This window comes from Symphalangus syndactylus, chromosome 10 (assembly GCF_028878055.3).
Source record: "Symphalangus syndactylus isolate Jambi chromosome 10, NHGRI_mSymSyn1-v2.1_pri, whole genome shotgun sequence".
Classification (NCBI taxonomy): Eukaryota; Metazoa; Chordata; class Mammalia; order Primates; family Hylobatidae; genus Symphalangus; species Symphalangus syndactylus.
In genome coordinates this window covers 92,558,435-92,696,220 of record NC_072432.2, presented here as the reverse complement: position 1 = coordinate 92,696,220, position 137,786 = coordinate 92,558,435, and the positions used below count along the sequence as shown (strand labels likewise).

At 36.6% G+C, this 137,786-nt stretch overlaps 1 protein-coding gene across 2 annotated transcripts; it reads right to left on the bottom strand.

Annotated features, from left to right (window-relative positions):
- Positions 1-21,422: 21,422 nt before the first annotated feature.
- Positions 21,423-91,208, bottom strand: PLSCR4 (phospholipid scramblase 4). 2 transcript variants are annotated; one of them, XM_063611291.1, is made up of 10 exons: positions 91,008-91,208; positions 59,293-59,337; positions 57,628-57,655; positions 56,386-56,496; positions 35,703-35,938; positions 30,065-30,107; positions 28,863-29,089; positions 25,814-25,975; positions 24,334-24,492; positions 21,423-23,665 (listed from the first exon to the last, which is right to left on the bottom strand). In XM_063611291.1, exons 3-10 carry the CDS (start codon positions 57,632-57,634, stop codon positions 23,621-23,623), a joined length of 990 nt encoding a protein of 329 aa, XP_063467361.1. In that variant the 5' UTR covers positions 57,635-57,655; positions 59,293-59,337; positions 91,008-91,208; the 3' UTR covers positions 21,423-23,620. The 2 variants fall into 2 exon arrangements, with proteins under 2 accessions (XP_063467361.1, XP_055151112.2); XM_055295137.2 differs by lacking the exon at positions 59,293-59,337 and having other exon boundaries at positions 91,008-91,048.
- Positions 91,209-137,786: the final 46,578 nt, after the last annotated feature.

The window sequence follows — 137,786 nt, the reverse complement described above, 5'->3', positions numbered from 1 at the left end:
AGAGACGGGGTTTGTCAACTGGCATACATTTTGTAAGGTGATGAGAGTAGAGAACATCTAAACATTTTGTTTGAGGAAGGCTCCCAATGTCAGTATCTGTCTTTTCTTTTGATGCTACTTTTTTTTTTTTTTTTGTCAGAGTCTCTCTCTGTCACTCAGGCTGGAGTGCAGTGGCGTGATCTCACTCACCGCAACCTCTGCTTCCTGGGTTCAAGCAATCCTGCTGTCTCAACCTCCTTAGTAGCTGGGACTACAAGCATGCGCCACCACACCCAGCTAATTTTTGCATTTTTAGTAGAAGGGGGTTACACCATGTTGGCCAGGCTGGTCTTGAACTCCTGACCTCAGGTGATCTGCCCACCTTGGCCTCCCAAAGTGCTGGGATTACAGGCATGAGCCACTGCGCCAGGCCTTGATGCAACTTCTCTATAGAAGAAAACTTCGATCTCCTGAATGTAGGGGAGGTATGGCCTTTAAGTTTGGCTGTTATATTCTAGTTCTTGAATAATGTGGGCTAAAATAATCATGTGGGTCTTACTACTCAGAATGTAGAGATGCATTTAGCTGCCATATTTTTAGTGTGTTACTTTATGTTATATTCATCTTAGGTGAGTTCCTTAGTCAATTCTCTCTATTCTACATACTGCAGAAAATAATTTCCTATTTCACTGAAGAGTTGGAGTCAAAGGAGGAATAGTTTTCTGTCTATGCCAGGAGAGACAGAAGATCTGAGGCTCAGAGACTTCCTATAAAGACTTTATATTTGACATGTGGCCCTATCACATAACTTCACATTCCAACATACATACTAGCTCCAAATTACGAGTCTTTTTCTAGCAAGAACTGCTTTGTTTCTTACTGAAATTTTCACCTGCAGGCATACAAATTTCAGCTTCTTGAAACTTGTATATAAAGTCTGAACGATCAACATATTAAACATATATTCTTTAAAAACGGTATCATCAAAATGAACTTAGTCACTAAAGAGTGAGCTTGATGGTGTCAACATTCCATAACATATATTTATTTTACTTTATCTATATAATTACACCTCAATAAAATTTGAACTTGACCTGTGGGAATGAGGTGATCTGGAGGAAAATGTTTTAAGGGTTCTTCGTAGAAAGTCTGTGTTTGTTTTCAGGAAGGGGAACATCACACACCGGGGACTGTTGTGGGGTGGGGGAAGGGGGGAGGGATAGCATTGGGTGATATACCTAATGCTAAATGACGAGTTAATGGGTGCAGCATACCAACGTGGCATGTGTATACATATGTAACAAACCTGCACGTTGTGCACATGTACCCTAAAACTTAAAGTATAATAATAATAATAATAAAAGATTAAAAAAAAAGAAAATGTGGCACATATACACCATGGAATACTATGCAGCCATAAAAAAGGATGAGTTCATGTCCTTTGTAGGGACATGGATGAAGCTGGAAACCATGATTCTGAGCAAACTATCGCAAGGACAGAAAACCAAACACCACATGTTCTCACTCATAGGTAGGAATTGAACAATGAGAACACTTGGACACAGGGTGGGGAACATCACACACTGGGGCCTGTCGTGGGGTGGGGGTAGGGGGAAGGGATAGCGTTAGGAGATATACCTAATACAAATGATGAGTTAGTGGGTGCAGCACACCAACTTGGCACATGTATACATACGTAACAATCCTGCACATTGTGCACATGTACCCTAGAAGTTAAAGTATAATAAAAAAATTTTTTAAAAATGAAAAAAAAAAAATCTGTGTTTGTTTTATCTGCTGATAAGGACATACTTGTGATTCCAACTAAACTACTCTGCTTTATTCATGCTTCTGTTTGAAGAAATAAAATGTGCTAAGGGTGCTTTAAATCAATAGATGCAGCTCTCAGGGACTGGATGAAAATGTCTTTTATGAAACTATTTTGATGCTTTATTAAATAAAAAATGTATTGACTCATCTGTAGAACTTTGGGCACTGTGTACATCATGTGTACTGGGAATAGAGTGTGTTGGGAACAGAAGCATTTCCAGTCCTTTGGGAACCTGCAATCTATCATAGTGGATGATGATAAAAAAATAATTAAAAGTGCTGTAAATGTGATGAAAGGAAGAAGTACAAAGTGTGTGGATGTGGGCTGGTATGGAGGGTTAACATAGTCAGGGAAGGGTTTCATAAGAAAATGTTTAAATGAAGACTGAAATTGTAAGACTCACTCACTAGATGAAGGAGGAGTTAGGGAGAGAGTATTCCAGGGATTTGAAAATCATAAAGCATGAAGACAAACACAAACTGCTCACCAGTAGTGAGCAAGGCGTGTGAGAGGAGGTGGAACTAAAGAGGCGGGGTGGAGTTGGAAGGAGATTTGGTGGAAGAGAGTTGGCTTTTATGGAAATGTCAATTGGAAGTCGTTGAAGAGTTTGAAATGCAAGGGAAATATAATCAGATTTGCTGTGGAAAAATATCTTTCCAACTGCCATGTAAACAATGGATTGGAGGCGTCTCTACCTTTTGGATATGGTCCAAAGACAGCTCAATTTCATCCTTTTTTTTTTCCATAAAGTGAATAGAATTAAAATAACACCTGAGGTCAGGAGTTCGAGACCAGCCTGGCCAACGTGGCAAAACCCTGTCTCTACTAAAAATACAACAATTAGCTGGGCGTGATTGCAGGCACCTGTAATCCCAGCTACTCGGGAGGCTGAGACAGCAGAATCACTTGAATCCAGAAGGCGGAGGTTGCAGTGAGCCGAGATCGCGCCACTTCACTCCAGCCTGGGAGACAAAGCCATAGTCTGTCTCAAAAAAACAAAACAAAAAAGAAATAATTAAGTATTATACACGTAAAAACTAGAAAGATTTTAAATTGAACTATAGCCCTGTTAAGATTGCTTTTAATAAGATTTTGCATAAAGTAAAATTTAAAAGCTTGATTATAAAATAATTTAAATCCTTTCAAAAACTTCCATAAACAAACTGGAACCTCCAATTGTTCCTGTAAAACATGAACAATATGTAAACATGTAAAACAATATGCCTAGCAAGCTTTCTAGACAGCACATGATTTGTAACTGCATTTGTATATTCTGAAACCTTTGTAGTATATTTAAATTATTTTAAATATAAATTCAGTTTAGCATTAAGTCAAAAAAAATTTAAATGAAAGGTAAAACTATCAAAGTAGTTCAAATTCAATATCAGTTTTAATAAAAACTCTCAAAACATATAATCTTACAACCAAGACAAATTAGTTTTTCATTTTTCTAAACTCATTCCAGTGTTTTTCCTGTGATGATTTTAAGCACTAATGCAAGAGAGAAGGTCCACAAAACATCTGCTATTTTATTTTGCATTAATTTGTTCTTTGCAGTAATTTGAGAAAACATATTCAAAAATTGAACAAAGTTCACTTTTCAATGTAACTAAGAAACCAATTGTATTCAAATTATAAAATAAATCTGTGGTTGATCTGCAGTACTAGAGTAACATAACTCTGAGAATCAAGTACTCATAGATACTAAGGTCACCATCAAGACAATCTAAATCGATATTTTTCCCTTCATATCAAATGTTGCTGAGGCTTTCATATGCCCACCTACAAAAGGAATTTTATTGACTTTTTTTAGTGCATCATTTGAAGAAAGTTTGGTCTTGGTCTCATGACAGTGTGAAGGGTAGCTATAGAACGTGAGGCATAGGTTTTACATTTCCCTGAGTTGCCACAAGGATCTGCTAATACAATTTGGCATCATTCACGGTGCCAATAATCACTGTGTGCATTTCAGAGATAAAACATTCAGCCTCTCTTAAAGGAATGTAGTAATTGTAAAAAGGAAGATGTTGTGTAAGGTCACTATGCATGGAGATCTTCTGCTTCTCCAATGAGTTCTCATCAGAAAGTGCCTTCTCTTACCTCCTGGGCCCCTGACAGATAGCAGGCCCAGAGGTACACCAAGGCTTTCTACCTACCTCACAGTGTGAACTCCCAGGAAAACATTTCTTATCAATCTGAATTATGAATTAAGTTGATATAGCATTGTTTGATATTTTCATCGAATTGCTTGAGAGGGTTATGTCTTCTTTGGTTGAATCAGAAACAGGGTAAAGCCCAATATTTATTTTTAAAGTTACATCAATGCGATTCTGTTTTAGGGAACTTTGGAAGTTAGTTTGACAAATGATTTTTGATCAAGTGTTAGTTTCCAACCGCACAAATGAAATAACTCTTGCTCTGTACTTGCAATCCATACACTACATTAGAAATAGTCACATTGTTTTTACTCTGTAGTGGGCATAAAGAAGACTATAACAACCTTTCCTGAAATAAATTTTTAAAAACTGTTTTATTTGCTGTTCAATTTAATGAGATTTACCTAAGATGCCTAACTCCAAGTTGTTATTATTATCTTTTGTATAAGATAACCTTTTTCTCATTTTTTTGCTGTTTGCAAGAGCTAAGTACCATCTGAATAAACAATATTAAATAACAACAAAAAAACATTAACTTTTTCCATGAGACATTTCAGGAATGCAAGAATTCATTTTCGATCATTTGCCAACGTAGGGCTATCTGATCCTTGGAAGCTTTCTCTGTTAATTGAATGGCTTGTACAACTATCTACCTCTTTCCTCAACATCCAACCCACAGTGTCATTCTTAAAATAATTCTTACTCTTTACTTTACAGAAAAAGCAGAAGCCATCAGTATAAAGGTTTTGAACTTCCCCTCCTACTTCTGTTGCTCCAACCATAGACGGACTTGCATTTATTGTCATCACTGACTCTCCCAGGAAAGTCTCTCCAATTTTCCTGTGGATCCACTCACTTGCAACTTCCTCACACACTGCACCTTATCAATGGCCCTCTCTCCTACACACTCACCTCTCTCTCTTTACACTTAGAAGCACTTAAATACAATACAGACTCTATGATAATAAAAGCAAAAGGCTCATTTCTTTGGCCCTACATATTCATCTACCAAATTTCTAGGCCAGAGATTCTCCAACATTTTGGTCTCAGAAATACTTTCCATCCCTAAAAATTATTAAAGGCCCCAAACACCTTTTATTTGTAAGGGTTATATTCATTGATATTTACTGTATTCAAAGTTACTGTATTCCAAGTGCTGTATTCAAAGTTAAAACAGATATTTAAATAATATTTATTCATTTTAAAATAACAATGTTAACTAGATAACATCAATAACATCAAAAATAACTATTTTATAACGAAACATTTAGTTAAAAGAATGGCAAATTTCTTTAATATTTCGGTTAAGAGGACACAGCTATACTCATATCTTCTGCATTTAATTCCTCATGGGGTTTTCGAAGTACATGAAGAAATCTAGCCTCATACAAATATGTAGTTAAAAAAAAAAGAAAGACAAGATTATCTTAACAGTCTTTTCAGATAAGTGTGGATAGTCTTCTTTGATGACTTACCAAAATTTGAAAAATGGCAATTTCTGAAAGGTTGGTTGTGATGTGAAATCTTTGTTTGGTATTCTGTTATATTAAAAATTAAAATCAATTCATGTATCTTGCCATTTGAATGGATCCTTTACCCATGTATGATTTTGTAACTTTGTGCATCAAATGTTTCCAATATATTGGCTCACTTAGTTATACAGAGCTTCCAAATATACATTGGAAAATTCCCCCACATACTCATGAGATAATGAAAGTGAAAAAAGGCAAATAACATTTTAATATTAGTATAAAAATAATATTGATTATTTCTAGACTGTAGGGCCTAGTGATTAAGAGAGCAGGATCTGGTGTCAGACTAATATATACAACTATAAGCTCTGCCCACCTTAGGAAAGATACATGCCTTCATTTATCATGGGTATAATAAAATATCTACATCATTAGAACTGTTGTTATGTTGAGATGACATAATACATGTAACATAATGGCACACAGTAAATGACCAAGAATGACAGTTTTGCTTTGTTTTTTAAAATGTCCTTTTAGTTCTGATTTTCTCCTGTGCTTTCAATTTATATTCATGTTCTCTCTACCTTTACTTTGTCTTCTCTTCTGGGATCTGACATTCAGGGTAAATGTGGCCTTAGGTCCTGACTGAAGAAAATGTTCAGGTTAGAATTTTCAGCTAAATCCAAATTGGACCAGGAGACTTCATTCATGCTTTTTAGGAAGTGAGACAATTCTAGAACGTCGAAAGGACTCATTAAATTGAGTCCTTTAATCCCAGGACCCAGAAGTTTCACAGGTGAAGGATATGACTTACTAAGGGAAGGATATGACTTATTAAGAGAAATCTCAAACTATGTATGGGGGGTCCTTGAACATATCCGTGATAGGAAGCAGAGTTTCTCTTTCAGGCTGCTTGAGTTAATGGAACATTTGGGAAGAGAATGATATTAGCCTGGGAGAATAGTTGCATTTAGCTCCTGGGCCATAGAAAGAAAATAGCTGACTTCAGTCCTTTGTAAGAAGTCTGGCTCAAGTTGGATTCAAATTTCCTGTTCTGGTTACAATTGCTGTGTAACAAATCACCCCAAAATCTGGCAGTGCCACTTACAACCACCATTTTATTAAGCTCACAGATTCTGGCCTCAGAAATTCAGAAAATGCACAGGAAAAACAGCTTCACCCTGCTTCTCCTTGTCTGTGGTGTCAGCCAGGAAGATTCAAAGGCTGAGAGAAAACTGAAAGAGCTGGAATCATCTGAAGGCTCATTCACTCACTGTCGGGCTCAGTGCCTATGCATAGTCTCTCCAGGGAGCCTGAGCTAATTCACAGCAGACAGCGTCAAGGTAGTCAGACTTTATATGGTAGCTTAGACCTCCAAGAGTGAGTGTTCCAGAAACAAGCTCGAAACTGCACTTCCCCTCATGTCCCAGCTTCATAAGCCACACAATGTCATTCCCACCACACTCACCTGGTTGAAACATTCACAGTCACAAGACTACCCATATTCAACGGTAGGGGACAAAGACCCCATCTCTCGCTAGGAGTAGTGTCAAATAATTTTTGGCCATGTTTTAAAACTACCTGAGTGCTAGACAAGGAAACTATTAATTGGAGTTTAATGTGAAGAACAATTTAATCCTGTGAGCGTGGACCCAGGGACGGAGAACAAACAGAAGCAAGAAAACATTTCTGAGCCCAGGAAGTCAGAGGTTAACTTGGATACTTCAGGACTTGGCTGGCTTGGGCTGGAGAAGCATCAGAGTTTCTTTGGTAGTAGAGCTGGATATGAAGAGACTGAATGCGGAAGCTTGGCAAGGAAAATGGGAGAACAGAGAATAAAGAAAACAAAATCACTCGGAATCCAACTCCCCAGAAGTAACCGGTCTTTACATTCTGATGTGTTTCTTTTAGTGTTGTGTCTGCAATATATGTATATTTATGATCTGTGTTGTGTGTATGTGTATGTAAGCAAGAAAGAACATGCATGTGAAGCAACATTGCAATTATACCATATAAACAAGTTTATATCCCATCTTTCAACTCAAGAATTGGCTTACTTCTCATTGGCATCCCACCCTGAACAGATTTACATTTCATTTCTGTTCACTTCTGCTAAATCAGCTAAGTTAGTCTTGATAGAGTTCCTGTGTGCCTAAGTTTCTCTGTCCATTGCCAACAACTTGCCACTGAGTTTTTCTTGTTATTGGTGTTTTAAGTATTTACCAATTTGAAAAAGACTTTCCAACCAAGAAAGGAACAAAGTCATTAATTACTCCCGTCCATAAACCTAAGGGCCAAAGCCTCTAATATATTAAATAACAAAGTTTCTGCCCCTATAAAGCAGACTCCGCCATCTTGCACCAATGCACCATTTCTGCTGCAGAAGCAACAGCAACAGCAAAGATTACAAACAAATAAACAAACACAAACCAAACTGCTACTGCAACCATTGCTCATCGCTTCCAGAAATATTGAGAAGGCCCCAGGTTACATATTTGGCCACCTAAGGTCTTAGCTGGTTTTCTCCTTGTAACAAATGCCTAAAACAATATAATTGACTCCCATCCCCTCAACTGGTACCATTTACCAGCAACCAGTTGTTATGAGATAGAAACGAGGCCAATTAACAGCTCCGAAGCTTCCTGTGTTGACTTCTGAGACACTTGCTCCATTCCTAACCTCTTAACCCCTTCTGAAAGCAGGAACTGCAGAGCAATCTAGTGAGGAGAAAAATTATTCCTAGATTTTTATCAGAGGACAAAACTTTATAGCCAGGTGTTAAATGTCTCTTGCTAAAAGGCTTAGAAGAGCATAAGAAGAGAGAGTCAAGCTGAATATGGAACGTGTTGCATTTTTAAACAAAAATGCCTTTTTTTTTTCTTTTGGCCAATGGATATTTCCAAATAACTAGTGTCTGCTTTAAAGTAACTATCATGACTGGGAACACAATAATTCTAATGATGCTATTCTTATCCACACCCTTTTAAACGTGTCATTTGAAGTTATCTTTGTAGAGACCATCATATTATTTTGCTTATACTCAATGGCATTTATTCAACATTTATTTAGTCCCTACTTCTTGTTAGTTACCGTTATAGGCAGTGAGGATATAGGGTAAACATAACACACAATATCTCTGCCTTTTCAGAACTTAAAAACAAGCAAACAAATTATATTTCTTTTTTTCCATAAGTTATTGGGGTACAGGTGGCATTTGGTTACATGAGTAAATTATTTATTTAGGTTGCAAAAATTTTCTCCCATTTTGTAGGTTGCCTGTTCACTCTGATGGTAGTTTCTTTTGCTCTGCAGAAGCTCTTACCTAGGAATCCAACTTACAAGGGATGTGAAGGACCTCTTCAAGGAGAACTACACTGTGATTTGTGAGATTTTGGTGCACCCATCACCCAAGCAGTGTACGGTGTACCATATTTGTAGTCTTTTATCCCTCATCCCCCTCCCACTCTTCCCCCCAAGTCCCTAAAGTCCATCGTATCATTCTTATGCCTTTGTGTCCTTATAGCTCAGCTCCCACGTATCAGTGAGAATATATGATATTTGGCTTCCCATTCCTGAGTTACATCACTTAGAATAATAGTCTCCAGTCTCACCCAGGTCACCACGAATGCTGTTAATTCATTCCTTTTTATGGCTGTGTAGTATCCCATGGTATATACATACCATGGTTTCTTTATCCACTCATTGACTGATGGGTATTTGGGTTGGTTCCACAATTTTGCAATTGTGAATTGTGCTGCTATAAACATGCATGTGCAAGTATCTTTTTTGAATAATGACTTATTTTCCTCTGGGTAGATACCCAGTAGTCGGATTGCTGGATCAAACAAATCAGTAAGAAACAAACAAACAATCCCATCAAAAAGTTGGCTAAGGACCTAAATAGACAATTCTGAAAATAAGATATACAAATGGCCAACAAACATATGAAAAAATGCCCAACATCACTAATGATCAGGGAAATGCAAATCAAACCACAGTGTGATGCTACCTTACTCTTGCAAGAATGGCCATAACCAAAAAATAAAAAACAGTAGATATTGGCGTGGAGACGGCGAACAGGGAACACGTTACTGCTGGTGGGAATGTAAACTAGTACAGCCACTGTGGAAAACAGTTTGGCAATTCCTTAAAGAACTAAAAGTAGAACAAGTAATATTTCTGATGGTGTTACGTGCTAAGAAGAGAGAATGACGTGAGGGACTGGATGGGTCTGGGCATGTTTTCCTGAGGTGGTGACATGAAGAAAAGGGGTAAGCTACCTTAAGACATAAGAATGATCTAGGACCCTTCTGGGAAACAAAGCTTTGTGAGTAAATGGAAAGCCACTGATGGTTTTCAGAAGGGAGTAATTTAATTTGGTAAAGATAGGTTTAACATAAGTGAGTGAATATGGTGAGTGTTTCAACTGAAGCATAGAGTTTATGACACAAATTCAGGTTTGTAGTTTGCAGAATAGGGGGTCATTTCTAAAAGATTATTTCCAAAACTGTGTTAATAAAAGAGACCTTAGGAAATTATGCTCACCAGGCTCTCACCACAACTAAAGTCCTGACAAAGAATATTTTGTTACACACACACACAAGAGCAGTTAGGTTTGCGAACAATGTAGTGTGTTTAAAAACCAAACAAATGAGTTATCTGTAGCTAGATAACTTGGCTACTCACATTGCTTTTCTTTTCTTTCTTGGAAGGTTAAATATGATGTTTGATCTTTTAAAAAATTCCTCATGAAAACTTTAATGGCATATAGAGTCTAGAGTTTGTCCAAATGATCACATTCAAATGGAGGGGCCCAAGGTAAGGCAGTCACCTGAACTCTAAAAACAGAAATGGGTCATGATTCACTAGGGGAAGACTCGCTAACATGGACTTACGGAAACATGGAATCCATACACATTTTTTTTTACCATTTCGTTCACTTTACCACTCAGACTTTGGGTATCTTCCCGTAGGTTTGTCTGTGACTCAGTTTTAGTTTCGGATGACTTAATGCTTCCATCTAATCAAGGGAAGGGAACATGATTATTTAACATATCCATGATCCCCAGTTAGGATGCCAGGAGCCTCTAAGAGGGCTAATCTTGTGGCCTGGCATTTTTCATCTTTTCTTTTTACTTAAAAAAAAATCATTGCTCACATGTGGCCTGCTAACCAAACGTTTCTTTCATCCCTTGAGGATAGTTCTGGGTCCATTTGCCTTGATAGCTCGTAAAAGCCCATCCAAGAGCCTAAGTGACCTTGTATAGAGCAAAACTAGACCAGTTCCTACACTTCCTTCTTTGCTTTTACTTAGTAAAAATGCTAACGTTTCCAAGGGCCAGCCTTATCCACATATATCATCTCATTTTAGTTCTCACAATCGCACTGTTATCAAAACAATTCAGGCATGATGACTTTAATTTACAGATGCAAAAGTGGAAGAGCACAGAGCTTCGTGTTCTGCCTAAGGTTATTAGTAAGGCTGGCTGCTATACTCAAGCCAATGTCTGGGCCCCACAAAATTTAGTACACTTTAATACATCACAAGGTTTCTGTAGAACACATCCCAAACTTAACATATATATTATTTCCTACCCCCAGATGAGTATTAGACACTTCTAATTTAAGTGTTTGATGTGCTCTTATTGTATATTTGTTATCTATCATCACAGTTTGTGTGGTTGATAGAGAATTCCAGAAAATGAAGTGTAACAGTTGGCAGAGATAATAGTCCTTCCTTCTCTCTCTAGACCATTATGGAAAGAGACTCTGTGGTTTATATTTGAAAATGGCACTGAAAACAGCAGTCAGGAGATAAATTTTTTTTATTTTATTATTATTATACTTTAAGGGTACATGTGCACAATGTGCAGGTTTGTTACATATGTATACATGTGCCATGTTGGTGTGCTGCACCCATTAACTCGTCATTTAGCATTAGGTATATCTCCTAATGCTGTCCCTCCCCCCTCCCCCCACCCCACAACAGTCCCCGGAGTGTGATATTCCGCTTCCTGTGCCCATGTGATCTCATTGTTCAATTCCCGCCTATGAGTGAGAACATGCGGTGTTTGGTTTTTTTGTCCTTGCGATAGTTTGCTGAGAATGATGGTTTCCAGTTTCATCCATGTCCCTACAAAGGACATGAACTCATCATTTCTTATGGCTGCATAGTATTCCATGGTGTATATGTGCCACATTTTCTTAATCCAGTCTATCGTTGTGGGACACTTGGGTTGGTTCCAAGTCTTTGCTATTGCGAATAGTGCCGCAATAAACATACGTGTGCATGTGTCTTTATAGCAGCATGATTTATAGTCCTTTGGGTATATACCCAGTAATGGGATGGCTGGGTCAAATGGTATTTGTAGTTCTAGATCCCTGAGGAATCGCCACACTGACTTCCACAATGGTTGAACTAGTTTACAGTCCCACCAACAGTGTAAAAGTGTTCCTGTTTCTCCACATCCTCTCCAGCAGCTGTTGTTTCCTGACTTTTTAATGATCGCCATTCTAACTGGTGTGAGATGGTATCTCATCGTGGTTTTGATTTGCATTTCTCTGATGGCCAGTGATGATGAGCATTTTTTCATGTGTTTCTTGGCTACATAAATGTCTTCTTTTGAGAAGTGTCTGTTCATATCCTTTGCCCACTTTTTGATGGGATTGTTTGTTTTTTTCTTGTAAATTTGTTTGAGTTCATTGTAGATTCTGGATATCAGCCCTTTGTCAGATGAGTAGGTTGCAAAAATTTTCTCCCATTTTGTATGTTGCCTGTTCACTCTGATGGTAGTTTCTTTTGCTGTGCAGAAGCTCTTACCTAGGAATCCAACTTACAAGGGATGTGAAGGACCTCTTCAAGGAGAACTACAAACCACTGCTCAGTGAAATAAAAGAGGATACAAACAAACGGAAGAACATTCCATACTCATTCATGGGTAGGAAGAATCAATATCGTGAAAATGGCCATACTGCCCAAGGTAATTTATAGATTCAATGCCATCCCCATCAAGCTACCAATGACTTTCTTCACAGAATTGGAAAAAACTACTTTAAAGTTCATATGGAACCAAAAAAGAGCCTGCATCACCAAGACAATCCTGAGCCAAAAGAACAAAGCTGGAGGCATCACGCTACCTGATTTCAAACTATACTACAAGGCTACAGTAACCGAAACAGCATGGTAATGGTACCAAAACAGAGATATAGATCAATGGAACAGAACAGAGCCCTCAGAAATAATGCCGCATATCTACAACCATCTGATCTTTGACAAACCTGACAAAAACAAGAAATGGGTAAACGATTCCCTATTTAATAAATAGTGCTGGGCACGTATGTTTATTGCAGCACTATTCACAATAGCAAAGAGTTGGAACCAACCCAAATCTCCAACAACGATAGACTGGATTAAGAAAATGTGGCACATATACACCATGGAATACTATGCAGCCATAAAAAATGATGAGTTCATGTCCTTTGTAGGGACATGGATGAAACTGGAAAACATCATTCTCAGTAAACTATCGCAAGGACAAAAAACCAAACACCGCATGTTCTCACTCATAGGTGGGAATTGAACAATGAGAACTCATGGACACAGGAAGGGGAACATCACAGTCCGGGGACTGTTGTGGGGTTGGGGGAAGGGGGAGGGACAGCATTAGGAGATATACCTAATGCTAAATGACGAGTTAATGGGTGCAGGAAATCAACATGGCACATGGATACATATATAACAAACCTGCACATTGTGCACATGTACCCTAAAACCTAAAGTATAATAAAAAAAAAAATAAAAATAGAAACCGAAAAAATTAAAAAATAAAATAAAATAAATGGTGCCGGGAAAACTGGCTAGCCATATGTAGAAAGCTGAAACTGGATCCTTTCCGTACTCCTTATACAAAAATTAATTCAAGATGGATTAAAGACTTACATGTTAGACCTAAAACCATAAAAACCCTAGAAGAAAACCTAGGCAATACCATTCAGGACATAGGCATGGGCAAGGACTTCATGTCTAAAACCCCAAAAGCAATGGCAACAAAAGCCATAATTGACAAATGGGATCTAATTAAACTAAAGAGCTTCTGCACAGGAGATAAATTTACTTGAATTTCACTATCCTCTAAAGCTTACATTTCCGCATCAATAAAAGTGGTATGATACGTGGAAAAGGGGTCACAATAGTTCTGCAAACCTATACCAGCTAGCCTATATGTGCATTTTCTTTATTTGCAACCTTTTTGTGTGGTTCAGGAAAAAAATATTAATAAAAACTGTTATAGGTTGAATTTATCAAAAGGAGGAAGGTGTGAGGGTAGGGATGGATGTAGTAAAAGTGGAGTTTGGGAGTTGCCTACTCATTGAGTTGAGTGAGGGCATACAGCAAAGAAACTAAGCCAGTTGTTATAAAGCTTAAGACTATTCAGGAAGGGAGATGAAAGAAGAGTTCTAGGAGGTATTACTGGGCATTAGCAAGGTGATTCCTCTTTGCTTTCTCCTCAATGTTCAGTCTCCTTAACACTCCTTTACATACAGAAAAAAATCTACATTGATCTTTAGTGATTTTTAGCGTACTGCTGTGTTTTGTTTGTAGGGTTGCCAGATTTGACACATAAAAATATTGGGAAATACAGGAAGTACCCACTCCAGTTAAATTTGATCGCATTCAAGGACATTCAGATAAACAATGAATAATTTTTCTGTGTGTCTTAAAAATATGACATTCTTTTATTAAAAATTGATGTCTGAAATGCACATTTAATGGGACCTGTATTTCATCTAGAAACTTGGCTAAAAACACAGATAAAAGCAAGACAGTTTATTTTATTGGCTTACATGCAAACTGAGGGAAAGTTTCCTGGAGGCTTTCAGGCAGTTAACAGCTGTTCCGAAACTTGTCTCGACATTAGAATCACCTGAAGAACTCCAGATGCCAGCGCAGTGGCTCTGGAATTCTGCCAGGGTGTGGGACTTTTCAAAGTATTCCAGGTGACTCATGTACAACAGTGAGGAGCTGGTGACTGATGTCCAGTGCTTCTTAACTTTCCCTACATGTAACAAAAATCTGGGGAACTTTTAAGTATACCCGTGCCCAGATCCCACCGAGAACAATTAAATCAATGTCTACAGGCAAGACCCTTGTATTGCTATTACTATAAAGTTTTCAGTAAATTTTAATGTTTCTTGATTAGAGAGCCCTAAATTGTAGCCTAAAAATGGCATCCCATGGCCTCTCCACGTATAGAAATGTCATTTCTAGTTATAATGTATCTCAAAAAGTTTAATTTTTTAAATTATGAAATTAATATTTTTCTTATAAATTCAAGCAATGCAGAAAAATCTAAAATAAATATGAACTCCCAAAATCTACTTTCTAGAGGTATCTGCTATTAAAACCTTGATCTATTATTAACTTTTAAATCATTTTTAATCATTTACCAAAATTTTTAATCATTTACCAAAATATGGAGAATTATATGCTTATACTCTGAAAAGAATGTGTCCTAGATAGAAAAATTGTATCAATCAATTAGGTTGAATTTATCAACCCTTAGATATATTTTTTAAAATGAACATCTGACTTAGGGCTTACATATTTTAAAAGCTTGTATGTTGGGAGATAAGTATTTTATTATTGGGTTCAGATGCAGATAAGAGGCCCCTCCAAAAAATTTTATTTAAACATTGTATTTCTTAAGTGAATACAGTCTAGGAATCATATGGCAGCTCTGTGGTGGCATTACTTTATCTAGGAAATCCTCAGCAACCCAAGTTTCTTCTATCTTTTTGTTCTACTGTTCATGGTTTACATTCCCAAGATCAGCTCATGGTCCAAGAAAGGTGTTCTGCTGCCAGCCTACACACTGACACTGGAGTCCACAAGAAGCAGGAAAGAATAAATAGTAGCAAAAGATACATGTCACTTATCTTTTAAAGAAGTTGCCACACTTCACTTTTAATGGGCCAGAACTTTGCCATGTTTCCACACCTAGCTGAAAGGAAATACTGTGTTTATTCCATGGTTCAATGTGAATCAATGAAATCAAAGCTATAACGTTAGGGAAGACTTCAACAGACAAGCTCACTTCTCCCACAGTCATTCCCCACTCTGACATTCCCATGTGAGATAGTGGCATTACAGAACACTCCTGACCATTCTCTGCCCTCTGAAAGAAAAAACTGAGCATGAGTAGTTCAATTCCTTCTTTTTGTCTCTCTTTGGGGAGGCAGCCTGTCTGAAGCGCACACACAGTCCTACCTCCTCCATGGGGTAATATTAGAGAGATAAGCCTCTACCAGGAAACCCTCGTTTTTCCACCTCTGCCTGAGACAGGGAGGGTAACTGATTCTATATCATTCTGCAAACCTATTGTAGCCAGAATATATGGCATATCCTCAAAACAGCCTTATCAGGATAAAAATGATTTCTGTTTTCCTCCGATATCTATTTCTCAATGGATTTCACTGACCAAGTAATCTCTCAAAATACCAGCAATATAAACATATTTTCCTTTTGAAAGTTACAGAGCTATCATTGAAGTAAACGATACAATCTCTCCCTGATTTCTATGTCCACGCAGGCCCTCTGATTGTAACTCAAACAGTTGGTATAAATACTTTGTAAACAGAAATGCATAAAGCCATATAGAATTAAGAGAGATACACAAACACAACAAACAGAAAAAAATAGATATATTTATATAGTTATAAATATTAGAAAAAATAATAATATCTAAGTAATTCAAAGGAATAAAATCGACCCTGAGCATGGCCAGGAAAAATCTTCATAGCTGTCATCTGATTTGCCAGACTTTTGAAAAAATATCCCCACATCTCCAGCCATATTGTCCATTCGATGTCATCTGTCAGGCCAGTAGGCAGGCTGGTTCGTATCTGGGCAGATTGTATTCCATGCCTATTAGCCATATTTTCCTTTTCCTATTCAAATAATGGCTTGATTCTGTCTGTGCCCATCTGACATTCTCATTTTAACTAACAATTACATCTCTTCAAAGCAGGAAAATCTATCAATTGATAGTTTTTAATAAAAAATGTAAAAATACATATTTTAATAAAGAAATTGAACTCAGATGTACACGGTGACTACAGAAGAAGACAAAGGTGTATCGGCGTAAGAGTGGAGGAATACGCAAAAAATACTCCATGTTACCTAGGACACACACATGTTAAATGTTTTCTTCTTGTTTTTATAACATAGTAATTTCGTTTCTCCTTTATAGTTAGAAAACCTCTGAAATTAATCTGATTTATTGAGGTAGACACCATGAGTATGTGCTTTAAAAAGATTTTGAGCATTAGAATAATTTGAAAGTTTTTAATTTTTTGGTGCTTAAAATCTCAATGTTATGAAAGATGTTGCTTTAAAATGTTTTAAATCTCTGCTAAATTTTTGCTGTGGCAGCACGGAAACTGGAATAAAAATGGCGATCTGTATTTTTAGTTCTAATTTGATTACGAGTTAATTCTCAATGTAATTTTATTAGACACATAACCTGGGCCTCTCCCACTTCCTTCACTTGTGTATTCGAATGTAGAGCAGATGGTCTTTAATACTTCTTCTGATTTTAAAATCCACTGATTCTATTCATTAAAACTTATAGATTGGTACTGATACATTCTTGGATTAAAAAATGAGCATAGTTTAACAAAAAAAATCCATGAGCTGGTGCTGCCCCCTATTGTAGCTTGTTTTATTCAGCTTTCTGACATGGAGCGGGGAAAGGCAGCAAAGCCAGATAAATATTTTGTCACTCTACTTGCTTCTCCCTGGTACTCTCTACTTATTTCTGTAAAATCAAGAGATTTTAAAATGGTTTCTAACTATGTTATCTTTTATCTGTTATAATGAAAAAAGTTAAAACTCATGTAAATTATGCTTAGTGATAGCTAAGACAATTTGAGCAACATGTTTTCAAAACTGTTTAAGGAAAAGATTGCTCCTATAATTTCCTAAAATAAATTTGCCTAAACCTGGGTCATAGAAGAGCTGACACAATTTTAAATAAATGTCTTTTACTTAACAATAGTACTAGAAATATTAAACATATTAAGAGAATCTGGAACTTAATAATACGATGATAGATAATTCATCTCAAAGAGAAAAATAAAGATTTAGTTGTAAGTTAGGTATAACAAATAGTAATTAGTTGCAACTTTCAATATTATATGATTATATTTGTGTTAAATAATTTTCCTCTGAATATTTCACCGTAAAAATCATGTGCAGTTTAAAAATTAGGTCACACACATTGCTAGCAATGTTTCAAACTAGATAATCTTAAAACCCCTCTTTCCATAGAATATATAAAGTCTGGCTAAAATATAACCAAAGAGCATTTAGATGCAAAGTGTAGATTTTGGGAGAGTACAAGATTTTAGCAGAAGTCAAAAATAAAGAATAATTGGAAACTTCTGACTATTAAGCTTAATCTGACATTTTCTTTGGCTTCTCAAATGGAAGGAGTCACCAATGTTTATTAGCAAGGCGCTTTGATTTTACACACCACCATGAGGCTGGAAGTGAGGTCTTGGGCTTAGGCAAGGGTTGGTGTTAGAAGAGAGACCCCCAGTAAAGGGGAAAGTCTCAAAGGGACACACTCCAGTGTAAAAAGTGAAATAGAAAAATTGGCACATAGAAATTAAGAGAAAGCTTGATTGTTTTGACCTCTGCTACAGGTAGGGAAAATTTGTTCCCCAAGAATTCATAAACCACGATTTGTCCACATCATTTAGGGGTTCATATTTGAAATACATACATGACTTGGGAAACACCAAACTGAAGAAATAATATTAAAAATGGTCATCAGCTGGCAACATCACTGAGGCACCAATGGGAGCAAAGGTAAGCCTGTCTGGAGACAGCTACCCTCAGACAAGACTTCTGAGTCTCTTATGTTTCCTGGCCATAGTCCTAAATTTTAAAACACATGAAGTAGCATGCCATCTTTCTCCTCTATTTCTGTTTCCCTGTATTTCTGGGTTAACAGACAAAGAAATCAAATATTACACAGAGATGAAAGAAAAACAGGGCATAAAAATTTGGAGTGTAGCCTCTGGATGTTTATACCAGTACTATGCTGTTTTGGTTACTACAGCTTTGTAATATAATTTGAAGTCAGGTTAGGTAACGCCTCCAGCTTTATTCTTTTTGCTTCTCCGTGCTTTGGGCAGTCAAATACTAGATTTGTGGATATACAGCTAGCTGAGTGGCCTTGTGCAAGATACCTAAATCTTCATTTTCTATTTTGTAAAATGGGAATCGTTATAGTAATCTATCTCATAGGGTTATGAGAATTAAATAGGTTAATATATGGAAAGTCTTTAGAACTGCAACAGTGTCTGGCTTAAAGGAAGCATTAAATAGAGCTGGCTGGTTTTATAGTCTTCATCATTTTCACTATTGTTATTATAGGTAGTTGCATCATCCCACCTATCTCATGATTAGGTTGTTTTTTCTCCATATGTGCCCCAGATGAATGTCCAACATCTGGCCTAGAATTAAATCTTTGGGTAAAGATAGCAATTATATATCCCCAAATTACATGATTTCACAACTGGCTTCTTTACTGAGGGGCAGTGCAAGTAAGAATGGCAAGAAATGTAATGGGCAACTATTAAGCTAGCTAATGGCAGTACATGTTTTCAGAATTTGCAATTCACTTTTTTGTTTAGATATTATGTGCAAAGGCATTACCATCTCCCCAGCTCTAGCACCTTCCCCACCCTCATTACACACACTAGTGAACACTCACCACGAACCTACTCTGGGCAGCTGGGACACAGGATTAGGACAATTGGCCTCATCAGATTTCTGGTTGAAACCTTGAGACTGGGCAGCTCTACAAATTGTTGCATTAACTAAGTTCCACCTCTAGGTGGAAGTAGCTCCTCTAGCTCTAGGAGCTTTCATGTATCTCACCTTTTATCCAACCCTTTGGTTTTCCTTCATTACAATTATAGCAGGGACTCCTTATAGCACTTCATCTTCTTGGTACTATCACCTCTTGATGAGGTTTGCTCTTCCTCTGAAAAATGAGATTGATGTTTACCTCATGATACAGTTGTGAGAATCCAGTAATACACATTTGAAAAAAAAAACACTGTATTTATTTTATGTAATAATTACTTAGCTTTGTGCTACAATTATTTATCTACTTGCTTTATCCTTGCTGAGCAATAGACTACATGTTCCTTTCTATCTTCTTGAACACCTAGCACCGTGTCATACACATATTCGAATCTTTTTTCATTCATTCACCAATATTTATTGAGCATCTTCGATATACCAGACACTGCCCTGCACTCATGGTTTACCATAATAAGCAATCGATCCCTGCTTTGCTTGATGAAATTAGAAAAACTGACATTTTCAGTTACACCCACCATGCATTCAGCTTGCAGACATAGCCATAAAGTGCATCTTACTTACCTCCAGCAGGAACAGGAAGCTCCACGGGGCATATGGCACAAACAGCCTGCATTAACTGTCCCACTAAATGGGAGAAAAATACATTATGCAGCACTTGAGATGGTGCTAATGACATGGCCTTTATTGAGTGTGCCAACATTCCACTGAGTATGTGTTCATTGTTGTCCTAAAAAATGTGTGTTTTGTTTATTTAAAAGTCTATCTTGGCTGGGCGCGGTGGCTCACGCCTGTAATCCCAGCACTTTGGGAGGCCGAAGCAGGCAGATCACCTGAGGTCAGGAGTTCGAGAAGAGCCTGGCCAACATGGTGAAACCCTGTCTGTACTAAAAATACAAAAATTAGCCGGGCGTGGTGGCAGGCCCCTGTAATCCCAGCTACTCAGGAGGCTGAGGCAGGAGAATCGCTTGAACCCAGGAGGCGGAGGTTGCAGTGAGCTGAGATTGCACCACTGCACTCCAGCCTGGGGGACAAGAGCGAGACTTCATCTTAAAAAAAAAAAAAAAAAAAAGTTAAAAGTCTATCTTGCCCACTAGCCTGTGAGCCCCTGAGAGTAAAAATTATATATTTTAACCTTTGTATTTCTCTCTGCCTTAAGAAATAGCTCAGTGTCTGAATTTAGTAAATGTTCAGTATTGATGGAATGAAATAGTGGTAAGGATGACAAGAAGTTTTACTGACAACTATAGCAAATATTTCAAATATATATCCACTTACTATGTTTTAATTCATTTAGCAGATACTGAGTAAACACCTACCATGTGCTATGATTAACCATGCCAAGTGTTATCACATAGTCTATTATTCTGCCTCACTTGGACTACTTTGGAGTGTATTACTCTGCTTTTCTCTTTTTTGAGATTTACAATTTAAGAGGCCTAGAGGAAAATGGGAAATGCATTCTGTGAAGTTATGGAAAAAGATCCATTTTTAATATTAGCTATCACTAGCCAAACAGATGATTTTGATATTAGTTTATTAAATCCAGACTTCTTATGGGTTTTCCAAGCTTGCTTCTTTCAATATAAATTAAATCCAACCTTGAACATTGGGGAAAAAAAAGACTGAAAAGTAGCCAGCTGCTCCAACAGATCAATATACCATACTCTAGAATCACTCTGATTATTCTATACCTGAATTTGATTTAATATCAGTTGGTCAGAAAAAATAAGTCTTGTAACCTGATTTTTGTATAATTTCTGGAAAAAATGGTCATTTAGAAAAAATGTTTACAATGCATCCTTCACTGACGGTTACAAATTCTAGCAATTTTTCTTCATGATATACTGACATTGAAATTATACTTGAAATTTAAATGTATCTTAGGAGGATTAGAAATAAGTATTTACAAATAACTTGGTCATATAAGAAAGCTAGTTACTACTAAGCAACACTACAGAAATGACTTTAATAATATTAAATTTATATTAGAAAGCAAAGGCCTTGAATAAACCTAATAATCAATAAAAATTACTTCAAAATCCCTGTGAAAAAAGTATTTTAAGATTCAAAGTCAAAAAATAAAAGTGTTTCACTATTAACCATTGTATATTTATTTAAAAGCCATAAACAATATGAAAAAGCATGAAAGCACAAATTCCAGAGAATTTGTTTTTTAATCAACCCCATCAATTTTACACAACAAAATATCATTAAGAAACACAGAAATCATGTGAATTGTATTAAAACTATGACATATGACAATATTTTATAAAGAAAATTTTAACTCTGAGACACAAATATCATAATTTTTAAAAAAAGAAATTAAAAATATCACATCTTACGCTAAATATATATAGATATATTTATTATGATGCAGCAGGTTTTGGAATATAGGGATTTAGGCAAGTTAAAAATAAAAAGTTTATATGCTTAAACTTTCTGAATATCGTTTGTCTGATTTCCTATTTAAATATCAGACATCATTCAGGAGATCGAGACCACGGTGAAACCCCGTCTCTACTAAAAATACAAAAAAAAAATTAGCCGGGCGGGCGAGAGAGCGAGACTCCGTCTCAAAAAAAAAAAAAAAAAAAAATATCAGACATCATTATAGGAAATACATAGTCTACTTACGATTGCAATGGTTTCAAATATGGGGCAATTCATATTTTAGAAAGCAGCAACTTTTACTTTTTTTAAAAGAAAAGCTAGTAGCAGCATGTAAAAATGAGCATTACAAGAAACTCAGAAAAACAAATTTACCCTGAAAAGATGAATACAATTAAAAAACAAAGCACCTTTCATTTCAAAAAGAACTGTAGGCTAAGACCCTCATCTCAGAATAACCCCATCTAAGAACACTCAGGCTTTCTTTATTTAATAAGCAGCAGCAGAAGAATACATCCCATTCTACATACTGACTGTGTTAAAAAAAAATGCAGTCCATATGCAGGTGGAAAACTAAAGTGCAACAGAAGCAAGTTAATTAGAGTGTATTCACTTATACACTATGCTTTTAATTAGTTAACACAAAAATGTGTAATTGATCATTTATTATTGGTCCTACATTATTATTTACCGGCATGCTGTAGACCATAGAGAAATAGAATGTTTGCTGTGTTTTATTATTACTCTGTGTAGATACATATTTATCTATCATGTCAATAAAAAGAAGCAAAGCAGTATTAAGCAGTGGTGGAATTTGTCACTTTCACTTTTTATAAAGTGCTACATGAAATGTCATATTTCCAAATTTAAAAACGCAACTCCAATTCTTACCATGAGAACAGCATGGTGATCACCAAGGATCTTCTTGAAAAAACAAACAAAACAAAACAAAAAAAACAATGATTTCTTCTGGGTATCACATCAAATGAGATACAAAGGTGTACTAGGCAATCTTAGAGATTTGGCAACTTATTTTATATATAAGGCATCTGTGATCAAGAGAGGTTATGAATTAAATGTACAAATGTATTATGTATAAATGTATTAAATGCAAGCTTCATATAATGACACCAATGTCTCTAAGTTGCTCAGAGATCTTGACTGGCTGTGGCCCTGGCCAGCTCCTTTCCTGATAGTCTGAGTCTGCCTTCATATATAGGCAGCTCCTGATCATCCATGCCAGTGAACGAGAAAACAAGCATGGAATATATAAACTTTAACATTAAAAAATGTTTTATTTTGTAATAAAATCAAATTTCCCACTGAAACCTTCAAAAACTTTGCAGAATGAGGTTTTGATATATGTGTACAAGTAGTACCTTCTTAGTACAAGAAAATATCATTATTTCTGTCTGCCTGCCTTTTTGTTTTTAAAGATGAAGACTGTCATTGAAACAAGTTTGTCTTCAGTATGAGGACATGCTGACGGAGAGGAAGGGTAGGAAAGGGTTAGGGATAGAAGCCAGGTTATTTTATCCCAACAAAGTCTGCTCTAAAAAGCCTTATTATTTCACTACCTATTAATATGAGAAGTCTGGATTCATTTTCCCTTATCTCATGTTTACAGTGTTTTAAGCTTACTTTGTATATGTTTACTGGGTTAATGAGTCACAGCTTTTTAGGATGAACTCCTGTTCTACTAGAGAGATACTCAACTGAAATACACTTTTAGATTGTGTTCTTGCAAGCCCACTCTCAGCTGTCAAAGTTAACACCCAATAAAAATACTCTACAAAGCAAAGAAATACACTTGCAAATAACTGAGTGCTGACTGTAAGCCCAATCCAACTTTTCCATTTTTCAAAATTAACCATAGGTGATGGCTTGCTGTGTCTCTCTATCTTGAACGTTGTGGTGGAGATCTTTCAAAATACATGAAGTCCTGAAATTGGAAAAAGAATTATATGTAGATATATAGATAATTAGGTATAATGCATGCAGCATTATCCTTTGTAATTGATTAGGGGACTCCCCCATTCCAGTTAAAATAAATAAATTTAGGGAAATATTTATGAAGAGGACCTACTGTGAAGAGCAGCAGTTACAAATTTGGAACTGTTAGTTTTCCATTTGAAGTGCCAATTAACTGAATCTCATCATTAAAAAGAGGAAAAACTTCATAATCCAAGGATTGGACAACCCTAAGGAGCACTGACAGGCAAAAAGGAAGGAGGAATGGGGCATCTACTTTAGAGTTATTTCATTAAGAAATCATAGTCTAGGCATTTTTAAGTAGTGAGAATGACAAATAACATGCAATGATGATAATTATACCCAATGGATACCTAATGTTATCTAAGTACTCTCCTGGTCATTTTACTCATGATAGCTAATATTCATAACCCTGAAAATTGTAAGTATTTTAATCTCCATTTTACAGATGAGGAAACTGAGGCTTGCAAGTGTTAAACACTTTCTAAAACATGTAACTAGTAAGTGGCAGACAGATAAGTTGGGTTGGTTTCAAGGCTTATTCTTTATACTACACTACACTGCTTCTCCATCAGAAAGAACAACTCTCTCAGGATAACTCACAAATAGAAGGCTTACAATGAGGAAGCAAGCTCCAAAAATCATGGCTTTCATCTTCACATCCAGGTCTAGTGGGAAGTGAATGTCAAAATGGTCAGCATCTGCCATCGCTGACAACAAACCATTCCACTTCCGGATAATACTGCCGATGTTGGATACACCATCAAGGGATTTGACCTGGAATGACAAGAATGTGCCTTTATGATGATTGAAACACTTTGAAGCACGTTTTAATGTTCTGCTTATCAGATAACATAAATACAGTGCAGAAAAAGACTATGTAATTATATAATTTGAAATGAGAAAATAATGGCCAAAAAGGGTTAAGTGCCTTGCAACTGGTTAATAACTGAACTGGGGTATATCTTAAAAGTCTCAGACTGCTGCTCTTTCTTCATCTTCAAATGAGTTATTAAGGAACCTTTTAAGAAGAGGTATGATTTGAACTGATTATGAAATTCTTCTCAACATAGCAAAGGGTGGGAATTGGGAGAGAATCACTTCCAATCTGGGGAAACTTATGAGCAAAAACCGGGAAACAAGTACTGTGCACTTCACATCACTTAAGTTTTTGTGAGCCAAATCCACCTTGTCTTCTTAATATATGGCCAGATACCAAAGAGCTTCAGTTTCTAAAAGGGGAAACCTGGCACTTGTCACAGGGAAAATATCCAAATACTAACTTCTAATGTCACTTGGCAATGGGAATGATCACACACACCCTGCTCTAGCAATCTGGCTTATCGACATTGCTCTTTTAACAAATAAGCAATGCTTAATGATATAGTAACACAAAATAAGAACTAAGGAAAGTTTCTTGAGTATCATAGGAAACATATGAACAAGCAGTTTTGAAGATGATGAATCTTGCCTAATTGCAAGCCATTCAAAAAATATTCTTTAAGAAGCCTAGGAAATATTTCTAGGAATTTCCTGTGTCAGACTTGTATGGTAATGAACCAACATTTTGTAGCCAGTAAGATAAAGGCAAAACAAAATAATTTTTCTTTTTATTGAAAAAATGTTATAAGTGTTATCCGATTTCTTGAGGATGCTGACAGACTTGTATCCTGCAAATAAGTATTTCCACAGCCTTAGGAGTACTTGGTATGTTCTGTGACATGTTGGGCACCTGCATTACTTAGAGCCTATATTCCCAGCCTAGAAATCTATGGAAAAAAATGGTTAATTACATATAGCCAACGATAGAATAAATGAATTAGGTCAAGCTATTTACTCTCAGAATATTTAATGTTTTAAATGATTTCTTTTTATTTTTATCAAGCACTGAAGTCATAAAAAAAGCTTTCATTTTGGAAAAACTCAATCTACTAACAATAACTTTAAAATCTTTTGATGTCAACTGGTTAATTAACTCTTTCCTCACACTGTGTTATTCATTCGCATTAAAAAAAAAAAAGTCTACAACTAGATCTTTCCATGGTCTGTTAATATGAGTAGGAAAAATATCAGAAACACTATTTTTACATAGTTTCACCTCAAAAACAGAATCTGAACCACAGCCATAGGTTGAGCATGGCCCACGAACTCTCATCATGTTTTCTTTCTTCTCATTTTGGATGCTGTACACCGCCCTGCACAGGTTCCAATGTTCTGCAACAAAGCCAATGGTGACACCAGGAGGACACTGCACCTCCAGCTGCAAACAAAACAGTGACAGAAGTTAGGATGCTACATGCATACACAAACACACATACACAATCTAGATGTGTCCTCACTCATTCAAAGACCAGCAAAATTATTGTTGGGAGTGACAGCCTTCCATTTTACCCAGGCCATTCTTTGGGTTGTATTACAGTGAAAAGCTTTAATGGATGAGGTCATGTTTGCCTCTGGGATAGACAGCAGGCTTAATTATGGCTTGTTACATAATGGCCAGTTGTCCAAGTTCAGTGTTGGCAAGCTGCATAAACAGCTAACATTCATAACTCTGAAAAATATAAGTATTTTAATCTCCATTTTACAGATGAGGAAACTGAGGCTTGCAAGTATTAAACACTTTCTAAAACATGTAACTAGGAAGTTGCACAGAGATAAGTTGGCTTGGTTTCAAGGCTTATTGTTGATACTACACTACACTGCTTCTCCATCAGAAAGAACAATTTTCTCAGGATAAGTCAAAAATAAAACGCTTACAATGAGGAAGGAATGGGCTTCTCCAAGTCAACCTCAGAACCTGGAGATGAGGGGAACCTACACACTTATGATGCTTGCTGTGCTGTAAAAGGGTCCTCTGTCTCCTTCCTAGGAGTCTCATTTCTTCTGACTCAGTCTATGAAACAGTCAAGCTGACTTTTTAGATTTGAAATTGGGTAAACTCATATCTCAGACATGAAAATTATAACAGAAAACAAAAAAGAGGCATTTTGAAAATTATATATTGTGAAAACAACAAAATGTGTACATGGGTTTATAAAGCCATTTTTTAAAAGTTTTAAAATATTGTCCACTACCCTGTTTGTAGCTATTTAACTTCAACAATATTATTTTGTGAAGAATTAAGATCTTCCTGTTTGATAATAATGAGTCATAAAGATTAAATTATTTGGTAAAAGCCCAAAGTGAAAGTTTTATTGACTATTTCTCTGGTGTTACATGTACTTTCATAAGAATTTGGGGGAAGGACTACCCAGGACATGGAACAGGACTGCACAGCTTCATAAATTCTTAAATTAAGGTATTATTGTTCACATGTATAAATTCACACCTATATACAAATATATAAATTTGAGAGTATCATAGAGCTATCTAAGTTTAAACCTATGAGATAAAAATCAAAATGTACAAAAATAAATTCCTTAAAAATTCATACCATGGTATACTACTCAGCCATAAAAAGGAATGAACTAGTGATGACAGCTTGTATGAATCTCCAGGTAATTACTGTGGGTGAAAAAGCCCAATCCTGAAAAGTTACATACTATATGATTCTGTTAAAATAACATTGTGGAAATGACAAGATTATAAAGATAGAGAACAGATTAGTGGTTATTAAGGGCTAGGGACAAAGAGGAGGGAGGAAGGTGGATGTGGTAATAAAAGAGGACTTCTGTGATGATGGAACTGTTTGGTATTTGTATCGTGCTGATGGGAACAGGAATCTACACAAATGATAAAACTGCATAAACTAAATGTATACACACATACACACACACAAACACACACACACACAAATTAATACAAGTAAAACTGGAGAAATCTGAAGAAAAAACCTGGGTAAAGTTATGAGACAAAAGTGTCATAAATTGGACTAGGCTTGTAATTTTTTTTAGGAGTAAGGGTCTTGCTTTGTCACCCAGGCTTTGCCAGAGTGAAGTGGTGCAATCATAGGTCACTGCAGCCTCGACATCCTGGGCTCAAGTGATCCTCCCACCTCAGCTTCTCAAAGTGTTGGAATTACAGGTGTAAACCATCCTGCCCAGCTGTAATTTTGATTTGCTTTCCTTTATTCTGGCTTCCTATAGTTTCAGAAAGCTGTAACTATAGGCTTTCATTTAAAAAAACTAACTCATAAATATGAAGATAAATGCCTACTATATCCAAAACGATCCAGGATAATAAGTATTCACTTTAGATATAAGGCTGTTATCACAAAGACAATAATAACAAAGGAGTAAGATATCTGAAAATAGAAAATATTCATGGAGTACTATACTATTTGCTAGGAACTGTGCAGAGGAATTGACTTAATCCCTAAAATGATCATCCTATCCGAGAGGTACGATTAATATTTCCATTTTACAGGTAAATAAGGCCCAGGGAGGGTTGTAAAAAATTAATATTTAGTAAAGGATGTGATTTAACAGATCATTTAAGTATTCCAGTAATCCTATGATGTATTGTACTACCCAGTTTATTTATAAGAGCACTAAGGCTCAAACAGGTTAATTAAATTTTACAGATTTAAGTAGGTGACATATCTAGAATTCAGACTCTGTTTGGTATCTCTTCGAAACCACTTTTCTTTTCCCTACAGCAAATAACTTGCTTAGAAATGCACAGATAATGAATAACCACACTGTAACTCAGCACATCCGTATTCTAGTTCCAGCCCTGTCCTTAGCCAAATCTAACACCTCAGCCATTTAGTAATTTTGAGCCACTCTTTATCTGTGGCAAGGTATGGGTTGTGATAGGTACTCTAAACATATTTAAGTCCCTTCCAATTCTAAAAGCATACGTTTATATTTAGCATTGCTTTATCTGGTGATAGGTAGGTACATTTAGACAAATGTGGTAGGTAAATTTCTAATTAAGTAGATGCAACTGATGGAATCATAATTATTGACTACACAATGCCAATTGTGCTTGACCCACTTATTTAAGCACTAAAAAGGAGTAACCAAAAAGAAAAAATCCTCTATGATTTTCCTTAGGTGAGACAATTTGGTTTCCTCCCTCCCCACTATCTTCTTCCATTCTGGCTGGAAGGGCCAGGGAAAATCCTCCCTGTGTAGTGGAAGGAGCACCCTGTGCCGTGGAGTTGCATAAGAAGCAAACTGTGGATCAGACTTCCATTCTCTGACCTCTTGTCTGGCAGAGGGGCAACAGAAGCAACAGCAGGTGCATCTGAAGGGTCTCTGCATTGTCATGATTTCTCGGCCCATACAATCAGTGACCCGGAGGACGAAGGGCCTTAGTGTCCGATAGGCATTCCTGGTAAAGTCATCTGTGTCTTCAGTTACAATGTAAACCATCTGGTCTGAGTTGTTTTTAATATCATATCTATTATTAGTTTCAAAACCTGTCATCACTAAAAAATAAAATGAGAAAGTCATTTTAAATTAGAAACATTTAAAATGGGCCTCAGAAAGTCCTTGTTTAGTATTTCTTAAGGGCTTAAAGCAACACAGCTTTTTCACAGTTTCAGGTGAAATATGTAGAATTGATTAGAGTACCCAAAAATCATATTAGCTAAAAGTATTTAAGCAACTGTGAAAATTTAAAACATTTAAGAAGTTCAGTGTAAACATTTAAAAAATTCTACATAAAAGAAAAGATTGAAACAACCATTTTGTTTCAATTCCTGGAGTATCTGAATTCAGAAAACTTTAACTATAAAACCATTTAAAAAAATTATACATTTGACCATTAATTAATCAGTTCACAAAACATGCTTGGAGGAGTAGGGTCATAACTAATTACAAACAAGAAAACAAACCAAGAAAAGTCAAAGGCCCTATGTGGTGGCCAAATGAATGTGCACAACTGGTTTAGTGAGGGTCAGTAGGAGAACAGGCATCTTTTTGACTGAGATCTTTTCTTCTTACTTCCAAAGTGAGGGCAATGGACTACGATTCGGCAGATATGGATTCTATTTCCAGCTCTGCCACTGATTAGCTGACTGTGGTTTAAATGCTATTTCCTGCTCTGGAGGTGATTAGCTGACTGTGGTGTCCCTGGCTAACTCATTTAGACTCTTGGCTCCTTTTTTTACTCATCTTTGAAAGGTAAATGTGGAGTAGGAACAATGGGTAAAGTGTAGGGCTACTGACCAGATAAAATGTAAGCCCTTTTCAAATCTAAGAGCTTATGATTATATGATGTATAAAAGGAAAAAATTATACAAAATAAATCACTTTATTACTTTCTTGAAGATAGGGTAATAGAGCAGTTTTTTTCTTTGAACCACTAAAACATGATCAATATAAAGAAGGAACTAGATACTGGATAATGCAAATTTCCATCTGATTAAAATACTGCTGAGCACTACAAAAATTATACATACTTTCCAGAGGCTCAAAATGCTGAAGAACATGTATGTTGTCCAACTGTTGGGATAAAGCAAAGCAATTAGAAGACAGAAATAACAGAATTAAAATACCACTGTAAAATAAACTGATAAAATAGATATTAAAATGCATCAATTGATACCAAAATATATTTTTGAAAGTCAATAGAATCAAAAAAATTTTACCAACTGAAATTAGCTTATCTGCATCTGATCGGATGGATATTAGCAGAGCTGTCCGTATTAGAAAACCACTTTCTTTCAGTACCACTTTAAAAAAGTTGCCTGCTATATCAGAAAAACAAAACATCTCTTTGCTGTAGTAATCACATCAGAAGAAACTGTGCTTATAGATTGTTCCTAGATAAGTCCCTACTCACTGGTCTCTCTACATGTCATCCATAGCCTGTAGTTGTTAAGTTCAGAATGATTAACATGGACCAGCCATAGAGAAGGGAAGTCTCTCAGCGGCTTAAGGAGAACAAACAAGCCAGGGTGAACCTCACATGGAGTGTCCCATTTTATATTATTTTACAGGTACCTCCAGCAGAGGTTTATACACTGACTTGCATTCACTTGATCTACAAATGCCAGGGTCTTCCCCAGGTGCACACTGTAATAAGGGAAGGGTCTATGATACCAAGAAGCATGTGAATAGGATTGGGGGAAGAGAAAGGAAACATTCTTAGATGGCAACCCACGAAAAGGATGGCTGTACACCACTTGAGAAATTTCTATCTTAGGAATCATTCTAAAGATGAGCAGTTTGATGGGCACATTATCTGTTACATGTGAGAACATTCTAGCAGAAGAAAAGAAACCTTCCTGAGGACACACTGATTATATTTGTATAATTTTACATCATTTAGACCATTAGACCATTCCTAATCCCTGAGCCCAGAACACTGCCTGAAGTGCCATATTTCACCAAACATTGGCTAAGTACATTAATTAATGAAGAATATATGAATGCAGTAATACATGAAATTAAAATAATGTACCTAAACATGAATGTTTTATGGTGTGATTAATTACAGGAGGGTACAAAGGACACAATCCATGCTTAACTAAAATCTTTTTCTTATACAAAAACACAATGACATAAGGAGACCTAAATATGCCTCATAAAATACCACAAGTGGCTACTAAAATGGTTTATAGTCCATTTTAGAAATCTAGGATATTAAAATCTAGAAGTGAAAAGTAAAAATATAAACTATAGGCACACTCTGGAGATACTACAAGTTTGGTTCCAGACCAATGCAATACAGCAATTATTGTAAGAAAGTGAGTCACATGAATGTTTTATTTTCTTATTGAATATAAAATTATGTTTACACCATAATGTAGTCTACAGTGTGTGTAAGAGTATTAATCTAAAAGAAGTACATATCTTAATTTTTAAAAACTTTATTGCTAAAAACTGCTAACAATCATCTGAGACTTCAGCTAGTCACAATCCTCTTGCTGGTACAGGGTCTTATCTCTATGTTAATGACTGCTAACTGGTCAGGGTGGTGATTGCTGAAGCCCAGGTTGGCGGCAGCAATTTCTGAACAAAAGATAATGAAGTTTGCCATATCAGTTGACTGACTCTTCTCTCCATGAAAGATTTCCCTGTAGCACGTGATGTTCTTTTTGGTATTTTATCACAGTAGAACTTCCTTCAAAATTGGAGTCAATCCACTTAAAATCTGCCACTGCTTTATCAATTATATGTGTGTAGTATTCTAAAACCTGTTATTTCAACGATGTTCACAGAATTCTCACCAGGAGTAAATTTCATCTCAAGGAAGCACTTTCTTTGCTTATACATAAGAAGCAAGTGCTCATCTGTTAAAGTTGTATCAAGAGTTGCAGTAATTCAGTCACATCTGCAGGTTCCACTTCAAATTCTAGTTCTCTTGCTGTTTCCATCATATCTGAAATTACTTCCTCCACTGAAATCTTGAACTCTTCAAAATCATCCATAAAAGCGGCAATCAACTTCTCCCAAACACCTGTTAATGCTGATATTTTGACCTCTTCCCATGAATTATGAATGTCCTTATTGGCATCTAGAATGGTGAATCCTTTCCACATGGTTTTCAATTTATTTTGCCCAGATCCGTCTGAGAAATGACACCATCTATGGCAACCATAGCCTAACGAAACTCATTTTCTTAACAATAAGACTTGTACATCGAAATTATACTTTGACCCATGGGCTGCAGAATGGATGCTGTGTTAGCAGGCATTAAAACAACATTAATCTCCTTATACATCTCCATCAGAGCTCTTGGGTGACGAGATGTGTTGTCAGTGAGTAGTAATGTTTTGCAAGAGACCCTAACAGGGGAGTCAGTCTGTCCTTTGAAGTTTTGACGTCAGGCGTTGACATCTCCTTTTTAGCTATGAAAGTCCTAGATGACGAGTTAATGGGTGCAGCACACCAACATGGCACGTGTATACATATGTAACAAACCTGCACATTGTGCACGTGTACCCTAAAACTTAAAGTATAATAATAATAATAAATAAATAAAAAGAAAGTCCTAGAAGGCTTCTTCTTCCAACAGAAGGCTGTTGCATCTATATTCAAAATCTGTTGCATCTATATTCAAAATCACCTTCATCAATGATCTTATTGTAGCTAGGATCGTCTGAAAAACTTACTGCAGCTTCTACATCAGGACTTGCTGCTTCACCTCGCCCTTTTATGTTACAAAAGGGCCTTTTTTCCCCCCTTAAGCCTTGTAAGCCAACCTCTGCCAGCTTCAAAATTTTTTTTTTCTGTAGCTTCCTCACCTTTCTCAGCCTACATAGAATTTAGGAGAGATAGGGCTTTGCTCTGAATTATGCTTTGGCTTAAGGAAATGTTGTGACTGGTTTGATCTGCTTTCTAGACCACTAAAACTTTCTCCATATCAGCAACTAGGCTCTTTCACTTTTCACCATTCATATGTTCATTGGAGTAATATCACTTTCAATTTCCTTGAAGAACTTTTCCTTTGCATTCACAGCTTGGCTAACTGGTGCTAGAAGACTAGCTTTTGGCCTATCTCAACTTTCAACATGCCTTCCTCATTAAGCTAAATCATTTCCAGCTTTTTTATTTACAGTGAGAGATGTGCAATTGTTTCTTTCACTTGAACACTCAGAGGCCATCAGAAGATTATTAACTGGCCTAATTTCAATATTATTGTGCCCCTCCCTGGAACTCAATAATATGTGTCTGTCAAGGGGCAGTTCTTTGACAAATTAGTAAAGTCACTGGCAAAGCCAAGACTCGGGAAATAATATAATCGTGCTAATTTGGATGTTTTAGGATTCTTGGTAACCTTGATAAAGATTCATGTAATCTTCATGTGAGATCTCAAAATGACTAGGGTAGATAGAGGAAAAAGATTGGCTCTATGTCTTGCATTCACACATAAGAAGGTATTTAAGCTAATAACAGCCACATAGCTTTCATCCATTGGGACAGCCCTTTATGTCAAAAATATTAGGCACATTGTGACCCTTATCTCATTAAAAATTCTCCTAACAATCTGATAAGGTAGGCATTGATAATACTATTTTATAGATGATAAAATTCAAGCAGCAAGAGATTACAAAAGTTTATCAAAGTTTTTGAGTTACTAGAGAGTAGGACAGAATTAAAAACCAGGTTTGTTTGGGCCCAAACCTGTGTTTTGTTTATTTTTTCACTTATTTCTTTAACTCTAAACATTCCTAAAAGGGAAAATTCATAAAATACGTTAAATTAACCTCTGTCAGAATCATAAAAGAAATTAAGCAACAGGTTTTTAATATTTAAATAAACAAAGCTATACAATTTGAAAAGACAATTGACTGTAGAAGACGTTAGATTCCCAAGAACAACTTCTGTATTTATCACCAAGTATAGAAATGAGACTTTCTAAACTTGATAAGCTACAAACATTTTATTATCTTCTGAAACAATGTAGATGTTTACTCTAGCACTTCACCTGAATAAGTGGCTTTGCATTTTATCAAAATTTTGTCCAAATAATAATTTAGGATAAATTTTGGCTTTTGTAAAATCCAAATTTTCCGGATCCAACTGTATTGACTTCTATACATCAATGCTATAATATTATACAAATAGTTTTCAGCACACAAGATTATCAGGGTCCCTGTCAATATACAGAATTGAAAACAGAAATGACAGAACTCCAGGAAATACTTGGCTATTGACCAGGGGAGGTAAGTATTAAATTGGGAAGTTTCTTCTTTATAATGTATTTCAGCACTTCCTTTTTCTAAAAACAACAACAAAAAAAGATTCAGAAGGTTCTATGGAATCTCCAATAAAGTAGTCTCCCTCTTAGCCTCAGGGGATACTTTCCAAGCCCCCACTGGATACCTGAAACCACAGATTGTACCAAATCCTGTATATACTATGCATAAATTTTTCTTTTCTTCTTTACAATTTCATGGACATATTAATTTTACTGTAGATCTTAGTAACCTTAGCATAGGAATTTTTTTTATTATTAAGTCAAAAACCTTCACTTTTACATGTAAAGGAAGACCTTATGGCCTCTCTTTGGTCTTTCCTTGACATATCCAAATTCCCAGCATTACTACTCTTGTGCTTTGGAGACATAATTAAGTAAAATAAGTTACTTCAATGCAAGCACTGTGATACTGTAAGTCAATCTGATAACCAATATGGCTACTAGCAGTGACTCTGGGTCTGTATACTATGGATAACATGTACAGCGTGGAAACACTGGACAAAGGAATGATACATTTGCCAGGCAGAACAGAGCAGGACTGTGCAAGATTTCATCATGCTACTCAGAATAAATTTAAAATTTATGAATGGTTTATTTCTGGAATTTTCCATTTAATATTTTTGGAACCTGGTTGACCACGGGTAACTGAAACTGTAGGGATCAACGCCACAAATAAAAGGTGTCTACTCTGCCAGCTTTATCTTATTTTCATTAAGCAGGTTTTTTAGTTTCAGACATGGGTTTTTAAACAAAACTATTTGTGCACAAACTTCCCATATTACCCCAGTTTTTGATCTGGATGTCTTGGTGGCAGCAGAATATCTATACAGATGTTAATTAGGGAGTTTATTGTGTTGTATAAAGGGGGTCTCTGGAACTTGGCCTGAAGCAATATTCTTTGCAGGGTCCATTATTTTTATTTATATTGTATGTTTTTGGGGGTGACAAGAGTAACTAGTGAAAATGATGGGTGGTGGTAAAAAGCAATGGGCTAAGGCACTCAGTAATTTACCCACGGTATTGTGTTTTGTTCTCTTTTGTGCTGCTTTTTTTGATGTTAACTGTTTACTTCCAAGCAAATAACATAACTATCCTCTATGATAGTTTTTCTATTTCTATTTGTACAATTCTTTCAAGAAAACATCTTGAATGCCTTGAAGTTCAACATAAATCCTTATGAAAAACATACTCATCCCACTATAAACATCCTTGTACTTGCTGTTTCCCCTTCATATTTCTGAAACTGGTATCACTATTCTTATAGTTTCACAAATGGCATCTGTCATCACTGACCTATCTCCTTTATTCACTCTGTTCTGCTTTTTTTCTCTTTTTGTTGGATCCCTATGGTCACATTTCATAAGAAAATAATTTGTATTTTAATGGAGTACCTGAACTAAGTATTCCAGACCAGGAGGGCAGTTTACCATAGGAGTTGGCCCTGGCATCCATGTGATTGGAATAGACTGATTTGGCATAGGATATTTGCCAGGCTGATACCGGACAGGATGGGTACCACCAACTGGCTGGTACAAAGGGAAGGTACTGGGTTGCTGTGGACTGTAGTATCCCATAGGCAAGCCTCCTGGGTAGTCTGTAGGTGGAGGGACAGCTGTTCCAGGGGGTCCTGTGTTCAAAAGAAATCAAAGCGTTATGTATTATTAACACTGTAAGTTAGCATAACCTTTTACATGAGATGAAATAGATCACATGACATCCACTTAAATATAACAACTTGTTCCATTTTGATTGACACTTTATGCAGATCATTGTTGCATATGACTCAACGATGTATTAGGGAGACTTATTTACATATTAATTCATTTAATCCTCTTAAACCTTATAAGATAATTATTCCTATTTCAATGGTACAAAAATAAGTTTTGAAACATTAGAAGAAACATGTTAGCTTCTTAATAAATTAGGTTCCTCCTTGGAGATAATAAACTTACATAATGAGGTTGTAGTGGGATTAATTACTGATGTATTAATTACTAACGTATAGTTACTAACATATAATTACTCCTGCAAATTTTTATTATGTCTATTGTTATTGCTTATGGTTACATACATAATGTTTACTTTATTTCAAAGGAATGCTTTTAATGAATATTTTAGGTTGCCTTGATCCCATCACTTGTACATATCTTCATCATCGAGTTCTCAGACTGGTCCCCAACCCTGACCTCTTTTAGATTCAATTTCTTGAAGTTATTTTCTTAGTGCTGCTATAACAAAATACCACAAACTGTGTGGCTTAAATAACAAGCATTTCTTTCTTACAGTTCTGGAGGCTGGGAAGTTCAAAGACAAATGTTAGCATGGTCAAACCTGGTGACAGACTTTCCTGGTGTGCAGATGTTCACCTCCTTGCTATATGCTCAGAGTGAAGGGGGAGAGAGAGAGACAGAAAGAGAGAATCCCTCTCATGTCTCCTCTTATAGGGCATAAGTGCCATCATGGGGGCTCCACTCTTTTGATTTAATTTTCTCTGAAAGGCCCCACTTCCAAGTAACATCACACTGGGAAATGGGGCTTCAATATTTGAATTTGGGGGGCATATAAACATTCAGCCCACAGCACTTATCCCCCTATCATTTCTCCCCATTCCACCTTCAATCAGAGATCTGATGAATTATCTTTGTCATTATAAGTCCGTCAAGGAACCTAGATTTCCTTAAATGGATACAACATTTTATCATGCTTTAAGAGCACAGTCTACATATTCAATGCAATTCCCATCAAAATACTATCATCATTCTTCACAGAACTACAAAAAACAATCCTAAAATTCATATGCAACCAAAAAAGAGCCTGCATAGCCAAAGCAAAACTAAGTAGGTGAAAAGAACAAATCTGGAGGCATCACATTACTTGATTTCAAATGATACTATAAGGACATAGTCACCAAAACAAGATGGTACTGGTATAAAAATAGGCACATAGACCAATGGAACAGAATAGGGAACCCAAAAATAAACCCAAATACAGCCAACTGATCTTTGGACAAAGCAAACAAAACACAAAGTGGGGAAAGGACACCCTATTCAACAAATGGTGCTGGGATAATTGGCTAGCCACATGTATGAGAATGAAACTGGATCCTCATCTCTCACCTTACACAAAAATCAACACAAGATGGATCAAGGACTTAAATCTAAGACCTGAAACTATAAAAATTCTAGAATATAATATCAGAAAAACCCTTCTAGATATTGGCTTAGGCAAAGACTTCATGACCAAAACCCAAAAGCAAATGCAACAAAAGCAATGATAAATAGGTGGGACTTAATTAAACTAAAGAGCTTTTGCACAGCAAAAAGAACAGTCAGCAGAGTAAACAGACAACCCAGAGTGGGAGAAAATCTTCACAATCTATACATCTGACAAAGGACTAATATCCAGAATCTACAAGGAACTCAAACAAATTAGCAAGAAAATACAAACAATCCCATCAAAAAGTGGGCTAAGGACATGAATAGACAATTCTCAAAAGAAGATACACAAATGGGCAACAAACATATGAAAAAATACTGAGCATCACTAATGATCAGGGAAATGTAAATCAAAACCGCAATGTAATAACACCTTATTCCCGCAAGAATGGCCATAATAAAAAAAATCAAAAAATAATAGATGTTGACATGGATGCGGTGAACAGGGAACACTTCTACACTGCTGGTGGGAATGTAAACTAGTATAACCACTATGGAAAACAGTGTGGAGATTCCTTAAAGAACTAAAAGTAGAACTACCATTTGATCCAGCAATCCCACTATTGGGGTATTTATCCAGAGGAAAAGAAGTCAAAAAAGATACTTGCATATGCATGTTTATAGCAGCACAATTCACTGCTATAATACGGAACTAGCCCAAATGCCCATCAATCAACGAGTTGATAAAGAAAAATGTGATATATATATATCACATATATATAATCACATATATATATCACATATCTATATCACATATATCTATATCACATATATATATCACATATATATATCACATATATATATCACATATGTATATATCACATATATATATATCACATATATATCACATATATATATCACATATATATATCACATATATATATATCACATATATATATCACATATATATATCACATATATATATATATATATGATGGAATACTACTCAGCCATAAAAAGGAATGTATTAATGGCATTCACAGCAACCTGGATGTGATTGGAGACTATTATACTAAGGAAAGTAATTCAGGAATGGAAAACCAAACATCGTATGTTCTCACATGTAAGTGGGAGCTAAGCTATGAGCATGCAAAGGCATAGAAATGATAGAATGGAATGGACTTTGGGGGCTCGGGGAATGATGGGAAGGGGGTGAGGGATAAAAGGCTACAAATTGGGTTCAGTGTATACTGCTTGGCTAATGGGTGCACCAGAATCTCACAAATCACCACTAAAGAACTTACTCATGTAACCAAATACCACCTGTTCCCTAAAAACCTATGGAAATAAAATATTTTTAAAAAAGAGTACTCATAAAAATGAATAAGTACACAACAGCTAATGTAGCTAATGTTTGACTTTAGGAATTTTTTTATCAAGGTCTCTTAAGATAAGCAGTGGTAACTTTGCATTTCACTATGATTTTTTTAAATTCAAAGAATTGCCAACAATAAGTATGAGAATGCCATTACTGCATATCTATCTAGGTCTGGTTGCCAGGAATTTTTTTAATAACTGATCATTATTAATTTATTTTTGTTTCACTTCCCAAGTTTTTAAGATTAATTAAAATTTATAAATAACTGGATCTTGGTTGTCTACCCAGAAATATGCAACAGACCCTAACTTACTGCTAAGGTGTTGTAGCTCTAACTGAAATCCTGTGAGTGGTAGAGCCACAAGCAGCCCACAAGTGATGTTCTCTGAACGGTCGGGAAGGCCAGGCTCAGATAAAGAAAGGTTTTTCTCCTTTAATAGAGAATTTAAGGAATAACATCCTGTGGTTGAAAACAAAATACATTATGTAAGTCAAGATATTTTATGTAAAGATTTCAGTATAGTCGTCCCTTGATATTCTTAAAGGATTGGTTCCAGGACTCCCTCAAATACCAAAACCTACAAATGCTTAAGTCCCTTATATAAAATGGTGTAGTACTTGCATGTAACCTACTCACAGCCTCCCATATACTTTAAATGATATCTAGATTACTTATAATAGCTAATACAATGTAAATGCTAATATAAATTGTTTTCATGTTATTTTTATTGTATGATTTTGTCATTTTTAATTGTGCTTTTAAAATATTTTTAATTCACATTTTTTTGAATCCATGGATGAAGGATTCACAAATATAGGGGTCCAACTGTGGATCTATTTTAGTTTAAATTAAATAAAAACTTTTTATTAGCAGGGAATACTAGCTAAGACTTGAACTGTAAAATCTGAAGTCTTGGTGACAAGACATGAAGGCAATTTTTAAAAATGGAACTAGATTTTCAAAGGCAGATGTTTAAATTTAGAGAAAAAAATCACCTCAACATAGTTTCTTAAATTGTGGCTCAATATACCAACTCCTTCAAAATAATCTGGAGTTCCTAGTAAAATTCCAGATTCTGGGCCTCATTCCAATGTATTGCATCAGGATTTCTATGGCAAAACTTGAGATTAACAAAACATTTTATTTCATTGATCCTTTTTTAAAATGTACAATTCAGTGGTTTTAAGTATATTCTCAAAGCTGTGCAACCATCACTGCCACCTAAACCCAGAATTTTCATTATACCAGAAAGAACAGCCATACCCATGAGCAGCAATTTCCATCTCCTCTTCCCCATAGCCCCTGAAAACCACTACTATCTGTGGATTTGCCTAATCTACACTTTTCATATAAATGAAAACATACAATAGGCCTTTATGTCTGTTTTTTTTTTACACTTAGCATGTTTTCAAGGTTCATCCGTGTTGTAGCACATATAAGTACTTAATTCCATTTTATGGCTAAGTAGTATTCTATTGTGTGGATATATCACATTTTAGGTGTCCTTTAATCAGTCAATGGACACTTAGGTTGTTTTCACTCTGGGCTATTAAAAATAACACTGCTGTGATCCTCCATGTACAAGTTTTAGGGTGGACACATGTTTTCAGTTCTCTAGCTAAGAGTGAAATTAGCTGAAATATTTGGTAACTGCATTATTAACTGCCAAACAGTTTTCCAAAGTGGCTTTACAATTTTACATCCACTTGCAAATACGAGAGTTCTACTTTCTCCACATCCTCCACCAATACTTGTTATTGTCTGTTTTTATTTTAGTCATCTTAATGGGTATGAAGTTGTATCTTATTGTGATTTTTACTTGCGTTTTTCTGATTACTAATGATGTTCAGCATCTTTTCATGTGCTTATTGGCCATTTGTATATCTCCTTTGGAGAACTATCTATTAAATCTTTTGCCTACTTTAAAACTGAATCATTTGTCTTTTTATTGTTGCATTCTAAATGTTTTTTATAGATTCAAGATAAAAGTCTCTTGCCAGATAGTTTGCAAGTGTTTTCTCTCATTTTGTAGGTTGTCTTTTCTCTTTGATAGTGTCCTTAGATATACAAACCTTTTTAATTGTTATGAAGTCAAATTTATTTTTTGTTGGTTGGTTGTGCTTTAGAGTGTCATATCATATCTAAGAAACTACTGCCTAATCCAAGGACATAAATACTTACATCTATATCTTGTAAAAGTTTTATAGTTTTCACTCTTAGACATAGGTCTTTCAAACACATAGATCTTTGATTCATTTAGAGTTTTTGTGTTTAGGGTGAGACACAGTTTCAAATCATTCTTTTGTATGTTGATATTCATTTGTCTCAGATCCTTTGTTGAAAAGAATATTCTTTCCCTATTGAATTATTTTGACATGCTTGTCAAAAATCAGTTGGCCACAGATGTTTGGGTTTATTTCTTAGACCCTCAATTCTATCTCATTGGTCTGTATGTCTATCTTTATGCCAGTACTGTGGTATTGACTTCTGTAGCTTTATAGTAAATTGGAAATTGGGAATTGTGAGTCCTCCAATTTTTTTTTTCAAGATTGTTTAGGCTATTCTGAATCCTTTACATTTCCATACGTATTTGAGGAATAGCCTGTCAATTTAAAAAATTCCATTGTGATAAGAATTGTGTTGAATCTGTAGATCAATTTAAGGAGCTTTTCCATTTAACAATATTTACTTTTCAAATCTGTAAAATGCCTTTCCATTTACGTAGTCTTCTTTAATTTCCTTCAACAATGTTTTATAGTGTTCAATATGAAATATATTTTACTCCTTTTATTAAAGTTACTTCTGAGTATGTTATTTTTAATGTTATTGTATGTGGAATTATAATTTTAATTTCTTTTTACATTGTTCATTGTTAATATATAGAAATACTTTTGGATTTCTGTATTATGATCTTATATCCTAACGCACTGCTGAACTTATTTATTGTGCTGTTTGTGGGTATATATGGGTTTTTTTTTTTTTTTTAGACAGGGTCTCAGTCTGTCACCCAGGCTGAAGTGCAGTAGTATGATCATAGTTCACTGCAGTCTCAGATCCCTGAACTCAATCGATCCTTCCACCCTAGCCTCCAAGTAACTGGGACTACAGGAGTACAGGAGCATACCACTGCACCCAACTTAGACTTTTCACATATATAGAATCATGTCTTCTGCCAACGGAGATGGTTTTGTTTCTTTCTTTCAATCTGGATGAATTTTCTTTCCTTTTCTTGACTAATTGCTCTGGCTAGAACTTCCAGTACAGTGCTGAATAGAAGTGGCAAGAAAGATACCCTGTCTCATTCTTGATCTTAGATGAAATGAACGTTTTCAGTCTTTACTCCTAAATATAATTTTTGGTGTGAGTTTTTCATAGGTATTCGTTTATCAGATTGAGGGAGTTCCTCCTATTTCTAGTTTCTTAAGTGTTTTTATCATGCAGAATGTTGTATTTTGTCAAGTGTGATTTCTGTGCTTACTGATGTGGTCATGTGGTGTTTGTACTATATTCTATTAATAAAGTACATACGTTGATATGTTTTAATATGATATTTAATATGATAAACCAATCTTTCATCCATGGGATAAATCCCACTTGGTCATGGTGTTTAATCCTTTTTTATGTTCCTAAATCTGGTTTGCTAGTAATTTGTTGAGCAAGTCTGATTCTATATTTATTAGGGATATGATCTTTAGTTTTCTTTTCTTGTAATATCTATGTTAGATTTTGCCAATTGGGTAATACTGGCCTCTAGAATTAGCTAGGAAGAATTCACTATTCTTTCATTTCTATGGAAGACATTGTACATGACTGGTAATAAAACGAACTTCATGCAGGAGGGAGCCAACATGGCGGAATAGGAACAGCTCCAGTCTACAGCTCCCAGCATGAGTGACGCAGAAGACAGGTGATTTCTCCATTTCCATCTGAGGTACCAAGTTCATCTCACTAGGGAGTGCCAAACAGTGGGTGCAGGACAGTCGGTTTAGCGCAACATGCGCGAGCTGAGCCGAAGCAGGGCGAGGCATTGTCTCACTCAGGAAGCGCAAGGGGTCAGGGAGCTCCCTTTCCTAGTCAAAGAAAGGGGTAACAGAGGGCACCTGGAAACTCGGGTCACTCCCACCCTAATACTGCGTTTTTCCAATGGGCTTGGAAAACGGCACACCAGGAGATTGTGTCCCGCACCTGGCTTGGAGGGTCCTACGCCCACGGAGTCTCCCTGATTGCTAGCACAGGAGTCTGAAATCAAACTGCAAGGCAGCAGCAAGACTGGGGGAGGGGCGCCCGCCATTGCCCAGGCTTGCTTAGGTAAACAAAGCAGCCAGGAAGCTCGAACTGGGTGGAGCCCACCACAGCTCAAGGAGGCCTGCCTGCTTCTGTAGGCTCCACCTCTGGGGGCAGGGCACAGACAAACCAAAAGACAGAAGTAATCTCTGCAGACTTAAATGTCCCTGTCTAACAACTTTGAAGAGAGCAGTGGTTCTCCCAGCATGCAGCTGGAGATCTGAGAACGGACAGACTGCCTCCTAAAGTGGGTCCCTGACCCCTGAGCAGCCTAACTGGGAGGCACCCCCCAGTAGGGACAGACTGACACCTCACTCGGCCGGGTACTCCTCTGAGACAAAACTTCCTGAGGAATGATCAGACAGCTGAATTTGTGGTTCACAAAAATCCGCTGTTCTGCAGCCACCGCTGCTGACACCCAGCCAAACAGCGTCTGGAGTGGACCTCTAGCAAACTCCAACAGACCTGCAGCTGAGGGTCCTGTCTGGTAGAAGGAAAACTAACAAACAGAAAGGACACCCACACCAAAAACCCATCTGTACATCACCATCATCAAAGACCAAAAGTAGAAAAAACTACAAAGATGGAGAGAAAACAGAGCAGAAAAACTGGAAACTCTAAAAAGCAGAGTGCCTCTCCTCCTCCAAAGGAACGCAGTTCCTCAACAGCAACAGAACAAAGCTGGACTGAGAATGACTTTGACAAGTTGAGAGAAGAAGGCTTCAGACGATCAAACTACTCCGAGCTACAGGAGGAAATTCAAACCAATGGCAAAGAAGTTAAAAACTTTGAAAAAAAAATTAGACGAATGTATAACTAAAATGACCAATGCAGAGAAGTGCTTAAAGGAGGCAATGGAGCTGAAAGCCAAGTTTCGAGAACTACGTGAAGAATACAGAAGCCTCAGCAGCTGATGCGATCAACTGGAAGAAAGGGTATTGCTGATGGAAGATGAAATGAATGAAATGAAGTGAGAAGGGAACTTTAGAGAAAAAAGAATAAAAAGAAACGAACAAAGCCTCCAAGAAACATGGGACTATGTGAAAAGACCAAACCTATGTCTGATTGGTGTACCTGAAAGTGACGGGGAGAATGGAACCAAGTGGGAAAACACTCTGCAAGATATTATCCGGGAGAACTTCCCCAATCTAGCAAGGCAGGCCAACATTGAGATTCAGGAAATACAGAGAACGCCACAAAGATACTCCTCGAGAAGAGCAACTCCAAGACACATAATTGTCAGATTCACCAAAGTTGAAATGAAGGAAAAAATGTTAAGGGCAGCCAGAGAGAAAGGTCGGGTTACCCACAAAGGGAAGCCCATCAGACTAACAGCTGATCTCTCTGCAGAAACTCTACAAGCCAGAAGAGAGCGGGAGCCAATATTCAACATTCCTAAAGAAAAGAATTTTCAACCCAGAATTTCATATCCAGCCAAACTAAACTGCACAAGTGAAGGAGAAATAAAATACTTTACAGACAAGCAAATGCTGAGTGATTTTGTCACCACCAGGCCTGCCCTAAAAGAGCTCCTGAAGGAAGCACTAAACATGGAAAGGAACAACCGGTACCAGCCACTGCAAAAACATGCCAAATTGTAAAGACCATCCAGGCTAGGAAGAAACTGCATCAACTAACGAGCAAAATAACCAACTAACATCATAATGACAGGATCAGATTCACACATAACAATATTAACTTTAAATGTAAATGGGATAAATGCTCCAATTGAAAGACACAGACTGGCAAATTGGATAAGGAGTCAAGACCCATCAGTGTGCTCTATTCAGGAAACCCATCTCACGTGCAGAGACACTCATAGACTTAAAATAAAGGGATGGAGGAAGATCTACCAAGCAAATGGAAAACAAAAAAAGGCAGGGGTTGCAATCCTAGTCTCTGATAAAATAGACTTTAAACCAACAAAGATCAAAAGAGACAAAGAAGGCCATTACATAATGGTAAAGGGATCAATTCAACAAGAAGAGCTAACTATCCTAAATATATATGCACCCAATACAGGAGCACCCAGATTCATAAAGCAAGTCTTGAGTGACCTACAAAGAGACTTAGACTCCCACACAATAATAATGGGAGATTTTAACACCCCACTGTCAACATTAGACAGATCAATGAGACAGAAAGTTAACAAGGATACCCAGGAATTGAACTCAGCTCTGCACCAAGCGAACCTAGTAGACATCTACAGAACTCTCCACCCCAAATCAACAGAATATACATTTTTTTCAGCACCACACCACACCTATTCCAAAACTGACCACATAGTTGGAAGTAAAGCTCTCCTCAGCAAATGTAAAAGAACAGAAATTATAACAAACTGTCTCTCAGACCACAGTGCAATCAAACTACAACCCAGGATTAAGAAACTCACTCAAAATCACTCAACTACATGGAAACTGAACAACCTGCTCCTGAATGACTACTGGGTACATAATGAAATGAAGGCAGAAATAAAGATGTTCTTTGAAACCAACGAGAACAAAGACACAACATACCATAATCTCTGGGACACGTTCAAAGCAGTGTGTAGAGGGAAATTTATAGCACTAAATGCCCACTAGAGAAAGCAGGAAAGATCCAAAATTGACACCCTAACATCACAATTAAAAGAACTAGAAAAGCAAGAGCAAACACATTCAAAAGCTAGCAGAAGGCAAGAAATAACTAAAATCAGAGCAGAACTGAAGGAAATAGAGACACAAAAAACCCTTCAAAAAATTAATGAATCCAGGAGCTGGTTTTTTGAAAACATCAACAAAATTGATAGACCACTAGCAAGACTAATAAAGAAGAAAAGAGAGAAGAATCAAATAGATGCAATAAAAAATGAAAAAGGGGATATCACCACTGATCCCACAGAAATACAAACTACCATCAGACAATACTACAAACACCTCTATGCAAATAAACTCGAAAATCTAGAAGAAATGAATAAATTCCTCAAGACATACACCCTCCCAAGACTAAACCAGGAAGAAGTTGAACCTCTGAATAGACCAATAACAGGCTCTGAAATTGTGGCAATAATCAATAGCTTATCAACCAAAAAGAGTCCAGGCCCTGATGGATTCACAGCCGAATTCTACCAGAGGTACAAGGAGGAACTGGTACCATTCCTTCTGAAACTATTCCAATCAATAGAAAAAGAGGGAATCCTCCCTAACTCATTTTATGAGGCCAGCATCGTCCTGATACCAAAGCCTGGCAGAGACATAACCAAAAAAGAGAATTTCAGACCAATATCCTTGATGAACATTGATGCAAAAATCCTCAATAAAATACTGGCAAACCGAATCCAGCAGCACATCAAAAAGCTTATCCACCATGATCAAGTGGGCTTCATCCCTGGGATGCGAGGCTGGTTCAACATAAGCAAATCAATAAAGGTAATCCAGCATATAAACAGAACCAAAGACAAAAACCACATGATTATCTCAATAGATGCAGAAAAGGCCTTTGACAAAATTCAACAGCCCTTCATGGTAAAAACTCTCAATAAATTAGGTATTGATGGGACGTATCTCAAAATAATAAGAGCTATCTATGACAAACCCACAGCCAATATCATACTGAATGTGCAAAAACTGGAAGCATTCCCTTTGATAACTGGCACAAGACAGGGATGCCCTCTCTCACCACTCCTATTCAACATAGTGTTGGAAGTTCTGGCCAGGGCAATCAGGCAGGAGAAGGAAATAAAGGGTATTCAATTAGGAAAAGAGGAAGTCAAATTGTCTCTGTTTGCAGATTACATGATTGTATATCTAGAAAACCCCATTGTCTCAGCCCAAAATCTCCTTAAGCTGATAAGCAACTTCAGCAAAGTCTCAGGATACAAAATCAATGTTCAAAAATCATAAGCATTCTTGTACACCAATCACAGACAAACAGAGAGCCAAATCATGAGTGAACTCCCATTCACAATTGCTTCAAAGAGAATAAAATACCTAGGAATCCAACTTACAAGGGATGTGAAGGACCTCTTCAAGGAGAACTACAAACCACTGCTCAATGAAATAAAAGAGAATACTAACAAATGGAAGAACATTCCATGCTCATGGGTTGGAAGAATCAATATCGTGAAAATGGCCATACTGACCAATGTAATTTATAGATTCAATGCCAATCCCATCAAGCTACCTATGACTGTCTTCACAGAATTGGAAAAAACTACTTTAAAGTTCATATGGAACCAAAAAAGAGCCCACATCACCAAGTCAATCCTAAGCCAAAAGAACAAAGCTTGAGACATCACGCTACCTGACTTAAAACTATACTACAAGGCTACAGTAACCAAACCTGCATGGTACTGGTACCAAAACAGAGACATAGATCAATGGAACAGAACAGAGCCCTCAGAAATAATGCCGCATATCTACAACTATTTGATCTTTGAAAAACCTGACAAAAACAAGCAATGGGATAAGGATTCCCTTTTGAATAAATGGTGCTGGGAAAACTGGCTAGCCATATGTAGAAAGCTGAAACTGGATCCCTTCCTTACACCTTATACAAAAATTAATTCAAGATGGATTAAAGACTTACATGTTAGACCTAAAACCATAAAAACCCTAGAAGAAAACCTAGGCAATACCATTCAGGACATAGGCATGGGCAAGGACTTCATGTCTAAAACACCAAAAGCAATGGCAACAAAAGCCAAAATTGACAAATGGGATCTAATTAAACTAAAGAGCTTCTGCACAGCAAAAGAAACTACCATCAGAGTGAAAAGGCAACCTCCAAAATGGGAGAAAATTTTCGCAACCTACTCATCTGACAAAGAGCTACTATCCAGAATCTACAAGGAACTCAAACAAATTTACAAGAAAAAAACAAACAACCCCATCAAAAAGTGGGCGAAGGACATGAACAGACATTTCTCAAAAGAAGACATTTATACAGCCAAAAAACACATGAAAAAATGCTCATCATCACTGGCCATCAGAGAAATGCAAATCAAAACCACAATGAGATACCATCTCACACCAGTTAGAATGGCCATCATTAAAAAGTCAGGAAACAACAGGTGCTGGAGAGGATGTGGAGAAATAGGAACACTTTTACACTGTTGGTGGGACTGTAAACTAGTTCAACCATTGTGGAAGTCAGTGTGGCGATTCCTCGGGGATCTAGAACTAGAAATACCATTTGACCCAGCCATCCCATTACTGGGTATATACCCAAAGGACTATAAATCATGCTGCTATAAAGACACATGCACACATATGTTTATTGCGGCACTATTCACAATAGCAAAGACTTGGAACCAACCCAAATGTCCAACAATGATAGACTGGATTAAGAAAATGTGGCACATATACACCATGGAATACTATGCAGCCATAAAAAATGATGAGTTCATGTCCTTTGTAGGGACATGGATGAAACTGGAAACCATCATTCTTAGTAAACTATCGCAAGGACAAAAAACCAAACACCACATGTTCTCACTCATAGGTGGGAATTGAACAATGAGAACACATGGACACAGGAAGGGGAACATCACACTCCGGGGACTGTTGTGGGGTGGGGGGAGGGGGGAGGGACAGCATTACGAGATATACCTAATGCTAAATGACAAGTTAATGGGTGCAGCACACTAACATGGCACACGTATACATATGTAACAAACCTGCACATTGTGCACATGTACCCTAGAACCTAAAGTATAATAATAATAATACTAAAAACCTTCATGCAGCATTTAGTAAAATTTCCTTTTTTTTTTTTTTGTGATGTAGTCTCAACTGTCACCCAGGCTGGAGTACAGTGGTGTGATCTTTGCTTACTGCAACTTCTGCATCCTGTGATCAAGCCATTCTCCTGTCTCAGCCTCCCATGTAGCTGGGATTACAGGCACCTGTCGGCTAATTTTTGTATTTTTAGTAGAGATGGGATTTCGCCATGTTAGTCAGGCTGGTCTCAAATTCCTGACCTCAGGTGATCCACCTGCCTCGGATTCCCAAAGTACCGGGATTACAGGCATGAGCCACCGCGCCCGGCCAAAATTCACTATTGAAGCCATTTGGGCCTTAGCTTTATTTTGTGGAAAAGTTTTAAATGAGTAACTTAATCTCTTTACTTGTTATATAAGTCTGTTAAAGTTTCTGTTTCTTCTTGAGTCAATTTCAATTGTTTGTATCTTTCTAGGAACTTGTCCATTCGTCTAGGTTTCCTATTGGCATACAATAAATTGTACACACAATTGTTCATATTATTCCCTTAAGATAATTTTCAATTTCTCTATGGTAAAAGCCTCACTTTCATTCCTGATTTTAGTAATTTGAGGTGTTTTATTTTTATTTTTGGTTAGTCTGACTTAAGGTTTCTTAATTTTGTTGATGCTCTCAAAGAACAAATTTTTGGTTTTGTTGATTTTGTTTATTGTTCTTTTTTCTATTTCATTTATTTCTGCTCTAATCTTTATTATTTCCTACCTCTTGGCTTGGTTATTCCTTAAGGTGGAAAGTTTGATTACTGATTTGATATCTTCCTTTTTTAATGGAGGTATTTATAGCTATAAATTTTCCTCTAAGCACTTCTTCAGCTATATCTCATATGTTTTGGTATACTGTGTTTTGTTTTCATTCATCTCAAAGTACGTTCTAATTTCCCTGTGTGTGATTTTTTTTTTTTTTGCCCCTACTGTCATTTAAAAGTATTCTTCTACCACTAGGGTAGAAGAATATACTCTACATCATTTTAATTGTTTTAAATTTGTTGAGACTTGTTTCATGACCTAACCACAATACAGTAGAATGCCATGTTTCAAGAAGAATGTGTATTATGCTGTTGTTGGGTAGAGTGTTCTATTATGCTATTATGTCTAGAGTGTCTGTTGTAGATTGTCTGTTGTGCCCAGTTTGGTTTATAGTGTTGTTCAGATCTTCTGTGTCCTTTTTGATGTTCTGCTTAGCTGTTGTATGTATTATTGTAAGTGGGGTATAACAGTCTCCAACTATTATTTATTGTATTATCTATTTCACCCTTCAATTCTACCAGTTTTACTTCATATATTTTGGAGCATTGTTTTTATGTGTATATATGAATATACTTGTTCTGTCTTCTTGATGACTGACATTTTTATTATTATAAAATGACCATCATCTCTAGCAATAATTTTTTTCTCAAAGTATATTTTGTCTGATATTTCCTCAATTCTTATCAACTACTAAGTTTGAGAAACTCTGTTTTGATACAGCATTTTACAAACTGAAGATATATTCATAGAGTATTAAAATCAATTTAATAATTCAAATATTAATTTTTGAAAATATAGTCAACTAGAGAAGAATAAAATAGAAAATATGAAACTGCATTATTAGTATACTATATACTCACTTTATATTCAGTATTGTCTGGTGAAACTCGTGTTACTTATATATAAATATATTGAATATATATGTATGCATTGTTCACTATGTGTTATATTAGATTATCATCAAGAATATTTGAAAGCCAATGATTTAAAGATCTTTTATTTAACTAATATAAGGACAGCAAAGATTCTATTCTGAAGTGAAAAAGATGGAATCAACGTTGCAGCACTGCAATGTATAATCATATAAATTCTTGTTTTTACTATGGTTGGCGATTTGTCTCTGTAGATTTCCACCTTGAAGACAAAAATAATTTTTACCTAAATATAGGTTAAACTGTAGTTTCTTTCTGAAAATTACTGCTTTTCCTTGTAATGTGTGTATATGCATGTATACGTATTTTTTTGTGTATCTGCCCAAAAATTGTTGGATTTTCAGTCCAGATGACAGCTGGAAGATGCTAGAAGCTGAGATTCACCTCATGTCCAGATAAGTGTGCAAAAATGAACAAGGCTAGAACAGTAGAAGCCCAATTTGGGCTGTGTTGTTAAAGCTCCACAAATGGTGTTATGTTTCCCTAAGTAAACTCAGTTTTGGGAACTGTAGGTCTATAGGACTAGTGAATTTTCTGTCTTTTGTAATCAAAGAGCAATGCCACATAGCTTTGTAGGGAAGGGATTGACATCTCCTGAAAAAATGTAGACAGTCCTGGCTGGGCGCCGTGGCTCACGCCTGTAATCCCAACATTTTAGGAGGCCGAGGCGAGTGGATCACCTGAGGTCAGGGGTTTGAGACCAGCTTGGCCAACATGGTGAAACCCCATCGCTACTGAAAATACAAAATTATCCGGGCGTGGTGGTGCGTGCTTGTAATCCCAGCTACTCTGAAGGCTGATGCAGGAGAATCATTTAGAACCTGGCAGGTGGAGGTTACAGTGAGCCGAGATTGCACCACTGTACTCCAGCCTGGGCAACAGAGTAACATTCTGTCTCAAAAACAAACAAACAACAAACAAAAACGTAGACAGTCCCATAGGCAGCCAGTTTTTGAAAAGGTCACTCTTGCATAATGAAAAATTCACTTAAATGTGATAAGGTGGAGATTATGGTCTCTCTCAGAGCCCCCAAATAACTGGGTCCTGGATACCACCCAGATCTGGAAGAAAGTCCTGTTAGAGAAAGCTATGTTGATGAAAGAAAAAAAAAAAAGAAAGAAAGATAATAACTAAAACTTATTGAGCTCTCATCATATTCCAGCCCTTACTCTAACAACGTTACAAGTACTAAATCTTGTAATCTTTACATCAACCCTATATAGTAGATACTATCATTATCCTTAATTTATAGAGAAGAAAACTGAGGCATAAGGAGGTTAAGTAACTTGGTGAAAGTCATTAGCTGACGTATCAGGAGTAGAATTAGAATTCCAGCATTCTGACTGCAGAAATGTCCTTAAATACATCATGCTAATACTCCCCATAGATCAGAGGCAAGGAAGAAGAGCACCCTAGGCGTGATTCTATGGAGGGCTTTGGGCCTATACACTGGATTGGCATCTCTAGCTAGCAGCTATTTTTAAGCCCTTAAGTTCTACCCTTTCATCTCCATGGGACATCATGGGACAATGCAGTAGTCTGGGGTCAACCGATGCTGCGAAAGCCAGTCGCCTTTGAAGGTGATGAAGTCTAAGACATTTTGGTTACTCATAAAAATGCCACTCATAATAGTCATGAATCATGAAATTCTCCTAATACTATCTGAAAACAAGGCCACAAGATAAATCAAAGATTCTTTTATCTATGAAATATTCTTCAAGCCCATTTCAAGGACCAGCTTCTATGCTTGCTGCTAGAAATATAAGACAGAAAGACATACAAATGCCTGCCTGTCTCCAAGGGCAGCAAGTTCTGTGGAGGATACAAAGATGTGTAAGAAAAGGTGAACGGTTGTCACAAAGCAAGTAATTGACATAATCGTAGGTAGATGCATAGTGTGTTAAGGGATTAGACAGGAGGGGCACCTAACCTACGCAGAGAAGGTATACTACGATATAGGTGCTAACACACTAGACCTAGCCAGCATCTCCATGATGGGGAAAGGTTTTACAGGCAAATGGACAAGAACAAGCAGGTGCATAGAGGAGGCTCACTACTGCAGGACAAACTGCTGTGTGTGGAGATTTAGCAGACAAGGCTAGAAAGACAGGATGGAGTGAAGATTATGAAAGACCTTGAACTTTATGCCAATCAAGTGGAAGGTAAAGTGATTCGTTTTACATTTAGAATTCTTTATATATGAGGTCAGATTAGGCAGGAAGTACTTGCAAGGGTCTGGCTAGAAGGCAAGGAAGGCTGATTTTGGTGAAAGGAGCAGAGAGTGGAGAAATGGTAATTGACATTTAAGATACAACATTGACTTTGAAGTGGAATGGATATGAGAAAAGATTCTCAAGTTTCTGGCTTGGGATGCTACAGGCCTCTAGTGTATGGAAAGAATGGAGAAAGAAAATAGAGTTTAGAAGCAAGATAACAAAGTTGGGCTGGTGATCATTGAGTTTGAGATTCAATGGTCTTTCATGAGAAGCAGTCTATAGGTGGTTGGAAGTGCAAGTTTAGAGACTATCAGGTTGATATAATCTGTGGATATGTATTTCATAAGTGATGAAGGAAAAGGAAACCTTCAGTATTAACAAGATCACTTAGAAGAGTGTGTGAAAGGAAGGGTGACTGGGAGAGGAGAGAGGAGGAGATGGGGAAGGGCAGGGAACAGGGGAGTAGACCAAATAATTCTGAGAACAGCAGTTTTCAAGAGTAGGGACACAGTTTTTGACAAAAACTGAGAGTAAGCAGACTAAAGGGAAAATAATGGTAACAGGAAGCAATGTCAAATGAGAGTTAAGTCAGAAAAAAAGTATAATGTATTTGGAAAAAAGTGAAGGAAAGTATGTATTTAAGTTTGTCATGAAGAATATACTTTAATTCCTTTAAGAATTGTATTTATGCCGGGCGTGGTGGCTCACGCCTGTAATCCCAGCACTTTGGGAGGCCGAGGTGGGTGGATCACGAGGTCAGGAGATCGAGACCATCCTGGCTAACACGGTGAAACCCCGTCTCTACTAAAAATACAAAAAATTAGCCGGGCGTGGTGGCGGGCGCCTGTAGTCCCAGCTGCGTGAGAGGCTGAGGCAGGAGAATGGCGTGAACCCGGGAGGCGGAGCTTGCAGTGAGCTGAGATTGCGCCACTGCACTCCAGCCTGGGCGACACAGCGAGACTCCATCTCAAAAAAAAAAAAAAAAAAAAAAAAAAAAAAATTGTATTTAAGAGTACCCAAATTGGACTAGAAATCAGATATCCACACCTTCTTTTTTTAACTATTATTAAAAATAACAATGTAACTAAAAATCATATGAATTATCTTAAGAATATTAATCATTATATCACTTCAATGAGTTAATGATTAATTCACCATGTACTTTTAACATAAAAGCACCTCATGCTATAAAACTTGAAGATCAATAAATCAGAAAAAAATTGCCATTTAGATTTTGAGGCTATTCGTATAGAGATTATATTTTTTAAATTAAATTTATATTTATTTTAAAATTAAATACATATTTATGTAATTGAACGATTTTTGTTATAAGTATGTATTATCCAGAGATAAAAGAAGGAAAACATATGATCAAATTATATGTGGGAAATTGGTATATTATACTTTCTTCTAAGCTTTGAACTTTTCATATGAGTTCTGATTGCTTCTGCAGGAAAACAAAGCAAAACAAAACAAAACATGTTTAACTTTGTGTAACTGTAGCACCTCAGACTTACGTAAATAAAGACCTCCGTTATGAAGCGTTGTCCTACCGATACTGGTGTAAGAAACACTGCCTGATAGGATTGGAATTTTCTTAGTTATTTTGAACATCAGGAAATCATGCCATTTTCTCTTTAAATATACTAAATATAACAAAGGTTTCTTTATTAACTATTCTCTTAAACAAGAATAGTGGATAAAAGTATTTTCTGTGGGAACACATATCCAACACTATAATGCAAATTGAAATTACGTGAAGAAATTTGGATAAATTCATTAACACTACATAATTCAAGTACAGATTTCAAGATTCTTAATTTGACTCAACAGTGACAATTTTTGTCAGTCTTCGTAAGTTTACAGTCCAGCCACCAGGTGGCGATCAAAGCGAAATTTTGCTATATTTTATAACTGAAAATTCATTAGTTGTGTGGTCTGCACTATAATATTTTTACAACTTATCTTGTCATTTAATTTGAAGGATGTAGCCTACTCTCTTGCTGAATTATTGATATAAAGGAGAATAGACATGCTTTATCAGAACATGATGTATAACCAAGGTTTTTCTCAGAAATGGTGAAGTTTCTGTTCTAGTAGGGTCTAGGTTTTTGGATATAGAGTAATTGGTAAATATAAGATAGATCTTGTATATCATGTTGGAAGTCACTGAAGTGACATATAGAGAAACTACAGATAAAGCATGATTATAATTTAATAATTTAATTTTTAATACCTTAGATTTAGGAAAGGTGCGCTATTAATGCAGTATGTTATAATGCATTTTATCCTCATAACACACATACACATTAGGAAAAGAGAAAAAAGGAAATCCTGATGCTTTCAGAAAACACTGTAGGTGCAGAAGCCACCTGAGCTGCATGGATCATATGCCTAGAGCCAAAAAAAACCTTTGGCCAGGCATGGTGGCTCACACCTGTAATCCCAGCACTTTGGGAGGCTGAGGCAGGTGGATCACCTGAGGTCGGGACTTCAAGACCAGCCTGACCAACATGGAAAAACCCTGTCTCTGCTGAAAAAAATAAAATAAAATAAAATAAAAAATAAAAAACAAAAATTAGCCGGGCGTGGTGGCGCATGCCTGTGATCCCAGCTACTCCGAAGGCTGATGCAGGAGAATCACTTGAACCTGGGAAGTGGAGGTTGTGGTGAGCCGAGATCGCACTATTGCACTCCAGCCTGGGCAACAAGACCGAAACTCCGTCTCAAAAAAAAAAAAAAAAAAAAAAAAAAAAAAAACTTTTGCCATTATCTTGTACATATCAGGGTTTCTTTTCCCCCTCTAGAGCATAACGCAATGGTTTCTACTTCTAAATATACACTTAAATATATATTTTAAAGAAATATTACTACAGTGTCTACATCATTATGTAAGTCATAAAATGTGTTAAAAGACAATACTAACTGAAACTACTTCCTTGGCCAAAAGTCAGGGAATTTTTAATTTTTAAAATTTTAAACTTGGCCAAATTGTTTTCTAACAATCATAATATCTCAAATTCACACTAGCACTGTATAAGTATTCATTCGCCCAAGACATCACCAGTAGTGCACTCAGACATACAAAAATATTAGCCAGAAAGATAAGCTCCTTAATTAGCACCCACGGCCATTCAACTTCCATTTCTCTGCACATCTGCCATGTGTCTCATGCATGCCTCACACCAGATTTTCATGACCTATACTTACGGACATATGATTCTTTCTGCTAAGGACAGTCCTTTCCCCCTTTCTTTTGCTTGTGAAATTTTTATCATGACAGCAAAACTTGACCTCCTTAGTCAGGGCTTTCCTCAAATCCCTGGCAATGTCAAATACTGTCTTCTGTGTCCTTACAACACTCTCTTCATGTCTCCATATAGAATGGAGAGAATGTCATCAATATTTGCACAATTTCCATCTAAAAGCCTGTAAATCCTATGGCTACAGGAATATATTCTAACTGACATATAGTAAACTATGTGGCACCCTATCGGCATCCAATATTTAATCAGTCAATTAATTTGATAACTTAAAAAGCAATTTTAATCATTAGTATGGTTTTTAGGAAAGGAGAGTATCTTTTATGAATATTTAACCCACCTGGTAAAAAATTAGAATTGTATTCAGGAGGAGCATCAGGCCTTGGATCTGGTTGTTTTGTTTGATTTTCCATTTCACCTGCAGGCTGTTCAGGGGCTGTGGGTACCACATCTTCAGGGGAAGAGAGGGAACATGACTTACAAAGGAAACAATAATATAATGACAAAATGTATTATTTTTTCTTTCTTATTGGAATGCACCAAGAAATATAATGAACTGGAAAATACACTCCTATATTTCTTAAAGAAAGAATCATATATTGGACACTATTAATAAATTTCATGAATTTTCAAACCTAACATAGATTTAAAAATAGAACTAGACAATTACATTGTGCTTGTGATCAAAGCAATGAGCTTTCACACTAGTGGTTCAACTGCCCCGATGCTAACTGCTATCTACAAAGTAAATTCCTGGCATAATAGCAAAAATTATTTTTCCCATTACATAATATGGAGAACACAAGCATTTATAGAGTGAAGTTGATTTTTTTCCTAATTATTTTTGGAAAGTGCTGTCTAAAAAGATTCACAATATAACACCATAAACACATAATGGTTTAATAAAGGGTGGTGTCACACACAACTGAATTAGCCATAGTCTAGTCTACATCTCCAGTGACTCACATTTTCACTGTATTCTTTCTAAAAGCAACCTAGGTCACAGTAATTGCTGCAAGGGAGGTACTGAAGTCAGTTTCATGATGTTGTACCTTGTCTTCTTAATGAGATTAGAGACTAATTTCTCTCTGGGCTTACTACAGAAAAACAGCTGAGTTGCCTAAACAACCAGTTGACTTTTATCTCCTAGCAAACAAAAATCCGATAAATGTGGTTTTTCTCTCTTTATGTAAGTTACTGGAAAATACAAGGCCTGCTTTCACCCTCCTCTACCAAGGCAGGACCTTGCCACAGGCTCTTTATTACTACAACGTCTCTTTGCAGAACTGCTTTCCTCATCTTGCTTTTTTTATTACCTAATTTTCCCCACAAACTTCAAAGATTATTCAGTAGATATGTGCCCCACTGTAAGTCCCTTTTTAATCTTTTTCTGACAATGATAGGAATGTCTATATACATAAATAATATATACATACATATATATATATATACACGCAAACACACACATATTCGCCAAATGTTAAAAAAAATCAAAATGAAATAAAGTCCCCCTTTAGGGAAAATAATCACAAAATTCACATTTGAAAATAAAGCATATTCAAATTTATTCACAAAAACCTACCTGACATTTTGAGGAATTCCAATCAATCCTGAAAAATAAAAAATGTTAATGCCTTTAAAATATATACATAATAAATAGTATTACTACTCAGTGACACAGGTAAGGATTTCTGTAATTTTTTTTAACCTCCAGTTACATTTGTCCCTTCATTAATTCAAAAAGTACTTACTGAGCACCTATTATGTACGAGGCACTAATATAGATGTTGAGAGCACAGCAATGAAGCAGACAGACACTCTGCTGCCTACTGTGCTGCAGTTTATATTGTAGTAGGATGAGATTTAAAAAAACATGTCAAGAAATGTTAAAGTTTAACTTTAGATAGTACAGTCATGAGGAAAACAATGTAACAGGCTTAAGAGAAACAGGGATGGTTAGTTCTAGGAGTTAGGGAAAGCCTGTCTCAGGAAGTGACCTTTGAGCTGTTTGAACTAAGAAAAATAAACATCACACTACAATTGTGGGAAGAGAGTTCTAGGAAGATAGGAAATTAGTGCAAAGGGTCAGAGATGGCAGTGAGCTTAGGATACTGAAGGGAGGAAAATAGAAAGTGGTTAGGAGTGACTGGGCCACATTGAGTGAAGCGAACTGAGGTAAGACATGCAGATAAAGGTCTGATCTCCTCTGAAGGCCATGGCAAGGCATTTGGCATTTTTGGTATTTGGAACTGGGAAGTCTGGAGGATTCAGTCAGTGGAGTGATCAGATCTGACCATACAATGAGAGGAAGAGTAGAAGCAGGGAGCAGTGAGGGATGGCCGAAGCAATCCAGGTGAGAGGTGACACCAGCTTAGATGGGGAAGGTGACACTGCAGAAGGTTAGGAGTGTTCAGAGGCGTGACAGGGTTTGGAAGCAGGGTCTCCAGGAGTCGCTGATGGACTAAGGTAAAGAGAGGAGTGGAAGAGGGTTCTGAGTCATAGCCCAAGGTAACTCAGTTGATGGTGATGCTATTAAAACTAGACAGGAGGATAATGGGGGAACAGTGGGGATGGAGGAGGGTAAGAATTGAAACTTTAGACTGGGGCATGTTATGTTTAAGAAGAGAATAAAAGAAGTTAAACATTTAAATTAAAAATATGTATGGGAACATTATGAGAATAACTCAGAGAAGGAGACTAGAAGTTGAGATAAGATTTGAAACAAGTAATGAGGGTAAAGGTAAAATTTTCTGAATTCAATCAGGCAAAAAAAAAAGGCTATTATTTGAGAAGGGAATTTCAATATATCTGAATTTCTGAGTTCTGAGTAATGACAAATAACAAAAAGAATATCAACAAAGGCTATAATTTACTGAATGCTTATCAAGTGTTAGGCAAAGGGCCCAATGCTTTTCATATATCTCTGACTATAACAACTCTCTAATGTGTAAATGGCCAACCCCGCTAAAGGCAAGTGCTTCTAAATCCTAAGCCTATGTACTTTTCAATATGTGATCATATTTATAAGAATAGAGTTATTTGTGTTGTCCAAGTGGAGTAAAAAAGTATCAAGCTAGAGTAGGTCAAAAAAGCATTCAAACAACATATGAGTGAGTCATCAGTATGGGCACTGAGCTGACTCAATGAAAATGGCCATGGTATGAGCCAGTATGCAGATTCCCAGCTGAAATGATTGTCTTGCCAAGACGGGTGGAAGTTTAACCAGTCTCGGACCATCTCCACTCACCTCTGGAGCTGGAGTTTGTTGTACGGTGCCCTGTGCGTCTCGAAGCTTAAAAAATATATATAAATATATTTTAAAACACATATATTTATTTTTATATAATATATATTATGTCAAAATGTTTTAAATATATATTTAATATATATTATATACATGTTTACATTTATATTTTAAATATATTAATATTCAAATATAAAATAATACAAATATATAATTATAAATAATATAATATATATTTATTTATTCTGGGGCATACCACTAAAAAGTCAGACCCAATTCTGGACCAGTCAAAGGAGTTCAAGGAGTTAGTCATATTCCTTAATGATGATAATCCCTATTGTTGAGGAAAATGACTACAGCTTTCTAGAACTTTAGACACTCCTAGTTATGTACCTGCAAGTGACTCCTGCACATGTACACAGGATATAGACAAGAATGTTCTTGATAACACTATTCATATTAAAAGGAACAAAAACTTGCCTAATGTCCATCAATGGTAGACTGAATAAACAAATTCTGGTACATTCACATGATACAATAGTATACTGTAGTGAAAACAAATTACAGCTGTGCATGTGGACAGAGATGAATCTCAAAATTACAACACAACAGAAAAAGCAAATTACTGGAGAATACATGTAGTATGATTCCATGTAACAATGTTCAGTAGCAGGAATTCTAAACAAAATACTTTATGTGATAAATATATAGAGGAAAGCTTTAAAGAAATGCTAGGGAATTAAAAACACAAAATTTCAGAAAAGGGTTAAGTGTAATCAAGTGACGAGGGGTGGCTGTTTAGCTGTGGCCCACAAGGAACCCTAAGTTCCTGCCAATATTAAAATTCTATTAGGGTGATAAGAACAAGGCTAATGTCTTGTCATTAGTTTTTAAAGGGTATGTACAAGTTTAAATATGCATATTTATATGCATGGCATTATTTCACAATAAACAAGAACCATTTGACAGTTATACGTTGAGTGTGACCTTCTTCTAACTAATGGTCTGTTAGATTATATGTTAAGTCTCAGGATTGCAAACTATCAAGGAGCCACAGTGGAAACTAATTACAACAGATTATTAAAATGTCTTAGTGAAAAGAGTCCAAATTATTATATCTATCTATCTGTCCACCTATCATCTATCTAGCTATCTATAGTGGCAAACTTTTAACAATTGCTGAATCTCAGTGTAGAAATAAATTTGAATATTAATTTTTAAACATTTAATTTCAAAATAAAACTTGGAAAAAATACAGAATTCTGGACTCCAAACCTGAAGTAGCACCTCTGGGGTCCAGGCCTGGAAATCTTTACTTTTGACACAGTTCCAGGTGATCCTTATGATCGGGCATGTCTGAGGCTAATTCATTGTAAAGAAAACACAGTTCTCAACCATGCCAGGCATTATTAAGCATTCAAATCGAATTCAAGTAATTGAATGATAACTTGAAAAAATAAATTAATAAAATTTTAGAAATATTTAAAGTATTACACAGATACTAATCTCAATGAGTTTAAGGAAAGGAAAAATGCCTACATATTGCCTCACAAGTTTCAGATACTCGAAGTCTGTTTACCTTCCATCTCCGTTGCGCTGCTAGTATTTTTTTCTCACCACCCTATATTTTATTCCCTTTCTTATAAAATTTTACAATATAGTTTTAGCCAAAATACTGTGCAAGGCAGGATAATTTCCAGTTGATAGAAGCATGAATGTTGTTAACTTAATCCTCCTTTAATATTCAGTGAATCGCTTCAGATTTCCCTATCACTTAGCAACAGGAAAAAGTGCCTTATCTTGAAAAAATTGATTTTTGGCTTTATAGCTGTCAGAAACCAGATTGGAAAACTGAGCTGTGTCTCCGTAACAGGTTAGTATTACAAAGTCTGGAGGGCTGTTAATTGCAGAGGCTTTGGTATTTTTGGGGCATGATATGCATACAGGGGAATCTGGGCTGCCTGGAATGTAATTAAGAGAGAAAGGAGACATGGGCTAGACAGGACAAGGTTGCTGAGATTGAGGTTTGCTGCCTTGCAAAGGCAGCCCTGATATCTTAAACTGCATCCTACAGCAAGAGTGCTGTATCTTATTATATGCTATTACATGGATATCACTGCAGCACCCAACAAGCGCAGCTGTGTTAGAGGCTCGCTTTTCAATTTCACCATTGTAAACAGTGACAAACTCTCAGAACTTGATAAAACCACAAGTTCTAGAACTCACACCAGGGATATTTGGAAATTCAATCACAAAACTCAAAAGGAGGATTAGCTCTTTACAGCAGAGTATTTGCTGGAAGCTGTCCTGGCCTCTCCACAAGGGAGGCTCTGGGCAGTGAGAATCTCCAGGCACAAGGCTTGGAAGCAGCATATGCATTCTAAAACTCTGGGTCCTGTCTGTCTCCAGTGCCTTTAATCCTGAGAGGAGAGAAAAGAAAGCAGGTCAATGAACAATTCCTTCTGCTTCTTAGCAGGGACAAGAAGAATAGCTCGCTCCTGCAAAGTCCTACACCAGCTACCATGACATCCCTTTTGTGTTTATTATGTTAACTGATAGGAGATTATATTCTTTGTCCATCTTAATCTTTCTTTAAGAATACCTGGAGAAAAGCAGAAGATTGTGTGACTATTAAATAGTGCATTCCAGCACACTTCAGAGAGTATGGACAGTGGTCCAGAGTGTGGGTTCAAATCTCAGGTCTTTCTCTGATGGCTGTGTAATCCTGAATGACTGGTTGGTTCTTAGGTTATCCTGTTAATCATGGGGATGATGATGGCTGGATCAACCTCGTAGAAATACTGTGAAGACTAAAATAATTACCTTTGTATAGCACTTAAAACAATGCCTGCCATATAAAAAATCCTCAATAAACTTGCATTATTACTACTATTTCACTAGTAAGACATACTAACTGATAAGAGACCAAGAATAAATGTGTGTGTTTAACAGCAGTATTTTAAAAAAGCTGTCTGCCAGTCAGCAACTCAGCATGTATTACTGAGCATCCGTATGTAAGATTCTACTCTGGGATCTGAGCTGACACCACTAATTCCCATCTTCTATATCCAGTAATGTTCTAACAAATGGGATTTCATGAGCACTGTGTGTAATGAATTTCAAAGTGGAAGGGGTGGGGAGGAAAAAAAAATGGAGACGTTTTTCCTATTTGCAGCTAAATGAAAGACAAATGAGTTAGGGTTCACCTTAAGAGGCTAAAAAATTTGCTTTCAGTTCAGGATAGTGACATTACTTATATTATTCAGATGATGGATGTATCTTGTAGTAAACTTTAAAAAGATCAGAAAATTAAGATTATATTAATGACATATTCCAAAAATTAAAAGAATATGGTGTTCATTCCATCAACATATAAATATTGAGGTTTTTAAAAATAATTTTGTACTATGAAAATTGAATATTTGTCTATATTAGTATAGTACTTCATGGTATAAGATGCAACTGAGCTAATATATGTATGAGTGATTAGAAGTAATAAAACATTTTATTTATAAGAAAGTCTTTATGAAACTAAAAAATATAAATATTATTTAAATGTTTAAATTTTATAAACCCTCTAATATATCACAAGTATCTAGGCTGGGTGAATATAAGTGCTAATAGGTCTAAGAAAGTGTAGGCCGGGCGCGGTGGCTCACGCTTGTAATCCCAGCACTGTGGGAGGCCGAGGCGGGTGGATCACGAGGTCAAGAGATCGAGACCACGGAGAAACCCCGTCTCTACTAAAAAAAATACAAAAAAATTAGCCGGGCGTGGTGGCGGGCGCCTGTAGTCCCAGCTACTAGGAGAGGCTGAGGCAGGAGAATGGCGTGAACCCGGGAGGCGGAGCTTGCAGTGAGCCGAGATTGCGCCACTGCACTCCAGCTGGGCGACAGAGCGAGACTCCGTCTCAAAAAAAAAAGAAAAGAAAGTGTATACACCTTGCTTTAAAAAGAGGTATCTACTAAACATTGCTAAATGTCTGATGTATTAATTATTTTCTTCTATCTCCATAGAAAGTGATAGCTAATCAATTTTAGTTGTTACATGTAACTCAGTATTGCATAAAAGAGAATTATTCTGGTCTTTGCCCTGGGTTCCGGGAAAGCAATTTCTAAACTCTTAGAATTTGCAAGTAATAGCAGTGTTTCTGTTTTCCTTGGTGGGCCCTTGGACCATACCTGAGATTTTGCTAAGATGACAACATAATAGGGAGGCCGATCATGCCAGAAAGAATCATGATGTGATTATAGAGAATTGGAGCTTTGAGTAACATCATATTTGCCTGACCTCCAGGGAGGTGGGGGGCCTTGAGACTGAGTTCAATCCATGAAGCCAATAATTCAAGTAATCATGCCAGTGTAATGAAACCCCAACACAAAACCTGACTCTAGTTAGCTTCCTGGTTGGTAAACACATCAATGTGCTGGGAATGTGATGAATCCTAAACCCACAGAGAGAAGGCGTGAAAGCCTTGTGTTCATGACCCTCCTCGGCCTCACCCTATGCATCTCCACAACTGACTAGTCCTGATTTTTATCATTTTATTTTTATTTTTTATTTATTTATTTATTTATTTATTTTTGAGACGGAGTCTCATTTTGTCGCCCAGGCTGGAGTGCAGTGGTGCAATCTCGGCTCACTGCAAGCTCTGCCTCCTGGGTCCATGCCATTCTCCTGCCTCAGCCTCCCAAGTAGCTGGGACTACAGGTGCCTGCCACCATGCCCGGCTAATTTTTTCTATATTTAGTAGAGATGGGGTTTCACTGTGTTAGCCAGGATGGTCTCCATCTCCTGACCTCGTGATCTGCCCGCCTCAGCCTCCCAAAGTGCTGGGATTACAGGCATGAGCCACTGCGCCCAGCCAATTTTTATCCTTTATAATAAAATGTTAATTGTAAGTAGAGCACTTTCTTGAGTTCTGTGAGTCATTCTAGGAAATGATCATACCTGAGGGGTTGATGGGAACATCTGAATTTGTAGCTAGTTGGTCAGAAGTGTGGGTGGCCTGTAGATCCTCAAACCTGTCTGAAGTGAAGGCAGTCTTGTTAGGAAGTAGGCCCCTAAGTCTGTGGAGTTGCAAACTCTGGGTTTTTGGGTCAGACTGAATTGCAATACTGTACTTAGATTGCTAAAAAATAATAATAGTAATTGTGTAATGGTTACAATGGTACACACACATACATACATATTTCTGATTACAAAAGCAATATGTTTTCATTTTTAGAAAATCAAGAAATAAAAGCATAAAAATGTGACTATACCCTTAATTCAACTTTCTCAAAATAACTATTCTTAAAATTTTGGTGATTTCCTGTGTGTGCCTGTGCAGGTTTACGTTTCTATGTGTATGCATGAAGGGATAATAATAAAAATTCTTAAAAACATATTGTGAACTGATCACATTCCTCCCTGGAAAGTGGCCCAAGGGGAGATCATATTTATGAAAGGGAGTGTTGGGGTCTTTGCCATCCTACTATGGCCCAACAAAGTCACTGGATCAAAAAGGAAATACTATTGTCTCTTTGTTGCTTGGAGGTGTTGCTGTGTAACAGAGAGAGCGAGGAGGAGCAGAAGAGGTGGGACAGCGGAGAGGGAACCAGGTCCTAGTAAGGACACTGAGAGAGGGAAAAGAGAGGGACAGGAGGAAGAAAATTCGCAGCAGTAAAAGAGTAAAACAGTTTTAAAGAGGTAAGAACCTTAAAGAATTAAATTGGATGGACGCTTCAGCTAGAAGATAAGCTCCATAAAGGAAGAAACTTAAGACATGTTTTAATGGTGTAGTCCTTTGTTATTATTTTTCCTTTCTTAACTTTTATTTTAGGTTCAGGGTGAACAAGTGCAGGTTTGTAACATGGCTCAATTACTTGTCAATGGGGTTTGGTGTACAAATGACTTCATCACCCATGTAATGAGCACAGTAACTGACAGGTAGTTTTTTAACCCTTACCCTCCTCCCACCTTCTGCCCTCAAGAAGGCACTGGTGCCTATTGTTCTCCTCATTGTATCCATGTGTACTCAATGTTTAGCTCCCACTATAAGTGAGAAGATACAGTATTTGGTTTTCTGTTCTTGTGTTAACTCCCTTAGGATGGTGGCCTCCAGCTGCATCCATGTTGCTACATGGGACATGATTCCCTTCTTTTTTAAGGCTGCATAGTATTCCATGGAGTATATGTACCATATATTCTTTATCCAGTACATCACTGATGGGCAACTAGGTTGATTTCATGTTGTTGCTATTGTGCTGCAATGAATATAGAAGTGTATGTATCTTTTTGGTAGAACAATTTATATTCCTTTTGGTATGTACCCAGTAATGGGACAGCTGAGTCAAATGCTAGTTCTGTTTTCAGTTCTATTAGAATCTCCAAACTGCTTTCCATAGTGGATGAACTAATTGACATTCCCACCAGCAGTATATAAGCATTCCTTTTTCTCTGTAACTTCACCAACATCTATTATTTTCTGATATTTTAATAATAGCCATTCTGACTGGTATGAGATATCATTGTGGTTTTGATTTGCATTTCTCTGATGATTACTGATGTTGACCCTGTTTTCTTATGCTTGTTGACCACGTTTATGTCTTCTTTTAAAAAATGTCTATTCATGACCTTTGCCCATTTTTTAACGGGTTTGTTTTTCACTTGTTGATTTGTTTAAATTCCTTACAGATTCTGAATATTTGACCTTTGTCAGATGTGCAGTTTGTGAATATTTTCTCCTATTCTGTAGGTTGTCTATTTACTCTGTTGATAGTTTCTTTTACTCTGTAAAAGCTCTTTAGTTTAATTAGGTGCCACTTGTCTATTTTTGTTTTAGTTGCAATTGCTTTTGGAGACTTCATCACAAAATATTTGCCAAGGCCTACGTCCAGAATGGTATGTCCTAGGTTTTCTTCTAGGGATTTTATAGTTTTAGGTCTTACATTTAAGTCTTTAATCCATTTTGGGTTGATTTCTGCATATGATGAAAGGAAGGCGTCCAGTTACAGTCTTCTGCATATGTCTGGCCAGTTATCCCTGCACCTTTTATTGAACAGGAATTCTTTCCCCATTGCTTGGTATTGTTGACTTTGTTAAAAATCAGATGATTGTTAAGTGTGCAGTTTTATTTCTATTCTATTGTTCTATATGTCTGTTTTTGTACTAATACCATGTTGTTTTAGTTACTGTGGCTTTATAATATAGTTTGAAGACCGATAGTGTGACACCACTGGCTTTCTTCTTTTTGCTTAGGATTGCTTTGGCTATTTGCGCTCCTTTTGTTCCACATGAATTTCAGAATCATATCTTTCTAATTCTGTGAAAAATGACATTGGTAGTTTGATAGGAATACCACTGAATCTGTACATTGCTTTGGGCAGTAGGGCCATTTTAATGGTATTGATTCTTCCTATCCATGGGCATGGAATGTTTCTCCATGTTTTTATGTTATCTCTGATTTCTTTCAGCAGTGTTTTGTAATTCTCACTGTAGAAATCTTTCACCTCCACAGCTAGCTGTATTCCTAGATATTTTGTTCTTTTTGTAGCTATTGTGAATGGTATTGCATTCTTGATTTGGTTCCTGGTTTGGCCATTACTGGTGTATAAAAATGCTACTGATTGTTTTACACTGATTTTGTATCCTGAAACTTTACTGAAGTTGTTTATCAGTTCTAGGAGCCTTTGGGCAAAGACTGGCAGTTTCTAGGTACAGAATCTTATGATCTGTGAAGATAGTTTGACTTCCTCTCTTCCAATTTGGAGTACATAGTCATGTCTGCATATGGTAGGTACCCAATAAATATTGCCTAATGAGGTTTTTTACTGTGTGCAAACTTATGCTACAACCTTTAAGAAAATCTACATTACAAGCTGGAATTTTGCTTCCACATCTCTGGACACACTTTTGTTTCCCTGTATTTGACTACCTATAAATTCTGGATGATGATGTACCACAAGACTGATGAAGTTTAAATACATCAATTTCTTTGACAAAAACAAGGCTTTATATTTTTAAGTTTCAATTATTTAAAAGCTTTTTTATCATTAGTTAATTTACATGGGAGACAGTTCCTTTGAATTTACAAATTTTGTCACTTTTGCATTTATCTATATTATTTCATCAGTCTGCTAATAATATAGATTACAAAATATAATTCTCTCGGCCACATACTATATTGGGAACCCTGCTATGTAGAAGTAACTAGATATGTTAAATTATTTATAACACCAAACCACAACACTAGAAAAGGTAGGTAAAACAGTCATATTTCAAAATTTTTGAACAGATAACTGTTGTTACATTTCAATTTAAAGCTAACTTGAAATATATTTCAAATATATTTCAAATTTTCTGTTGGGCCCCCCCAACAGAAAATGGGGATTCTTATAAATGAAAATTTCTAATATTTTTTAGAGAAGTTTTAAGGCATTTTTAAAGGAGCAGCTGGCTATAAAGATGTTAAGGATTACCTACTGATTATGACTCCAAATGACTTGCTATATTTTAAACTCTCAGTTTAAGTTTTAGATATGAATTACTAAACATCTATGATGTGTCAGGAACTTCATATATGCTGACAGAGGTGAATATTACGGTTTCATTATACAGGCAAGGAAACAGAAGCCCACAGAATTTAAGCAACCTGTTCAAGGTTATAGCTCTATAACCTGGAAACTATAGTTCAAAAAACCAGCATCAGAGGCCAACTTAGTATTCTACAAAACAAACCCTACTGAAAGTTACCTTCTATATACTTGCTGCCTTCTCCTTCATACCCCATCACCCTCATGTTGCTTTCAAACTATCAAGCACACCTCACTACTATACCCTATAATGGGAAAGTAGGCTGTTCTGCTGTGTTCTTTTTCAAATTCCACTTGGTAAGGGTTTTGAAATATATTTATAGTTTGAAGAGAAATTACCCATGAACTAAAAAACCCAAAAAACATAATAGGTCATATGTTCCAGTTATGGATAACATGCGATAAACTGATACCAACCTGTCTCTCCCACTAAATACAATTAATTAACCTAAACAGAATGAATGAACAGCTATTTGAAGACCCTGGAAATTAAAAAGTAGAAAGAAGATGAGACAGAAGACCAGAAAAAGTACAATCAAACCAGAGTAAACTTCACATTTTTCTCTGGTATCCCTGGCCCAATACTGGTTCAAGGCATCCTGAAACATAGTAGTAGACACTAGATGCAGAGACAGCTCCAGGAGAAGCCCTCTACTTCTGGCTTGAGCAGGGGAATGAGCATTGCTAAAGCTCAAAAACAGCTGGAAAACTCAGTTTTTTAAAAAAATTTTTTATTTTCTCCATTCTGTCATGTCCCAGATCCTGGAAGTCTCACTGTGGAGAAAGCAGTAATTTTATCAGAGAAGGCTCACAGGTGTGGAAAACACTAAAGGAGATAAATCTTCCTCTTGACACAAGGAGCTGTGGCTCCAAAAGAATGGGGTGCACCCTGTCACCTTTTTTCTCTGCCTTCCTGTGACTTGGACTTGAATGCACATGAATTTGGGGGACACACAAAGATGAAAAGGGTAAATAAAACTTGATTTTTTTTCTGGCTAAAAAACAAAATAGGAGAGACCCAGAAAATGAGTAAGTAGCAAGGAGATCATGGAGAAGATGCAGCTTGGGATTGTCCCTATAAAGTTGTTTATGAACTCCTCAGCTAATCCAGGAGTAATGAATGGATGGATCTGATCCTAAGCATCTGATCCTAACAAAGACTTTAGAACTGATGTAAAAGAGGTGACTGCTCAGGTCTCAGACTGGCCAAGGGTTGTGCACACACTAAAGAGATCTAAATATCATGGCAAAGACTTTGAATATTAAACTAACTGACATTGAAATCATAACTCACAAAAGGCTGGCCAGAACTTTTGGCCTCAATCCAAGTGGATCAACTGCCTGCCAAAACAGTAAGAAAATCAATTAGCTCCATGGCATTTCAGTAAGACTCAGAATCTCATAAAATAATATGCAAAATGACTACGACACAATATAAAATTATAGTTCAAAAAGAACCAGAAAAACCTCCACTGATGTGGAAAAAGAAAATCGAAAGATGATGACATGGTTCAGCTCTGTGTCCCCACCCAAATCTCATGTTGAAATGTCATCCTCAATGCTGGAGGCTGGGCCTGGTGGGAGGTGATTGGGTGATGGGGGTGGTTTCTAATGGTTTAGCACCATCTCCCTAGTGCTGTTCTTGTGATGAGTTCTCATGATATCTAGTTGTTTAAAAGTGTATGGCACCTCTCTCATCTCTCTTTTCCACCTGCTCCAGCCATGTGAAGTTCTGGCTCCCCATTTGCCTTCTGCCATGATTATAAGTTTCCTGAGGTCTCCCCAGAAGACAAGCAGATTGCCAGCATCATGCTTCCTGTACAGCTTGTGGAACTGTGAACCAATTAAACTCTTTTTCTTTGTAAATTACCCAGTCTCAGGTATTTTTTTTACAGCAGTGTAAGAATGGACTAATACAGAAAATTGGTACCGAGGGGTGGGGCACTGCTATAAAGATACCTGAAAATGTGTAAGTAGCTTTGGAATTGTGTAACAGGCAGAGGTTGAAACAGCTTGGAGGGCTCAGAAGAAAACAGGAAGATGAGGGAAATATTGAAACTTCCTAGAGACTTGTTAAATTGTTGTGACCAAATTGTTGATAGCAATATGGACAATGAAGTCCAGGATGATGCAGTCTCAGAGGGAAATGACAGACTTCTTATTGGGAACTACAGCAAAGGTACTTCTGTTCCTTAACACAGCAATTGGCTGCACTGTGCCCCTGCCCTAGAGATCTGTGAGACTTTGAACTTGGGAATGATGATTTCAGGTAACTAGCAGAAGAAATTTCTAAGCAGCAAAACATCAAGAAGTGGCCTGGCTGCTTCTAATAACCTGTGCTCATATGTGTGAGCAAAGAAATGACCTAAAACTGGAACTTATATTTAAAAGGGAAGCAGAGCATAAAAATCTGGAAAATTTGCAGCCCAGCCATGTAGTAGAAAAGAAAAACCCGTTTTCAGGGGAGGAATTCAAGCAATCTTGAGAAATTAGCATAACTAGAAGGAAGGAAATTGCTACTAGCCAAGACAATGGGAAAAAATGCCTTGAAGGCATCTCAGAGACCTTTGAGGTAGCCCCTTCCATCATAGGACTGGAGGCTTAGGAGGTCCCTATAGTCATCAATAAAATCACTATTCACAAAATACAGTCTAAAACACAATAAATAAATAAATGCTACAAAAAATTCAAACAGCATTAAAGAGCCCTTATAATGGATGAGATAAATAAGAACAGAAAGGAGAGTAAGCATGCAAAAATTCAAACATATCAATATTTACATTTAAAATCATGTACTGAGCATATAAACAAAGAGACTGAGGTTAACAGAATAGTTAAATGCATTTTTTTTTAAATGACCCTGATATTGTTTGGCTGTGTCCCCACCCAAATCGCATCTTGAATTCCCAGGTGTTGTGGGAGGGACCCAGTGGGAGGTAACTGAATCATGGGGGCAGGTCTTTTCTGTGCTGCTTTTCTGATAGTGAATAAGTCTTACGAGATTTGATGGTTTCATAAGGGGAAGTTTCCCTGCACAAGTTCTTCTCTTGGCCTGCCACCATCCACATAAGATGTGACTTGCTCCTCCTTGCCTTCACCATGATTGTGAGGTCTCCCCAGTCATGTGGAACTGTAAGTCTGTTAAACCGCTTTCTTTTGTAAATTGCCCCATCTCAAGTATGTCTTTATCAGCAGCGTGAAATGGACTAATACAAACTCAATTACATGCTCTCTAAAAGAAACTAACCTCAAATGAAATGATAAGGTAGAAAAAGATGAAAGAGAAAAGGGTTAAAGAAGAAAGGATAAGAAAGATATACCATGTATACACTAATAAGAAGAAAGTTAGAATGTAAGACATATAGAAAACAAGTAGCAAAACATCTGATATAGTTCCTACCTTACCAGTAATTACCTTAAATGTAAATGGATTAAACAATCCAATCAAAAGGTAGAGACTGGCAGAATGGATTAAAAAAAGAAAGAGAAAACATGATCCAACTATATGTCGTATACAAGAGACACAATTTATAAAGACAAACAGGTTGAACAAGGAAACAGGTGTACTTTGTGTTAACCAAAGAAGAGCTGCAGTGGCTATACTAATCTTATACAAATAAAACTTTAAGACAAAAACTATTACTGAAGACTAAGAAGAATATTTCATAAAGAGAAGAAAAAATTAATCTATCAGGAAGATATAACAATTATACATTTATGTGCACATCACAATACAGCCCGAAAATACACAATCAAAAACTGATGAAATTGATGGGAAATATACATACATCATGAACCAATTAGATCTATAATTATCTATGTAACACTGTAACTGACAATAGCAGAATACCTTATTTTCAAGTGCATATGAAACATTCTCCAAGATATAACATTCATTAGGCTATAACATGAGCCTCAATAAATTTTTAAAAACTGAATCATATAAAATATTATCTGAACACAATGGAAAACTAAATTATAAATCAACAATAGAAAAAAGTTGAGGAAATTCAAAATATGTGGATATTAAACAACAGTCTCTTTAACAAGCAATGGGTTGGCAAAAAAATCACAGTGAGAATTCACAATGAAAAGACAAAAGGCCACAAACTTATGGAGTACAGCAAAAGCAATGTTTTGAGGCAAATTTATAGTTGTAAATAAAAATAATTTTAAAGAATAAAGCTCTTAAATAAATAACGTAATCTTCCTCTGTAAAATATGTCTTAAAGAGCAAATTAAAACCAAAGCAAGAAAAAGGAAAGAAATAAAGATTAGAGTAGGAATAAATAAAATAGAGAATTAAAAAAATCAAAAAAGCTAAAAACTGTAGCTTTGAAAAGATCAAAACTGACAAACTTTTGGATACACTAATAAAGAAAAAGAGAAAAGATTCAAATTACCAAAATAATGAATGAAAAGAGCCATATTAATACTAACCTTACATTGAAAAGAAAAAAGGATTATAGGGGACTACTACAAACAACCATATGCCAATTAGATACAGTAGATGAAATGGACAAATTCCTAGAACACAGACACTGCCAAAACTGACTCAAGAAGAAACAGGAAACCTGAATAGAACTGTACTAAGAGGCTAAATTAGTAATAAAAAAAACCTCCCACAAAAAAAAAAAAACCCAGGTACAGATGATTTACTTGTGCATTCTACCAAATACTTAATAAGGAATGAATATCAACTCTTCACAAACTCTTCTAAAACTTATTTTATTTCAGAATGACCCTTATATCAAAATCAGGTAAAGACAACACAACAAAACTACACTAATAACCATGAAGAATATTGACACAAAAATTCTCAACAAAATACTTGAAAACTGAATCCACAATATACCACAATACACCATGACTAAGTGGGATTTATTTATACCACAATACACCATGACTAAGTGGGATTTATTGTAGTAATAAAATGGTTTATCAAACAAAAATAACCTCAATCAATGAATATATCATGGTAATAAAATAAAGGACAAAAACCACGTAATCTCAGATGACAGAAAAAATATTCAAAAGAATCCAGTACTCTTTATTGATAAAAACAATAAACACTCAACAATCTAGAAATATAGAACTTTCTTAATCTGGTAAGAAACTTGTGAAGCACTCCACAGCTAATGTCATACTCAACAGAGAAAGATTAAATGCTTTCCCTTAAGACCAAAACAAGACAAGAGTATGTACTGTTACTATTTCTTTTCAACATTGTACTGGATGTTCTAGCCAGAGTGATTAGCTTAGAAAAAAGAAATAAAGCCATCTAAATTAGAAATAAAGAAATGTGACATTTTTAAAGTAATACCAAAGTTTCTAAGGAATTCATTAAAAAGCAAGAATAAACAAGTTCATCAATGCAGCAGGATACAAGACAAAGATCAATTGTATTTCTACACCCTGGCAATGAACAATGCAGGAAATCAATTACATTTATAATAGTATCAAAAATAATAAAACACCTAGAAATAAATTTAATTAAAAAGTGCAAGACTTGTACACTGAAAACCATGAAATGTTGAAAGAATTAAAAATCTAAATAAAAGATATCCCAAGTTCATCTTAATATTGTTAAGATAGCAATACTCCCCAAATTTATCTACAGATGAAACAAAATCACTATCAAAATACAAGTTGCCTTTTTCCAGAAACTAACAAGCTGAACACAAAGTTCATATAGAAGTAAAAGGGTCCGGTCCCATAAAGGCCAAAACAATCTTGGAAGCAAATGAAAAATGGAAAACTGAGACTCCCTGATTTCAAAACTTACTACAAATCCACAGCAACCAAAACAGTATGGTATTGGTCCAAAGAATAGACATATAGACCAAAGGAACAGAAATGAGAATCCAGAAATAAATCTTTGCATTTATGGGTAATTGATTTTTGACAAGGATACCAAGAGGGGAAGGAACAGTCTTTTCAACAAATAGTGCTGAGACAACTGTACATCCACATACAAAAAAAAAACAAAAAAACAAACTTGGACCTCTACAATATCCAACACAAATAATTAATCAAAGTATATTATAAATTTAAATGCAGGCCAGATGCAGTGGCTAATGCCTGTAATCCCAGCACTTTGGGAGACCAAGGCGGGCGGACCACCTGAGGTTGGGAGTTTGAGACCAGCCTGACCAACATGGAGAAACCCCACTTCTACTAAAAATACAAAAATAGCTGGGCATGGTGGCACATGCCTGTAATCCCAGCTACTTGGGAGGCTGAGGCAGGAGAATCACTTGAACCTGGGAGGTGGGGGTTGCTCTGAGCCAAGATTGCACCACTGCACTCCAGCCTGGGCAACAAGAGTGAAACTCCATCTCAAAAAACAAACAAAAAACAACTTAAATGCAAAAGATAAAGCTAATAAATGTTAGAAGAAAACACAGGAGTAAATCTTCAAGACATTGGGTTAGGCAATGGTTTCATTGATATGACACCAATAGTAAAAGCAACAAAAATAAATAAATAAATAAATAAATTGGCCTCATAAAAATTTAAAAGGTTTGTAGTTCAAAGGACATCATCAAGAAAATGAAAACAGAACCCACAGAATGAGATAAAATATTTTCAAACCATTTATCTGAGAGACTTTTGTCCAAAATAAAGCATACTCCAACTCAAAAATAAAGACAACTCAATTGGAAAATGGCCAAAGAATTTGCACATTTCTCCAAAGAAGATATATGAATAGCCAATAAGCACATAAAAATATTCTCAATATCACTGGTCATTAAAAAAATGCAGATCAAAACTAATTAAGGCATTAAGGCTGGGCATAGTGGCTCATGCCTGTAATCTCAACACTTTGGGAGGCCAAGGTGGGAGGATTCCTTAAGATCAGGAGTTAGAAACCCTGGGTGACATCATGAGACCCTGTCTCTACGAAAAAATAAGCATTAGCTGGGCAAGGTGGAATGTACCCGTAGTCCCAGCTATAGGAGAGGCTGAGGTGGGAGGATTTCTTGAGACCAGGAGTTTGAGGCTGCATTGAACTACGACTGTGTCATTGCACACTGGCCTGGGTGACAGAGCAAGATCCTGTCTCTTAAAAAATAATAACAAAACTACAATTAGATACTCTTCACACCTAGTAGGATGACTATAATAAAAAATATAACAACAAGTTTTAGGAAAGATATGTAGATATTGAAACCTTCATATGTTGCTGAGGAATGTAAAATGTTAAAGCTGCTTTGAAAATCAGTCTGGCAGTTCCTCAAAAGGTTAAACATAGAGTTTCATTATGGTTAATACAGTTAACCATATCCTCTAGTAATTTCATTTCTAGGTATATACCTAAGAGAAATGAAAATAAATGCCTTCACAAAAACATGTTCATAATAGCGTTACACATAATAGCCAACAAATAGAAACAACTCAAATATCCATCAATTGGTAAACTGATCAATTTTTAAATATCCCTACAATGAAATATGACTCAGCCATACAAAGTAATTTAGTACTGATACATGCTACATCCTGGATGAACCTTGAAAACATTACACTACTAGAAAGAAGTCAGTCACCAAAAAAACCATATAGTACATGATTCTACTGATGTGAACTATCCAGAATAGGCAAGTTTATAAAGGCATAAAGTAGATTTCTGGATTCAAGAAGATGGAAAATGACTGTTATTGGGCATGGGTTTCTTTCTGGAATTACGAAATTATTCTAACATTAGATTGTGGTGATAGCTTCACAACTCTGAATATACTAAAAATCAATGAACTGTACACTTTGAATGGGTGAATTTTATGGTATGTGAATTATATCTCAACAAAGTCATTACAGAGAAAAAGAAAGCTGGAGTGGTTATATTAGTATCTCACAAGTAGATTTCAGAGCAAAGAAAATTACCAGAGATAAGAAGGGCTATCACTTAAAAGTAAGAGACAATTTCTTAACAAGATACAGCAATCCTAAGTGTGACTGATCCTAACAATGGAGCTTCCAAATACATGAAGCAAAAACTGGCAAAATTGAAAAAAATAAAGAGAAATCCACAGTTATAGTTGACGACTTTTACACTCCATTCTTAGTAATCTATAAGAACAAGCAGAGGAAAAATCAGCAATGATACTGGCACAACTAGGCAGCATCATCAACCAACACTGACATTTGTAGGACACCCCATCCAACAACAGCATTAGAATAACCATTATTTTCAACATACAGAACATTCACCCAGACAGACCACATTCTGGCTCATAAAACAAATCTTAAAATATTACAAAAAAATTAAAATCATACAGCTTGTTCTCTGACCATAATGTAATGAGCTAGGAATTACTAACTACAACAGGAAATTCTCTAACCACATAAAAATAAAACAACACATTTCTACATAATCTAAATCAAAACCTGATAAATTAAACTGGGCCTAAAGCTGCCTCTGTAAGTAGCAGACTGCAACCTGATTTGAGGGTGTATTCTTGTAACAAGTAGCTGAGTCTCAGCCAATGACAGTAGCGGAGCTTCAGCCAATCACAGGCTGTCAACTGATCAGCCCATGTCCGTTGAAGGCAAATGCCTCATCACATCATGACCAAATAAAGCAAATACTAGGCTGGATCCAATCAACTGATTTATGTATGTCACTTCTTTCCTCTGTTTATGAATACTGCCTGCCCATGTTGCTGGGTGGAGCTCTCTGAAACTCTTCTGGTTCTGAGTGCCGCCTGATTCATGAATCGTTTTTTGCTCAGATAAACTCTGCTGAATTTGTCTAAAGTTTTTAAGAGTTTCACATGAGAAGTCAGATCTTGAAGCAAACTTCCAGTGATCCCAGGAACACTGAGTGACCAAGTTAAGGTACCCAGCATGCCCAGTGTACTCACTGCTCTTTCGCAGCAACTGAGGTCATGGGTGAGATTTGTTGAATCTAAGCTTCATGAACTTCTGATTTGAGCTGAGTTTGAGCATTTGTTATCTACACTGGGTTTCAAAGTCATGACAAAAACAGGACTGGACCCAGTAGGGAGGCCTCAGGTATTTGACTGGGTCAGACATAAACTCAACTCAGTTAGTAGGTAGGAAAGGTTCATAAAAGACATGGAATCATGGGTTTATCTGGTCAAAGGTTGCTAGAACTTAGCCATCTGGAATTCTAGCCAACTTCATGTATAAAAACTAGAGACCCAGAACCTGTGCTTTTCGAGATGAATGGGAGAACCTTACCAAAAGTAACTTAGAATGGCTACAGTGGGAAAATTCCTTACAAAAGGCAAACAGGTTTATGTCTTTACAGTTGTAATGGCTACAGGGCCCAAGAGGAGCTCTTCATACATATTTTAAATCCAAACCAATGGATCCCAAAATAAAGAACCCTATGCCCCAAGATGTCTGCCTTTATGGTAAACACTCATGCAACTAGAAAATACATTGTCCACCTTTATACTAGCCATCTAATGGATCCACTACCTTTTGTCTGAACTGTTTCTCCACTAGAGGAAGCCCCCAAAGGCTTTAATCCCAAAACAATAACCCATCAATCTCTCAGGGAGGAAAAACAAATTCTGTGGTGGGGGTTTCAAATCAAACCTGAAAAATTCCTAATTGACACTTGGACCATTTCCAGAAAAAAAAATTGTAAGAATTAGTTCTGTTATCTGTATTTCATCCTGCTTCTTCCATGGGAATCTCTCAATTGACTGAAACCCCTCTTCTCAAACTCCTGCTAACTATATGCTCTGCCAACTGTATAAATCTCTTTTTTTATTATACTTTAATATGCACAACGTGCAGGTTTGTTACATATATACATCTCTTTCTTATCATCATGATCCTGACTATGCTCCAAAACTCTTGAAAAACAAAAAAATAGAAAGCAAAACAGTTTTGTCATTTATTCTTGAAAACAAAGAAATGAACAAAAAGGATGAACCAATCTCTAACTTTAAGACAACATTATAATATTCATGCAGAGTTCAGGCACACAAAATGCTGTATAGACTAAGCATCCCTAATCCAAAAGTCCAAAATCTGAAATGCTCAAAAATCCAAAACTTTCAGCACCAACATGATGTCACAAGTGAAAGATGATGAGGACACTGTTAAAACTGCAAAGTGCCTATAGATGACGTGGTGAAAATATGTGATGGGTTTATTGAAGGACTAGAAGAGCATTCATTCATCACAGAATAAGAAATTGTGTCCGTTTGTAAAATCAACAAAGACTTCTAAGACAAAAACCATTGTTAATGAGACAGATGGCTCCAGAGGAAACATTTTGAAAAGTCATCCGTCAGAATGCTTCCTCATTTGTAGAGAAAACACTTACTGGTCACTTGGCTACTTCTGATATTTCTTCTCACTTAAAGTAATAAAATTCAGTGAACAATAACCTTGTAATCAAATTACAGCATTGTAGGTAAAGAATGAAAGACTGCCATTGCTTATTGGTGGCTTTCTGTCACAGGCATTCTGGAGACACTACAGTGCTGCTTAGTTACCCTGAACACATTCTCTTTTCACTGTATTAATACATCCCATTATTTACTGTTAAGCACTTATTTGTGAGTAATATAAGAAAATGATTACTTATCAGTAGCATAATGAATTTAGAGTCAGGAATCATGGTGATGTCAAATAACCACAGATTATCCACATGGGTGATTGAGATACTGATACCTTTGCTTTCTGATGGTTCAATGTATGTAAACGTTTCATACACAACATTATCAAAAATATTGTATACAATTATCTTCAGGCTATGTGTTTAAAACATAACGGAACATGAATTTCATGTTTACTTGGGTCCCATTCTCAAGATACCTCATTATGTACATGCATGCCTTGTTTTATTGTGCTTCGCTATATTGTGATTCACAGATATTCCATTTTTTTAAACAAATTGAGGGTTTGTGGCATCCTTGTATCAAGGAGTCTATCAGTGCCATTTTGTAGAACAGCAAGTTCTCAGTTTGTCTCTTTGTCACATTTTGGTAATTCTCACAATATTTCAGACTTTTTCATAACAATCTGTTATGGTGATCTGTGATCAGTGATCTTTGATGTTACTATTATAATTGTTTTGGGACCCCATGAACCATGCCTATATAAGATGGTGAACTTAGTAAGTGTTGTTGTGACTGCTCCACAGAGCAACTATTCTCCCATCTCTCTCCTTATACTAGGACCTCCCTATTCCCTGAGACACAACAATATTGAAATTAGGCCAATTAATAAGCCTACAGATGCCTCTAAGTATTCAAGTGAAAAGAAGGTTCGTGCATCTCTCACTTTAAGTCAAAAAGCTGGAAAACATTAAGCTTGATGAGGAAGGCATGCTGAAAGCAAAGACAGGCCAAAAGCTAGGCCTAGATTCCTCTGATGAATTGAAAACTTTCTAAAAAGGATTCACCATTTTAGATACCATTAAGAACTTTTGTTATTCATGGGAGGAAGTCAAAATATAAATATTAACAGGAGCTTGGAAAAAGTTGATTCCAACCCTCCTGGATGATTCTGCGTGGTTCAAGACTTCACTGGATGAAGTACCTGCAGATGTGAGAGAATAGCAAGAGAACTAAGAATTAGAAGTGAAGCATGAAGATGTTACCGAATTGTTGCAGTCTCATGATAAAGCTTAAAAAGATCATTGCTTCTATGGATAAGGAAAGAAAATGGAAGTCATTTCCCAGATGATTTTAATATATCCCCTACTGGCCCCAATACACCCCCCCTCAGTTACAGATCTATGAAATTTTACCCCATTCAGATAAAAACCTATCTGCTGTAGGAATCATAATACATTCAATGAAATGTTTACCAATATAAGACATATCTATTTTTTCTCAAATCTCATTTGTAAACCCAAGTAAATTTCCTCTATACCAAATTCAAAATAAATCCAAAATATGCCATATAATATTTTTAAGTGATACATTCTCATTTTCCCAGAAGGAATGCAAAACGAAAATAGCAGTGATTGTAAACTACATAAATTCAAGCACAGTTGTTAAGTAAACACATTATAGTGAAACATGATAAAATAATTTTCCTTTAAAAATATAGTGACAAATAGTTTTGTAAAAATCATTAAATGTTTACATTCAAATGTTAAACATATAATCTGGATAATTATAATGATAGCAATGTTTTTAAAAAATACGGAAACTGGAGGAAATATGCTAAGATATAAACACTTCCTCTTTAAATTTTCTACAATAAATGTATAATAGATTATATAAACTGAGTTTTTAAAATAATTTTTAAAACCTGACAATGTACTCTCTTGTAGTGAATCTGTAACAAGACCTGCATGTTCATCAAAGATGAAATATTATGCACACCTTTCCAAGTACAATCCTCTTTATAGACTTTAAGCCAAATTTCTTGGCTCCTACGGTGGACTGTGTTGATTACTTTTATGGGTTTCTTGGCTATGGGGAACTGGATAGTTCAGTGGGTTCAATATGAGTGGATTAAAGTCCAATGACTGAAGGATTCAGTCATTTCTGTAGACATCTTGTAAACTTAATAAGTTTCTGTCACATGGGCTGAAATTTAGAGAAACGAATTCCAGGCTTGCACAAAAGACAAACCTAGGTCCATATTGATAAAATATGCTGCAGCAGGAATGTCCCATAGATACACAGTATCTTCATTATAATTACATGTTAACATATACGTATTTAATTGTATCTTTGCATAAAATCAATTCTAGAAGAAACTTGGGGAGTAATTAATGTTCAACAAACTAAAAGAGCAAAACCTAAGATTTTTATAGTGTTGTTTTTATAACCTATATAAATATATTTATTATTTTATTAACATCATGACTCCTTCAAAAGAAAAAGTGTATGGTAGAATATTTCATTCTTTTTAGCAAGTGTGAAGGATCTTGGAGGTTAGCTATTTGGCTTTAATATAAAATAAAAGATGAGATTAAATGAAAGCAAATTGATAGCCACAGTCCATACATAACCTTTATTAAACATATTAATTTAGTTCAAATTGTTTAAAGAGAATATCAGGTATCTCCTTTTTAGCTTTCAAGAGGGAAATGTTTTGGTTATTTAGAATACAAAAATATCAGAACAATATTCTCATGATGTTTATATAAGACATTAAGGAAACATTACCATGCCAACTATGATTACCAAGAACGCCTCACTGTGTCATTTTACAGCTAGTCTTTTAGTATTTAAAACTGTAGTAAAACAAGATGTCATGTTGCATACAGTTGAGTCACTTCGATAAGAAACTTTACATTTATGAAAACAGACTTTTAAAAAATAGATGTTATGTGCAAACAAACACAAATATAATTCAAGGAGTCGGCAGTGCATACATTTACACAATACACTCATACAAAAAAACCCCACCTACTCTAATTCCCATTTCCCATTTCAAAAGGCAACCACAGACATTAGATTTTTTTTTCCAAGAAATTTTCTAAGCATATATAAACTAATATACAGTTTTTATACGAACGGCAATTATATATATACTTTTCTGTGTCTTTTTCTTTTCATTTATTAAAATGTCTTGATGTTGATTACATTTCAGTCCATATAACCTCATCCTTTTTAATGGCTGCAACATAATGTATTTAGCTGGCTGCTTAATGACAACAAGTTAAATCGTTTCCAAATTTAGGCTATTACCAAAAATGCTGAAAAAACTATTTTCTTCCTGTGGATCTGTGCATTAAATTATTGGAAGCAAAATTGATGGATCAAAGTTTTGTACATTTTTAAAGATACTATCAAACTGCACTTTAAAGAATTTGAATCAATTTAGACCCCAGACAAAAAGTTACATTCCTAATACAGTATTTCATCAACATTTTTGTAGTTGTCAATCTGATATGTAAAAAAAAAAAATTGATTTTATTTTCCATATATCTTATAATGAGGAGGCTGAGCCACTTCTATTATTTGTTTGAAAGCAATTTGCAACTCTATTTCTGTGAACTGCCTGTTTGTCATTTGTTCATTTTTGTTAGCCTTTCATTTGTCTTCTTTATATGAAAGGTATTAAAATTTTATATTAAAATTATCTTTTCAAAACTTATCGTTGGTCTTCACTGCATTTTTGTCACGCAATTTTATTTTTGAGGCAGGGTCTCTTTCTGTTGCCCATGCTGGAGTGCAGTGGCATGATAATGGCTCACTGCAGCCTTGACCTCCCAGGCTCAATCAATCGTCCTGCCTCAGCCTCCTGAGCAGCTGGCACTACAGGTGGGTGCCACCATGCCTGGCTAATTTTTAAATTTTTTTAGAGGTGGGGTTTCGCCATGTTTCCCAGGCTACTCTCAAACTCCTGGGCTAAAACAATCTCCCCACCCCTGCCTCTCAAAGTACTGTGATGACAGGCATGAGCCACCGCCACCCAGCCTTATCATGCAATTAAAAACAATTTTTTTTGCAGTCCAAGTTTAGATGTTTTTCTTTTTAAGGACTAGCATATCTATCTCTTTCATCCTGAAGAATGAGTACTATAAAAATGAATTTTAGTACAATGCTGGTGAACATATGAGTATGAACATTCCTGTATTTTTTGTTTATGAAAGCTAACCGGTTGTGAAATCCCTCAGGCAAAATTCTTCACTGCTGTGCTTGCAATAAACATCATAAATATCAATATTAAGGAAGGGGATTTTAAAGGAAGCAGCTGAAAGAAGACACTTATAAAAGAAAAAAATGAGACCATATGAAAGGTTTTATGAAATATATTTCTTCTGTAGTAAATGACAGCTAATATATTCAAGAAGGCAATATAGAGCATTTCCGGGGGTGGAGCCAAGATGGCCGAATAGGAACAGCTTCAGTCTACAGCTCCCAGCATGAGCGACACAGAAGACAGGTGATTTCTGCATTTCCGTTTGAGGTACCGGGTTCATCTCACTAGGGAGTGCCAAACAGTGGGTGCAGGACAGTCGGTGCAGTGCACTGTGCGCGAGCCGAAGCAGGGCGAGGCATTGCCTCACTCAGGAAGCGCAAGGGGTCAGGGAGTTCCCTTTCCTAGTCAAAGAAAGGGGAAACAGCACTGGGAAAATCGGGTCAGTCCCACCCTAATACTGCGCTTTTCCAACGGGCTTGGAAAACGGCACACCAGGAGATTGTGTCCCGCACCTGGCTCGGAGGATCCTACGCCCACGGAATCTTGCTGATTGCTAGCACAGCAGTCTGAGATCAAGCTGCAAGGTGGCAGCGAGGCTGGGGGAGGGGCGTTCACCATTGCCCAGGCTTGCTAAGGTAAACAAAGCAGCCAGGAAGCTCGAACTGGGTGGAGCCCACCACCGCTCAAGGAGGCCTGCCTGCCTCTATAGGCTCCACCTCTGGGGGCAGGGCACAGACAAACAAAAATTCAGCAGGAACCTCTGCAGACTTAAATGTCCCTGTCTAACAGCTTTGAAGAGAGTAGTGGTTCTCCCAGCACACAGCTGGAAATCTGAGAATGGACAGACTGCCTCCTAAAGTGGGTCCCTGACCCCCCGGGGCAGCCTAACAGGGAGGCATCCCCCAGTGGGGACAGACTGACACCTCACTCGGCCGGGTACTCCTCTGAGACAAAACTTCCAGAGGAACTATCAGACAGCTGAATTTGTGGTCTCACGAAAATCCGCTGTTCTGCAGCCACCGCTGCTGACACCCAGCCAAACAGGGTCTGGAGTGGACCTCTAGCAAACTCCAACAGACCTGCAGCTGAGGGTACTGTCTGGTAGAAGGAAAACTAACAAAAAGAAAGGGCGTCCACACCAAAAACCCATCTGTACATCACCATCATCAAAGACCAAAAGTAGATAAAACCACAAAGATGGGGAAAAAACAGAGCAGAAAAACTGGAAACTCTAAAAAGCAGAGCACCTCTCCTCCTCCAAAGGAACGCAGTTCCTCACCAGCAATGGAACAAAGCTGGATGGAGGATGACTTTGACGAGTTGAGAGAAGAAGGCTTCAGATGATCAAACTACTCCGAGCTACGGGAGGAAATTCAAAACAATAGCAAAGAAGTTAAAAACTTTGAAAAAAAATTAGATGAGTGGATAACTAGAATAACCAATGAAGAGAAGGGCTTAAAAGAGCTGATGGAGCTGAAAGCCAAGTTTCAAGAACTACGCGAAGATTGCAGAAGCCTCAGTAGCCGATGCGATCAACTGGAAGAAAGGGTAACAGCGATGGAAGATGAAATGAATGAAATGAAGTGAGAAGGGAAGTTTAGAGAAAAAAGCATAAAAAGAAACAAACAAAGCCTCCAAGAAATTTGGGACAATGTGAAAAGACCAAACCTACATCTGATTGGTGTACCTGAAAATGATGGGGAAAATGGAACCAAGTTGGAAAACACTCTGCAAGATATTATCCAGGAGAACTTCCCCAATCTAGCAAGGCAGGTCAACATTCAGATTCAGGAAATACAGAGAACGCCACAAAGATACTCCTCGAGAAGAGCAACTCCAAGACACATAATTGTCAGATTCACCAAAGTTGAAATGAAGGAAAAAATGTTAAGGGCGGCCAGAGAGAAAGGTCGGGTTACCCACAAAGGGAAGCCCATCAGACTAACAGCTGATCTCTCAGCAGAAACTCTACAAGCCAGAAGAATGGGGGCCGATATTCAACATTCTTAAAGAAAAGAATTTTCAACCCAGAATTTCATATCCAGCCAAATTAAGCTTCATAAGTGAAGGAGAAATAAAATACTTTACAGACAAGCAAATGCTGAGTGATTTTGTCACCACTAGGCCTGCCCTAAAAGAGCTCCCGAAGGAAGCACTAAACATGGAAAGGAACAACCAGTACGAGCCACTGCAAAAACATGCCAAATTGTAAAAACCATCGAGGCTAGGAAGAAACTGCATCAACTAACGAGCAAAATAACCAACTAACATCATAATGACAGGATCAAATTCACACATAACAATATTAACTTTAAATGTAAATGGGCTAAATGCTCCAATTAAAAGACAAAGACTGGCAAACTAGATAAGGAGTCAAGAACCATCAGTGTGCTGTATTCAGGAAACCGATCTCATGTGCAGAGACACACATAGACTCAAAATAAAGGGATGGAGGAAGCTCTACCAAGCAAATGGAAAACAAAAAAAGGCAGGGGTTGCAATCCTAGTCTCTGATAAAATGGACTTTAAACCAACAAAGATCAAAAGAGACAAAGAAGGCCATTACATAACGGTAAAGGGATCAATTCAAATAAGAAGAGCTAACTATCCTAAATATATATGCACCCAACACAGGAGCACCCAGATTCAAAAAGCAAGTCCTGAGTGACGTACAAAGGGACTTAAACTCCCACACAATAATAATGGGAGATTTTAACACCCCACTGTCAACATTAGACAGATCAACAAGACAGAAAGTTAACAAGGATATCCAGGAATTGAACTCAGCTCTGCACAAAGTGGACCTAATAGACATCTACAGAACTCTCCACACCAAATCAACAGAATATACATTTTTTTCAGCACCACACCACACCTATTCCAAAATTGACCACATAGTTGGAAGTAAAGCACTCCTCAGCAAATGTAAAAGAACAGAAATTATAACAAACTGTCTCTCAGACCACAGTGCAATCAAACTAGAACTCAGGATTAAGAAACTCACTCAAAACCGCTCAACTACATGGAAACTGAACAACCTACTCCTGAATGACTACTGCATACATAATGAAATGGATGCAGAAATAAAGATGTTCTTTGAAACCAATGAGAACAAAGACACAACATACCAGAATCCTGGGACACACTCAAAGCAGTGTGTAGAGGGAAATTTATAGCACTAAATGCCCACAAGAGAAAGCAGGGAAGATCCAAAATTGACACCCTAACATCACAATTGAAAGAACTAGAAAAGCAAAAGCAAACACATTCAAAAGCTAGCAGAAGGCAAGAAATAACTAAAATCAGAGCAGAACTGAAGGAAATAGAGACACAAAAAACCCTTCAAAAAATTAATGAATCCAGGAGCTGCTTTTTTGAAAAGCTCAACAAAATTGGTAGACCGCTAGCAAGACTAATAAAGAAAAGAGAGAAGAATCAAATCGATGCAATAAAAAATGATAAAGGGGATATCACCACTGATCCCACAGAAATACAATCTACCATCAGAGAATACTACAAATGCCTCTACGCAAATAAACTAGAAAATCTAGAAGAAATGGATAAATTCCTCGACAAATACACCCTCCCAAGACTAAACCAGGAAAAAGTTGAATCTCTGAATAGACCAATAACAGGCTCTGAAATTGTGGCAATAATCAATAGCTTACCAACCAAAAAGAGTCCAGGACCTGATGGATTCACAGCTGAATTCTACCAAAGGTACAAGGAGGAACTGGTACCATTCCTTCTGAAACTATTCCAATCAATAGAAAAAGAGGGAATCCTCCCTAACACATTTTATGAGGCCAGCATCGTCCTGATACCAAAGCCTGGCAGAGACATAACCAAAAAAGAGAATTTCAGATCAATATCCTTGATGAACATTGATAAATAAATAAAATACTGGCAAACCGAATCCAGCAGCACATCAAAAAGCTTATACACCATGATCAAGTGGGCTTCATCCCTGGGATGCAAGGCTGGTTCAACATACGCAAATCAATAAATGTAATCCAGCATATAAACAGAACCAAAGAGAAAAACCACATGATTATCTCAATAGATGCAGAAAAGGCCTTTGACAAAATTCAACAACCTTCATGGTAAAAACTCTCAATAAATTAGGTATTGACGGGACGTATCTCAAAATAATAAGAGCTATCTATGACAAACCCACAGCCAATATCATACTGAATGGGCAAAAACTGGAAGCATTCCCTTTGAAAACTGGCACAAGACAGGGATGCCCTCTCTCACCACTCCTCTTCAACATAGTGTTGGAAGTTCTGGCCAGGGCAATCAGGCAGGAGAAGGAAATAAAGGGTATTCAATTAGGAAAAGAGGAAGTCAAATTGTCCCTGTTTGCAGATGACATGATTGTATATCTAGAAAACTTCACTGTCTCAGCCCAAAATCTCCTTAAGCTGATAAGCAACTTCAGCAAAGTCTCAGGATACAAAATCAATGTACAAAAGTCACAAGCATTCTTGTACACCAATCACAGACAGAGAGCCAAATCATGAGTGAACTCCCATTCACAATTGCTTCAAAGAGAATAAAATACCTAGGAATCCAACTTACAAGGGATGTGAAGGATCTCTTCAAGGAGAACTACAAACCACTACTCAATGAAATAAAAGAGGATAAAAACAAATGGAAGAACATTCCATGCTCATGGGTTGGAAGAATCAATATCGTGAAAATGGCCATACTTCCCAAGGTAATTTATAGATTCAATGCCATCCCCATCAAGCTACCAATGACTTTCTTCACAGAATTGGAAAAAACTACTTTAAAGTTCATATAGAACCAAAAAAGAGCCCGCATCGCCAAGTCAATCCTAAGCCAAAAGAGCAAAGCTGGAGGCATCACGCTACCTGATTTCAAACTATACTACAAGGCTACAGTAACCAAAACAGCATGGTACTGGTACCACAACAGAGACATAGATCAATGGAACAGAACAGAGCCCTCAGAAATAATGCCACATATCTACAACTATCTGATCTTTGACAAACCTGACAAAAACAAGAAATGGGGAAAGGATTCCCTATTTAATAAATGGTGCTGGGAAAACTGGCTAGCCATATGTAGAAAGCTGAAACTGGATCCCTTCCTTACACCTTATACAAAAATTAATTCAAGATGGATTAAAGACTTACATGTTAGACCTAAAACCATAAAAACCCTAGAAGAAAACCTAGGCAATACCATTCAGGACATAGGCGTGGGCAAGGACTTCATGTCTAAAACCCCAAAAGCAATGGCAGCAAAAGCCAAAATTGACAAATGGGATCTAATTAAACTAAAGAGCTTCTGCACAGCAAAAGAAACTACCATCAGAGTGAACAGGCAACCCACAGAATGGGAGAAAATTTTTGCAACCTACTCATCTGACAAAGGGCTAATATCCAGAATCTACAACTCAAACAAATTTACAAGAAAAAAACAAACAACCCCATCAAAAAGTGGGCAGAGGACATGAACAGACACTTCTCAAAAGAAGACATTTATGCAGCCATAAAACACATGAAAAAATGGCCATCAGAGAAATGCAAATCAAAACCACAATGAGATACCATCTCACACCAGTTAGAATGGCCATGATTAAAAAGTCAGGAAACAACAGGTGCTGGAGAGGATGTGGAGAAACAGGAACACTTTTACACTGTTGGTGGGACTGTAAACTAGTTCAACCATTGTGGAAGTCAGTGTGGCGATTCCTCAGGGATCTAGAACTAGAAATACCATTTGACCCAGCCATCCCATTACTGGGTATATACCCAAAGGACTATAAATCATGCTGCTATAAAGACACATGCACATGTATGTTTATTGCGGCACTATTCACAATAGCAAAGACTTGGAACCAACCCAAATGTCCAACAACGATAGACTGCATTAAGAAAATGTGGCACATATACACCATGGACTACTATGCAGCCATAAAAAATGATGAGTTCATGTCCTTTGTAGGGACATGGATGAAACTGGAAACCATCATTCTCAGTGAACTATCGCAAGGACAAAAAACCAAACACCGCATGTTCTCACTCATGGGTGGGAATTTAACAGTGGGAACTCATGGACACAGGAAGGGGAACATGACACTCCAGGGACTGTTGTGGGGTGGGGTGAGGGGGGAGGGACAGCATTGGGAGATATACCTAATGCTAAATGACGAGTTAATGGGTGCAGCAAACCAACATGGCACATGGATACATATGTAGCAAACCTGCACATTGTGCACATGTACCCTAAAACCTAAAGTATAATAATAAAATAAAATTTAAAAAGAAGGAAATATTATGTATAAATTACTAATCACTATCAATTTTTCCTTATACACATGCATACATTATAGAAATGTGTAATACAACATCACTACTCATAATAATGTAATTCAGCCTATATTCCAAATTATTTACAAAAATATAATTACTACACCACACACACACACACACACACACACACACAGACATACACAGTGTTTCAACTTGTTCTGTGTTTCATTTTGTGTTTTAACTTTCACTTATAATATGTTTCGGACATATTTCCAAGTTAGAACATTTAGAGCTACAATGTTTTAAACAGTATATTATTCCACCTTTGAATATACCATACATTATGTAACCAATTCCCAATCAATGGCTACAGAGTTGTATCCATGTTTTCTACATTGTAAACAATCCCACTTTAAACATCTTTGACAGAGATTTTTATTTGTACACTTGGGAGCATGTTTTTGCTGGATAAATTCCAGTTAAGTAAATGAATATTTGTAAATTTGAACAACTTTAACCCTAAAACAGTTTCACCAATTCACATTTCCACTAAAAGTTTGTAAAATTATATTTTCCTCATTGCATTTTCAACAACACCTAAAGTTATCAGAATTACGAAATTTGTAAAATTAATGCAAAAATTGATGTCTTACTTCATATATGTTTTGGATAATTAGTGTGGCTAACAGTATTCACTCTGCTTATTATTTGCATTTCTTTTGCTTTGAGTTGACTCTTTTTATCCTTAACTGGGTCATTGATTTTGAAGGTCATTAATAAGATTTCTAGGTATATTAGCAAAATTACATATTTTTTTCTATTAACAATGTCCCCAGTTTGTATCTTTTTTGGGGGGATGCAAATGTTAATAAAAATCATGTCCCTAAATGGGTCTAGGTTTGTATTATGCTTAGAAATGCTTTTCCCACATGCAATGTGCACAAATATCTATTCAGGCTTTCTTTTTTCCTTTTTAGGCTGCATATGTTTAGATTTAAACTAGTAAGCCATCTAGACCACATTTGTCTATTAACAGTGAGGAAAAGTTCCAGTTTTATTAGGTTTCCCAAACAAATTTCTGCTTGCCCAAGCGCATTCAATTAAATGTTAGTTCTTCTTCCCCACCCACTGATTTAAAATGTATGCTTATCAAATGCCAGCTTTCCTTTTATTCTTCCATGTCTCTTCAGTTTCATTTACACATCTGGTAGTAGGCCTACTGCACTGTCTTTTAATCACCACAGTTTTGTAACACCTCTTACTATATGAAGAAGTCTCCACCATATATATGCGTATATGTATAATATTAAATGTTAAAATTATATATAATATATAAAATAAGACATAACTATATATGTTGTATTTTATTATTTGTAATATATTATACATAACATTAATATGTTTGTTCTTCCACATGAGCTGAACAGTACAGTTAAAAACAGTAACAAAAATATTCAGTTAGGATTCTACTTATATGTTGTTTTAGAGAAATGATATCTTTACCTAGAAGAATGTTATGTATTTTACTGGATTCTCATACATACCTTTTTATATCTTCTTAAAAATAATTTCTCAATTGTGTGTTATTTCATGCCAAACTGAATTTTACTGCTTTACTGTATTATCTAGTTTATGTATAAACATCAATTGATTTCTATAAATTAAGTATGATGCAACTGGAAACTGTGATAAATTCACTTATGCTTCCCATCAAATTTTAGTGTTTCCTATGGACATTAAGGTATACACTCACATCATGCATAAAGTGATAATAGGTTCCCCTACCTGTTGTCACTCGCCCACAGAATTCACAACCATGTCACAGCGTGTAATGATTAGCATTCTTGTCTTTTTCAAATTTAATGGAAATGCTGCTAGCATGTCACAGCTATCCATGAGAGCAGACAGACAGATGGAGGTTGTGTTCTATTACTATTACAGGAGAATGCAATCTAGATTAGGAAATGTACTCCCCTTTAAGCAGTATTAAGTTTGGTGCATTATATCTTCACAAGTACTTATTTTGGTGGCTCCATTCTAAATGCAATATAAAATTAAAAACTAAATTGTAGATCCTAAGAGAAGATAAGGCCACAAAATAAAATCCTAAGTCTTTAAATACGAACGTTTTATTTTTAAAAACAAATCAAGGACAGCCCCAAATCGCCCCAGTTTGCCCGAATTGAAAACATGCGAGAGGGATTCTCTCCTGTCACCGCCTCCACTCACCGAGCAATTAAAAAGTTACCATAAACAGCGTTTTTACCTGCGAGTGGCCTGGCCTGAGTCCGTGAGAGTCGCGCCGTGGAAACGCCAGTCAGAGACCCATGAGAAACCCAATCAAGCGAGACCTGTCACGCAGAGCGAAACGAAAGGGCCGTCCCCGTGAAGTGCAGCCAGGACCCCCCAGCCCTGGGCAGGAAACTGCTCGCTCCCAAACCCTCTGCGTCTGCACCGCAGACGAGCGCGCGACACCACGAAACTTCTGCAACCACCTGAGGATGCGACGCGAGCGCAGTGTCCGGGAACTGCTAGCGCAGGACGCCGCGCGCCCTCCGCGCCCGCCCGCAGGCACCGCGGCCTCGGGCCTCTCCTGACGACGCCCTCGGCCCCGCAGCCCGGGCGCCGGCGCCACCCTGTCCTGCTCTGCGCCCGCCTGTCCAGCCCCACTCACCGCCCGCCCCGCAGAACGCTGGGCACCGGCGCCGCCAGACGCGGGGTCTAGTTGTATTGGCAGAGAAAAGGGAAAGGAGAGGAGGCAGGGAAGGGAGACGGAAGAGGATTTTTCAAGTTATAAACAAAGTAAGCGCGCGGAAGGGAGGGCTAGGCGCAGGGTCCGGGGGCGGGTCCGGCTCGCCTGGACCCTCCTTCCCCGCGCGCGGCCGCCACGGCTGGGACCCCGCCCCGCGCTGGGAGAGCTGCCAGCCCCGCGGGAGCGTCTTCCTGGAAGAGGTGGGTGGGGCACCGAGGTCCTCTGAAACCTAAAAGCCGAGGAGGAGGAAGAAATGAAGAAAACAAGTTGTCAGTACTCTAGTAAGAGGTGAAAGAGAAGGTAAAAGCCAGCCCACGGTCACTTCCAATCAGAGGTGCAGGTTGCAGGGCCTGGGAAAAGGAGCTTTGTTCATAGATGACTGCGCCTAGAGAGAAAATGAAGAAACCCCTCTTTCTCAAGAGCCTTTTTTATTTTATTTTATTTATTTTTTTTTTTTTTTTGAGACAGAGTCTCACTCTGTCGCCCAGGCTGGAGTGCAGTGGCGCGATCTCAGCTCACTGCAAGCTCCGCCTCCCGGGTTCACGCCATTCTCCTGCCTCAGCCTCCCGAGCAGCTGGGACTACAGGTGCCCGCCACCACGCCCGGCTAATTTTTTGTATTTTTTAGTAGAGACGGGGTTTCACCGTGTTAGCCAGGATGGTCTCGATCTCCTGACTTCGTGATCCGCCCGCCTCGGCCTCCCAAAGTGCTGGGATTACAGGCGTGAGCCACGGCGCCCGGCCTCCAGAGCCTTTTTGATTTGCATTTGCGCCCATCCCCAGGTCCTTGGCTTGGTGATTTAGCCTTGCCAATGCCGTGCTGGCTGGAAACACTTGGGCAGGAGGCCCAGGAATTCTGTTTTCTTTTCCACAGCATTGGGGGAGGCCAACTTGATCTTGGAGGGAAGGTGGGAGAGACGCCAAGAAAGGGGAAAGGGAGCAGGTTGCCCATGTTTTCTGACGTTGGGAGAAAAATGCCATTTGCTTATTACTGTTAGGCACAAATACTTCTTTCAAACCAATGGGATTCAGTTCTGTGGTGGTGCTTGGAGAGAAGCACAATACACTGACAGGAAGTGGGAGAACTGAAGGTCCTCCGACCTCATAAAGAATCAGAACTGGACAGAAGTAAGTTTGATTAAGCTCTGAGGAGTACTTGGCAGAACCCCATTGTGGGAGAAGGTTGGATAGGGAAGGGATGAGGGAGTGGAGTTCTAGAATTTTACATTTTTCTTTGTATGTGTGTTATTTGTTAATATTCATGTGAGAATAGATTAAAAAATCATACTGTTCTTGTCAGTAATAATTGCACAGAACATTTCTGAAATGCAGACATAGTGTTTTATTGAAAGCATAAAACAAAGAAACTGGTGGTGAAACTAAATTATAACAACATGTGTTACTGTTGGGAGCAAGCCCCCTAAAATCTGGCCATAAACTGGCCCCAAGACTGGCTATAAACAAAATCTCTGCAGCACTGTAACATGTTCATAATGGCTCTAACGCCCAAGCTGGATGGTTGTGGGTTTACAGGAATGAGGGTGAGGAACATCTGGCCCGCCCAGGGCGAAAACCGCTTAAAGGCATTGTTAAGCCACAAACAATTAGCATGAGCGATCTGTGTCTTAAGGGCGTGTTCCTGCTGCAGTTAATCTGGCCCATCCCTTCGTTTCCCTTAAGGGATACTTTTAGTTAATTTAACATCTATAGAAACAATGCTAATGACTGGTTTGCTGTTAATAAATACTTGGGTAAATCTCTGTTCGGTTTGGGGGCGGGGGTGTCAGCTGTGAAGGCTATGAGACCCCGATTTCCCACTTCACACCTCTATATTTCTGTGTGTGTTTTTAATTCCTCTAGCGCCACTGGGTTAGGGTCTCCCCGACCGAGCTGGTCTCGGCATGTTACCTTTGTTTAAAATTTATGAAAGAGGCCAAGTAATTGAGCTTTTATGAATGTAAACATCCACAGTGGACATATGAAAGATACCAAAAATTTCAAGGGCAAAACATGTCTTGTGAAACATATTGCTTTGAGGGATTAAAATAAAATCAAATATGTCATATACCCCAAATGACAACTTTCGAGGGGAAGAAGAAGAACTCAATTTCCTGTCTTTCTGAAATTTCCTCATCTGATGACTTCCCAACCTGGACATTTCGAGGGATGTCAAATTCACTACTTTTTATACTAATCCCATTTTAGTTGCTCTGTTGCTCCAAGTGTATTTCTTCGTGTTACTTCCTCTTCCCTGGTTGTTCTTATGTTACCACAGTCTACTTAGAGTTAATAATGTACCACTTCACATAAAGTTGAGAAATTTATAATTACTTTACATTTCCTCGATTGTATGCAAATGCTGTCAGATTTTACATACCCATTAATTATAGACTTTACACAACAAAATGTTTTAAGTTTTGCTTAACTAGTGCATTGTCTTTTGCAGAAATAAAAAGAAGAAAACAGCTTTTCTATATTTCCACATATACACAATTTCATGTGCTCCTCGTTTTTTTTCTTACAGATCTTAGTTTCACCTATTATCACTTACCTTCAGGCTAGAGACTTTCCTTTAGTATTTCTTGTTATTTTTGAGACAGGGTCTCACTCTGGTTGCCTAGGCTGGAGTACAGTGGCACAACCTCAGCCCACTGCAGCCTTGACCTGGGCTCAGGTGATTCTTCCACCTCAGCGTCCCAAGTAGCTGAGATTACAGGCACATGCCACCATGCCCAGCTAATTTTTTTTTTTTTTTTTTTTGGGAGACGAGATTTGGCTTTGTTACCTGGACTGGTCTAAAACTCCTGGATTCAAGCAGTCTGCTGGGATACAGGTGTGAGCCACTATACCTAGTCCCTTTAGTATTTCTTGTAGTGCAGAACAGCTACAGACAAATTCTTTTTAGATTTTTTAAATCTAAAAATATTTTTATTTTGTATGAATTTTGTAATGATATTTTTACTGGTTATAGAATTCTGGGTATACAGATTTTTTTTATTTTATTCCCCAACAATTTTGACCTCCATTTTTATCTGATAGAATGCATATTGTTGGTTTTAAGAATAACTTTTTATGGTTGGTTTTCTGCAGGTAGTCTATGATGTATGGTTCTTTCTGTATTCTACTGTGGTTTTCTAAGTTTCATAGATATATAAGTAGATATTATTCACAAAATTTGAAAAACTTTCAGTCATTATTTCTTTACTGCACCATCCCCATTTCTCTCTCTTCTCCTTCTGGAAATTCAGTTCAATTAGTTGTACGTTGAACCATATGAGACTGACTCACAGCTCACCAAGACTTTATTTACATTTTTTTTATTTTTTTCTCTTTAAGTTAAATAATTTCTATGGATCCCTCTCAAAAATATGCTGACCCTTATTTCAATCTACTGTTAAGTCCATTACAGTATTAACACTTTTCAGTGCTAGTATTTCTATTTGGTTCATTTGTGCAGCTTCCATGTCTTTTGATGAGATTTCACATCTGTTTATTCACTAAGACTATCATTTTCTTAACTTTTTAACTTATAATAACTGTTTGATAAGGTTTGGATCTGTGTCCCTCCCAAATTTCATGTTGAAATGTAATCCCCAGTGTTAAAAGTGGCCTGTTGGGAGGTGTTTGGATTATAAGGGAGAATCTCCTGTGAATGGCTTAGTGCCACTGTCTTAGTGTTGAGTGTGTTCTTGCTCTGGTAGTTCCTGTGAGATCTGTTTATTTAAAAGAGTGTGTCCTCTCCCCTCTCTCTATCACTCCAGCTCTTGCCATTGATACACCTGCTCCCCGTTTGCCTTCTGCCATGATTGTAAGTTTCTTGATGCCTCACCAGAGGCAGATGCTATCACTGTGCTTCCTGTACAGCCTGCAGAACCATGAGCCAATTAAACTTCTTTTCTTTATAAATTACCCAGTCTCAAGTATTCCTTTATAGCAATGCAAGAACACCCTAACACACTGTTTTACTGCTTTATATCAACATGTGTTTCACCTTGTCATGTATTTCTCTGGGCTGGTTTTTTTTTTTTTTTGGATGATGAGTCATAATTTTCTTTTTCTTTTTTATTATACACAGGGCATTGCAAATAATATATCTGAGTTATGTCATCTTCCTCTAAGGAGAAAGCATTCTCTGGCAGGCATTTGAGGGCTGATCACCTTTAACATCTGGAGCCATTTGGTTTATACTTTAAGGCAGGACTATTGAATATCTGAAGATTTTACTAGGCTCCTCTATCCTTCGTGTTACTCAGATTCCAAACAGTATTTCATTTGCTGTGCACAGCAATTGAAATCTCTGTCCAGTCCTTTCAGCTGCTGCCTTCTGCTTTCTGCTGGCATCATTGGAGTGTCCCCAATAGACACACAGTTCCACAATCAGTCAAGGATTTGAGGACTTTTAATTGGCAGGTATTAATGTTATTGTCTCTGTGTCTCCCTACTTTCTGAGATTACTCTTCATTTATAAGCACCCTGGTAGCCTGAAGTCTCTACACCGATATCACAGCTCAGTAATTCTGATGCATTCTACTTGAGTTCTAGCTATGTTATATCTGAGAACTGGGAGTACCCACAGGGAAAGTGTCTATAAGCATGGGTCTCACTCAGTCATTGTAGTTCCCCTCTTTACTAGTTGAATTAGGACATTTTTGCATCACCATAAAAAAATACCTGAGGCTGGGTAATTTAAAAGAGTAGTGATTTAGTTGGCTCACAGTTCTGCAGCTTACACAGGAAGCATGGCACCCAAATCTGGTCTGCTTCTGGGGAGGACTCAGGGAGTTCTTACTCACGGAAGAAGGCAAAGCAGGAGTAGGCATGTAACATGGGAAGACAGAGAGCAAGAGGGAGAAGGGAAAGGTCCCAGACTCTTTTAAAGTCTTTCAGATCTCACGTGAATTATTTGAGCAAAAACTCAGTTATCACCAAGGGGCTGGTCTAAACCATTCATCAGGGATCCATCCTCATCATGTAATCAACTCCCACCAGGCTCCACCTCTAATACTGGGAATCACATTTCAACAGGAATTCTGAGGGGACAAACATCCAAACCATATCATTCTACTCCTGGCCCCTCAAAACTTATGTGCTTTTCACATTTTAAAATACAATATTGCCTTCACAATAGTTCCCCAAAGTTATAACTTTTTCCAGCATTACTCAAAAGTCCCAAATTCCAAGTCACAAGTCCAAAGTTTCATATGGAGATGAGTTTTTTGTTTTCCACCTATGAACCAGTGAGATTAAAATCAAGTTATTTACCTACAAGATACTGTGGTGGTACAGGCATTGGGTAAACATTCCCATTCCAAAAGGGAGAAATTGTCCAAAAGAAAGGGGCAATAGGCCCTACACACATCCGCATCCCAACAGAGCAGTCATTAAATCTCAAAGCTCCAAAATCTCCTTTGACTCCATGTCCCACATCCAGGGCACACTGATGCAAGTAGTGGGCTCCCAACACCTTGGGCAGCTCCACCCCTGTGGCGTTCCAGGGTGTAGCCCCCATGGCTACTCTCATAGGTTGGAGTTGGTTGCCTGTTTTGGTTGCAGGATGAGGTTGCAAGCTGTCAGTGGCTCTACCATTCTGGGATCTGGAAGCTGGCAGCCACCTCCCCACAGCTCCATTAGGTAGTGCCCTGGTGGGGACTCTGTTTGGGGGCCCCAACCCCACATTTCCCCTCTGTGCTGTTCTAGTAGAGATTCTCTGTAAGGACTCTGCTCCTGTAGCAGGCTCCTGCCAGGGCAGCCAAGCTTTCTTATACGTCCTCTGAAATCGAGTGGAAAGCTGCTAAGTCTTCTTCAAACTTCTTCAGAATGCTGTGGGCCTGCATGCTTAACACCACATGGATGCTGCCAAGACTTATGGCTTATGCCCTCCAAAGCAGTGGCTCAAGCTATGCCAGAGGCTCTTTGAACTCTAGCAGCTGAAGAAGCCAGGATTTGGGGAACAATGTCCAAAGGCTGCACAGGGCAGCAGGGCCATGAGCCTGCTCCACTAAACAATTTTTTCTGCCTAGGCCTCTGGGCCTTTGATGGGAGGGTCTACCTTAGAGATTTCTCAAATGCCTGCTAGATCTGTTCCTCATTGTCTTGGATATTAGCACCTGGTTCCCTTTTAGTCATGCTAATCTCTCTAACAGGTTGCTGCTCTGCAACCTGCATATATTTCTCTCTTGAAAATGCCTTTCCCTTTTTAGCCACATGGCCAGGTTCTGAATTTTCCAAATTTTTAAACTTTGCTTCCCTTTTATATTTCAGTTCCAACTTTAAGTCACTTCTTTGCTCCAGTACCTGATGGTAAACTGTTAGAAGCAGCCAGACCACATCTTGAACGCTTTGCTGCTTAGAAATTTCTTCCACCAGATATCCTAGGTCATTACTCTTGAGTTCAAACTTCCACTGAACCCTAAGTCATGGACACACTGCAGTTAAGTTCTTTGCGTGGGCATAACAGGGGCTACCTTCACTCCTGTTCCCAATAAATTCCTCATTTCCATCTGAGACCTCCTTAGTCTGGACTTCATTGTCCACATTTTAATCAGCATTTTGATCACAGCCATTTCACCATTTAAGAAGTTCCAAACTTCCCCTTATCTTTCTGTCTTGTTCTGAACCCTCTAAACTCTTCCAGCCTCTGCCCATTACCTAATTCCAAAGCCATTTCCACATTTTCAGGTATCTTTATAGCAACACTCCACTCCTGGTACCAATAGTCTGTATCAACATGAAGTTTTTGTGTTGCTCCAAAGACATATCTGAAGTTGGCTGAATTATAAAGAAAAGAAATTTAATTGGCTCATAGGTCTGCAGGCTGTACAGGAAACATGGTGCCTGCATCTGCTTGGCTTCTGGTGAGGCCTCCGGAGCCTTTTCAACAACCAGATCTCGTGAAATAACTGAGTAAGTACACACTTACCAAGGAGATGGTGCTACACCATTCATGAGGAGGTGGGACCTACCCTCGACCCACCCTCATGATCCAATCACCACCCACCAAGCCCTACTTTCAACATTGGGAATCGCATTTCAACTTGAGATTTGGAGAGGACAAATATCCAAACAATATTACCAGTCAGATGCCTTACAATTTCTGTCAGCTTTTGATTGTTCTCCAGTGCCTTCAAATAATTTTTATTTTATATTTTTCCCAGAGTTTGTTGTTATCTAGGGAAAGATTATTGCAATCCAAGCTAACTTATCATCATTGGAACTCCTCACAAACTCGTAACTTTGAAAGCAGTTTATTTTCAGACATGCCAAACTGTTAGAAATTTTTTTTATTAAACTAAACGTACATGTATCCTTTATCCCAAAAGAGAATATTTTTCTTACTTATTTAATATAATAACCCTGTAAATTGTTGTAAATAGCTATTAAGTTTTCCTTAAGTATTTTCTTCCTAAGACCAAACATCCTTATTTCCTTTTGCTGTTTCTATTTGTCATTATTGCAGATCCCTTACATTGAGATTACCTTCCGTAGGTTTATTCATTGCCTTCTAATATTTGATCTAATGTTTAGATAATACAATAAGATATCAATAGGTCTCTATTAATGAGGCCTAATTGCATTAGTTTCATTGGCATATTATTTACTCCTAGTATTATAAGTAATACTATATTTGTGGTTCATTAAACCGTAACATTATTACCCTAGAGTCAGTCTTTTCATTGTGTACTAGAAAGAATATTATCATTGTTAATATCTGATAGATGAGCTTTTATTTCCTGAGCTCAATTCTTTAGTCCAATAAGTTCTACGTGCAAAGGATAAGAGAAATGGAAACCAAATAATTTTAATAAAAAAGTACGCAAACCTGTTAAGAAATGAGCCCACGGCTGATGTAGTGGGTGGAGGTAGAGGAATATAGTGAGAGAAAGGCTCTTTCTAGCACCTGAAGAAATGGCTTGGTGGTTTTACCAGTAAACAATATAAAGCAAATTGTCCACTATTTTCAATACTACTCTCATAATTTTTTGATTTAAAGTACTTCATGGATTTCACAATTTTTATACCTTTTCACATAGGCCAACATAATAAATTTGCCCTCTGACCCATCAGTGTGAGAAAAATATTTGAAAAATGGGAAACATTTCTATTTGTGTGCAGCATTAGATAGGAACAGGACACCAGCAACAATGCGTTTCAGGATATAGTTTCTCATTATCAGATCCTCCTCATAGATGGATTTGACATAAATGTTATGGCAGTTAAGAACACAATCAGGCCGGGCGCCGTGGCTCACGCCTGTAATCCCAGCACTTTGGGAGGCCGAGGCGGGCGGATCACGAGGTCAGGAGATCGAGACCATCCTGGCTAACACGGTGAAACCCCGTCTCTACTAAAAATACAAAAAATTAGCTGGACGTGGTGGCGGGCGCCTGTAGTCCCAGCTACACGGGAGGCTGAGGCAGGAGAATGGCGTGAACCCGGGGGGCGGAGCCTGCAGTGAGCCGAGATCGCGCCACTGCACTCCAGCCTGGGTGAAAGAGTGAGACTCCGTCTCAAAAAAAAAAAAAAAAAAAAAAAAAAAAAAAAAAAAAAAAAAAAAAAGAACACAATGAGATTAGCCATGTTTAGGAGGCTCTCATCTAACCAGCTTTTTAAAACTGCAGATATGGTTATTATGTGGACAGCTGATTTTTGATTTCAGAAATAGAAACTCATACTGTACGTATATAATTTTATCTTCTTTATTAAGCCCATTTGGCTTCTCTCAGCCTTGTGACTAAAATCAGATGTAGCATATTAAGGTTAATTGAATCTGTGTTATGTTTACCTATCATATTAGCCATTTTCTTAGACTTTGTCGCATGGAATTTGATAATCTTTTTCTTTATGTCTAAATTTATGTCACTGAAACAAATGTTGGGTTAGATAAAGAATCCAATAGGTCATTTCTGAGATTAACCTCTAGGATGACAGAAATTCAATAATCAATACCTTCTGTAATTGTTCAACCAGCTAAAAATCCATTTAGACTTTCCTTTTACATAATCCACATTTTAAAATGTCTTGCTCACAGCAATGAATATTAAAATCTCTGCTTGATTTGTTAAAAACAATGTTAATTATGACATTATTCCACCAGTCGGGAGGGAAGGGGAAATGAGTCCGTTTTATAAGATTTGATTGAGAACACAATATTGCCTTGTTAAATGCTCAAATGCTATTATTTACAACTTCTGTACTATAAATTTGCCTGAAACTGACATTACAATGCATTGTTAGTTGAGTTGTGTCCCCCAAAAAGATATTTTGATGTGATTTTATTTAGAAATTGTCTGTATAGATGTAATCAAAATAAAAGAAAACCAATACCATATTAGGGTGCACCCTAATCCAATAACCGTGTCCTTATAAGAAGAGAGAAATTTGGATACAGAGACAGACACACAGAGAGAACCCATGTGACAATAAAGACAGAGATTAGAGTGATGTGTCTAGATAAGGAGCACTAAGGATTGCCAGCAACCACTAGAATCTAAGAGAGAGGCATGGAACAAATTCTTTCTGAGTCTGCAAGAAGGAAATAACTCTACCATACCAACATATATATATATTCAGTTTTCTGGCTTCCACAACTGAGAGAAAATAAAATTCTGTTGTTTTAAATGATCTCGTGTGTGGTAATTTTTTAAGGCAATACTGGGAAACTATTACAAACTGTGTGAGTGTTTCTGTGTGTAATTTCTACAAGTCAGTATTTTCTTTTCTTGAAAATTGGGACACAATTTGCTTTTTACCAGTTTACTGAATCTTCACACATTCTGTGAGGTTGAAAAGAAAATTGAGAGTGATTTCAATACGATACTTTCATGATTTTTGTCCCCACGGGTATAGTTTATCTGATTTTAAAAGCTTGAACTCATTTATGCTGTCTGGGTCAAATTGACCTTGATACATGGAGTAGAAAGTGAGTTGCATCTCCAAGAACACAAGAATTAAGAATGTAAAAGAGCAACTGAAGTATTTGGGGGAACAGACGGAACTTCTATCAATTATCATTTAAGTACATCAAGAAGCATATTTAGAAATGATTGCTTAAAAATGAAAAAGGATCTTAAATCTTTCTGAAGTAAAATTGCTCTAAAAACACAATGGTTAAATTTTGTTGGAAAAAACTTTATATATACTTAAATATATGGATATAGATATATATGCCATGCTTATATGTAGGCATACACTAGATATACTTACATGTGATTACATAAGCATGGGGAAAAATGGAAGAACAAACTACTTTTATAAATATGGGTTATCTGGGGTGTGGCAGTAGTGGAAAAAGGAAAAGAATGAGAAAACTGTGGCTTGAGAGGATAAGTAACTTGACCCAATAAGTGATGGAGCTGAGATCTGAACCAAAGTCTGTATTGAATCTAAAGCTTACTGTCATAAACTTTGTTAAAAATGTTATGATATTCAATTCAATGTAGAAAGAGACAGTAAAACAATCTTTTTCAAAAGCGTGCTCTGTTCCTTGAAATTTAATTATAGTGTATCTCCTTTTTCCTTTCACAAAGCATATAACCAACTTTTCTGTCTATTCATATAGATATATTTAAATCTTACTTTTTAATTTAACAATATTTTGTTTTATCTTAGGTATACTTCAGACAGATTAATACAAATATATCTGTGAAATGTCTAAAACTATTTTAAATTTAGAGTATTTATACTTACTTTACTAATGGCTAGGCCATGTGATCATTACATATTTATATATTTTTACAAAATCTTAAAATGGTTAATGCAGTTCAACAAAAATTTGAGGAACTAGAAAATTTTTGAGGCTGGCATTCCCAAAAGCAAAAATGAGAAAAAGGAAATATTTCTTGAAGTCAGGCGAGTAATTTAACTATATATCAATGAAAAGAGTATTTTAAATTCAAATTTTGTACACAGCAGCCTCGTATGTCACAATCTGCATAATTATTATAACATCAGGGCATTTAATTCAATAGTATGAATGTTTAAGTTGTGATTAAAGACATACAAGTTTGCCATTGTCCTTAAATGTCGATAAATAACAAATTCTTTTTGTATAGTGTCTATATACAAAGTGAATTATTTGCTGATTTAAAGAATTTTGGCTGAATCAGATCTACTGACATTTTATGTATATATTTAGGAATGTGAGTTATTGGAGTATGTGTCAGTGATTTAAAATAATGAATGTTAAAAAATTTACTAAAGTCTTAAACATGTTATAAAAAGAGTATTTTTTCTACAAAATTGCTCAAGACTTCTGAAATGCAAAGCTGATAATGTCACTTCCAGGTTAAAGTCTTTCATTTTTCAAGAAAGATTTTTCATTTTAAAGCCTACAGTTTTCAAGAAAACTTTTAATATGTCTTGGAGAACATAAAGCCCTAATTTTATTGCATTTGCTTAATTTTTTTTTGCTTCATCACGTAGTACTTCCCTGTTTTCCATGTTCTAGTGATACGCTAGATACTGTATCTATCTATCTATCTATCTATCTATCTATCTATCTATCTATATATAAATTCACCATTGTATTGTGTTGGTTCATGACACTGTGAGGTTTATGACTTCATAAATATTTTGCCACTGCTTTATCCTCATTTCTCCATCTGGCTACATTCCATTCATTCTCCCAGACTCATTTTAAATATCATCCACTTTGGGAATCCTTCCATGACCTCTGCATTCTGATTTACTGAGTACTTTGGGCTGGTTCTATACTAGGTGCTGGAGATTCAGTAGAAAATAAGACAGGGTTTCTGCCCTCCTAGAACTTACATTCTTGTCAGATCAGAGCCAATAAACAAGGAAGTGGATCGCAAAATAATTTTAGAGCATGAAAAGTAGTTTGAAAGTAATAAAGCAAGGTGATATGGAAGATGGTGAGGTGGGACCACATTACAAATAGTGTTCAGGAAAGGCATCTTGGTCATGGAGAAAGTGACATTCATGCCAAATGATTAGAAAAAAGCAACTAGGCAAACATATGGTGTTTATTAGTATTCCAGAAATAGAGAACAACTAGCATAAAAATCCTGAGGGAGGAATATTGTATGCTGACAGAACAAAACAATACAAAACAAAATAAAAATGGGTGGTGCTGGAGCAGGAGAGAGAGTGGCATGAGAATAATATGTAGTTCACGAATTCATTTTATTTTTATGTCAACCCCTTTTATATGTTTCTCCATGCAACTCCTTGCCTAGCCCTTCCTAATTCTGTTGCATTTACGAATAAAACTAATTGCTGGCATAGGAATTCCCAAAGTGATATTAGTCTCTGCAGATTACTTTTGTAATTGTTGCCTATATATTTAAATTTAAACTGGGTCTGGATATATAATGACTTATATTCAATATATATTTCAACTAGATATTTTCTGAAATGTTATTATTACACATAATAAGGCCATGATACAATTATAAGAGATGCAAATAATTTCAGCTGCATTCACGGTGTTTTGCAAGGAGGAACAATTTAGAACTAGAAACCTAACAAATTTGAATAAGGTTTGAAGCTAAATTTATACAGAGAAGAACATCAGCCAGTTTTCATAATTTGGAAAGCTAGTAAATTCTAGCTTTAGAGCTTACCATGATGAGGAGGTTGAAACACACATAAAAACAGCATTATGTTATTTCATTCAACAGATATTTTTAAAGTACTTGTTTACACTGAGCTATCTGTTTGGATTCCTTGGGAATAAAAATAAGGAACAAATAGTGAAATACAGCATCCATTTGAAAGCACAAAACAACTCCAAAAACATGTTATTTACTTGCATCTGTAAAAAGCAAAAGAATAACATAAACTGACTCAGAAGACTGTGGTCTCTGTCTTATATCTGTGAAGCCGTGTGTAAAAGAAACTCTGGGGTGGGTACAGGTGATAGACATTCTCCTCATGACCTTAATGATGTAATTACTGCCTACCTATCACAGGATGCTATTCCCACTCATTAACAGTCCCAGTATCTTATCTTTTCCATATTAATACTTTTTCACCTACCTATTAGGATGCAGAAATTGAAAAAATACATTATAACTAGAAACAAAAAGAAATCCTTGACCTGTGAAAGGAAAACTGAAAAAGAATTGTAATTACTGTTACCTGTCATTTCTCAATAATACCTTAATCTTGCTACACTTTGGGTAGAGAAGGAAAGAGGAAGGGCAAGGAATGGAGGGACAGAGTGAGACAGGGTAGCCTGAAGAATGTTTAAGTTTTTCCAGCTGTACATAGTTGTTAAGTGTCTACAGGGCTATGTTTACATAGAAATGTAATTATAGAACACAATTTTAAGAAAGCAAGTCTCTTTAATGAGACTTAAGTTAGTACATGGATGTATTCATTGGACTTTATGAGAAAGACTTTGGAGGGAATAAAATACGATTTTACAGTGGAGCTGAGATAAGAAATGTATATTAATAGAAAGAATTGAGATATTCTAATGCATGAGAAGTATGTTGAACAATGCCACAAAAGCAGAAACACGACAGTTTAATAAAAGTAGATCCAAAATTGCTCATGTTACTCAGCTCAGTTAGGATGGACTTCATCTGTCAGATGCATCAAAAGATAAAAAACAAAGACAGCAAGTTTAATGGAAAGAATAACCAACTGTGCACCAGAAAGTCTGTACTGATTTTTTTCACTAACTTGGAAGAAGTTTGAGAAAAGCCAAGCATAGTGCCTGAGACATAACTAGCCCTAAATTATTTGCAGAATTAAGGAATGAATCCAAGTAAAGATGCAAGGAGGAGCAGCGATAGCTAAAATGGGACTTCTTGTTTGTGTAGAGTTTGCTATGAAATAAGCAACCAGGTTACATTAATTTCAACTATATAAAGTATTTCCACTAAAAAGAACAGTAAATGAATGGTACTACCTAAATTTTTTTCTTAAATTTATTTCTTAAATTTTATGTACTGTCTCGGTAATATTTTTTAGAGTTACAGTTATTACAAGTTTAAAAACAAACAAGCAAAAAAGGAATACAGAGATTCAAGTTTCTGTTTGAACCAAGACAAGCCATTGAATCTTCATTCTTATCTACTGTTGGCATAATAAGGCAAACTATAATGCTTCAAAGAATCTTTTTGATGATCAAAAGAGGTAAGACTGAGTTCCGTGAGAGTAGCAGTCTTTACTTCTGAATACTCAAGGATTATTACAGTCCTGGCATAGTGAGTGATTAATAAGTACTTACTGTATATTGAGCAATTGAATACTTATTCAAATGAAGTTTTCTTAATAACTTTGTAAAGAATACTTCTTTCTTTGATCTTTCTAGTTTGCCAGTTTGATTAATGACTTTTTTTACTTTTTCATACCTGGCCATCATTTCTGAACTGATAGAAACAACAGTTTCTGCAAATTTTCACAAAACATTTCTCCCAATAGGAAAGCACATTAAAACATTCTTTGCTCTAAACTTTGAATACATTCCTCTTCTAGGCTATTTTTAAACAGTGAATCTAGAATGAAAGAATTATTCACCTTTTCAACAATGTGTTCTCTATCTCTTGAAGAAAAAAATGAAAGTTTTGCAAATAATTATAAAGTTTCTGTAACATTAAATGGCATCAAAGGAAAAATTTCAGCTAATGGAGAGCAAGACAGAGTTAAAAGAGAGGGAAGAGAAAGTGAGATAAATGTGGTGATACAAACAATTAGGATGAGGTAAATAGACACAATATTGGCAAAACCCAAAGGCTAAGGAGGGTACACTGAAAGAACATTTTGGTCAGAGAAGTAAAATTTTGTATAACCATACTTGTTTAGTTCTAAACAAATCTTGGGATCTGAATGAACAAATTTTGATTTCTCTAATTATGGGAGATATACACAGAATTGATATATACTGTACAAAAACAACCAACCAGTCAAGCAAACAAAAAAGAAGTGCAAAAGTAACACTTCAAGAAGAAAGCCACTAACTGTGACTCTGACTTCAAGGTATAACAAGTATGTAGGACCACCTGCTAAGTAGTTACTAAGCATGTGTAAGCACGTATCTGACCACCCGCTAAGCTACGCAGGTGGTCAGAAACACAGTCACAGTGGGCCTCCACAGTGAACCCTGTGCGAATATAAGCAAAATGGACAACAGCATCTCAGAATGGAAGCATAGTGATATTTCATTATTGTTTGGGTATTTCATTATTATTTGCATTATATTATTTGGATTTCCTATACCTATGTTTACTCTGTGATCAAGAAAATTTCTGGACATAACAAGCACAATCTAAACTATGTGAAGATGCTTTTTACAAATATATTTCTTCCTCAACAGCAGATCTAGAAAGACAATAAGATAACAAAGCTGAGTGATATAGCTGCTTTTTTAAAATTTGGACATTGAGAAGTAACAAGTTAAATAAAGGTGGTTTACAGAAATAAAATTAAAAATAAATTATGTCAAAACCAGGGTGAATATTCTAGCTATGAAATGTATGTCAAAAATCTGCATCAAATGCCAGAAGAAAAATGCAAAAGCTCATCAAGAATGAGAAAAGCGATACAAATTTGGCCCAGGATTTGAAGGGTGTGGGGGAAGGGAGCCAAAGAAGTTTTCAAGACAATCTGACTAAATCAACACTTTGAAGATTGTACTTTTGATGAAAAAAAAGATAAAAATTTCATAAATTCCTTGTGTCTACTTTCCAATATAGAAGATTTACCAGTTTTTCCTACTTAAAATATAGATGGAGATGTTAGAAGTATCACGTCATGAACATCTGGAAATGCTGATCACATTTTGGAAGCAACTGTGGGCATTGATCTCTGATGGAGAAGCCTGGGAAATATTTCAATTTCTTATACTCAATCTTGAAAAGCATGAAACAGACACCCCTATTAAGCCCATGCCATTACATATACACTCAGCCGTCTGTATCCATGGGTTTCGCATCTGTGGAATCCACCAATTTTGGGTTGAAAATATCTTTTAAAAAATTGCATCTGTACTGAACATGGACAGACTTCCTTCCATTGTCATTATTCTCAAAACAATACAGTATAATAACTATTTACACAGCATTACATTGTATTTGGTATTATAAGTAATTTAGAGATGATTTAAAGTATACAGGAGGATGTGTGTACATTATGTGCAAATACTATGCCATTGTACATAAAGGACTTGAGCATGTGTGAAACTTGGAGGAGGTTCTGGAACCAATTTTCCATGGATACCAAGGGTCTTTCGTATTTTAACAGTGGGACTAAAGGCCTTTACCTTTTTCTGCTCTTTTTAAAGAAGACTCTGGTAAAAAAGAATTGTACTTCAAGAATATGCTATGAATTTCTTTTTGAACTATCTCATCAAAATGTAAAATGGCATTAAACTGGTATATTTCTGCTTTTTTAAAATATGATTTGCTTTGCCATGTCTCTGGGTGACACTCATGATGTGTTCTAAAATTCTGTCAGACAAACTACATTAACCCAGAGTAATTTAATGGATAGATACTGAAATTGTCTTTCAAACCCCACATTGCAAATGCACTTGGGGCTCAACAACTATCTAGAAACATGGTTCTCAAAACTGGCTGTCCTGGAGACTAATGTGGCAAGATTTTGAAAAATACTAGTGTGTGAGTTCCATGCTGAGAGATTCTGGTTTAATTGCTACAGTATGGGTCTCAAAAACGAAGGACTGGGTCCAGCTCTAGTATTTTGCAACAACCAAGTTAATTATCTCTCTCCATCTCTTACCTTTATATATTACATTTGTTATTGTTGTTGTTCATTAATTAAAGGCTGTTCTCTGCTTTGGATTTCACATCACAGAAAATAGTCCCTGAAGCCATGAACCAATTGACTGTGTATAGAAAAGGTGATCACCTTGTAAAAGCATAAATGCTTTTGTAGTAACATGTAGACAAAGATATAGGGTATGGTAGATCACCAGTTTCCAGAAAAGGTTCAGAGAAGGTAATATTAGTGTTCAGTAATAGGGAAACTATCTTGAATCTTTAACTTCTTATGTTGACATGTGAAACAGAACACTTCAACAAAACTCTAATTACATTTTTGATTTGATAGGTAAACTGAATTTTTACTAATGAAACTCTTATGTTTACTTTAAGTTGACTAAATTGTATTTATTATTCTTAATGAATACATTTGTTTCTTCTGCTATGCATATACACCCACCACTCTGTGCCAGGCATTACACTCCTGATCCTGTTTGGCTGTTGAATAGCCTGATGAAGGGCATGGGGAGGCAGTAGAGGAGTGGGGAGGAGGGGATGTGGGAGTGTTAGGTGATGGTAAAGAGACATGATTTTCTTTTCTGATGACCTGGTACAGCACGGACCAAGCCCAAATCTTTTCTAAGGTCAAAGAGTGGACCTGCTGATTTTTAAGCAAGAATTTCATCACCTTTGTTACTGATGTCTCTATGACTCTGAATCTAATCCCCTTCCACCCTATGTTCTTGAAACTAGTTCTTCTTTATTTTTCACCCATCATTACAAATGCAGTCAAGTTTTTATTTTTAAGGCTTCTGAAGGTACAACTTGTCTAGTTAGAAAAAATTAATAATCTGGTTTTCTTTGCTACCACAAGAACTTTGTCCTCTACATCTCTTCATTCATCCCTCTGCTAACGGGCTTTGTCAAAGAAGTGAGGGCTTTAGCAGTATCCCTGTCACAATTCCAGCTTCCTGAGAGCACTGGAAAAATGCTCACCTTGGTTTCAGTGTGGCCTATGCTGAGATATGGTAGCAGTAGTCATGTCCCAGGAGATTAGCACTCCCAGCAAGTCCCTGCTTCTCAAAACAACTGGGTTTCGCTATGATGAACAGTATGCACTGGTAAAAAGAATCACAGCCCTTTGAAGATAACAGCACTTTGAAACTTTGAGCAAGTTTGGCACTTCACTCACTCCTCCCTCCATCAATTTTTACTTAAGAAACGTCAACTGTATTTGAAGCATTTTTGTTTTAAAAAGTCGGTGTTATTGACTTAATGTTTGTGTCCTTTCAACCCACCCAAATTCATATGTTGAAATTCTAACTCCCAATATGATGGTGTTCGGAGCTGGGGCCTTTGGGAGGTAATTAACTCATGAGGGTGGAGCCGCACAAATTGTATTAGTGTCCTTAGAAGAAGAGACAAGAAAACTTCTTCTGCCTCTGTTCTCTGCCATGTGAGGACACAAAGAGAAGACAGGCATCTGTAAACCAGGAAGAGGACCTTCACCAAGAACCTGACCATGTTGAAACCCTGATCTTGGACTTCCAGCCTTAAGAGTTGTGAGAAATAAATGTTGGTTTTTTAAACCTCTCAGTCTATGGTCCTGTATTATAGTAGTCCAGACTAAAACAGGTACCCGTCCCACCTTTCCCCCCAAAACAGGATAATTGCTCTCTTCCACAACTGAGATAGAAATAAACTATATTATCGTGACAGTTTACAAAGAAGCAACTTTACTTCTTGATGAGAAAGACATCAGTCACTGTATTAGGGTTCTCTAGAGGGACAGAACTAATAGGATATATATATTTTATATATTATATATAAAGGGGAGCTTACTAAGTATTAACTCACATGATCACAAGGTCCCACAACGAGCTGTCTGCAAGCTGAGGAGCAAGGACAGCCAGTCTGAGTCCCAAACTGAAGAACTTGGAGTCCAATGTTTGAGAGCAGAAAGCATCCAGCACAGGAGAAAGACGTGAGCTGGCAGTCTAGGCCAGTCTAGCTTTTTCACATTTTTCTGCGTGCCTTATATTTGCTGGCAGCTGATTAGATGGTGCCCACCCAGATTAAGGGTGGGTCTTCCTTCCCCAGCCCACTGACTCAAATGTTAATCTCTTTGGCAACACCCTCACAGACACACCCAGGATCAATACTTTGCATCTCTCAATCCAATCAAGTTGACACTCAGTATTAACCATCGCAATCACTTTTAGTGATCAGCACAATTAATATAGTCCAACCATTTGGTATATACACACACATACTGATTTGGCATATCTTAAATTAAATTTCTAACTCTATTTCTTAGCAAAAATATCTTGGCACAGAAATAGTTGGGTAAATCTCACGTTATTAAAAGTAATTAATGAAAACATTTTCATTTAGGTTTATTAAAAAACAATAATTAATGATAACACACTGGCCTTTATAAACTCCTTTTGACATACTTATCTTTAATATTTATTAAGGCCAACATGAGTAAACAAATTTTATCAAGATGTGTAAACATAAATTGTGAGAGGTTAAGTAAGTTTATGAGTTTGTCAAATGTTGTTGAATTTATGAATGTTGTAGAAATTCAACCTACATATTCTGACTTTAAGTCCAATTCCCTTTTCACTACATAATGTGATGTCCATTGAAAAGAACAACACCTTAAATAGGAAACTGCTAATGTTCGTGCAAAATAAACATAAATAAGAAAATAAAAATGAGTCCGTTAGCTTCATGCCCAGTATGATTCAGCTATCTCATGCAGCTGTGAAACAAATCGATGCCAACTTAATCTATGTTAGTAAATGTCTAGTGTCCAAGAAAAGAAGGTCACATCTTTTTACTATATTCTGCAATGCTAAGAACGTGTCTGGAATATCACTTAGTTCCTGGGCCTTGTCTTAAGTGAAGTTGTAAAAAGTTAAAAATGTCTTAAAGAATGGCCATTCTAGCAAGAGGGCATGTGGATATGGCTTCATTTGAAAAACAGCTGAAACGGGGGATATGGACATGTTTAGCCCAGAAAAATAAAGATTCAGCAAGCAGGATGAGTGGGTTAGTTTTCATGAAGTACTTGAAGAACTATTCGAAAGTAACTTTGCATCTCAATGTGTCAGAGCTAAGAACAAGGAATGTAATTTTTAGGTGGGGACAACAGTTTCCATTTAATATACTGCTTTCTAACTATCAGAACTCTTCAGAAGCTTTAAAGGGCTACCTTATGCAGACACAAAGTGCTCCTGTGAAATACGTTGTACAGAAGGCTCCAGACTGCATGGTTCCTACCCAGCCATCAGCAGTTTAACCGGAGAAGGGAAGAATGGAGGGGTTCAGGTTTTGGTGCAAGAGATGATACCCAATACCGTAATCATGGAAAGAGCTTGTCCACAAATGGTTATGATGTAGGTAAGTTATATCAATCATGAAATTTCACATTTGAGAGGCTGAGTACAGTACATTTACTCTCTCTTTCTCCCTCTTCTTTTTGAGTAGTTGAAATTAGTATAACACATTTCATTATTTCAAAATACCCTTTGGTGTTCAAGAGACAGACTAAAAGGCAGAGGTTTCAGTTAATGTACTCAGTTTAGAAGCCACGTCTTTAAGGGAGAGAGTGACGTGGAGCAAAAATTGTAACTTATCCTGCAGCATTCAGGTTAGAATAGACAGCTGTTCCTTCACAACTCTCTCTGCTGAAACCCTTATGATGCTGACTAAAGCACATCTTCAATTGCTCAACAGGTCAACTGGAACCGGGGATTTTGTAACACAGCTTTACATCTTTGCAAAGGCTTTATATTCTTTAGGTTGGATATTTTCACTCTTTGGGGTGGTTCTGTAAACAGAGAGTAGATGTTAGGTCTCCTGGATTTGGAGTCAGACGAGACCAGCTCTTTCCCTTGACATGTGTGTGCCCCTATATATGTCCTCTTCCGGAATAGTAAAATATCAGTAATGTTTACCACACTCAGTTGTTTTGAGAATGGAGATAACCATATATATGAAGAGTTTAGCACAATACATATAATTATTAAGTGCTGGAAAAATATTAAGTGTTGGTTTTTAAAATTATATGTATGCTGCTTGTTTCAAGCAAGTGTTAATCCACAATCAAGGGTAGCTCTGTGAAAGAGTCCAACTGCAGCCAAGACTTTTGTACCCAGCCAAGACTTTTGGGATTGCTATTTTGCCAGTTGTCTACATTAAACTATGGTTTATTGAACAATATCATCATCACACAAAGTTCATTGTTTAAAAAAATGAAATAAATACTTGTCATAAATGTTATCTATTGGAATACAGAAATATCTTCATTTTAATTGGTGATTTTTTATTATTTTCTTTGAGATATGAGAAGGTGGAAATGAAGAGAGCACTGTGGAATTAAACCAAGGTATATGTATATATGTCTATACTTATATGTGTGTGTGGGGCAGGGGGAGGTGTGTGTGTGTGTGTGTGGTGTGTGTGTGTGTGTGTGTATAGTTTTGGTTTTTGTAGCAGGAGGCTTTAGAAAGGTGGTGACTGCAAGGTCACCCTGCCCTTCATCACTAACTCGTATGTGTCTGCTAGTCCTAAGTAAAATGGATATTAATGTCCATGGGTGTCTGTGTGCAAGTGAGGCACTGTGTTCTATGGTGGCTATGGTGTGAGCAACTGATGCAGAACCATGGACTCAGACTGGATGAGACCCTGAAAGCCAGGATTCACATACTGAAGCCAAGAAGAAACTGAAGCATACACAGATCCTTCCTACAGGGCATAGGCAAACAGGAGTATTTGCATATTTGACTGCGTCATAAGGAGTTTTCTTCAGGTATCTCCGAAAAGAACAGCTGGCCTGGCTTGCTTGTTTTTATTCTATCATCAGTCTTTTCAGAGCAGAATCCAAAGTCCTCATACCGACCTACATGATTTGGTAGCTCTGACCTCATCTCCCATTCCTCTCTTATTCTCTTGCTTTTATTCCAGTCACACTGGCGTCTTTCTGTTTCTTAAACTTCAAGACTACTCTCCTATCTCAGAATCTTTGCAATTATTGTACCCTTTTTCTCAAATAATATGCGATTTTCTCATTTAAAATGCATATATTTATGAATGCGTTTATTAAATTTATTTTCTGCTTCTCCCAACCAATATTATCTCCAATAGTCATAGAAAATAATAGAGTAAAAAAAATCTACCCACAACGGAGACAATTTAGAATTTAAAAATAAATTTAGTAAAAAATGTATTAGGCCTTCATGAAGGAGACTAAAATATCAATAAATATAGTAAAATCTAGGGCATGTAGGCAATGCTTTTAGATGAGAATACCCAAGATTTTAAAAATCAATGCATAGAAATTAACATATTACTTTAACCTGCAAAACCCCTAACTTTTAAAAAATTGGCTAAAAGGATCTTCAAATATATGGGGGAAAATAAATGCCCAAGAATAGTTAAAAAAAAATTGGAAGTGTAATTTTACATACAAAATTTTACATTTTACTAAATATTATTTTACAATGACTCAATACAAAAATAATTTTGCAAACCATGTCCATTCGCCTTAAAAACTTAATTTCTTTGTCAGCAACTTAGTGCTCTATACTCACAAATATATGAAAATTATCAAAAGTTTTGTTAATCCACGTTGCTATGATTAGGATGTTTCCTGCTGTTACCTCTATTTCACATATAGTCCATAGCTCCGTATAAGAATAATGGAGATTCATAGTGAGTAAATATGTAATATTAATGGTATGAAAGAATATCGCAAATATAACAAGGTATGTTGTTTTGAAACCTCTTCCTAAATATTAATTACTTATTTGTACCACACACCTATATTCTTAATTCAAACATTTGAATAGCTACTTAAGGAGTGACAAAAAAAGTTTTGCTAAACTATTTTTTACTTTTTCTGGTCTGACTTTCATAATATTCCTTCCTTTTCTAATTATACTATGATGAATGTAAGATCTTAGAGAAATAGGACTAGTAGAAATTTGTTGGCCTACAGACCCTAAAAATAAACAATGCAAAATTATAGAGCATTTAAAAAATAAGTCTATTACTTCCAGCAAATATATAGAATTAGTTTGTTTTCAATGTTTGTGTATCATTTTTTCTGAGTAAGTGAATATTACCTTCGAATGTAATGATTTCTGGACTAATGTTACAAAAACAACAAAAAACAAAACAAAATCCTCCATTCATTTCCCACTCATTGAATTTAGTCAGCTGTTTCCTAACCTAACCCATTGACCTTGTTATGGTCACAATGAAAATACTCAATATTTTTCCCAGCCAGTCGTAATGGTTCACACCTGTAATCCCAGCACTTTGGGAGGCCGAGGAGGGCAGATCACTTGAAGTCAGGAATTTGAGACCAGTCTGGGCCACATGGTGAAACTCCGTCTCTACTAAAACTACAAAAAAAATTTAGCCAAATGTGGTGGCATGCACCTGTAGTCCCAGCTGGGAGGGTGAGGCAAGGTAATTCATTGAGCCTGGGAGGCAGAGGTTACAGCGAGCTGAGATCGCGCCACTGCACTCTAGCATGAGCAACAGAGTGAGTGAGACTCTGTCTCAAAAAACACAACACAACACAACAAAACAAAGCACTCAATATATTTCCTGATTGTGAAAACGATTTATGAAAATTCAAACAGCACAGAAGAGAGGGAGTTGGTCTGCCAGGTGAAAACACACACTTGAACCTTTCCTTGAATATAGAACATGAGAGAAAGTTCAGCTTATTCTTGATTTCAAGATTGTATTTGTCTAATACAAAACATACCAGCCCATTCTGGCAGTATGTGAAATTTGGACATGACAGTCTGGTCGAGTCGACTGTACTGCAATTAACCACCCTGTACCAGCATATTGTGCCAACCTTTGGGCCCTGGGCAGACAGATGTTTCATTTGTGGATTGAGAACACGCACAAGAAAGTATCTGCTTCCTTCTATGTCTCTTCTCTTTTGTCTTGGCAGTCCCTCTGTCCCTTCTATCCCTTTGAAATGTCTACCTCCTGTATCTTGAACTTGTTGCCTTTTTTTTTGTTTTCCTCCCCTTAGCCAAAATTAAGGCCTATCTCTCCCATCCAAAATAATTCATCTATTGTATCCACTTCTCCCTACATTCAAAATTTCATCTTATTTCTTCTCTTCTTCCCTACCAAGATTATTATTGTATTTAATCTCCCATTCATTTCTCAGCTACTTACAATCTGGCTCGCTCTCTTATTTTTCTGTGGAAATGATTCTGACATAGTTCTCCAGTGACCTCTGAATTTCCAAACTCAGTGGAAACAATTCAGACTTTATTTTACTCTCCCTGGCTCCCTGTTCCCTGACGTCATACCCTTCTGGTTCTCATACTTTTGGAATTCTTTGCCTCTTTCATGACATCTTTTCTACACAGCCCTTAAATGTCAATGTTCTCCAGGATGCATTACTTGGCAAACCCCTACTAGATAATCTCATCTTTTTAAATGTTTTCGGTGATTACCCAGATACTAAAAATTCCCAGACCTCTCGTTCCCACATATATGTCTGTCCTCAGCTACACACTCACAAATCCAGCCAGCTACTGGACATTTCCTTCTGGTTATCACATGACATTCTAAATTCAACAGTTTCAAAAATAAACTGATTTTATTCCAGATATATTAATGTATGTTCTTTGTCTTGATTGGCAGCACTGTAATCCACTTAGCTAGAAACCAGGATTCTTCCCCGAAACTTCTCTGGACTTTACTGACCACTTCTAATCAATTCTTATATACGTATAGATTTTGTCTCCCAAATATTTCTCAAATTATTTTCCTCTTTTATCATCTTAATATCACTAAAGTATTTAAACTGTCTTCATCTTATAGACCATCATAATGATATAATCAAAATACAATTCTAACCACTTAGTACCCTGAATAAATCCTTCAGTGTCTCACTGGCACCTACAGGATAAAGCCCAACCTCTTAGAATGTATATGTGGCCCCTCTGCTTGTCACCTTCTCTCTCATCATTTCCTAACACTGCGTTCATCAAAACCCAGTTGCTAGCAAATGCCCCATGCCCCATGCTATTTGTCGTATCTCTTTCTTTGTCATGTCATCTCTTCTTTCTGGAATCCCCTTCTACTTGTAGTCCCTATTTCTGCCCTTTTACCTGTGCAACTCCTATTTCTAAGACTTGGCTTAGGCCTTGCTCCCAAAGCTTTTCTGATCCTTTCTTTTTTGCTATCTGATATGGTTTGGCTGTATCCCCACCCAAATCTCATTTTGAATTCCCACGTGTTGTGGGAAGGACCTGGTGGGAGATCATTGAATCATGGAGGCAGGTCTTTCCCGTGCTGTTCTCGTGATAGCGAATAAGTCTTATAAGGCAGAGTTTTATAACTTTATAAGGTGGAGTTTCCCTGCACAACCACACTCTCTCTTTTTTTAGCCTGCCACCATCCACGTAAGATGTGGCTTGTTCCTCCTTGCCTTCCGCCATGATTGTGAGGCCTTCCCAGCCACGTGGAACTGTGAGTCCAATTAAACCCGTTTCTTTTGTAAATTGCCCGGTCTCAGTGTATCTTTATCAGCCGTGTGAAAACGAACTAATAAATACACTATCTTTCCTTCATCCCATTGGGTTAAATAATATTTCTATGGGTTCACCAGTGGCTCTCCCTATCATCATTCTCACATGGTATGTACAATCAGCTTTGTAGGTATATGTATGTGTTTATCTTCTCTATAAACTACAGTAAAGACTACATCTATGTTGGTACCTATAAAACCCCAGTTCTTAGCATAGTGGCTAAGATATAGTGGTTGAATTCAATATATAACTTTTTCTTTTTGAAAATAAAGATAAGGTCTCACTGTGTTGCCCAGGCTGGTCTTGAACTCCTGGCCTCAAGTGATCCTCCTACCTCGGCCTCTCAAAGTGCTGGGATTACAGGCACGAGCAATCATGCCCAGCCTCAATACCTATCTTGGCATTGTATCTTTTACTAGAATTCTGGAAGATTCACTTAGTGAGTGTTAATTAAATAAAAAGTAGCACAGACATTGTTGCCAAGGACATATTGTTTGTTCCATTTTTCTAATTTTCACCCTGTTTTAATTATATTAAAATTCAAGAACATTTTAAATTACATCCTGAAAGCTAACAATCACTAAACACATATTTCTTAAATTAAATCTTCCAATGGCAATTGGTATAGTATTTTTTTTTTCCCATTACTATTGTACACATCCAAAGAGGGAGGTAAAACTATTGTTTTATTTAACCATGTTTATACATTCCTATCCTTTGCACTAAGGTGGTTTTCAAGAAAATTAGAATGTTTTTGGATATAGAAACAAATAAGTTAAATGTTATTACATCTACCCCTAAATTAGCCATGAACCAGACATGGTCTAATAATATCCACTAGATGTTTATTTTACATTTTAATATTTATTTTGTTATGCTAGGTGTAAGCCAAGACTTAAGTGATTAAATCTCTGGATAAATCAAGATGTGACTGAGCTTCATACTGGTAAAAGAAAACAAAGATGTATTGTCAACTACAATACATATACATATAAAAATAATTATAAAACAAGAATACTTTTCAATGAAGATTTAAAGAAAGGCCTGACATGGTGACTCATGCCTATAATCTCAGCGCTTTGGGTGTCTGAGGCAGAAGTATCACCTGAGGTCAAGAGTTTGAGACCAGCCTGGGCAACGTAGGGAGACCCCTCTCTATACATAAAAAAAAGTTAAAAATTAGCCGGGCAAGGTTACGCATGTCTGTAGTCCCAGTTACTTGGGATGCTAAGACAGGAGGATTGCTTTAGCCCAGGAGTTTGAGGTTTTAGTGAGCTATGATTGCTATGATTGCACCACTGTACTCTGGCTTGAGAGACAGACTGAGACCTTGTCTCTTAAAAAAAAAAAAAAAGGTTTAAAGAAAATATTATATATAAATCCTATTAATAAGTTCATAAGATATAATACTTTGGAAATGCCTTTTATATTCCTGGTAACTCCGAATACCTCAGAATAGAAAATAAGTTTACATTCACATACCAGAGGATGCTGTTCAGATCAAGAAAACTAATTTAATCCCTCTGTCACTTTCTCAAATCTATATCTTAATCTCACAACTTTTGACTGCTAATAGCCATGGCTAAGATTTGTATTTCGGGTTCTCTCAGTTCTATATATCCACAAAGATTTTGAGTTTAAAGGTCTTGAGACTACTAGGTTCACAGATTACTGCCACATTCTGTCTTCTGGATTTATCATTTATCTCAACTAACCATATACTTGTAAAAAATAACAGCTTTATTGATACATAATTTATATAGTATAAAGTTCACCTTTTCACACTGTAAATACAGTGGTTTTTGTTATATTCACAGAATTGTGCAAGCTTTACCATTGAGTAATAATAACTGGCCCAAGACACACAATAGTCTGGCTGTCATCCCAGACCATTCCAACTCTTATGTTCCTGGCCTGCTAATTCTTAAATTCCATCTCCATCTGTTTCCTGACTTTTGATCCTTTATTTTTCATTTAACACTTGCTTCTCCTCTGGAGACTTGGCATTTGTCTCTTGTCTCTAATTAATGACAGTCTTTTAAGGACTTTGACTTAGAATTGTTCACCAGAGCTTTCATTTTGGTCACCTCTGGAAGTTCTTCTGCTTTACTTTTTCTCTAAGAATCTACCCATGGATATTGCCACTCTAGCCAGATGACTGTTTTCCTATCAGGAAGTCATCCAAACATTTTGCTTCCAATTTTTGTTTCTTTGGACTCAGTCTTGATGAAGCTATAGACACATGGATGAACTCAAACTCTCTCTTGAAGATGAAGGAAAAGTAGAGGTCTTGTTTGGGAGAAATTTAGGGCATGTCCTCAGGAATTGGGAATTACTGCAAAGCCAAGCAAATTAAGATATAACGTACATCGCAGTGGGGTACAGATAATTTGCCTGGGACTCCTGATTCTAGATTGCCCCCCAGGGCTTCACATGGTGATTCTCAGCATAGGACAAACCAAGTCATAGAATTCATATTGGAAATGGGAGAATGTGTGTGAGGAAGCATTTGTAGGTGCCACTTTGATACAGACATCATTAGCATTGAAAGGACAACGTACAGAGATATTAGGCCTCCTGCAATACATAGAGCAGTCCTGCACAAAAAGTGTGTTGGTGACTTTGATGATTTTGAATCCCTAATGGGTGACATGAAAAAATATGTCATCAACTGTCATCTGATGGATTTAAGATTATTGATTTATCCCATCATCTCCCTGCATTTCTGTTGCCTTTGGCCTTATCCTACCCTTACCAGTGACTTGGGTCACGACCTTGGCTCTGGTTACCCTGCACAACAACCTGACTCCCAGTGGAGAGATTCTTCCCTTTCCCTGCCTCAGGGAAAGAACTGGTTATTTGACCCAGAATGGCTATGTGTGGACAGCATTCCTAGCAGTAGGAAAGGGTTCCTGAGCCAATATGTGAGTTTCAATACAGCTAGCGGGTAGGAAAATGGACTCTGGCCTCAGGATATCTGGATTTGAACTTGAGCTTTACAACTCACTAAAGGGGAGATGACTTCCAGGAAGTTATCAAACTTCCTTTTGCCTCAGTTTCTTCCACAGTAAAAAAGGGGTAATATTAGTACCTGTCCTAGAGGTTTGTTATGGAATTAAATGTGTCAATACATAAAAAGTGCTTGTGAGAGGCTCTGTAAGTAATATGTTAGCTTCCCTTCCACCCTCAAGAAGCCTGCATCACTGATGATTTATCCTGGAATAGGAAAGTCAAATGACAATTAATGCTGATCACTAGATTTGTGACCTTGGTAATTTCACTTCACCCATCGTTATGTTTCTCTCTGGTAAATAAGATTAAGAATTCCTGAGGACATTTTGCTAAGCAAAATAAGACAGCGACAGAAGATTAATGACCTGATTCCACTTATATGAGGTAACTAAAATAGTCAACTCATAGTAGCAGAGATTAGAATGGTTGCCAGGGGCTAGATGGAGGGGGAAATAGGGAGTTGCTATTCAATGGGCATAACGTTTCAATTTTGTAAGATGGATGTTAGATCTGCTGTACAAAATTGTGCTTAAAGTTAACAATACTGTATTAAAACTTACAAATTTGTTTAGAAGGTAGATCTCATTAACCGTTCTTGCAACAGTTTTTTTTTTAAAGCTACAATTTTGCCTCAGTTATTCCACGATGACTAAGATTTCTCTTCCAAAGACCAGGAGCAGCACACAGCAGGAAGCATCACGTAATGTAGGTAACAACTCACAGGCAGAGGGTCAGCAGGAATGAGGGTCTCTTATTTTTGTAATACGCTAGAGAGATGTGATTGGACCACGGAGCTGGGTCCTGGCAGAGATATTCTGCCCCTTGCTGCTTTTCTTTTTTTTTTTTTTTTTAATGGAATAAGCACAACAATGATCTTGCTCAGGGAAATAGACACTTTCAGTTTTGGGGCCAGTTTCTTAATGATGTACTTTAAAAAGCCAGTTCTCTAGCACTGGAAGAGAATGAAAAAAGTTGCCAAGCCACCCAGAGAGAGAGCTTCACAGTTCAAAATTAGCACTCCTGCTTTTCCGTATAAGACTGAAAGACAAAATATAAATAAATGAATCTTTAAAATTATTAAGCATGGTGTAATTTAAATGGATCTACCTATGATTATCAAAAAGTAATTTTGAATGGTTATAATGAAGAATACAATATACAACATATATAATGCATTATATTATGTTCTTAATCCTAAATTTATAACTTTTACTTAAATATTAAAAACATCTAAAAATATTTTTAATCATGAATCAAACTTTTGTTCAGTAGCTCACAACTGAGAATGAGATAAAATTGATAGCCAAGGGGGCAAGAAAAAAAACTCCAAAAGACTGTTTTAATTAGTATACAGTTGTCCCTTGGTATCCATGGGTGATTGGTTCCAGAATCCCTACCAAAATCTATCGATGCTCAAGTTCCTCATATAAAAAAAGGTGTAGCATAATAAGTTCTCATCATCATTGATAAGTTCTTGGAAACTGCAACTTTAAGTAAAACAATGTATAACAAAATCTATTTAATCATAGGCTAATGGATATAAATAAGAATTAAGTTCTTATGGCATATTTCTTGTCACAAAAACATCACCAAACTTCTAACTAAAGACCAAAACACTTCTAATATTCAACAGTGAAATAAATGTGAGCTATATATACCTTTAAGAAAGGCTCAAAAAAACAAATCAGATAACTGTTTATCCAATTATTCCAGTTCAGGATCCCGGGTAGCTGGAGCCTATCCCAGCAGCCCAGGGCCAAGGCTGACACCATTCCATTGCTGGGAGCAATTAGGCGCACACACCCACACTCACTTAGACTGGGACCATTTTGACATGTCAGTTAAACTAATATGCACATCTTTGGAATGTGAGAGGAAATCAGAATACCTGGAGAAAACCCACACAGACATGGAGATAATGTGCAAACTCAACACAGACGTGGTCCAGGCCAAGAATTGATTTTTTTTCTCTTCAATGTTATAACAAAACAACATTCATGCTGTACTTGCATATAACCTATGCACATCCTCCCATGTACTTTAAATCATCTCTAGATTATTTATAATGCCTAATAAAATTTAAATGCCATACAAATAGTTGTATTACTGTATTAATTAGGGAATCATGACAAATAAATCTACATGTTCAGTACAAACTCAATCATCCGTTTTAATTTTTCTGATTATTTTCCATCCATGGTTGGTTGAATCCACAGATGGGGACCCCGTGGATATGAACGGCCATCTGTAGTTACTACTCTAAAACAAATACCAAAATTTTAAAGCCACGGATTTTTATACATTCTGATTTTATAATACATAACATTATTTGTAAATTCATGAGACTAGAACTTACAGGTATAATTTATATGTGATGCTGGCATGTGAATGAAAGTTTAATTTGCATAACTACATTTCAGTAATGAAACTCAAAATAACTTGTCCCAAATCCAGTAGTTGATATGTGATAGAGCTAGGATTCTGACCTGAACTTGCTATATTCTAATGCCTATGATATCCAGTACTAGACAGAATAGGAGAGATTTAGGTGGCTTCAATATTTAAAGTGACATTACCTTCTGGACAGGGCTGGCTTTGTGGGCCTAGCAGTTGTGCAATTGCATGTGGCTTAATGTGTTACATCTTCATCTTGAAGGTATTAATATTTTTTAAAAGGGGCTCAGCATTTTTAGTCTGCCCTGGGCTCACTGAATTATGTAGCCAGTCCTGTTTCTGGAAAAGACACAGACAACTCTTTAAATAGTCTCCGTGTTTGTAATCAGTGTGATAAAAATATAGAGTAAGCAACTAGCAAAATTCTTCCTGGACAACCCTGGGATCAGCATGCTCACTTGCTGAAGTGCTCTCCATCCATGGTGATGTCTTCTGGAGTTCTCCAAAAGAAGATACCCCACTGGGTCTTTCTGTAGCTGTCTAGAATGCTCTTTTTTAGGCTTCAGCACACCTCCTAGCAAGCCACAGGACATGGAACAAATGTAACTTCTAAAATCCTGAAAGGATACTTTGAACCTTCTCAGAATTTATCTTCAAAATGAGAGACAAGTAGGAATTGATAGAAGAAGGGAAGAAGAGAGAGAACGAAGAAGGCAGGGAGAAAAAGAGAGAGAGGAAGAGAGAGCGAGAATAACACTGTCTATAGACTTTGTTATAGAAAAAGAATGTATTTATATCCTACCTATAAAGATTGTATTGCTCTCTCATTTCATTTCTATAATGGTGTATATAAAGTTCTTTAATTCCCCCATCACCTGGTAGAGGTTTATATGTATTGCCCCTCTACTAACCTCTTTAAGTAGTGGAATATTGCCTTGATCATCTTCTTGGGCCACCAAAATTTTGGAAAAGTTTGATGAAGTGTTTGGTGAAGTTAAATAAAATGAAATGACAGAGCTCTGCCTGTATTCAATGACTTTGGCATTTATACATTTCCATCAAAATTATGTGCTTTTCAGGTGAGTTACGTGAAGCTTCCTAAAACTAAAACTTAATGAATCTCCACAATAGATATGTAAGTGCTTCATTGCCTAAAAGCAATGTTTCCAATTAGTTTCTGCCTCTGAGCTTTATTTTCCCAATGCAATTTAGCCAATGTTTTAGCTAAAGAGAAAGTAAGCCACTGATTAAATTAATGTTTTAGTAGAAGATTAAGTAAACTACTATTAGCATAAATCCTTCTTCAATAGCATTTGACAAAACTGCTGCTAATTATCTAGCCTACTACAAATGTTCTTGTCAGGTAGTAGAATCATGAGGTTCTTTTTACCTTTTGATTTTCTTTTTCTTTTTTTTTAGTTGGATTTTATTTTTTCTGGAATATGTCACATCTTAAATAAGAGTGTCTCTTGAAAGACAACGTGATTGGGGCCATACTCCTCACAGAAAAAGATGATTTTTTTTTTTTAGTTGAGGATATATGATTTTCAAGAGCAATAGCACCAGTGTTAAATCCATCAATCAAAACCCTGTGAATGCTAAAGAAAATTTAAAGAGGAAACAGTAATACCAATCTTACACCAATACTTTCAAAGAATAAATCATGATTCCCAACCTGTTTTATGAGGTCAGAACAGGGGTGTGCTGTAGTCAGTTTGCACAAGCTAACAAAAGCCAATTACAAATATCTCTTCCCAACTCTGCATTTCACATGTAATAACCACCATTGTATAACAAACAGAACTAAGCAAACTATAATGCCAACAAATATAGTTCAGTGAGACAATATCAAAAATTTGGGAAAAAGTTTGAAAAAAAGAAAAAATGGGAAATCTCAAGAAAAATAAAAACTCCTGTGTTCTCTTTGATCAAATTTACTTTGAAGATTGTGCTCAACTTGACTAATGAAATAAATGTGCAAATGATAACTAATGAGACCAATATACTGACTTTTCCCAAATACATGGAAAAGTTGAAATACATTATAGTTAACCTCCATATACCTGTCACCTACAACAAAACATCGATAGTTTTTTAAAGTTCCCAATTGTTTTTTTTAAAGCTGGTCCAATGTGCAGCTAAGTTTGAGAATCACTGCGTTAAATTATAGTGTTTCTCACACTTCAGTGACAATTTAAATTACACAGATTGGTGTTGGTTATTCTTTAACTTATCGGAGAGCAGCTGTGGGGAGTGGGCTTAACTAGGAGCTGGTATGTCTGGCCACATTCCAGTGTTTCAAAGGAGTATCTTTCTCCTTGAGCACAGTGTTTATAGAGAAGAGCAGGTCACGTTCTGATCATGGGAATGTGATGCCAATAAGGAGGCTTTCCTACTCAGAGGCCTCCTGTGGCTTTCCATAACTTATTGTTCCATATTTTTATGGCCAGTTTATACAGGCACCCCATAAGCCTTTTTCCCAACACAGATTGCTATGTCTCATATCCAGAGTTTCTGATCCAGTAGGTCTAGAGTTGGGCCCATGAATTTACCTTTTGTAGAAGTTCCCATATTATGTTAATGTCACTGACTCACAGCCACATTTGAGTAACACTCTGCTCTGGAAAGGGAGATAAGAAATAAAGGAAAACAAGGGGATGATTGAGTAGGCAATGTCCTTTGGGAGGCTGGAAGCAAGCAGTGCACCAGTGGTTTGGTTGTCTTTGTGACGGGAAGAAAGGAAGACACTTTCTTCTTTGTGACAAGTAAAAAAAGAAAGTATGAATGTAAATTCAAATAAGTTTATTGGTGGATGGATTAACAGGAAGTTAAGGAAGTTCCACACAGACGATTTCAAACATCTTAGGCCAACACTGGGGATCTAGAATGGTCAAGTAAATCTGGTACATATATAGTCATGAAGTCATAATCTACAACATTTATTCATGTGGTAGCAAAATTACATTCCAGACCACTCTATACATTATCGCACTGATAATGTATGTAAACAGGACCTATTCGACCAGGAAGTGTGTGCAGTTGTAAACACATTTATTTTAGCATTCTTTTCTTTTTTTTTTTTGGCATAAAAACCAAGAAAGCAGTACTCCTTTACTAATGTCCCCAACATCTGCACAATAGCAAAGATGACTCTTTTGCTTAGAAGTAAGGAATACCTTTGGACAGTGACTCAAGAGACATGTGGATTATAAACCTATGGAATCTAAATTAAATGAACCTAATCAAAACAAGAAAACTCCTCTGTTTATATGTTATTTGAAATATTGACAATTTTTCAAAGTTATCGTGCAAGCTTTGCATGTGAAACAGATGTCAACTGGTTCAATTGCACTGCCCTTTGCACCGGGAATGATGATCCTTATGAAGGCTGTGGAACACTTTGGAGAACTTGTACTGCTATGAAGTGTTCCATTGAATGACATACTGCAGTTTTTAAAAATCCATTGTCCTGTTGATAGAAAAATGAACTATTTGTAGGCTTTTGCCATTATGAATAAAATGGCTATAAACATTCTACAAGTTGTTTTGTAGAAATGTGTTTTCATTTCTCTTCAGTGTAAAATGGCTATAAACATTCTTCTACAAATGATTTTGTGGATATGCATTTTCATTTCTCTTGAGTGAATACTTAGGAGTTGAATTACTGTGTCAAAAATTAATGTATGTTTGGTTTGATAAGAAATTGCCAGAGGTTTTCCAATGTGGTTGTACCATATCATACTCCCTTCAGCAATGTAGGAGAGTTAGAACTGGTCTACATTCTCCCCAAAGCTTAGTGATGTCATTGTTTTTCATTTTAGCCATTCTGCTGACATATGTGGGTATCTTCTTCTAACTTTAATTTTTGTGTTGACCAAATGACATTGAGCAGTTTTTCGTGTACTTTATTGGCTATTTGTATCTCTTCCTTTGTCAGATATCTGTAAAAATATTTTGCTCACTTTTAATTAATTTTGTCTTTTAACTGTTTGGTTATAATAAGTTTTTATATATATTTTGAGGATAGCAGTCGTTTGTCAGATATATGTTTGCAAATACTTCTTGCTAGTTTTTCCATTCATTTTTTTGTCTTTCAATGACAAATTTTTAATTTTGTAAAGTCCAATTTATGACTTTTTTCTGTTATGATTATTGCTTTCTTAATTCTGTCTAGGAAACTTTTGCTTAGCCTCATTACAAAGGTATGTTTGTAATGTTTATGTCTGTATGTTTATTTTGCTAAAAGTATTACATAGTGTTTGAAGTTAATGATTCCCATAAAGCTATCCAGTTGTTCTTGAACTGTTATTGAAAAAACTTTCTATTTCCATTGGATTCCTTTGGCATCTTTTTCAAAACTTGATTTGCCATCAATGTGTGCTTATATTTCTGGACTTTATTCTATTGTGCTGATCTGTTTATCAATACATATGCCAGTACCATATTGTCTTGATTACTATAGCTTTACAGTAAATATTAGGGTTAGATAATGTAAGTCTTCCAAATTTGTTCTTTTTTTTCTTTGAAAATTGCTTTAGATATTCTAGGTCCTTTGTATTTCCATACAAATTTTAGAATCAAATTTTACAAAATCGCCTGCTGGGATTCTGTTTGGGATTGCATTGTATCTATAGATCAATTTGGGGTGGATTGTTGTCTTAAAAATATTAGGTCTTCAAATTGATTAACTTTATCAAATGAACCCCATGTATTTAGGTCTTTTTTATTTAACATTTCATCAATATATTGTAGTTTTCAATGTGAATGTCTTTTATATATTTGTGTCAAATTTATTTCAAAATATTTTATGTTTTTAATGCCATTATAAGTAAAATTATTTCTCTAATTTGAGTTTTAAATTTTTCTCTGTTGATATATGAAAATACAATTGAGTTTTAAATTTTAATCTTGTATCCTGTGAACTTATTATTTTTAGTATCTTTATTGTATTTTCCTTACAATTTTCTGTTAAAAATTATGTCATCTATATATGGACATAGTTTTATTCATTTCTTTTATAACTTTAGTCCTCTAAATACTTTTAATCCCTTACTGCAATTAGCAAGGACCTTCAGCAGAATATTCAAAATAAATGGTAAAAGTGGGTATCCTTGGCTTTTTTCAGATCTCAGAGGAACAGTTCTCAGTGTTTCTGCATTAAGCAGGTTTTTCATAGATGCCCTTTGTTAGGTTGAGAAAGTTTCTTACTATTCCTAGTTGGCTGAGAATTGTTATCATGCATAAATTTTTGTAAGTTATTTTCATAATTTTTTAAATGATTGCATAGTTTCTGTCTTTTATTGTGTTAATATGGTGACTTACATTGGTTGGCTTGTATATGTTAAACCAGCCATGCATTCTTAGAATAAGTCCTTTAACTGAGATGTATTCTTACATATATAGTAAAATTGCTAGTATTGTGTTAAATTTTTTGTTCCTTTGTTTATATAATTTTCTTTTTTTAGTAATATCTTTGTTAGGTTTTGAAATTAAAGTTATACCGGCATCGTAAAACCAGTTATAAAATGTATCTTCCTTCTATATTTTGTCAAAGAGTTTTTGTAATATCGGTGCTATTTATTTATTTCATTTGTTAGTTAATAAACTTGGCCTGGAGAGTTCCTTATGGATAGGATTTTGACAGCAAACTGAATAGTGTGTTAGATACAGGACCATTTAGTTTTCGGTTTATCTTGCATCAATTTTTGGCAAGTTGCATATTGTGCTTTCTGTAAATTTATTTATTTTATCTTATTTATTCAATTCCTAATAACTATAATTTATTTTTTCTCCATTTTTCTTCTTGGTAAGTCTAGCTAGGCTTATTAATTTTATTGGTGTTTTCTATAGAGGTTTATATTTCATTGAGTTCTTTGCTTACATTTATTTTCTTTCTTATATATACATTTGGTTTATTTTGATTTTTTAATAATTTATTAGATGCAAACCTGATGATTCACTTTAGAACATTATTCTTCTTTGGTTTAAGAAAGAAATTTTCCTTTAAGAACTACTTCAGATGCAGCCACAAATTGTGATATGTTGTGTACTTTCATTATTATTCTTTGCAAATTCTCTTTTGATTTCTTATTTTGCCCACAGATTATTTATTAAATGTGTTGTTTAATTTCCAAATATTTAAAAATATTTTATTATCACTAATTTATAACAATTCAATAGTGATTACAGAGCATACTCTGTATGATTCAAATTCTTTTTTTTATATACTTTAAATTCTAGGGTACATGTGTACAACATGCAGGTTGGTTACATAGGTACATATGTATACATGTGCCATGTTGGTTTGCTGCACCCATTAACTCGTCATTTACATTAGGTATATCTCCTAATGCTCTCCCTCCCCCATCCCCCCACCCCAACCCATGACAGGCCCCGGTGTGTGATGTTGCCCACCCTGTGTCCAAGTGTTCTAATTGTTCAGTTCCCATCAGTGAGTGAGAACATGTGTTTGGTTTTCCATCCTTGCAATAGTTTGCTCAGAATGATGCTTTCTAGCTTCATCCACATCCCTACAAAGGACATGAACTCATCCTTTTTTATGGCTGCATAGTATTCCGTGGTGTATATGTGCCATATTTTCTTAATCCAGTCTATCATTAATGGACACTTTGATTGGTTCCAAGTCTTTGTTATTGGGAATAGTGCCACAATAAACATACGTGTGCATGTATCTTTACGGCAGCATGATTTTTTATAATCCTTTGGGTATATATCCAGTAATGGGATGGCTGGGTCAAATGGTATTTCTAGTTCTAGATCCTTGAGGAATGGCCACACTGTCTTCCACAATGGTTGAACTAGTTTACATTCCCACCAACAGTGTAAAAGCATTCCTATTTCTCCACATCCTCTCCAGCAACTGTTGTTTCCTGACTTTTTAATGATCGCTTTACTAACTGGTGTGAGATGGTATCTCATTGTGGTTTTGATTTGCATTTCTCTGATGGCCAGTGATTATGAGCATTTTTTCATATGTCTGTTGGCTGCATAAATGTCTTCCTTTGAGAAGTGTCTGTTCATGTCCTTTGACCATTTTTTGATGGAGTTGTTTGATTTTTTCTTGTAAATTTGTTTAAGTTCTTTGTAGATTCTGGATATTAGCCCTTTGTAAGATGAGTAAGTTGTAAAAATTTTCTCCCATTCTGTAGGTTGCCTGTTCACTATGATGGTAGTTTCTTTTGTTGTGCAGAAGCTCTTTAGTTTAATTAGATCCCATTTGTCAATTTTGGCTTTTGTTGCCATTGTTTTTGGTGTTTTGGTCATGAAGTCCTTGCCCATGCCTATGTCCTGAATGGTATTGCCTAGGTTTTCTTGTAGGGTTTTTATGGTTTTAGGTCTAACATTTAAGTCTTTAATGCATCTTTAATTAATTTTTGTGTAAGGTGTAAGGAAGGGATCATGTTTCAGCTTTCTACATATGGCTAGCCAGTTTTCCCAGCACCATTTATTAAATAGGGAATCCTTTCCCCATTTCTTCTTTCTGTCAGGTTTCTCAATGATCAGATGGTTGTAGATGTGTGGTATTATTTCCGAGGGCTCTATTCTGATCCATTGGTCTGTATCTCTGTTTTGGTACCAGTACCATGCTGTTTTGGTTACTGTAGCCTTGTAGTATAGTTTGAAGTCAGGTAGCGTGATGCCTCCAGCTTTGTTCTTTTGGCTTAGGATTGTCTTGGCAATGCAGGCTCTTTTTTGGTTCCATATGAATTTAAAGTAGTTTTCTCCAATTCTGTGAAAAAAGTCATTGGTAGCTTGATGGGGATGGCATTGAATCTATAAATTACCTTGGGCAGTATGGCCATTTTCACAATATCGATTCTTCCTATCCATGAGCATGGAATGTTCTTCCATTTGTTTGTGTCCTCTTTTATTTCACTGAGCAGTGGTTTGTAGTTCTCCTTGAATAGGTCCTTCACATCTCTTGTGAGTTGGATTCCTAGGTATTTTATTCTCTTTGAAGCAATTGTGAATGGGAGTTCACCCATGATTTGGCTGTTTGTCTGTTATTGGTGTATAAGAATGCTTGTAATTTTTGCACATTGATTTTGTATCCTGAGACTTTGCTGAAGTTGCTTATCAGCTTAAGGAGATATGGGGCTGAGACGATGGGGTTTTCTAAATAAACAATCATGTCATCTGCAAACACAGACAATTTGACTTCCTCTTTTCCTAATTGAATACTCTTTCTTTATTTCTCTTGCTGGATTGCCCTGGCCAGAACTTCCAACACTATGTTGAATAGGAGTGGTAAGAGAGGACATCCCTGTCTTGTGCCAGTTTTCAAAGGGAATGCTTCCAGTTTTTGCCCATTCAGTATAATATTGGCTGTGGGTTTGTCATAGATAGCTCTTATTATTTTGAGATATGTCCCATCAATATCTAGTTTATTGAGAGTTTTTAGCATGAAGCGCTGTTGAATTTTGTCGAAGGCCTTTTCTGCATCTATTGAGATAATCATGTGGTTTTTGTCTTTGGTTCTGTTTATATGATGGATTACGTTTATTGACTTGCACATGTTGAACCAGCCTTGCATCCCAGGGATGAAGCTGACTTGATCATGGTGGATAAGCTTTTTGATGTGCTGCTTGATTTGGTTTGCCAGTATTTTATTGAGGATTTTTGCATCGATATTCATCAAGGATATTGGTCTAAAATTCTCTTTTTTTTGTTGTGTCTCTGCCAGGCTTTGGTATCAGGATGACGTTGGCCTCATAATATGAGTTAGAGAGGATTTCTTCTTTCTCTACTGATTGGAATAGTTTCAGAAGGAATAGTACCAGCTCCTCGTTGTACCTGTGGTAGAATTCAGCTGTGAATCCATCTGGTCCTGGACTTTTTTTGGTTGGTAGGCTATTACTTATTGCCTCAATTTCAGAACCTATTATTGGTCTATTCAGGGATTCAACTTCTTCCTGGTTTAGTCTTAGGAGGGCGTGTGTGTCCAGGAATTAATCTATTTCTTCTAGATTTTCTAGTTTATTTGCATAGAGGTGTTTACAGTATTCTCTGATGGTAGTTTGTATTTCTGTGGGATTAGTGGTGATATCCCCTTTATCATTTTTTATGGCATCTATTTGATTCTTTTCTCTTTTCTTCTTTATTAGTCTTGCTAGTGGTCTATCAATTTCGTTGATCTTTTCAAAAAACCAGCTTCTGGATTCATTGATTTTTTGAAGGGTTTTTTGTGCGTCTATATCCTTCAGTTCTGCTCTGATCTTAGTTATTTCTTGCCTTCTGCTAGCTTTTGAATGTGTTTGCTCTTGCTTCTCTAGTTCTTTTAATTGTGATGTTAGGGTGTCAATTTTGGATCTTTCCTGCTTTCTCTTGTGGGCATTTAGTGCTATAAATTTCCCTCTACACACTGCTTTGAATGTGTCCCAGAGATTCTGGTATGTTGTGTCTTTGTTTTCATTGGTTTGAAAGAACATCTTTATTTCTGCCTTCATTTCACTATGTAACCAGTAGTCATTCAGGAGCAGGTTGTTCAGTTTCCATGTAGCTGAGTTGTTCTGAGTGAGTTTCTTAATCCCTGAGTTCTAGTTTGATTGCACTGTGGTCTGAGAGACAGTTTGTTGTAATCTCTGTTTTTTTACATTTGCTGAGGAGTGCTTTACTTCCAACCATGTGGTCGATTTTGGAATAAGTGCAGTGTGGTGCTGAGAAGAATGTATATTCTGTTGATTTGGGGTGGAGAGTCCTGTAGATGTCTATTAGGTCGGCTTGGTGCAGAGCTAAGTTCAATTCCTGGGTATCTTTGTTAACTTTCTGTCTCATTGATCTGTCTAATATTGACAGTGGGGTGTTAAAGTCTCCCATTATTATTGCGTGGGAGTCTAAGTCTCTTTGTATGTCTCTAAGGACTTACTTTATGCAGCTGGGTGCTCCTGTATTGGGTGCATATATATTTAGGTTAGCTCTTCTTGTTGAATTGATCCCTTTACCATTATGTAATGGCCTTATTTGTCTCTTTTGATTTTTGTTGGTTTAAAGTCTATTTTATCAGACAGTAGGATTGCAACCCCTGCTTCGTTTTGCTTCCCATTTGCTTGGTAGACATTCTTCCATCCCTTTATTTTGAGCCTATGTGTGTCCCTGCACATGAGATGGGTTTCCTGAATATAGCACATTGATGGGTCTTGACTCTCTATCCAATTCACCAGTCTGTGTCTTTTAATTGGAGCATTTAGCCAATTTACATTTAGGGTTAATATTGTTATGTGTGAATTTGATCCTGTCATTATGATGTTAGCTAGTTATTTTGCTCGTTGGTTGATGCAGTTTCTTCCTAGCATTGATGGTCTTTACAATTTGGCGTGTTTTTGCCGTGGCCGGTAGCAGTTGTTCCTTTCCATATTCAGTGCTTCTTTCAGGAGCTCTTGTAAGGCAGGCCTGGTGGTGACAAAATCTCTCAGCATTTGTTTGTCTGTAAAGGATTTTATTTCTCCTTTACTTATGAAGCTTAGTTTGGCTGGATATGAAATACTGGGTTGAAAATTCTTTTCTTTAAGAATGTTGAATATTGGCCCCCACTCTCTTCTGGCTTGTAGAGTTTCTGCTGAGAGATCTGCCGTTAGTCTGATGGGCTTCCCTTTGTGGGTAACCTGACCTTTCTCTCTGGCTGCCCTTAACGTTTGTTCCTTCATTTCAACTTTGGTGAATCTGACATTTATGTGTCTTGGAGTTGCTCTTCTTGAGGAGTATCTTTGTGGAATTCTCTGTATTTCCTGAATTTGAATGCTGGCCTGCCTTGCTAGGTTGGGGAAGTTCTCCTGGATAATACCCTGCAGAGTGTTTTCCAACTTGGTTCCATTCTCCCCGTCACTTTCAGGTACACCAATTAGACGTAGATTTGGTCTTTTCACATAGTCCCATATTTCTTGGAGGCGTTGTTCATTTGTTTTTACTCTTTATTTCTCTAAACTTCTCTTCTTGCTTCATTTCATTCCTTTGATCTTCAATCACTGATACTCCTTCTTCCACTTGATCAAATCGGCTACCGAAGCTTGTGCATGAGTCACGTAGTTCTTGTGCCATGGTTTTCAGCTCCATCGGGTCATTTAAGGACTTCTCTATGCTGTTTATGCTAGTTAGCCATTTGTCCAATCTTTTTTCAAGGTTTTTAGCTTCTTTCTGATGGGTTCGAACATCCTCCTTTAGCTCGGAGAAGTTTATTACTGAACGTCTGAAGCCTTCTTCTCTCAACTCATCAAAGTCATTCTCCATCCAGCTTTGTTCCATTGCTGGCGAGGAGCTGCATTCCTTTGGAGGTGAAGAGGCGTTCTGATTTTTAGAATTTTCAGCTTTTCTGCCCTGGTTTCTCCCCAACTTTGTGGTTTTATCTACCTTTGGTCTTTGATAATGGTGACGTACAGATGGGGTTTCGGTGTGGATGTCCTTTCTGTTTGTTAGTTTTGCTTCTAACTGTCAGGAACCTCAGCTGCAGTTCTGTCGGAGTTTGCTGGAGGTCCACTCCAGAACCCGTTTGCCTGGGTATCACCAACGGAGGCTGCAGAACAGCAAATGTTGCAAAACGGCAGATGTTGCTGCCTGATCCTTCCTCTGGAAGCTTCTTCTCAGAGGGGCACCCAGCTGTATGAGGTGTCAGTCAGCCCCTACTGGGAGGTGTCTCCCAACTAGGCTATTCGGGGATCCGGGACCCATTTGAGGAGGCAGTCTGTCTGTTCTCAGATCTCAAACTCTGTGCTGGGAGAACCACTACTCTCTTCCAAGCTGTCAGATAGGGATGTTTAAGTTTGCAGAAGTTTCTGCTGCTTTTTGTTCAGCTATGCCCTGCCCCCAGAGATGGAGTCTACAGAGGCAGGCAGGCCTCCTTGAGCTGCACTGGGCTCCACCCAGTTCAAGCTTCCTGGCTGCTTTGTTTACCTACTCAAGTCTCAGCAATGGCGGATGCCCCTCCCCCAGGCTTGCTGCCACCTTGCGGTTCGATCTCAGACTGCTGTGCTAGCAATGAGCGAGGCTCCGTGGGCATAGGACCCTCTGAGCCAGGCATGGGATATAATCTCCTGGTGTGCCATTTGCTAAGGCTGTTGGAAAAATGCAGTATTAGGGTGGGAGTGTCCCGGTTTTCCAGGTACCATCTGTCATGGCTTCCCTTTACTAGGAAAGGCAATTCCCTGACCCCTGCACTTCCCGGGTGATGTCATGCCCTGCCCTGCTCTGTGGGCTGCACCCACTGTTTGACAAGTCCCAGTGAGATGAACCCAGTACCTCAGTTGGAAATGCAGAAATCACCCATCTTCTGTGTTGCTCATGCTGGGAGCTGCAGACTGGAGCTGTTCCTATTTGGCCATCTTGGAACCTCCCTCTTGATTCAAATTCTTTTAAATTTATCAAAGTTTGTTTTAATGCCTAGTATATGGTTTATCTTAGTGAACATACCATTTGTAACTGAAAATAACATGTATTCTATAGTTCTTGGGTGTGTTCTATAAATATCTATTAGCTTAGGTCCATTAATAGCGTTCAGATCTTCTAAGAGCTTAGAGGAAATGTTTTCAGTTTTCCCCCATTCAGGATGATACAAGCTGTGGGTCTGTCATACATGTTTTTTTTTTTTATGTTGAGGTATGTCACTTCTATACCTAGTTTTTTGAGGGTTTTTATGATGAAGGGATGTTGAATTTTATCAAATGCTTTTCAGCATCTACTTAAATTATCATATGGCTTTTGTCCTTCATTCTACTGATATGATGTATCATGTTGATTGATTTGTTTTTGTTGAACCATCCTTGCACCACTGGGATAAATCCCAATTGGTCATGATGAACGATCTTTATAATGTATTGTTCAATGTGGTTTTGCTAGTATTTTGTTGAGAACTTTTGCATTAATATTCATCAGATATATTAGCCTATAGCTTTCTTTTTTTGGTATGTCTGTCTGGTTTTAATAGTAAGGTAACAATGGCCTTGTAAATGAATTTGGAGGTATTTTTTCATCCTCTTTTTTTATAAAAAATAGTTTGGGTAGGATTGGTATTAGTTCTTCTTTAAATATTTGGTAGAATTCAGCAGTGAATCAGTTAGGTCTCAGGCTTTTCTTTATTGAGAACTTTTTATTATGGCTTTAATCTCATTAATTGTTATTGGTTTGTTCAGGTTTTGGATTTCTTCATGGTTCAATCTTGGTATGTTGTATGTGCCTAGAAATGTATCCATATTTTGCACATTTTCCAATTTATTGGCATATAGCCGCTCTTAATAGCCACCAATTGTCTTTTGTATTTCTGCAGTATCAAATGTAATGTCTCCCTTTTCATCTCTTATTTTATTTATTTTGGTCTTCTCCCTTATTTTCCTCATTAGTCTTATAAAATGTTGTGAATTTTGTTGATATTTTCAAAAAAACGATTTTTTTGTTTCACTAATATTTTGTATTGTTTTATTCATTTCAAATTCATTTATTACTGCTCTGATCTTTATTATTTATTTTCTTCTACTAATTTTATGATCAGTTTGCTCTTGCTTTTCTAGTTCTTTAACATGCATCATTATTTATTTCAAGTTTTTCTTCTTTTTTATGTAGTCACTTATAGCTATAAATTTCCCTCTTAGTACTACTTTTGCTGTATCCCATAGGTTTGGAATAGTATGTTTCCATTATTATTTGTTTGAAGAAATTTTTCAGTTTTCTTTTTAATTTATTCATTGACCCACTGGTCATTCAGGAACATATTTAATCTTCTTGTGTTTGTATAGTTTCCAGTATTCTTCATTTTTGATTTCTAGTTTTATTGCATTGTGTTCAGAGCCAAGATGCTTGATATTATTTTAATTTTTTGAATGTTTTAAGATCTGTTTTGTGACGTAACATGTAGTCTATCCTTGAGAATAATCCATGTGCTGAGGAGAAGAATCTGTATTCTGCAGCCTTTGGAAGAAATGTTATGTAAATATTTATTGCGTCCATTTGTTCTACAGTACTGCTTACATAATTTTTAGTGGTTTTTTTTTTCTGGATTATAGTATAAATCCTTAATGTTTTACAGCATATTGGAGGTAGTATTATACCAATTATTATAAAAGTAGAAAGACTGAAATATATGGGTCCATTTACTCTATGCATAATCATTGTGTTACAGTTTTTATGTATAACACATCTTTACATGTTATAAACCCTGTTGTTTATAACTGTGCTATAATTTTTGCTTTAAAAATTAAAAGGAATTAAGATAGAAAAAAGTCTTTATTTCTTCATAGGCATACAAGTTTGCAGTTGGTCTAATTTTGCTTCAGCCTGAAAAGCTTTCTTTAGCATTACTTGTAGCCCAGGTACGGTGGTGACAAATTCTTTATTTCAATTTACCTCAGATTATCTTTATATTACCTTCAATGTTTAAGCATATTTTCACTTGATAAAGAACTCTAGATGCACAGTTGTTCTTTGTTTGGGTATTGAATTTTGACCATAATCTCCATATTCTGGGTACTTTTTACATGCAATTGGCAATTATTTTCTTCTAATCTGTAGCTTATCTTTTCATTCACATCAGAGGATCTTTTGCAGAGTAAAAAAAAGTTTTAAATTTTGTTGAGGTCAAATCATTTTCTCCTTTTATGTATTGTGATTTTGTTCTCAAGTTTACAAAGTCTTTGCTTAATCCTAGATCATGAAGATTTTCTTCTATTTTTTTCTAAAATTGTTATAATTTTATGTTTTACATTTATATATCTGACATGTTTGCATATAACTTTTTTACGTAAAGTGTGAGGTTAGGCTGTGTATAATTTTGCCTTGGATGTCTGATTCTTCCATACCATTTGTTGAAAAGTCAGTTTTTACTTCATCGAATTGCTTTTGTACCTTTGTCAAAAATCAGTTGAACAAGTTTGTGTGGGTCTATTCTTCTACTCTTTCCCATTGACCTCTATGTCTATGCCTCTATCAATATCACACAGCACTCATTATTGTAACTTTTAGATGTTACTATTGGGTATACTGAGATCTCTCTTAATTTTTTTTTCATTTTTTTAAGTTATTCTAGGGCCTATGCCCCTAGAAGAAATTTTATGATAATTTTATGGTAAGTAAATTTTATGATAAGCTCTAGGTCTACAGAAAACAATTTTGAGGATTTTACAAGAATTACATTAAACTTAGAAATCAATTTGGGAAGAATTATTATTACTTCTGTCTTCCTTCATTCCTTTATTCCTTCATTCCTTTAACCAGAATTTTATAATTTTCAGCGTACAGATTCTGTACATGTTTAAGTGAATAAAATGAGAGAAACCATTCTACCTAAAATTAAGACTTTTTAACGAATACCTAAGTATTTAATTTTCTTTGGAGTGATTATAAATGTTATGGCACTTTAAAATTTGTTTTCTACATGATCATTGTTAGTAGAAATGCTATTGATTTTCATGCCTTGATATGTGCCATGTGGCCTGGCTAACCTCATTTACTAGTTTTAGAAGTTTTGTTTATTTGGTCTGTAGATTTCTTGGGATTTTCCATGTAGACATGTCAGTGTTTTGAATCTGTGGGCTTATATATTTGGCCATATTTGGAAAGTTTTAAACATCATTTTTTTTAATGCTCTTTCAACCTACCTCTCTTTCTCCTCTCTAATGA

Bases quoted from the DNA above. Each gene is read 5' to 3' on its own strand.
- PLSCR4 (XM_063611291.1), bottom strand. The intron at 35,939-56,385 runs GTGGGTTAAATA...TTTTGAACACAG, and splicing joins CAATTCTAATTTTTTACCAG to GACCCCCTGGAACAGCTGTC. The intron at 25,976-28,862 runs GTCAGAGAATGG...TTTTGTTTGCAG, and splicing joins GCCCCTCTGCCAGACAAGAG to CTGGAGGTGCAGTGTCCTCC.